This window comes from Ranitomeya imitator, chromosome 2 (genome assembly GCF_032444005.1).
Source record: "Ranitomeya imitator isolate aRanImi1 chromosome 2, aRanImi1.pri, whole genome shotgun sequence".
Classification (NCBI taxonomy): domain Eukaryota; kingdom Metazoa; phylum Chordata; class Amphibia; order Anura; family Dendrobatidae; genus Ranitomeya; species Ranitomeya imitator.
The window spans coordinates 290,207,584-290,351,762 of record NC_091283.1 but is presented as its reverse complement, the minus strand read 5'-3'; the positions used below and the strand labels follow the sequence as shown (position 1 = coordinate 290,351,762).

The following is a 144,179-nucleotide window of genomic DNA, read 5'->3' as shown; positions in this document are numbered from 1 at the left end:
CGCCTGCTGGTCTGAGTGATTCTATGTCTCTGGCCATTCAGATTGATCAGCGCTTGCGCGAGCGCAGAGTTCTGCACACTGTGGCGTTGTCATCCGAGAGGAGCCCTGAGCTTATCCAGTGTGATAGGATTTTGTCTAGAGCTGAACGACAAGGATTTAGGCGTCAGAATAGGTTGTGTTTTTACTGCGGCGATTCTGCTCATGTTATTTCTGATTGCCCTAAGCGTACAAAGAGAATCGCTAGTTCTGTTACCATCAGTACTGTACAACCATTTCTGTTATCTGTGACCTTGATCTGCTCATTATCGTCATTTTCTGTCATGGCATTTGTGGATTCAGGCGCCGCTCTGAATTTAATGGACTTGGAATTTGCCAGATGTTGTGGTTTCCCCTTGCAGCCTTTGCAGAACCCTATTCCTTTAAGGGGGATTGATGCTACACCGTTGGCTAAAAATAAACCTCAGTTTTGGACACAGCTGACCATGCGCATGGCGCCAGCCCATCAGGAAGATTGTCGTTTTCTGGTGTTGCATAATTTGCATGATGATATTGTGCTGGGTTTTCCATGGTTACAGCTACATAATCCAGTGTTAGATTGGAAATCCATGTCTGTGACTAGTTGGGATTGTCAGGGGGTTCATGATCATGTTCCTTTGATGTCAATTTCCTCTTCCCCCTCTTCTGAAATTCCTGAGTTTTTGTCAGATTTCCAGGATGTATTCGATGAGCCTAGATCTAGTTCCCTTCCACCACATAGGGACTATGATTGTGCTATTGACTTAATTCCAGGTTGTAAGTTCCCTAAGGGCCGACTTTTCAACCTGTCTGTGCCAGAACATGCTGCCATGCGGAGCTATATTAAGGAGTCTTTGGAGAAGGGGCATATTCGGCCATCTTCTTCACCATTGGGAGCAGGTTTTTTTTTGTTGCCAAGAAGGATGGCTCCTTGAGACCGTGTATTGATTATCGCCTCTTGAATAAGATCACCGTCAAATTTCAATACCCTTTGCCCTTGCTTACTGATTTGTTTGCTAGGATTAAGGGGGCTAGCTGGTTTACTAAGATTGACCTTCGAGGGGCATATAATCTTATTTGTATTAAACAGGGTGACGAATGGAAAACTGCATTTAATACGCCCGAAGGCCATTTTGAATACCTTGTGATGCCATTCGGAGTCTCTAATGCCCCATCTGTGTTCCAGTCTTTCATGCATGATATCTTTCGGAGTTATCTTGATAAATTCATGGTTGTATATTTGGATGATATTTTGATTTTTTCCGATGATTGGGAGTCTCATGTGAAACAGGTCAGGATGGTATTTCAGATCCTCCGTGATAATGCTTTATTTGTGAAGGGGTCGAAGTGCCTCTTTGGAGTGCAGAAGGTTTCTATTTTGGGCTTCATTTTTTCTCCCTCATCTATAGAAATGGATCCGGTTAAGGTTCAGGCCATTCATGATTGGATTCAGCCCACATCTGTGAAGAGCCTTCAGAAATTCTTGGGCTTTGCTAGTTTTTATCGTCGTTTCATTGCCAACTTCTCCAGTGTGGTTAAACCTCTGACCGATTTGCCGAAGAAAGGCGCTGATGTGACGAATTGGTCCTCTGCGGCTGTTTCTGCCTTTCAGGAGCTTAAACGCCGATTTACTTCTTCCCCTGTGTTGCGTCAGCCAGATGTTTCTCTTCCATTTCAGGTTGAGGTTGACGCGTCTGAGATTGGGGCAGGGGCCGTTTTGTCTCAGAGGAATTCTGATGGTTCCTTGATGAAACCGTGTGCCTTCTTTTCTCGGAAGTTTTCGCCTGGGGAACGCAATTATGATGTCGGCAATCGGGAGTTGTTGGCTATGAAGTGGGCATTTGAGGAGTGGCGTCATTGGCTTGAGGGGGCCAAGCACCGTATTGTGGTCTTGACCGATCATAAGAATCTGATTTACCTCGAGTCTGCAAACGACTGAATCCTAGACAGGCTCGATGGTCCCTGTTTTTCTCCCGTTTTGATTTTGTGGTCTCGTACCTTCCTGGTACTAAGAATGTTAAGGCGGATGCCCTATCTAGGAGTTTTTTGCCTGAATCTCCTGGGGTCCTTGAGCCGGTCGGCATTCTGAAGGAAGGGGTGATTCTTTCTGCCATCTCCCCTGATTTATGACGGGTTCTTCAGGAATTTCAGGCTGATAAACCTGACCGCTGTCCAGTGGGGAAAGTGTTTGTTCCTGATAGATGGACTAGTAAAGTGATTTCTGAGGTTCATTGTTCTGTGTTGGCTGGCCATCCTGGGATTTTTGGTACCAGATATTTGGTTGGTAGGTCCTTTTGGTGGCCTTCTTTGTCGTGGGATGTGCGTTCTTTTGTGCAGTCCTGTGGGATTTGTGCGCGGGCCAAGCCTTGCTGTTCCCGCGCTAGTGGGTTGCTTCTGCCTTTGCCGGTCCCTGAGAGGCCTTGGACGCATATTTCTATGGATTTTATTTCAGATCTTCCGGTTTCCCTGAGGATGTCGGTTATCTGGGTGGTTTGTGACTGGTTTTCTAAGATGGTTCATTTGGTACCTTTGCCTAAATTACCTTCCTCTTCTGATTTGGTTCCGTTGTTTTTTCAGCCTGTGGTTCGTTTGCATGGCATCCCGGAGAATATTGTGTCCGATAGAGGTTCCCAGTTTGTTTCTAGGTTTTGGCGGGCCTTTTGTGCTAGGCTGGGCATTGATTTGTCTTTTTCTTCCGCATTTCATCCTCAGACAAATGGCCAGATCGAGCGAACTAATCAGACTTTGGAAACTTATTTGAGATGCTTTGTGTCTGCTGATCAGGATAATTGGGTGGCGTTCTTGCCATTGGCCGAGTTTGCCCATAATAATCGGGCTAGTTCTGCTACCTTGGTTTCGCCTTTTTTTTGTAATTTTGGATTTCATCCTCGTTTTTCTTCAGGACAGGTTGACCCTTCTGATTGTCCTGGTGTGGATTCTGTGGTTGACAGGCTGCAGCGGATTTGGGCTCATGTGGTTGACAATTTGGTGTTGTCTCAGGAGGAGGCTCAGTGTTTTGCTAACCGTCGTCGGTGTGTTGGTTCCCGGCTTCGGGTTGGGGATTTGGTTTGGTTGTCTTCCCGTCATGTTCCTATGAAGGTTTCTTCCCCTAAGTTCAAGCCTCGGTTTATTGGAATATGTGGTTGAGAAGATTTTGGATTCTCGTTTTTCGAGGCGGAAGCTTCAGTATCTCTTCAAATGGAAGGGTTATGGCCAGGAGGATAATTCTTGGGTTGTTGCCTCCGATGTTAATGCTGCCGATTTGGTTCGTGCCTTTCATTTGGCTCATCCTGATCGGCCTGGGGGCTCTGGTGAGGGTTCGGTGACCCCTCCTCAAGGGGGGGGGTACTGTTGTGAATTCTGCTCTTGGGCTTCCTCCGGTGGTTATGAGTGGTAGTGCTGCGGTAGTTGAATCGCAGCATTTATCAGGTGTATCCATTTTTGGTAATTTGGGCTGGGCTATTTAAGTCCTGCTTTATCCTTTGTCAGTGCCAGTTGTCCATTGTTTTTGGAGGATTCTCATCCATTCTTGGTCTCTCCTGGTCTGCTATTTATTTCTTCAAAGATAAGTTCTGGCCTTGTTTTTGCTGTCCACCTGCTGTGGACCTTATAGTCTGTGCATTTTCTTGTTTTGTTTTGTCCAGCTTTGTCTGTGAAGGATTTTTTGCAGCCTTGCTGTGTCTCTGGAGATGCAGATATACCCTCCATGTCTTTAGTCAGATGTGGTGTTTTGTATTTTCTGTGGTGGATATTTTCTAGTGTTTTTATACTGACCGCATAGTACTCTGTCCTATTCTTCCTTTTTAGCTAGTATGGCCTCCTATGCTAAATCCTGATTTCATGTCTGCGTATGTTATTTCCCTCTCCTTTCACAGTCAATATTTGTGGGCGGCTGTCTATCCTTTGGGGATTTTCTCTGAGGCAAGATAGTTTTCCCGTTTCTGTCTTTAGGGGTAGTTAGTTCTTAGGCGGTGTCGAGGGGTCTAGGGAGTGTTAGGTACCCCCCACGGCTACTTCTAGTTGTGCTGCTAGTTCAGGGTTTGCGGTCAGTAAAGGTACCACCTTCTCCAGAGTACGTCTCATGCTGCTCCTAGGCCACCAGATCATAACAGTATCCTATATCAAAATTCAATATGGAGTCTTTATGGCATCACTTAAATTCCTTTCATGGAACATTAGGTGGCTGGGAAATGCCAGAAAATGGAATATGGTATTCCCCAGGTACGGAAATCGCTGGCACAGATAATATGCCTTCAAAAAAACCACTTAACACCAGACTCTATATCCAAAATGAATAAACCTTGGATACAATGGCAAAAACACGCCACACACACTTCCTATTCTAGAGGGGTAGTCACTATTGTGCATAAGTCACTGAGTTGGTTGGTTCAATTGGTTAAAAAAGACCTGGAGGATAGATTTATTTTTACATACTGTAAGGAGCAAATGGCCGTGTAATCAATGGGAGGTATGTGTCAAAGGGATGGCTGCTCCCTGTGATCTAACCCGGAGTATTTTTCTTTAGTGCACGTGAGCACTAAGATGTCATTTAGTGCACCTGGGACCGGGTGGCGGGTAGCTGTGAGAGATAGGCGGGTCTGGCTACTCACATACCTCACCTGTGGGTATGGTTACAGCCTACATAATGAAGGCTGTTGTTTGCACATGGTCTGTGTCTTGGGAGATAGAAGGCCTCCTGTGTGTGTGGCTCCAGATCGAGCCTGCCTGCTGGACATTACACCAGCCTGTGTGCCCACAGGCCTGAGGGATCAGAGAGCCCGGGTAAGGACATTTTGTGTTGCTTTGCCTGCTCTGAAGACTGTTTACCTTTTGTTGTGCTTAGGGGTTCCTGGAGCAAATAGACCCGCACGGATTTTCTTTTAAAGAAACGCACCTCCTGTCTTCCTCCTGCTGCATCTGAGTAGCTACGAACCCTACAATTGCTGCTACACTGTGGGCATCGATCCAGGAGGTACCTGGGAGGATTTCAGCAGGTGCTTGCTGTGGATCGATGGGTCCACGAATTCCAGGGGGGTTGTTGTGGATCGGCGGGTCCATCTGTAGAGCAGAACCTGGCAGAGCTGTGCAAAGAGGTTCAGAGCCTTATGGAACCATGCAGAGCCATGCGGAGCCGTGCAGAGCCATGCGGAGCCATGCACGGCTTTGCGGAGCAGTGCAGAGCCTTGCGGAGCAGTACAGAGCTCTGCAGAGAAGTGCGGAGCCTCACTGTGTGGAACTGTTGGGGCAGGTAGACTGCCGTGCACAGGGGTGAGGGGCCTGAGAGGGCCATGGAGATTCCACGGCATGCACCCCAAAGAAGGATAGTTGCCCGAATGCTAGTGGAGTCCCAAAAGGGGTGGTAACCCAAAAAGGGTTGAGTCCCAAAGGGGGTGGAGTCCCAAAAGGGGTGGTGACACAAAAGGGGGTGGTGGAGTACCAAAAGGGGGTGGTGGCCCAAAAAAGGCAGCGACGTATGCGCTGAGGGACTGTTGGCGTGATGTGTTCGAACATGGATTATGTACTGACTTTCCATCTAACAAGATGTTGCAGAGCTGTACTGTGGAAGTGAATGTAGAGTGCGTGACTGGAATTCTGGACCCAGGGAGCCAGCTGACCCTGGTGAGCACCACATTCCCTATCTTTTTGGTCCCCGGAAGGAAGATGGATGTCTACTGCATCCACAGGGTCCCTATGGATTATTTGGTGTCCAGGGTAATCATTGAGACACTCATGATTCTTAACAGCCATGACGTCCCTGTAGTCCTGGGCTTGCTGTACCCTATTGAAATCGGTCAGGACTTAATTGTTTTTGGAGGAAAGGGGAGCGTCTGATTGCTTAGAGGGGAGCTGGAATGACCTTACGGGAGACCCACCACATCAGGCGGCTAAAGAGATTCCTGTTAATGTGATGCATAAAGAGGAGGAGGTAGCGCCCCCTAAGGTCTATGTCCAAGATTTAGGGGTGACCAGGGAAAAGTGTGGGTCTGACTAACTTGGGCACTTAGCAGAGGAGACCAAGAGTGTGACTGTTAAAAAACAGGATAGCTCCAGGAAAGGGGTCCGACACATGTTTAAGTGGGGACTTGTTGTTCCAGGGTTACAGGGTGAGTAGTGGTGACTCCCATTCAGACTGTGACACACGGGAAAAAGAAAGCGGTAACGTTGACAAATGGCAGGTCTTCCTCTTGTTGCTGCGGACATAGCGGCCACTGAAAGGCAGGAAAGGCTACACCCTGGGAGAAGAGGGATGTCCTTGATAAGGAGGTCACTTTACCACTGACAACCCCCAGCACAGAGGTAGTCGATGACGTGGAGAAAAGAAAACTGGCCCAGGTGGTAGGAATCCAACAGCTAAAATTGCAGTTGAAGAAGAACTCTGAGAAAAAAATGGAGAGCCTGCAGGAGAAGTTGTCCGAATCAACTGCTGACACCCAACAACAAGAGGATCAAATCGACAAACTGACAAAGGAAATGTGCGAGCCGACAGCTTCTGCCAGGTGGAAGCGCACGTCCAAAGCTTGGAGAAAGAGCACGATGAGGTCTGTCAACAGCTGGCAAATGAGAGGTTGAAGATGTCGAGTTTGAAGCCGCCAACTCCGTGCAGCTGGATCAGGTGCATCATCCGGAGTCCGAGCTCTTGGCAGCCAAGGCTCAGCTTGGAGAGAGCGAAGCGCAGGAGCAAAGCTGCTTCATACCATTTGCTCCACTGGGGAGAAGCTGCGCTCTGCTCGGCAGGAGGATGCAGAACACGTGTCACAGCTGGAAATGACCTGCTGCAACAAAGCACAGGAGCTCAACAAAGAGTTTTCTCATGGGAAGCAAAAAGTAGCAGATTTACAGGCTCAACTAAAGCATCTGGAAGAACAGAAATCAGAAAATCACAGCCTTGGAGTCAAAAATAAGTTCCATCTGGGAACTGTCCTCAGACTTGGAGGAGAAGAACGCATGCATCAGAGAGGCCCATGAGAAGCATCAGCAGGAGCTTCTCTGGAGAGAGGACAAGCATCGCTGCCTGGCAGGGGAGTGGGATAAAGTTCTCCGAGAGCTCCAGATTGAGAAGGAGTCTAATGCCCAGCTCCAAAAATACATGGATGACCAAAGAAATGAGCTCTTCGCTCTACAGAACAAACTGACATGCTCTCTCAATCTGATCGCAAAGAAGGAGAGTAAGCTGGAGAGCCTGACCAAAGTAGTAGTCTACAGGGAGGAAGAAATCCAGCAGGGGAAGTGCCATGCAGATGGCCTCACAAGGGAGGTTGAAGTCTTGAAAAACAGCTCTGACTCTCAGGACGAGAAGATCAAACACTATGTCCAAGAAGATGAGACTTTGCTTTTCCAGTGTGTGGTAGAGGTACCCGAGGACGTGCGAGAAGCTTGTGCTAATTAGGCTGTGCATGAGGCATTTAGAAAGGCGTTGGAAGCGTGTAGTGCGAACTGGGCGCCAGACTCTTAAGCAGTTAGTTATACTGACGAATAGGGAAGTAAAAGTGAATCGGGTGGCTAACCTGAGTGACATGCACCTACACTGTCTTCGCACAAAGCAGATGATCCTGTTAAGGAATTAGGTAGCCACTTGATGTCTGGAGCATGCAAGGAAAGCTCAAATTCGGACAGAGTTTGTGGAAGACATCATTCAAGTGTCTAGAAATCTGGTGAGGAAAGTCATTGGGAGACTTGAAAAGTGATGCAGGAAATTGTGAATAAGTCCAGTGTGGCGAGTGTGAGGTTCCTGGCTGAAGCCAAAGCCCAGGTAGCTGATGAAGATGAGATGGTTCCATTCTTTGTGGTCCGAGCAAGGGAGAGCCTTAAAATTATTCAAATACTCCTGGAATATTGCGTGGCGTACCTAAGAGAGGTAGAGCAGCTAATACTTGAGAGGGTGCAGATCAATAGACAGCTGCAGGAAATGCTAAGTAGACCTCAACCCGAGGTCTGGAGAGACTAACGGTTCAGTAAAGGATAGAACAGTTAGAAGTTGTGACTCCTGTGTTAGCTCAGTGCTGAGTGGCCTAGGCAGGAGACCCTGTAGCAGACGTAGTGACAGAGAGAATCGCAACATCGTACTGACCGCCGGGCATGGGGGTGATCTGACAAAGGGGAACCTATTACTATTAATATAATTTCCTCTGTTACAAAAGAAGTATTTTCTATTAATCAACATCTAAATTGTACTACGGATTTTGTAATTTATATGACTGAGTGTAAATGTAAAAAACAGTATGCGAGGAGGAATATACAATCACTACACTTGAGATTAAACTCCCACAGACGTAATATACATTACATAAGGTGTTTTCTTTAAATGGACTTCCCAGGCATTTTACTATTGTACATAACAAATTATAATGACTTAAAAATTAGTCCAAGAGATCATATCCCAAAGGATGCTCCTAATAGAGTTCAAAAATTAATTAGAAAGGAAATCTACTGGAGCTATAGGCTCCATACTTTAAAACCCCATGGATTAAATGAGGTTACAGAGGTTTTTTTTATTATATACATTTTTAATTTATATATATATATATATATATATATATATATATATATATATATATATATATATATATATATACAGTGGGGCAAAAAAGTATTTAGTCAGTCAGCAATAGTGCAAGTTCCACCACTTAAAAAGATGAGAGGCGTCTGTAATTTACATCATAGGTTGACCTCAACTATGGGAGACAAACTGAGAAAAAAAAATCCAGAAAATCACATTGTCTGTTTTTTTAACATTTTATTTGCATATTATGGTGGAAAATAAGTATTTGGTCAGAAACAAACAATCAAGATTTCTGGCTCTCACAGACCTGTAACTTCTTCTTTAAGGGTCTCCTCTTTCCTCCACTCATTACCTGTAGTAATGGCACCTGTTTAAACTTGTTATCAGTATAGAAAGACACCTGTGCACACCCTCAAACAGTCTGACTCCAAACTCCACTATGGTGAAGACCAAAGAGCTGTCAAAGGACACCAGAAATAAAATTGTAGCCCTGCACCAGGCTGGGAAGACTGAATCTGCAATAGCCAACCAGCTTGGAGTGAAGAAATCAACAGTGGGAGCAATAATTAGAAAATGGAAGACATACAAGACCACTGATAATCTCCCTCGATCTGGGGCTCCACGCAAAATCCCACCCCGTGGGGTCAGAATGATCACAAGAACGGTGAGCAAAAATCCCAGAACCACGCGGGGGGACCTAGTGAATGAACTGCAGAAAGCTGGGACCAATGTAACAAGGCCTACTATAAGTAACACACTACGCCACCATGGACTCAGATCCTGCAGTGCCAGACGTGTCCCACTGCTTAAGCCAGTACATGTCCGGGCCTGTCTGAAGTTTACTAGAGGGCATTTGGATGATCCAGAGGAGTTTTGGGAGAATGTCCTATGGTCTGATGAAACCAAACTGGAACTGTTTGGTAGAAACACAACTTGTCGTGTTTGGAGGAAAAAGAATACTGAGTTGCATCCATCAAACACCATACCTACTGTAAAGCATGGTGGTGGAAACATCATGCTTTGGGGCTGTTTCTCTGCAAAGAGGCCAGGACGACTGATCCGGGTACATGAAAGAATGAATGGGGCCATGTATCGTGAGATTTTGAGTGCAAATCTCCTTCCATCAGCAAGGGCATTGAAGATGAAACGTGACTGGGTCTTTCAACATGACAATGATCCAAAGCACACCGCCAGGGCAACGAAGGAGTGGCTTCGTAAGAAGCATTTCAAGGTCCTGGAGTGGCCTAGCCAGTCTCCAGATCTCAACCTATAGAAAACCTTTGGAGGGAGTTGAAAGTCTGTGTTGCCAAGCGAAAAGCCAAAAACATTACTGCTCTAGAGGAGATCTGCATGGAGGAATGGGCCAACATACCAACAACAGTGTGTGGCAACCTTGTGAAGACTTACAGAAAACGTTTGACCTCTGTCATTGCCAACAAAGGATATATTACAAAGTATTGAGATGAAATTTTGTTTCTGACCAAATACTTATTTTCCACCATAATATGCAAATAAAATGTTAAAAAACAGACAATGTGATTTTCTGGATTTTTTTTTTCTCAGTTTGTCTCCCATAGTTGAGGTCTACCTATGATGTAAATTACAGACGCCTCTCATCTTTTTAAGTGGTGGAACTTGCACTATTGCTGACTGACTAAATACTTTTTTGCCCCACTGTATATATATATCTTGGTAATATTTAAATTTTTTAATATTTAAAACTAATGTTTTTAATTTCATATTCCTCATCCCGATATAGTATTTCCTGTGATAAAACAAATACAATATATTGGCAACCTATAATTATTTATCATCGTCTAAATAATTTCAAACAATTAATTTTATCTGAATATCTTGTATGTGTTTAATGAATTATCTGGTCTCTGTATATTATTATAGTAACTCTAAATTGCAGTGTAAATTTTGCTATATGTTTGTTCTACTTCAATTTAATTGCCTAGTATGGATGGCATTGATCTGAAATGTTGTAATACCGGAGAATCCTGTTTGCGATGAATTTGCGGTCCATGGTTGGTGTTGGATCGTGTCTGCTTTAGGTTTCCTTTTTGTTTCCCAGCGGCTTGTGTTTCTACGCTGTGCTATTCCCGGTTATCCCGCCTGGTGATGATTTGTTGTCACTGACAGGTATCTGATCGTGACTGCATTTGGTTTTTCTTTTTTCTGGGAGGTGGAAAATTGCCTTCCCCGCTGTGCTTACAGCGTGAACCTGCTACTGGATTGTTCAATGGAGGTAATTGACCCTGCTATTTGAATACCTCCCTTCTGTTCCCTTTTTTTCTAAATGTAATAACTACTAGTAATATGAAGATTAACCTTATCATTATCATGCAAATTAATACATATTTTTTTACATATATTTTTTCTTGAAATGTTTTTTAAAACATTTTTTAATAAATATATATATTTACAATTTTTCTATATACATGAAGTAACCATTTTTATGCATACATGAAATCACGATTTTTATACATATACCTTTAACACATAACTTTTATTTTAAACTAATAAATAAGTCTTTTAATAGATGTTGGCAATATTATATTTCCATGTATAATTCTGATTATACATCATTTTATTTCTTCCTCCTGGTCTTTGATTGAGTTTTCTCTGGCTGGAATAGTGGCATGAGAGGTTAATGAGTGGATCATATCCTGGTTTATACTTTTGAAGCAAGTTCGTATCCCCAATTTGTTTTTCTTTGTTCATTATATATTTTATAAAAGCATTTTTTTCTTTTTACTTTCCTGAACGAACCTATAAAAGAAAAAGAAAATATATGAGTATAATAATAACTAATATTTTCATTACTAATATTAATCAAGTTCCTAATGATGATCCACAATTGAATACTCTGTACATGGTTTCATCCCATCCCGGCTCGTTGCACGACTTTACTAACTCCCCTCTCCCGCTTTCGGACCACAACCTTCTTTCCTTCTCTGTCAAGAATTGTCTCCTCACCCGGGACACCTCCACTTACCACACTTATCAGACTACACGTACCATTAATATCCAGCAGCTTATTGACAATCTCCACACATCTTTAGCCCCCATCTCCTCCCTCTCCTGTCCAGACTTAAGGCCCCTTCACATTAAGCGACGCTGCAGCGATACCGACAACGATCCGGATCGCTGCAGCGTCGCTGTTTGGTCGCTGGAGAGCTGTCACACAGACCGCTCTCCAGCGACCAACGATGCCGGTAACCAGGGTAAACATCGGGTAACTAAGCGCAGGGCCGCGCTTAGTAACCCGATGTTTACCCTGGTTACCATCCTAAAAGTAAAAAAAACAAACAGTACATACTTACCTAACGCTGTCTGTCCCCGGCGCTCTGCTTCTCTGCACTCCTCCTGTACTGGCTGTGAGCACAGCGGCCGGAAAGCAGAGCGGTGACGTCACCGCTCTGCTTTCCGGCTGACCGACGCTGACAGCCAGTACAGGAGGAGTGCAAAGCACAGCGCCGGGGACAGACAGCGGTAGGTAAGTATGTACTGTTTGTTTTTTTTACTTTTAGGATGGTAACCAGGGTAAACATCGGGTTACTAAGCGCGGCCCTGCGCTTAGTTACCCGATGTTTATCCTGGTTACCAGTGAAGACATCGCTGGATCGGTGTCACACACGCCGATCCAGCGATGTCCACGGGAGATCCAGCGACGAAATAAAGTTCAGGACTTTGTTCAGCGACCAACGATGGCACAGCAGGGGCCTGATCGTTGGTCGCTGTCACACATAGCGATTTCCTTAACGATATCGTTGCAACGTCACCAAAAGCAACGATATCGTTAACGATATTGTTATGTGTGAAGGTACCTTTAGCATTGTCACACTTCAATAATACACTGAAGAATGCCCTAGATGAAGCAGCACCTTCTACGCGCAGAAAGACCTGACCCAGACAACGGCGGCCCTGGCACACAGTGCAAACACGCTTTCTTCAGCACTGCTCAAGGTGTGCAGAGCGGCAGTGGAGAAAATCTCTCTTAGCAGAAGACTTCATCCACTATAAGTTCATGCTCAAAACCTATAACTCTGCCCTTCATCTGGCCCAATAATCGTACTTCACCACCCTCATCACCTCACTATCCAACAACCCAAAATGACTTTTTGAAACCTTAAACTCCCTCATGAAACCTAAAGTACAGGCCCCCATCACCAACCTCAGCGGTGAGGATCTGGCCACTTATTTCCTAGAAAAAATCAACCACATCCATCAGGATATCTCATCCCAATCTCCTCAGTGCCTGGATTCCCTTCCCTGCCGCACCTCAAGCTCACTAGACATCTTTGAGCCTGTTACAGAAGAAGTAGTTTCCAAGCTCCTCGCTTCTGCTCAGCCTACAACTTGCAACAGTGACCCCATTTCTTCACATCTCCTGCAGTCTCTCTCACCAGTGGACGGGTCACCACTCACCTGACTAAAATATTTAACCTTTCTCTTTCTTCAGGTATCTTTCCCTCCTCATTTATACATGCCATCATAACCCCTTTACTTAAAAATCCATCCCTGGACCAAAACTGCACTGCTAACTACAGAACTGTCACTAACTTTTCCTTCATCTCTAAACTCCTGGAACGCTTGGTCCACTCCCGTCTAATCCGCTATCTCTCGGATAACTCTCTTCTCAACCCCTTACAATCTGGTTTCCGCTCTGTACACTCCACTGAAACTGCCCTCACTAAAGTCTCTAATGATCTAATAACAGCTAAATCCAAATGTCAATGCTCCCTGCTGATTCTCCTGGATCTCTCTGCCGTATTTGACACTGTGGATCACCAACTCCTCCTCACTATGCTCCACTGTATAGGCCTCAAGGACATAGCCCTCTCCTGGCTCTCCTCAAACCTCTCTGACCGCTCCTTCACTGTATCTTTTGCCAGCTCCTCTTCCTCTCCTCGTCCCCTTACTATCGGGGTTCCGCAGGGCTCAGTACTAGGCCCCCTCCTCTTCTCTCTATACACTGCCCCTATTCGACAAACAATCAGCAGATTTGGGTTCCAGTATCATCTTAATGGTGATGACACCCAATTATACACTTCTTCCCCTGATATCACCCCTACCCTAATTCAAAATACCAAGGATTGTCTGTCTGCTGTCTCTAACATCATGTCCTCCCTCTATTTGAAGCTAAATCTCTCCAAAACTGAACTTCTTGTGTTTCTCCCCTCTACAAACCTCACTCTAACTAACATTGAAATAACCCTGGAGGTTCAACCATAACTCCCAAGCAGCATACCCGCTGTCTTGGGGTCATATTTGACACTGAACTTTCTTTTACTCCCTATATCCGATCACTCACTCTTGTCACCTGCATCTTAAAAACATCTCCAGAATCCGACCTTTTCTCACCGTTGAAACTGCTACGGTAAGACTCTTACTGTCGCTCTTATTCATTCCCGTCTGGACTACTGCAACCCTTTTGTGATCGGTCTCCCTCTTACCAAGCTTTCTCCTCTCCAATCCATCTTGAATGCAGCAGCCAGGGTCATATTTCTGTCCAGCCGTTTCACCGATGTCTCCATCTTGTGCCAGTCATTACACTGGCTACCCATTCTCTACAGGGTCCAGTATAAACTCATCTCTCTCACCCACAAAGCTCTCCACAGTTCTGCACCGCCTTATATCTCCTCTCTCATCTCTGTCTATCGCCCTACACGTGCCCTTTGTTCTACAAATGACCTAAGACTAACATCCCCCATAATCCGAACCTCGCACCTCCGTCTCCAAGACTTCTCTCATGCTGCGCCAGCTCTCTTCTGGAATGCACTTCCCCAGATGATCAGGCTGATAACTAGCCCCGACCTATTCAAGAGCGCTTTGAAAACCCATCTCTTCGAACAAGCCTACCACATCAACTACTCAGTAATCTAACTTTGCCCTGTTCCCTCCTTCCAAATATTATTCTGAATCTGCACCATACTATTCATCTGTCTCCACACCCTCCATGCACACGATAACTGCACTTGATACTTGACTATTGCACTTAAACACACGGGCTAATGACCGGATCATGCAGCTTTATATGAAAATCCCTATTTACCATAATTGCCAGACCTGAAATAACAAGCACTTTTCACCAATTGTGCCCCCCCATTTCCTTGTAGATTGTAAGTTTGTGAGCAGGGGCCTCACTCCTAATGTCACTGTTTAAATTTTCTTAACTTGTATTATTATTATTATTATTATTAATTGTCATGTGCTATACCGTATGTCTATCATATGAACTTTGACATTGCTTGACATGTGATTTCTTTCTGGCACCAGATTTGCATGTGTAATATATTTAATCAGCATGTAAAGCATCTCCTGAGGAAGAAGTCCTAGTGACGTCGAAACGCGTTGAGAATAAACCATCATCTTTATCTTCAATACGTCTGGACATTCATCTTTACAGCAGCAAAACCAAACCGAAAAAAAGATGATCAAGGGTCAGATTTCAAAAAGATCTATACAAATTTTATTAACAAAGTATTAAAATTACATGGGGAAGAAGGTGAAATAGAGCGACATATTCACGTAGTGTAATACATAGTGAGCGACGCCATCACCTGGAAACACAGCTTACTTAGGTAATATAGACATAGGGTAATGCCATTAATAGACCGCTACCAGCCACAGCTCACATGCCATAATTGGCCATTTGCCACATAGTACAATATCATCCTTTCACTGCTAGCTGGTGCAGGGACAAGCACCATGCCCCTTTAAATTTATCTCTCCATACTTTAAGTGGCACCACCACAGAACCCTCTGAATGGGAAAAAGACCGTGCCCAACAGGGACCATGTAATCAGGTTACCAATATTTACCTGTCGGTGGCAGAGATACAGGGGCTTAGCTGGAGTCCAGGCAAGCGCGTCCGCCCCGACGCGCGTTTTGAACCTTTCCTTTTTCAAGGGACCTGACGAGACTGCTCCCAGCCCGTCTTAAATAATGCTGCATAAGCACTCACAGTGACTCGCGTCACCGGAAGTTGCGCTCCCGGCCCGGAAGTGATGCGTCACGTCACCGAGGCAACCGCAACAACAACCAGTGCCAGCGTCACAGGGAGGAGAGGTCACAAGACCAAACCCCCATGTAGAGACGCCGACCGCGGGCAGCCGCAGCGGCAACAAGGCGGTGGGCGCGTACAGGGTAGGGATGACAACTTCATCACTATACACGATCGATACCCAATAAGAATAATACATACAAAAGGAGACAGGTATACAATATATAAAAAAGGAGCTAAGTGGAAACAGCTTAGTATGGCATACATGGAATATAAAGATGGAATATAAAAATACAAATATACCCAGGCAGGATTGCATATATATATATACGGATCTGCAAAAATACCATATGCACCACCAACAAACAAATACAGTACGCATATTTATCTGGCAAATAGCAGTAGAAGATGCACCATAATCAAGTTCACTACATTATGCAAAATAATTTAATATGATAAATAATAGTCAGTATATATAACAGAGCATATAGAACCAGTAGGCATCAGATGTTATTCATTCCTCCGTTGTTTCAAGGACCCTCAACGGCAGATCTCCAATTATATAAATATTCAACCAGTATGCCCGTCCATATAGTCATCATCGCCTCCACGTATACTTATAGCTAAAACTCAAAAATAAAATAGTTAAAAATGTACACACAGAGTGAATTATGTCCGTCATCTATAATACAGAGTGATAACTTAGAGGAATGGGGTGAAACTAATATTTTCGTTAAGTCCAGATGGATGGACTGTACCAAGTGTCCATATCCATCTGGACTCCAACTGTGCCAATCTCCTAAATGTCCCTCTACCCCGAATATTCACATCAAGCATATCAATTCCTCTTACCCTATGCTGCCTACTATCACAGCCATGGAATCTACTAAAGTGTTGGGGGATAGTTTTCAATAGCCTCACATCCTCTGCCGTAGCTGCTGCCTCAATCTCCAACACGTGCTCACGCTCACATACAGTACCTTAAGCTGTCCAGTAGTCATGCCCACGTAAATCATATTACATGGGCAAACAGCATAATATATTACGTTCCTGCTCGTGCACGTAATACTTTTCTTGATGTTAAATTCCTTAGAGCCCTCCTGATTTTTAAAAATATCCATGTGGTCCATATTGGAACATGCCACACAGTGGCCGCACGGGGCACTTCCACGGCGCCTCTCAATTTGATCCAAGAATGTAGTTATTGGCTCTCCCGTGTAATGGCTATGGACCACTCGGTCCCACAGGTTACTCGACCTCCTAGCTGTAATAGCAGCCCTCTCAGGGATAAATCTGGTAATGACTGGATCGGTTTTCAAAATATGCCAAGATCTATCAAGAATCTTCCTCATCTTAGAAAAGTGTGAGTGAAAATTAGTGACAAATCTCACATCATTACATTCTTTCGATTGGTGTGTCCCATATAGTAATCCGTTTCTGGAGGAATATTTGGCACGATTATATGCCTTTTTGATTATGCGATTACTGAAACCTCGCTCCTACAGGCAGGGCCGTATTTGCCACTAGGCACTCGAGGGCACGTGCCTAGGGTGGGGACGATGCGGGGGGCGGCACCTGAGCAAGTGAGCAAGGTTTTGTTTTTGTTTTTTTTTCACCGACCGACCGCCCCCCGCCAGTCCCCCCGCCAACCAGCCACCCTCCGACCGCCCCCCGACTCCCTCCCACCCTCCTTGAAGACAATACTCACCCTGACCCTGCTCCAGCGATGCCTGGTCTCAGCATCTGTAGCGCATCCTGAGTGAGCGGTCACGTTGTGCCGCTCATTAAGGTCATGAATATGCGCATATTTATGACCTTAATGAGCGGGACCACATGACCGCTCACTGAGGAAGAAGGTGCTGCGCGGGACAGAGCCAGAGGGATGTCGGCGGTGTGGCCGTGGGACAGCTGACAGATGAGTATGAGGGACGGGGGGGATGAAGGAGGACGGTAAGCCGCCCACTCCATGCATGATGGGAGAAGGGGGAGGGATGAGCCATGCATACGGGGGAATATGAGCCAAGCATACAAGAGGTGGGGGGGATATGAGCCATACAGGGGGGGAATTATGAGCCATGCATACAGGAGGGGGAATTATGAGCCATGCATACAGGAAGGGGGGGATATGAGCCATGCATACAGTCAGGGGGAATTATAAGCCATTAAGCCATGCATACAGGAGGGGGTGGTGGTGGAATATGAGCCATGCATACAGGAGGGGGGGAATTATGAGCCATGCATACGGGTGGATATGAGCCATGCATACAGGAGGGGGGGATATGAGCCATGCAAACAGGAGGGGGGGGAATATGAGCCATGCATACAGGAGGGGGGATATGAGCCATGCATACAGGAGGGGAGGAATATGAGCCATGCATATGGGATGGGAGGGAGATGAGCCATGCATACAAGATGGGAGGGGGGCATTATACACTATTGAGCATCATGTGGGGTCATTATACAGTATGGAGCATCATGTGTGGCCATTATAAAGTATGGAGCATCATGTGGGGTCATTATACCGTATGGAGCATCATGTGTGGCCATTATACGGTATGGAGCATCATGTATGGTCATTAAACAGTATGGAGCATCATGTGCGGCCATTATAAAGTATGGAGCATCATTTGTGGCCATTATACAGTATTGAGCATCATGTGTGGCCGTTATACAGTATTGAGCATCATGTGGAGCTATTATACAGTATTGAACATCATGTGGAGTAATGAAATTATACAGTATGGAGCATCATGTGTGGCCAATGACCATTATACAGTATTGAGCATCATGTCTGGCCATTATACAGTATTGAGCATCATGTCTGGCCATTATACAGTATGGAGAATCATGTGTGGCCATTATACAGTATGGAGCATCATGTGTGGCCATTATACAGTATGGAGCATCATGTTATTATATTTATTATTATTATTATTATACATTTTTATAGCGCCATTTATTCCATGGCACTTTACATGTGAATACGGGGCAAATATAGACAAATACAATCATGTGTGGCCATTATAAAGTATGGAGCATCATGTGTGGCCATTATACAGTATTGAGCATCATGTGTGGCCATTATACAGTATGGAGCACTGTGTGGCCATATTTTTTTTGGTTATAATTATTGTATATGAAACAGTGTGATCAGCAGTGCTAAATGGGTGTGGTTGGGACTTGGATATGGGTGTGACTAGTTGTGCAATGGGTGTGGTCAGAGGCGTGGCCTAAAATTTGCAGCGGTGCACGTAGTGCGCTGCAACTTTTGGACCCCTTTCCCTTCTTCAAAAGTTGGGAGGTATGGTACCGCATTTGCCAGATCACAGCAAGTGCCGCAAATCCCATAGGGAATGAATGAAGCCAAACGCAGTGTTGTCGTAAGTGATCCGTTACACGGCAGATGCAGAAAAACTGCCAGATCTGCTGCAAAAGGCTACTTTCACATCAGCGATTCTTGCCAAAGTCACTGCCGATAGTGTCATACTCACCAAAGGGGAGGCAGCACTAAAAGTGCCTAGGGCAGCAGAAACTCTAAATACGGCCCTGCCCGCAGGCGTTCATTAAGATCCTCCACCTGTTTATAAAAGTCTCCATCTGTAGAGCAAAGTCTCTGCAAACGTAGAAATTGCCCGGTGTGGATCGACTGGATCATATGCCTCGGATGGGAGGATGTTATGATTAGGCAATTCAGTACCACAGTGGACATAGAGGTCAGAGCACATACAGTGATCTGACAATAACCCAAAAACATAGAACGAGCTCTGAGACGTGGGAACTCTGTTGACCGCAATCCCTGATCCTCTCCAACAAACACTAGAGGCAGCCGTGGATTGCGCCTAACGCTCCCTATGCAACTTGGCACAGCCTGAGAAACTAGCTAGCCTGAAGATAGAAAAAAAGCCTACCTTGCCTCAGAGAAATACCCCAAAGGAAAAGGCAGCCCCCCACATATAATGACTGTGAGTTAAGATGAAAAGACAAACGTAGAGATGAAATAGATTTAGCAAAGTGAGGCCCGACTATCTGAACAGAGCAAGGATAGGAAAGGAAACTTTGCGGTCAACATAAAACCCTAAAAACCACGCAAAGGGGGCAAAAAGACCCTCCGTACCGAACTAACGGCACGGAGGTACACCCTCTGCGTCCCAGAGCTTCCAGCAAACAAATAGATAAGCTGGACAGAAAAAAAACAAACAAAATAGCAAAGGAAAACTTAGCTATGCAGAGCAGCAGGCCACAGGAACGATCCAGGAGGAAAACAAGTCCAATACTGGAACATTGACAGGAAGCCAGGATCAAAGCACTAGGTGGAGTTAAGTAGAGCAGCACCTAACGACCTCACCACATCACCTGAGGGAGGAAACTCAGAAGCCGCAGTACCACTTCCCTCCACCAACAGAAGCTCACAGAGAGAATCAGCAGAAGTACCACTTGTGACCACAGGAGGGAGCTCTGCCACAGAATTCACAACAGTACCCCCCCCTTGAGGAGGGGTCACCGAACCCTCACCAGAGCCCCCAGGCTGACCAGGATGAGCCACATGAAAGGCACGAACAAGATCGGGAGCATGGACATCAGAGGCAAAGACCCAGGAATTATCTTCCTGAGCATAACCCTTCCACTTAACCAGATACTGGAGTTTCCGTCTTGAAACACGAGAATCCAAAATCTTCTCCACAATATACTCCATCTCCCCTTCCACCAAAACCGGGGCAGGAGGGTCAACAGATGGAACCATAGGTGCCACGTATCTCCACAACAATGACCTATGGAATACGTTATGTATGGAAAAAGAATCTGGAAGGGTCAGACGAAAAGACACAGGATTAAGAACCTCAGAAATCCTATACGGACCAATGAAACGAGGTTTAAACTTAGGAGAGGAAACCTTCATAGGAATATGACGAGAAGATAACCAAACCAGATCCCCAACACGAAGTCGGGGACCCACACAGCGTCTGCGATTAGCAAAACGTTGAGCCTTCTCCTGGGACAAGGTCAAATTGTCCACTACATGAGTCCAAATTTGCTGCAACCTGTCCACCACACTATCCACACCAGGACAGTCCGAAGACTCAACCTGTCCTGACGAGAAACGAGGATGGAACCCAGAGTTGCAGAAAAATGGCGAAACCAAGGTAGCCGAGCTGGCCCGATTATTAAGGGCGAACTCAGCCAAAGGCAAAAAGGACACCCAGTCATCCTGATCAGCAGAAACAAAACATCTCAGATATGTTTCCAAGGTCTGATTGGTTCGTTCGGTCTGGCCATTAGTCTGAGGATGGAAAGCCGAGGAAAAAGACAAGTCAATGCCCATCCTACCACAAAAAGCTCGCCAAAACCTCGAAACAAACTGGGAACCTCTGTCAGAAACGATATTCTCTGGAATGCCATGTAAACGAACCACATGCTGGAAGAACAATGGCACCAAATCAGAGGAGGAAGGCAATTTAGACAAGGGTACCAAATGGACCATCTTAGAGAAGCGATCACAGACCACCCAAATGACTGACATCTTTTGAGAGACGGGGAGATCTGAAATAAAATCCATAGAGATATGTGTCCAAGGCCTCTTCGGGACCGGCAAGGGCAAAAGCAACCCACTGGCACGAGAACAGCAGGGCTTAGCCCGAGCACAAATCCCACAGGACTGCACAAAAGTACGCACATCCCGCGACAGGGATGGCCACCAAAAGGATCTAGCCACTAACTCTCTGGTACCAAAGATTCCAGGATGACCAGCCAAGACCGAACAATGAACCTCAGAGATAACTTCATTCGTCCACCTATCAGGGACAAACAGTTTCTCCGCTGGACAACGATCAGGTTTATTAGCCTGAAATTTTTGCAGCACTCGCCGCAAATCAGGGGAGATGGCAGACACAATTACTCCTTCCTTGAGGATACCCGCCGGCTCAGACAAACCCGGAGATTCGGGCACAAAACTCCTAGACAGAGCATCCGCCTTCACATTTTTAGAGCCCGGAAGGTACGAAATCACAAAGTCAAAACGGGCAAAAAACAGCGACCAACGAGCCTGTCTAGGATTCAACCGCTTGGCAGACTCGAGATAAGTCAAGTTCTTATGATCAGTCAATACCACCACGCGATGCTTAGCTCCTTCAAGCCAATGACGCCACTCCTCGAATGGCCACTTCATGGCCAGCAACTCTCGGTTGCCCACATCATAATTTCGCTCAGCAGGCGAAAACTTCCTGGAAAAGAAGGCGCACGGTTTCATCACTGATCAATCAGAAGCTCTCTGCGACAAAACAGCCCCCTGCTCCAATCTCAGAAGCATCAACCTCGACCTGGAACGGAAGCGAAACATCTGGTTGACACAACACAGGGGCAGAAGAAAAACGACGCTTCAACTCTTGAAAAGCTTCCAGAGCAGCAGAAGACCAATTGACCACATCAGCACCCTTCTTGGTCAAATCGGTCAATGGTTTAGCAATACTAGAAAAATTGCAGATAAAGCGACGATAAAAATTAGCAAAGCCCAGGAACTTTTGCAGACTTTTCAGAGATGTCGGCTGAGTCCAATCATGGATGGCTTGGACCTTAACAGGATCCATCTCGATAGTAGATGGGGAAAAGATGAACCCCAAAAATGAAACCTTCTGCACACCAAAGAGACACTTTGATCCCTTCACAAACAAAGAATTAGCACGCAGGACCTGAAAAACCGTTCTGACCTGCTTCACATGAGACTCCCAATCATCCGAGAAGATCAAAATGTCATCCAAGTACACAATCAGGAATTTATCCAGGTACTCTCGGAAGATGTCATGCATAAAGGACTGAAACACTGATGGAGCATTGGCAAGTCCGAATGGCATTACAAGATACTCAAAATGACCCTCGGGCGTATTAAATGCAGTTTTCCATTCATCGCCTCGCTTAATTCGCACAAGATTATACGCACCACGAAGATCTATCTTGGTGAACCAACTAGCCCCCTTAATCCGAGCAAACAAATCAGATAACAATGGCAAGGGGTACTGAAATTTAACCATGATCTTATTTAGAAGGCGGTAATCTATACAAGGTCTCAGCGAACCATCCTTCTTGGCTACAAAAAAGAACCCTGCTCCTAATGGTGACGATGACGGGCGAATATGCCCCTTCTCCAGGGACTCCTTCACATAACTGCGCATAGCGGTGTGCTCAGGCACAGATAAATTAAACAATCGGCCTTTTGGGAACTTACTACCAGGAATCAAATTGATAGCACAATCACAATCCCTATGCGGAGGTAGGGCATCGGACTTGGGCTCATCAAATACATCCCGGTAATCAGACAAGAACTCTGGAACCTCAGAAGGGGTGGATGACGAAATAGACAGAAATGGAACATCACCATGTACCCCCTGACAACCCCAGCTGGACACCGACATGGATTTCCAATCTAATACTGGATTATGGGCTTGTAGCCATGGCAACCCCAACACGACCACATCATGCAGATTATGCAACACCAGAAAGCGAATAACCTCCTGATGTGCAGGAGCCATGCACATGGTCAGCTGGGTCCAGTACTGAGGCTTATTCTTGGCCAAAGGCGTAGCATCAATTCCTCTCAATGGAATAGGACACTGCAAGGGCTCCAAGAAAAACCCACAACGCCTAGCATACTCCAAGTCCATCAAATTCAGGGCAGCGCCTAAATCCACAAATGCCATGACAGAATACGATGACAAAGAGCAGATCAAGGTAACGGACAGAAGAAATTTTGACTGTACCGTACCAATGGTGGCAGACCTAGCGAACCGCTTAGTGCGCTTAGGGCAATCAGAGATAGCATGAGTGGAATCACCACAATAGAAACACAGCCCATTAAGACGTCTGTGTTCTTGCCGTTCAACTCTGGTCAAAGTCCTATCGCACTGCATAGGCTCAGGTTTAAGCTCTGGTAATACCGCCAAATGGTGCACAGATTTACGCTCACGCAAGCGTCGACCGATCTGAATGGCCAAAGACATAGACTCATTCAGACCAGCAGGCATAGGAAATCCCACCATGACATCCTTAAGGGCTTGAGAGAGACCCTTTCTGAACATAGCTGCCAGCGCAGATTCATTCCATAGAGTGAGCACGGACCACTTTCTAAATTTCTGACAATATAACTCTATCTCATCCTGACCCTGACAAAGAGCCAGCAAATTTTTTTCTGCCTGATCCACTGAATTAGGTTCATCGTACAGCAATCCGAGCGCCAGGAAAAACGCATCGATATTACTTAATGCAGGATCTCCTGGCGCAAGAGAAAATGCCCAGTCCTGAGGGTCGCCACGCAAAAAAGAAATAATGATCAAAACCTGTTGAACTGGATCACCAGAGGAGCGAGGTTTCAAGGCCAGAAATAGTTTACAATTATTTTTGAAACTCAGAAACTTAGTTCTATCTCCAAAAAACAAATCAGGAATAGGAATTCTTGGTTCTAACATAGATTTAGTAACATAGTAACATAGTAACATAGTTAGTAAGGCCGAAAAAAGACATTTGTCCATCCAGTTCAGCCTATATTCCATCATAATAAATCCCCAGATCTACGTCCTTCTACAGAACCTAATTGTATGATACAATATTGTTCTGCTCCAGGAAGATATCCAGGCCTCTCTTGAACCCCTCGACTGAGTTCGCCATCACCACCTCCTCAGGCAAGCAATTCCAGATTCTCACTGCCCTAACAGTAAAGAATCCTCTTCTATGTTGGTGGAAAAACCTTCTCTCCTCCAGACGCAAAGAATGCCCCCTTGTGCCCGTCACCTTCCTTGGTATAAACAGATCCTCAGCGAGATATTTGTATTGTCCCCTTATATACTTATACATGGTTATTAGATCGCCCCTCAGTCGTCTTTTTTCTAGACTAAATAATCCTAATTTCGCTAATCTATCTGGGTATTGTAGTTCTCCCATCCCCTTTATTAATTTTGTTGCCCTCCTTTGTACTCTCTCTAGTTCCATTATATCCTTCCTGAGCACCGGTGCCCAAAACTGGACACAGTACTCCATGTGCGGTCTAACTAGGGATTTGTACAGAGGCAGTATAATGCTCTCATCATGTGTATCCAGACCTCTTTTAATGCACCCCATGATCCTGTTTGCCTTGGCAGCTGCTGCTATTATTGATTTCTGATCAATAGTGTCTTGAATCTTTTGTACTCTTGCCGAGAGCTGATCCACACATGAAGACAGACTTCTAATGTCCATTGCTACACCTGTGTCCTGAACCACCCAAATGTCTAGGGGAAAAAAAAGGCAAAACACAGTGCAGAGAAAAAAAAATCATTAGTACTTTTGGCTTCCTGTACTGTTATGATTAGGCAATTCAGTACCACAGTGGACATAGAGGTCAGAGCACATACAGTGATCTGACAATAACCCAAAAACATAGAACGAGCTCTGAGACGTGGGAACTCTGTTGACCGCAATCCCTGATCCTCTCCAACAAACACTAGAGGCAGCCGTGGATTGCGCCTAACGCTCCCTATGCAACTTGGCACAGCCTGAGAAACTAGCTAGCCTGAAGATAGAAAAAAAGCCTACCTTGCCTCAGAGAAATACCCCAAAGGAAAAGGCAGCCCCCCACATATAATGACTGTGAGTTAAGATGAAAAGACAAACGTAGAGATGAAATAGATTTAGCAAAGTGAGGCCCGACTATCTGAACAGAGCGAGGATAGGAAAGGAAACTTTGCGGTCAACACAAAACCCTAAAAACCACGCAAAGGGGGCAAAAAGACCCTCCGTACCGAACTAACGGCACGGAGGTACACCCTCTGCGTCCCAGAGCTTCCAGCAAACAAATAGATAAGCTGGACAGAAAAAAAAACAAACAAAATAGCAAAGGAAAACTTAGCTATGCAGAGCAGCAGGCCACAGGAACGATCCAGGAGGAAAACAAGTCCAATACTGGAACATTGACAGGAAGCCAGGATCAAAGCACTAGGTGGAGTTAAGTAGAGCAGCACCTAACGAACTCACCACATCACCTGAGGGAGGAAACTCAGAAGCCGCAGTACCACTTCCCTCCACCAACGGAAGCTCACAGAGAGAATCAGCAGAAGTACCACTTGTGACCACAGGAGGGAGCTCTGCCACAGAATTCACAACAGGAGGAGGAAGCGTGCAACAACTTGTTAGTTGAGGTAGGCTTGCGGAAGATATACATCTGTATCTCACCCTTACCATCTTTCTTTAACATTACATCTAGAAACTCTATGACTGAAGCGTCACACTTATAGGTGATAAAAATATTTTGGTCGTTGTCATTCAAGGACCTCATAAATGTGTGCAAATTGTCACATGATCCCTGCCAGATCAGCAATATATCGTCAATGTACCGCGTCCAGGATAGGATGTGGCACATCGGCGAGGACTGATCAGGCAGGGCGAAGTCTCTCTCCCACAGCCCCAGGAACAGGTTGGCATACGCCGGGGCAAAGGAAGCCCCCATAGCTGTTCCCTGGAGCTGTAGGACGAAAGACCCCTTAAAAACAAGAAAATTATGTGTTAACGTAAAATTTAATAACTCAACGACCAATTCTCTGATATCACCTGGTAAGTTAGACATAGTCAGAAAAAATTCCACAGCACGGACACCATCCACATGCCTGATGCTGGTGTAAAGGGATTCGACATCCCCCATCACCAGCACCATATCATCCTCCAAATGAAGACCATCAACCCGCCTCAACAATTCTCCTGTGTCCTTCAAAAAGGATGGCAACCCCTCAACTAGCGGTTAAATTTTAGAATCTATCCATCTGTTTATGTATTCCAAAAAGTTTCCTCGACCTGAAATAATGGGGCGACCCGGGGGCGTCTGCGCGTCCTTGTGCAGATTAGGTAATAGGTAGAAGGTGGAAACAACAGGATCAGAAACAGTCAAGGCACTAGCCAGCTCTTTTGATATTATTCCCACATCTCTTGCTCTATTGATAATAGACCGTAACTGCAAAGAGTAGGTGGACAAGGGGTTGATCGTAAGTTTTTTTATAACAGGTCGCATTGCCAAGTTGGCGAAATGCTTCCCTTTAATATAAGGCCTTAGGCCATACCACTTCGTTTTCCCCCTTGTCCGCCGATTTAAAAACTACATTGGTCAAATTCTGAAGAACACGCAGACGCTCCCATTCCCTTTTAGTAAGATTATCATCATAGATGTATCGTGGTATTTCAAGTAATTCTTTGCTCACAATCTGTACAAATAAGTCCACATTGGGACATGATGACAATGGAGGGAACTTCTTGGACTTAGGACGTATAGATAATGGGATCTTACCTCCCTCTGTCATATTATGTTCAACCGCTAGTTCCTCCAAAGTTCGTAGTGCTACTTGTTCTTCCTCTGTAGAGAACAATTTTAAGAGGTTGCCATCAAAAAAATTTTTATTTAAAATTAATGAGCGAGCGAACAGATGTAGGTCCTTTATTACTTTGAAATCTGACCCTTGATCATCTTTTTTTCGGTTTGGTTTTGCATGACATTTGATGATAGGTCTGGTAATCCGGAGGACACATGAAATGGGTGTGGCATAGCGACTGGTCATGTGATTAATAGGCGGTATGTATCGCAGAGGTGGGTGGCCTTGTGATGGAAGCCTGGGCTCAAGCAGATCTACTGCTGAGGGATTTGTTTACATTGGGAAAGCTTCCAGGTGATTGGAGAGATGGGTGGGTTCAGTCACCTACAAATCCACCCAAAGAGGTGTGTCTGAACACCTAAGATGGTTTTGTGTTTAAGGACCTGTGGTGATGTCACACTCACCTGACTGGCCATGTGATGGGTACCTGGGTGTGTTTACACCTATGTAAAGGAGGTGTGTTTAGCACATGGAATGAGTGTTTGGGAGTCTGTCAGTGTGGACAGATTTCAATGTGTCCAGGCTGGACACTACAGACAGGAGTCTGTGTATTGAGAGGAAGAAGCCCTTCTGTGTCTGTGGCTTCAGATAGAGCCTGAGTGCTGGACACTGCACAGCCTGTGTGCCCACAGGCCTGAGAAGATCAGAGCTCTTCTATGGACTTTTGTGCTATGTCGGCCTGATGTACGGACTGTTTTCCTTTCTGTTGCTGCCTTGCTTGTTTATGGAGCAAATAAACCCACATGGACATTGAAGAGAATGTGCCTCCAGTTTCCTCCTACGCATCTGAGCGGGTACAAACCTTACATGGGTCAATATGTGGCGAATAATTATGAACATGTGTCTGTGTCATATTTGCTTTATGTCTTTACAGCAGCGCAGATACTAACCACTTAACTTCCAGACTGATTACCCTGACTTGCTCACAATCTGACCTAGTGGATCTGCAGCAGCTGTCAAAACTCTGAGTTTGTTATGCGGTTTTCTCCAATAAATAGGTGCGTGCAATCCTATTGTGCTTTTGAAATTCTCCATCGGATAAGACCCTATTGCGCTTTTATTGTTTCCTGTAGTTGTTGCTGTCTAATTTATAGTGCATGGCAAAAATGCTGAAACGTTTCCACATATTTCAGTGATTTTAAGATTGTTTTTTCATGAAACATTGTATTTTGTTAGTGGTAAATTTAGGTTTATATGTTTTGCTTTTATTTATAAAAAATATCAGACGTTTTGAAAAATTTTACAAAAGTTAACAATTATCAAACTTTTAATAATTATACCTTTTAATCCAGGTAGTCATACAACACAAAATAGTAAAAAAAAACAACATTTACCTTAGGCATCCTTCCGATGTCCGTATAAAACAAGTGCGTGAAAACCTGCTACGTTTGAACACGGTCTTATAGTCGTTTTTGTCAAAATGACCTTTAAAAATACTACAGCTCGTCTAACACAAAATCGAATTTACCCATTTCTCTCGCTCTTTTTATGTTAGAATTAGCTTCTCATGCTTGTTGTTGCAAAAGATGTCCAATGTAGAGAGGGTGCATGGGTGGGGTAGGGAAGAGGCCATGGAGCAGGTGTTGGTGCCCCTGAAATTCACCCCTCTTATGTACCTAGGAGGCTGAGGAGTACTTTGTTCAGAGATGTTCTGCTTCCTGGACAAGAAACCCAGGTGAAAAGGGAGCAGGACCACTGCAGAGACCTTCCTCAGACCACAATATCGCTGTGTCTGGGTGACAGCCAGACGAAACCCTGCAAACAATAGGGGAAACCCCAACCACAGCGCCCGCACTGCAAGCAGCGGTATAGGACATGAGGTGCGACCCTGCTGATCCAGTCATTCACCGGCAGCTCCAATTGCAGAAGAGACAGACCGGCAGAGTACTGGGCACGCCACATCCCCCAGGGACCAGCCTTTGCCACAGGAGGACGCACGGTGGGTAAGTATGTGCTGTCAGGCTTGTATCTCCAGCTTGGCTGGCTCTGTGTCTCTCTGTCTCCGTTCGTCTATTTCGTTCCTTCAGTCTATATCTTGGAGCGATTTGGTTGTTCCTATATATACTGCAAGGGCCGTGCACCGGGTCTAGATGGCCCAAAAAAGAGGCCGCAGCTTCAGGCATCCAGATAGGCCTCAGTCCGAGGGAGCGGTGCAGCATGTCGGGAAAAGATTCAGGAGGGGCCCGCTCACTGAGAGACACATTTGTCAGTGTTGTCACGGGTTTACCACGATAGAAAGGAGCCAGAAGACCACAGAGTCTGACTTCTCCTACTTTTGCGCTCATTAGAAGCACTTCACCTTCATATTAAAATTTCTTTTTGGCAGTGCAGGAGTTAATTTGCTCAGTTGAGAGCTCCTGGAGTGTTAAGGTTGTCAGCTGTGCACTGTTAGCCACTCCCATCTCCTATATAATCTGGGCCCTAGTTAGTGCTCATTGTCAGAGTAGCTTATGATACATGGATGGAGGTTGTTGATGGTTGTTAATGGAGAAGGCATTTGGTGAATTTATTATTATTATTATTATTTATTGTTATAGCGCCATTTATTCCATGGCGCTTTACATGTGAGGAGGGGTATACATAATAAAAACAAGTACAATAATCTTAAACAATACAAGTCATAACTGGTACATGAGGAATGAGGACCCTGCCCGCGAAGGCTCACAATCTACAAATCTGTGACTGTTGCTTGGTTTGGAGTGTGTGATAATTTCCCTTCTTCTACTACTTTGGTTTAACTCCATACTCCACTCCACAAGACATAAAAAGACACCCCAATGTGTGTGAGGTCCAGGGCCAAGGGAAACCTTGTCTGAGTCATCTGAGGAACTTGTGCAGTTGGGTGGGGCAACTCGTTCTGGAAAGCAGTCTGTTGTTCGGCACAAAGGGGAGTATGTTTTTACTGTAGTAGAATGGGCCATTTCATGGGCAAGTGTCTCTCCCTTTCTCATGGTAAACAGCTGCCTGAAAACTAAGTAGCTCAGGTTGCGGGGAGGGATTGACACGATTAGCTGCTTCCTCAGGTAGACACAGGAACACTTTGGTGGTGAAGCACCTGCTGGTTTATTGGAGTCAGCATACACCAAGGCAGGGTTCGCAAAACAAAAACAGAGCCTTTCTGGCTTAACGGAAAAATAAAACAAAGTGTAAAAGAGTCAAGAGAAAACTGTAGGTCTCAACCTACAGGCACCTGGCAATTTCCTCTGCTCCTCCTTGGAGCTACGTGGGAGTACCTCCTCTCCCAAGACACCACCCAGACTGTACCACATGTCCAGGTATTTAACCAGGACCATGTGATGATCACATGATTATGACATCACCGCAGTACACCTGCTAGTACACCGGCCTGTGTCAGCTGCAGGAAGAGATATGGTGAGCACTCTCCCTCCCACTCTATGAGTTTTCACATAAAACCAGCCCATATATGCAGCTTGCTTTAACCATCCCAACACTTAATGTGCTGGAGGAAAAATATCCTGGTTTCATACTCCATCTGATCACGGTCTGGGATCCGTATCTGCTCCCTCTCATCTTAGACCTCTTTATTTAGATTATAGGAGCAAAATGGTTTTCTAAACTGGATCTCTTGGGGCATATAATCTCAATCATATTAAAGAGGGGGATGAGTGGAAAACAGCTTTCAATACCGGTCTATACAGCTTGTCTGATTTCAGTATGACAGAAGACTCTCTAACACACACCTTACTCTTGGAAGTCCCAGACACAATCACACCTTTCCCAGAATCCACTGTGAAAGCACGGAATCACTGCTCCCCATGGTGGCGGTTGTGCGCACGCGCATGAGAGACGGGGCTCCACATGAACGCCCTCCGACGTCGGCAAAGGGATTATCCTTGATGGGCGTTTCTAAGGACGGCAAATACGCTGCTTCCTGTGGCAGTGGTGTGGCGCTTGCGCACATGAGATATGCCATATAGGAACGCCACTATTTAAGGGGGGTCTGTGTGGCAGAGGCTCATTACATTTCCCTCTTGTGAACAAGGATACGCGAAATGCGCGTCAGGGGGGTCGATTTGGCACCTCGGCACTTTACTTCTCTCCACCATGGGTAAGACAACTCTATATTGCATTCAGTAATATTGCTCTATTTCCTTTTGTGTATGCTGGTCATTGTGACAAGTATTAGGGCATACATATACATATGGGCATCCAGTGATCTGCATGCACACTGTTGTTAGACACTAACTGGATGTTATATGGTCTTTATAGAGCAGTATGCATTATAGGTCTTGGTGTGAGTACACATATATTTATCGGTTGTGCTGAGGCTTTACTTGTGTCCTTACTAGGTTGTTCGTCTTTTTCATTTTTTATGTATATTATCTTACGTTTTTTGTATTTTTCAATAAAGTTTATGCATTTTATTACATTTCTATGTGTATGGAACTCCATTCTTGTGTTTAATAGTATTGTAGGAGTATACACTTATTAGTCCTTCATGCATATGGGCTGATACATTTAGTCAATCAGACAGTAATTGGTATCACATGGGACCCATGTTTTTTTCTGAGAGTTGTTATATATTGTATGGGGGCTGGCTGCATTACATTCTATGGGGGCTGGCTGCATTACATTCTATGGGGGGCTGTGCTGCATTACATTCTATGGGGACTGTGCTGCATTACATTCTATGGGGGCTGGCTGCATTTCATTCTATGGGGCTGGCTGCATTGCATTCTATGGGGGCTGTGCTGCATTACATTCTATGGGGGCTGTACTTTATTACATTTTATGGGGGCTGTGCTGCATTACATTCTATGGGGGCTGTGCTGTATTACTTTCTATGGGGACTGGCTGCATTTCATTATATGGGGCTGGCTGCATTGCATTCTATGGGGGCTGTGCTGCATTACATCCTATGGGGGCTGTGCTGTATTACATTTTATGGGGGCTGGCTGCATTACATTCTATGGGGGCTGCCTGCATTCCATTCCATGGGGGGGCTGTATTACATTTTATGGGGGAGGGCTGTATTATATTCTATGGGGGTCTGTATTACATTCTATGGGGGGCTGTATTACATTCTCTGGGGGCTACATTATATTCTATGGGGAGGTGGGCTGCATTACATTCTATGGGGGGATGTATTACATTCTATGGGGTGCTGTATTATATTCTATGGAGGGGATACATTATATTCTATGGGGGGAAGAATTATGCTTTATGAAAAGGCTACATATATTATATATGCAGGGGCTGCATTATACTATATGAGGGGCAGCATTATATTCTCTGGGGGGTTACATTATACTCAAGGGGCTACAATATATTCTGTGGGGTGGCTGCATTATACTCTGGGGTGGCATCATTATACTATATGTGGGCTGCATTATACTGTATTGAGGACTATGGGGAATTCATTATACTATATGAAGAACCATGGGGTGCATTATACTATGGGAAGTGAATTGTACTACATGGAGGACAATGGCGGGGCATTCTACTATATGGAGCACTATGAGGAATGTATTATACTATTTGGAGGACTGAGGAGTGTATTATACTATATGGAGGACTGTAACAGTACATTATACTATATGGAGGACTGAGGAGTGTATTATACTATATGGAAAACTGAGGTGTATTATACTATATGGAGGACTGAGGAGTGCATTATACTATCTGGAGGAATTGCAGTGCATTTTAATATATGGAGGACTATGAGGAGTTGCTCATTATAATATATGGAGGACTATGGGGTGTATTATACTAAACAAGCAAAATGCTGCCTATTCATCGAGTGATTGGATTGTTTATGTGGGAACAAAAATCCTTGTTCTCAGCAGCACATCGCCGATGTAAACTGTAGATGTGCTGCTGACAACATGATACTGTATGGGGACAGATTGATCTAATTGTGATTGTTCTGTTCCCTTAATTCTTTCTCAGTTGGTGGAAAGAGACCAGGAAACAAGCGAACGACTTCAGTATTGTCGATCACACTCGTTTTGCGGCCTGAGATCAGTGCATGTAAATACAGCAGAAATGCGTCGCAGGGAGACCATTAAAGGATGAGGACAGTTGTAGTTAGCACCCGGCGCCTGGGAATATTGCTAACTCTACTGCTTTTCCCAAACACCAGAGCATTTAATTATAATAATCTTTATTTTTATATAGCGCTAACGTATTACGCAGCGCTTTACAGGTTGCACACATTATCGTCACTGTCCCCAATGGGGTTCACAATCTAAATTCCCTATCAGTATGTCTTTGGAATGTGGGAGGAAACCAGAGCACCCGGAGGAAACCCACACAAACACGGAGACAACATACAAACTCTTTGCAGATGTTGGCCTTAGTGGGGCTTGAACCCCAGACTCCAGCGCAATTCTGGTATGTGTAATGATTTTTAGGGTTGATCTCAGCTGCGTAATGTCAGGGTTAGGTGTCGAGTTCCCACCTCTGCACAGGGGGAATCTCGAACCATCTCCGTTGCGGTCTCCCATTCTTCTCCAGCCACAGTGGAGTCTGCTCAGCGGAGACATCAGTCCCAGCATCTTGCTCAGTCTCACTCTATGCATAGGGTTACTGCTGCTTTTCCAGCTTCTGCCATTGTAGCCAGTGCTGGACAGCGGCGAGCAGACGCTTTTGGAACTAAGTCCTGCTTTTCCCCTTCTGAGCATGCCCAAGGCAGGATCTCCCATTGGAGATCGAGGGTCACATGCTCAGATGCTGCAGCAGATCCTATTGGTCCTCCAGGAAGGTCCTGAAGGTGCTCAACTTCTGTGGCAGCCTCCCATTGGTCCTTCTGGGAAGGTCCTGTACATGCTGCAGCTATAAAAGGTTCGCATGACCGCACGGCCATGCGCTAGTGTAAACGTGTGTGTGTTGATGTGTGAAAGTCATTCATTAATTATCCCCTCCCTTGTGTATGACTGCTTGTGTAAGGTGGATGATTGCTATCTAGTGCCCGACTTAAGCCATCAGCACGTAACACACAAAACAGCGTCTAATTGCTTTGACCGCCAGTGCGGCGCCGTGCGCTTTCACAGCGCTTTCCTGAGCCAAGCCTGGGTGGTTAGTGGCTTCTGCCAGTGCGGCACTGCACGGACTCTCGTGCATCTTTATTATTATTATTTCTGTCACTCTGACACCCCAGTTGCGGTGTCGAGCACAAGAGGTCTATATGAACTCAAATCCTGTGTCTTAGGATTGAGTTCTGAGACTCCTTGCTTGCGCTCTTGGTGCGGTACCGCGGCCCTGTGACGCAACAGGCTTCGCTTCCTTCACACAGGGTGAAGTTAACCCGTGTGTATCCATATTGTACCGCCATATAGTCCGTCATTACTTGGCAGCATGTTCCATCTCTGCACGGTGGACCCCGGGCTGCGAACGCACCTTACTCTATCTTATTATTTTCTGCTAGCCCTAACATTACACCAGCTCCAGGGTCTGGCTAGTAATGACGGACAAACAGCAATCCTTGCGGTACATCCAGCAGCAGGAGGGTAGGTTGGCATCTCTTGAGCGCACAACCTCAGCTGTGGATGTAACCACAGTTGCTGTTCAGGCTGCTAGCGTGGCTGCAGCCACCTTGTCCACTGCCACCCCTGTACCGACTCTATCTCACCTCCCACTGCCAGAAAAATGTTCTGGTGATAGTAAGTCTTGTAGGGGTTTCGTGAGTCAGTGCTCTATACATCTCGAGCTTCTGGCCTCTCGTTTCCCTACAGAGCGGGCTAAGGTAGGGTTTATTGTGTCTCTCCTGTCAGACAGGGCGTTGGAGTGGGCTACGCCGCTGTGGGAGCGTGGCGATCATGTGGTACAGAGTGCCTCGTTGTTCCTGAGCACTCTGAAACAGGTCTTTTTAGGACCTCGTGTCACCCATGATACGGCGCTCCAACTGTTGGCATTGACTCAGGGCTCGTCCTTGGTCAGCCATTTTGACGTCCACTTCCGCACCCTGGCATCTGAGCTGGAGTGGTCGGATAAGGCCCTTATTCCGATATTTTGGAGGGGGCTGGTTGACCACGTGAAGGACGCCCTGGCCACTAGGGAGATTCCAGCCACACTGGAGGAGTTAATAGCAGTGTCCACTCGTATTGACCTCCGTTTTCACGAGTGGAGGTTAGAGCGAGCCCAGTGTAGGCAGAGGTTTTGGCTGGCTCCTACCTTCGCCAAACCTTTGGAATTTCCAGTCCAGGCCCCTGAGTCACATGAGGCTATGGAAGTGTCACGAGCAGGATCTAAGTCCCAGACCGCTCGTGCACTCCAGGTTTGTCATGTTTGTCAGCAGTCAGGACATCTTGCCACCAGATGTCCCCAGCGGTCGAAGGAACGTCAGCATCTAGTGGTAGTGGGTGGAGGTACACTAGACATGGCGACGTTTGCCTCCAAATTGTCCTTTAAGGGGACAATTACAATAGGCTCATTCACTTACTCGGTAGAGCTCTGCGTGGATTCTGGGGCGGGGAGCAATTTTATGTCTTCTGCCTTCGCCCAACATCATGAAATACCCCTGGTAATTCTAGCTCAACCAGTAACTGTACGAGTGGTGAATGGGTCAACACTGCCCTCACAGATAACACACCAGACCATCCCTTTCACTCTGTCCTTGTCGCCATCCCATCAGGAGATTATATCTCTGCTCGTCATTTCTGAGGGAATTGATGAGATCCTGTTAGGGATGCCATGGCTACGGTATCCCTCTCCTCATATCGAGTGGTCCACAGGCAGAATTTTGGGATGGGGTGACTCTTGTGGGTGTAGATGTCATAGGGAGAGCGTTCAGGTTGCTACTACTGAGGTACCCGCAGATTTATCCTCTCTTCCCAAGCAATATTGGCCCTATGTGGACGTGTTCTCTAAAAGGGGCTGCGGAGACCCTTCTGCCTCACCGCCCCTATGACTGTCCTATTGACCTCTTGCCTGGTGCTGAGCCTCCCCGGGGTCGAGTCTATCCTTTGTATTTCCCAGAGACGGAGGCAATGTCACAGTATATCCGAGAGAATCTGGCAAGAGGATTCATTAGGAAGTCAGTGTCACCTGCAGGGGCTGGGTTCTTCTTCGTACAGAAGAAGAGTGGATAACTGCCTCCATACATAGACTACAGGGGTCTCAATGCCATCACCGTTAAGAATAAGTACCCACTACCCCTGATATCTGATCTTTTTGATAGGCTACAGGGAGCAAGGGTATTTACTAAATTAGATCTGCGGGGTGCTTACAACCTGATTCGCATCCGTGAGGGGGACGAATGGAAGACGGCTTTTAACACCAGGGATGGTCACTATGAATATCTGGTGATGCCCTACGGGCTCTGTAATGCCCCAGCCATTTTCCAAGACTTTGTAAATGACATCTTCCGGGATATGCTCTCCACCTCGGTCGTAGTCTATCTGGATGATATTCTCATCTACTCTCCAGATATAGACTCCCACCGGAGAGATGTTTGCAAGGTCTTCGACCTCCTGCAGGCTAACTCCATCTATGCCAAGTTGGAGAAGTGTGTATTTGAGCAGGAGTCCTTGCCTTTCCTTGGCTATATCATCTCTGCCCAGGGATTGACTAAGGATCCTGCCAAGCTACAGGCTGTGATGGACTGGCAGGAACCCCATTCTCTCAAAGCGGTGCAGCGCCTTATGGGGTTCATTAATTACTATCGCCAGTTCATTCCCCACTTCTCAACTTTGGTAGCTCCCTTGGTTGCCCTCACAAAGAAGGGGGCAAATCCCAAGTTGTGGTCGGAGGAGGTCTCCAAAGCCTTTCTCTTGATTAAGTCACACTTCGCTAGCGCTCCAATCCTGTTTCGCCCCGATGTAGATAGGCCATTTATTATGGAGGTGGATTCCTCATCCGTTGGTGCTGGAGCAGTCCTCTTCCAAAAGGATGCTCAAGGTCGGAAGCATCCTTGCTTCTTCTTTTCTAACACCTTTTCACCAGCAGAAAGGAATTATTCCATCGGGGACAGGGAGTTGCTAGCTATGAAGTTGGCTTTCTCAGAGTGGAGACATCTTCTGGAGGGAGCTCGCTTTCCCTTCCAGGTGTTCACAGATCACAAGAACTTGTTGTATTTACAGACAGCCCAGCGGCTAAATTCTCTTCAGGCTAGATGGTCCCTGTTCTTCTCCCGGTTCCATTTCACCCTCCATTTTCTTTCCGGGGAGAAGAACGTTCGTGCCGATGCTCTCTCTCGCTCTGTAGTGTCATCAGAGGAGGAGGGGCCTCGGCTTATTGTCCCTTCAGAGAGCCTGAGAATGGTGGCTCCGGTTTCGCTAGAGTCTGTGCCCCCAGGCAAGACTTTTGTTCCATCTAATTTGCTACCGGAGGTTCTCTCTTGGGCTCACTCGTCCATGGTGGGTGGACACTTTGGGACCAAGAGGACATCTGAGCTCTTGGCGAGGACATACTGGTCGCCACATATGGCTCGTGACGTTGCAGACTATGTTCAGGCGTGTGTCTCCTGCACCAAGAACAAGTCTCCTCGGCAAAGGACAGCTGGGTTGCTTTACCCCATGCAGGTGGTGGACAGGCCCTGGGAAATGGTCGGGATGGACTTTATGGTGGGCTTACCCAAGTCTCGTAGCTGCACCATTATCTGGGTGATCACTGACCATTTTTCCAAAATGGTGCACTTGGTGCCTCTTCCACGGCTACCTTCTACATGGGCTCTGGCTCCGTTGTTCATCAAACATATCTTTCGCCTACATGGTATGCCGGACAAAATTGTTAGTGACCAGGGTCCCCAGTTTGCGTCTTGATTCTGGAGAGAGCTTTGTCGTCTACTCAATACTGAGTTGAATCTCTCTTCGGCATATCATCCCGAGACGACTGGGTTGGTAGAGAGGGCCAACCAGACCCTGGTCACATATTTACAACATTTTGTTTCTGCCAGGCAGGATGACTGGGCATCCTTGCTACCGTGGGTAGAGTTTACGCTTAAAAACGCCGTAGCCGACTCCACCGGTCAGACTCCATTCCTCCTAAATTACGGCCAGCATCCGCGTGTCCCTGTGCCCGTGCTCGTGTCTTCCGCCGGCTCTAGGGTGGCAGACTAGGCTGTGGAGGCACGGGACATTTGGGACAACACTCAGGATGCCATTCGGGCCTCCAAGGAGAGAATGAGGTCCTTCGCCGATGCTCATCGGCGCCCCGCTCCGACCTTTGCTCCTGGCGACTTTGTGTGGCTCTCCGCTCGTAACATCAGGCTGCGTGTTGAGTCCACTAAGTTTTCACCTCACTACTTGGGTCCCTTCAAGGTCCTCGAACAGGTTAACCCTGTGGTCTACCGTCTGGCCCTTCCTCCATGCCTGGGTATCACCGACACCTTTCATGTGTCCCTCTTGAAGCCCGTATACATGTCCCGGTTTTCCGAGTCATCTGCCGGGACATCGGGTACGATTACAAGGTGAATGCTATTTTGGGGTGCAAGGTGGTACGTGGCAAAAAATTGTATTTGGTGGATTGGAAGGGTTATGGCCCAGAGGACAGGTCCTGGGAGCCTGCTGAACACATTCGAGCTCCACAGCTCATTGCTGCCTTCAGGCATGACGGGGTCCTGGGAGGGGGGGTAATGTTAGGTGTTGAGTTTCCGCCTCTGCACAGGGGGAATCTCAAACCATCTCCACTGCGGTCTCCCATTCTTCTCCAGCCGCAGTGGAGTCTGCTCAGCAGAGATGTCAGTCCCAGCATCTTGCCCAGTCTCACTCTGTGCATAGGGTTACTGCTTCTTTTCCAGCTTCTGCCATTGTAGCCAGTGCTGGGCAGCGGTGAGCAGACGCTTTTGGGACTAAGTCCTCCTTTTCCCCTTCTGAGCATGCCCAGGGCAAGATCTCCCATTGGAGATCGAGGGTCACATGCTCAAATACTGCAGCAAATCCCATTGGTCCTCCAGGAAGGTCCTGAAGGTGCTCAACTTCTGTGGCAGCCTCCCATTGGTCCTTCTGGGAAGGTCCTTTACATGCTGCAGCTATAAAAGGTTCCCATGACCGCACGGCCATGCGCTAGTGTAAACGTGTGTGTGTTGATGTGTGAAAGTCGTTCATTAATTATCCCCTCCCTTGTGTATGACTGCTCGCGTAAGGTGGATGATTGCTATCTAGCGCCCGACTTAGCCATCAGCACGTAACACACAAAACAGCGTCTAATTGCTGTGACCGCCAGTGCGGCGCCGTGCGCTTTCACAGCGCTTTCCTGACCCAAGCCTGGGTGGTTAGTGGCGTGCGGCACCGCACGCACTCTCGTGCATCTTTATTATTATTATTATTATTTCTGTCACTCTGACACCCCAGTTGCGGTGTCGAGTGCAAGAGGTCTATATGAACTCAAATCCTGTGTCTTAGGATTGAGTTCTGAGACTCCTTGCTTGCGCTCTTGGTGCGGTACCGCAGCCCTGTGATGCAACAGGGTTTGCTTCCTTCACACAGGGTGAAGTTAACCCATGTGTGTATCCACATTGTACCGCCATGTAGTCCGTCATTATTTGGCAGCAGGTTCCATCTCTGCACGGTGGACCCCGGGCTGCGAACGCACCTTACTCTATCTTTCTTATTATTTGGTGCGTTCCACTAGCCCTAACAGTCAGCTGCTATCAATCCCTGGTGTAAGTAATGGAGAGTTGTTTATCAGACATCCCCACTACTAGCCCAGACCTGGCGAGACCCAGCGACTCTGAAGAGCGGTGACGGTAGTAACAATACCGCTCTTCAGAGTCACCGGGTCTCGTGCTGCGCAGCGGGACCAAAACTGGCTGTAGGCAAAGTGTATGGAGCATCAGAATGAGGTTCCATAGCCTTTGGTCATCTCAATCCCTCCATTATCTATGAGATCCAGTTATGTAGGTAAAGTAGCAGCTTTTCTTGGTACTGCAGCTAAAAGCCATAAATAGGACCAAGCTGTAATGCTGGATACAGCTGTGGTTATATGTTATATAGTCGTGTTACACTCCCCTCACTTCTTGTAATCTACCAGTGTACAACGATATTATACAGTCACCATGTGACAAGTGGGCCTGTGTAAGGCTAGTTTCACATTTGTGTTTAATCCGCATCCGCAAGTGGTGGAAAAAACGCATATAAACACGTACAAACGCGGCGTTTTTTAGACGCATGCGTCTAAAAAACGCCGCGTTTATATGCGTTTTTTCCTGCGTTTGCGTTTTGGATGCGCATGATGAGAAATTTCGCAAGAGAAAAATCTAGATAACCAGACACCGCCAATGGGACTACAGAGGGCGTGTATTATGGAATTTCTTTATATAGACCCCTGAACAGCTGCAATCTTCAGATTTTGCTCCTGTATCCTGTGTCATGATGGATCTTCGCATGGAGAGCTTTTATTTCAACCTGGATTTAAGCATCAAGCTGTTTCTTGTCTGTGCTTTTGCTTGGGAGCAAGACAGAAATCGCGAAAGATGGCGAAGGAGACAAAATATTTTCCTGTTGTGCTCATGGCAATAGCTGATGCGAACTGTCGCTTCATCGCCGTGGACATTGGAGCTTTTGGCCGTACCAAAGATTCCCAGACTTTCAAGAACTCGGATATGGGCCACCGTGTGTATGGCAAAAATTTAAATTTTCCCCCGCCACAACCTCTTCCCAACACTCAAAGTCCACCGATGCCATTTGTTATGGTTGGGGATGAGGCCTTTTAGATGTGGGAAATGCAAGTGATTCCAAAAGTGTTGTGATGCAAAGTGGGGGTTTTATTTTTGCGGTGGACACCGCGTGCTTCCTGTTGCTGATGAGGCGGATAGTGCGCACTATTCCTGCAGCCCAGACTGGCAGTGTATACCGTGTGGCCCCTGCTTCATTCAGCAATTTGTGCCTACCCCTTGAGCACTATTTTGCAGCCCATACTGGTGGTATATACCGCGTGCCTCTTGCTTCATTCAGCAGATAGGGTAATGTGTCATGGACTGACACTATCTCAGTAGCTTGTGTATACCTCATGCGCACTATTTCGCAGCCCATACTGGCAGTACATTCCGCGTGGCTCCTGCTCCATCCAGCAGTTAGTGTCACTTGTGACACACCATTGTATCTCTGCGGCTTGTGCCTACCCCCGTGACCTATATGTCTTCAGGCTTTTTATTGATGCAATCTAACCTTGCTACTCGGGGCTTCTCTAAGCATACTAGTATATTAGCACACTGATGAAGGTCCAGTAACGACCGAAACATTTGTGAATACTGTATGTAAATAAAACCCCCACTTTGCATCACAACACTTTTGGAGTGTGTTAGTCACTTGCATTTTACATAAAGGCTTGGGAACCTATGACCGTGCACCTCCTCCTTTTGGCTGTGCTGAACATTTTCTATATAATTTCAGATGTGTGAAAACCTACATAAGCCATATTCCAGTCGTGACTTGAACCACACTAGAGGGCCCGAAGAACAGTAGAGTGTTCCTTTGGCATTCTAGTCTCAAAATGGCGCATTCTTTCATCAGCCATAAATCTAAAAGTGGAAACAGTCGACGAGATGGTCAAAACCTGTGTGGTTCTGCACAATTATATAATGACTAAGGAGCAACCCAACATTGAACTGGATGAACCAGTTGCACACCCAATGCCCGATTTCCAGCATCACCCGCTGCGGTCAACTGCAGCAGTTGGTCACATGCGGGACCAATTTGCTGCCTTTTTTGATTCAGATATTGGACGTGTGTCATGGCAGGACAATGTTGTGTAAATGTCCTGTTGTAATTCGATCTGTACAAGTAATTTTCTGAAATGATAATATTTCTCATTAATAAACTCTAGTTTTGGTTGTGTTGACCGTGTCTCCTATGTTTTTCCTCTACAAACCAAGGCTGTCCTAAAACTAGCGGTATTAGGTCTGTATTTAATATCAGTATTTGTAATCCAAAACCAGGAGTGGGTGTTAAAGGCAGAGGTGCTAGTTATTATGTTAATATCATAATTTACCTCTAATTTTTCCACCCCTTGTTTTGGCTTACAAATACTGATATAAAACACTGGCCACATACTGCTAGTGTTATGGCAGCCATGTTGCTTTATTGGTAAACTTGTTGAAGTCATTGCGTCCTGATTCTGTTCTGCTGTATCCATTGGACACAGACTGAAGAGACAATGACTGTCACACTAAAGAGATCTATACTCATCCAGTCAGGTGTCCTAAATAATGAATTCATGATGCACATATAACAGCCTCATGAATTCACTATTTCTGACACCTGTGCAAGGTGAGCATAGATATGCCGTGTGTGACCACCATCGTCCCTTCAATATGTGTGTAATAGATTATGTACACAGAAGAGAAAATGGAGGTTATACAAGGCAATTCTCTACTCACCAGGTCAGGTGTCCTAACTAATGAGTTTTTTGGCACCTGACCTGTTCAGTAGAGTTCTGCACTGTATTTCCGCCATTTTCTCTTCAGACTGCAACACTAGTCACAGCAGAAAGAAGAGATCATGGAGATAATACATCTATTATTTTTTGGCCCACCTCATATCTTTCTACTAAAGACACACAAAGCTGCAGTCTTTTTTTTTTATAACTACTGGAGAGATGATGTGGCCCAAAAATTAAGTGTGTGGCGAAGTTTCTTATTTGGCGCACAGTGTGTGTTGCGGCGATAGACACAATAAACCAAACATAATTGGGGCAAATAAAATTGTATTTATTTTTTAACAACCAAAAAATGTATTTAACTGCGCCGACTTGGGGTAGAGTGATGTAAACGGGGGGTGTGAAGCACTGAGGCCTGGCTAACCGTGGACGACGCAGAGGTGGCAGGAGAAGGGGCAATGAAACTAGTGGGTTCTGGAAGTTCAGGGATGGGGCTTGACACATGAGAGGCTTGAGCCGCACTGGAAGGGTGAGACAAACCTAACATTACAGACACATTGGGAGGTAAAGGGGGAGGAATACTAAGAGTCCTCTGCTTTTTTTTTTTTTCTTTTTGGGGGGGTTTGCCGGGTTCTGGGAAGCCTTGGTGGGCTTATATGGCGTGGCGTGGTGGTGGGTGAACTGTCAGGGTCCAGCTGCATTGTGTTAGAGTCCATAGTGCTCGTAGAGCGTGCAGCCATGCCAGAGTCCACAGAGCTCGTAGGGCGTGCAGCCATGCCAGAGTCCATAGTGCTCGTAGAGCGTGCAGCCATGCCAGAGTCCATAGTGCTCGTAGAGCGTGCAGCCATGCCAGAGTCCATAGTGCTCGTAGAGCGTGCAGCCATGCCAGATGTTATGACCTGGTGGTTAGGAGCACCAGGAATGACCTGATGGTTAAACTCACAGGACAAGCTCTGGGAAGTGGGAACTTTGCTGACCGCAATCCCTAATCCTATCACACACACTAGAAATAGCCGTGGAGCGTACCTAACAGGCCTAGACGCCTCGGCACAGCCTAAGAATTAGCTAGCCCTGGAGATAGAAAATAAAGCCTACCTTGCCTCAGAGAAATTTCCCCAAAGGAAAAGGCAGCCCCCCACAAATATTAACTGTAAGTTAAGATGAAAGTCGCAAACACAGAAATGAAACAGGTTTTAGCACAGGGAGGCCAAACTAACTAAATAGACAGAGGATAGGAAAGGTATCTTTGCGGTCAGCACAAAAACTACAAAAGACCACGCAGAGTGTGCAAAAAGACCCCCGCACCGACTCACGGTGCGGAGGCGCCATCCTGCATCCCAGAGCTTCCAGCTAACAAGACAAAATCATGAAAGCAAGCTGGACTAGAAAACCATGAACAGAAAATAACAAACGGCCCCTATACTGCCCCTATTGGACAAACAATCAGTAGATTTGGTTTCCAGTACCATCTCTATGCTGACGACACCCAATTATACACTTCTTCTCCTGATATCACACCGACCTTTTTAGAAAACACCAGTGATTGTCTTACCGCTGTTCTCTAACATCATGTCCTCCCTCTATCTGAAACTAAACCTGTCAAAAACTGAACTCCTCATGTTCTCTCCCTCTACTAACCTACCTTTGCCTGACATTGCCATCTCCATGTGCGGTTCCACCATTACTCCAAAGCAACATGCCCGCTGCCTTGGGGTCATCCTTGATTCTGACCTTTCATTCACCCCCCACATCCGATCACTGGCTCGCTCTTCTTACCTGCATCTCAAAAACATTTCTAGAATTCGCCCTTTTCTTACTTTCGACTCTGCAAAAACTCTTAAGGTACCTTCACACATAACGATATTGTTAACAATATCGTTGCTATTTGTGACGTAGCAACGATATCGTTAATGAAATCGTTCTGTGTGACAGCGACCAACGATCAGGCCCCTGCTGGGAGATCGTTGGTCGCTGAACAAAGTCCAGAACTTTATTTCGTCGCTGGACTCCCTGGAGACATCGCTGGATCGGCGTGTGTGACACCGATCCAGCGATGTCTTCACTGGTAACCAGGGTAAACATCGGGTAACTAAGCGCAGGGCCGCGCTTAGTAACCCGATGTTTACCCTGGTTACCATCCTAAAAGTAAAAAAAAACAAACAGTACATACTTACCTACAGCCGTCTGTCCTCCAGCGCTGCGCTCTGCTTCTCTGCACTCCTCCTGTACTGTCTGTGAGCCGGAAAGCAGAGCGGTGACGTCACCGCTCTGCTTTCCGGCTCACAGACAGTACAGGAGGAGAGCAGAGAAGCAGAGCGCAGCGCTGGAGGACAGACGGCTGTAGGTAAGTATGTACTGTTTGTTTTTTTTTACTTTTAGCATGGTATCCAGGGTAAACATCGGGTTACTAAGCGCGGCCCTGCGCTTAGTTACCCGATGTTTACCCTGGTTACCGGCATCGTTGGTCGCTGGAGAGCGGTCTGTGTGACAGCTCTCCAGCGACCAAACAGCGACGCTGCAGCGATCCGAATCGTTGTCGGTATCGCTGCAGCGTCGCTTAATGTGAAGGGGCCTTTACTGTTTCACTTATTCATTCTTGTCTGGACTATTGTAACTCTCTACTAATCGGCCTCCCTCTTACCAAACTTTCCCCGCTCCAATCTGTCCTGAATGCTGCTGCCAGGATCATATTCCTCACCAACCGTTACACCGATGCCTCTACCTTGTGCCAGTCATTACACTGGCTACCCATCCACTCCAGAATCCAGTACAAAACTACTACCCTCATCCACAAAGCACTCCATGGCTCAGCACCACCCTACATCTCCTCCCTGGTATCAGTCTACACCCTACCCGTGCCCTCCACTCCGCTAATGACCTCAGGTTAGCATCCTCAATAATCAGAACCTCCCACTCCCGTCTCCAAGACTTTACACGTGCTGCGCCGATTCTTTGGAATGCACTACCTAGGTTAATACGATTAATCCCCAATCCCCACAGTTTTAAGCGTACCCTAAAAACTCATTTGTTCAGACTGGCCTACCGCCTCAATGCATTAACCTAACGATCCCTGTGTGGCCTATTTATAAAAAAAAACAAAAAAAAACATCAGGTTCCTCGCATCATGTTCTCATTCACTTTATGCAGTTAATAACCCTCTGTGTCTGTACTGCTACATACTTAGGCAGTTAACTGGTTCATGCAGCTTTACATGAACACCCGAGCCTTACACTATGGCCGGTCCGAATAACTAAAGCAATTGTTATCATCCACCTCTCGTGTCTCCCCTTTTCCTCATAGTTTGTAAGCTTGCAAGCAGGGCCCTCATTCCTCCTGGTATCTGTTTTGAACTGTATTTCTGTTATGCTGTAATGTCTATTGTCTGTACAAGTCCCCTCTATAATTTGTAAAGGGCTGCGGAATATGTTGGCGCTATATAAATAAAAATTATTATTATTAAACGGGGACTTAGCTTCTTGCAGGAAGAGACAGGTCTCCAGAAAGATCCAAGGAGCGAACTGAACCAGCACAGGAACATTGACAGCTGGCCTGGAGTAACGATCTGAGTGGAGTTAAATAGAGCAGCCAACCAAAGGATAAACCATGTCACCTGTGTAAGGAACCTCAGAAGCAGCAGCTTCACTCACAGCCACCAGAGGGAGTCCATGGACAGAACTCGCCGAAATACCATTCACGACCACAGGAGGGAGTTCAACAACAGAATTCACAACAGTACCCCCCCCTTGAGGAGGGGTCACCGAACCCTCACCAGAGCCCCCAGGCCGATCAGGATGAGCCATATGAAAGGCACGAACTAGATCAGCAGCATGAACATCAGAGGCAAAAACCCAGGAATTATCTTCCTGACCATAACCCTTCCACTTGACCAGGTACTGGAGTTTCCGTCTCGAAACACGAGAATCCAAAATCTTCTCCACCACATACTCCAACTCCCCCTCGACCAACACCGGGGCAGGAGGATCAAAGGAGGGAACCACAGGCGCCACGTATCTCCGCAACAACGACCTATGGAACACATTATGGATGGCAAAAGAAGCTGGAAGGTCCAAACGAAATGACACAGGATTAAGAATTTCAGAAATCTAATATGGCCCAATGAAACGAGGCTTAAACTTAGGAGAGGAAACCTTCATAGGAACATGACGAGATGACAACCAAACCAAATCCCCAACACGAAGTTGGGGACCAACACAGCGCCGGCGGTTAGCGAAACATTGAGCCTTCTCCTGGGACAATGTCAAATTGTCCACCACATGAGTCCAAATCTGCTGCAACCTGTCCACCACCATATCCACACCAGGACAGTCCGAAGGCGCAACCTGCCCTGAAGAGAAACGAGGATGGAAACCAGAATTACAAAAAAAAGGAGAAACTAAAGTAGCCGAGCTGGCCCGATTATTAAGGGCGAACTCAGCCAAAGGCAAGAAGGACACCCAATCATCCTGATCAGCAGAAACAAAGCATCTCAGATATGTTTCCAAGGTCTGATTAGTTCGTTCGGTTTGGCCATTAGTCTGAGGATGGAAAGCCGAAGAAAAAGTCAAATCAATGCCCATCTTAGCACAAAAGGACCGCCAAAACCTCGAAACAAACTGGGAACCTCTGTCCGAGACGATGTTCTCTGGAATGCCATGCAAACGAACCACATGCTGGAAAAACAATGGCACCAAATCAGAGGAGGAAGGCAATTTAGACAAGGGTACCAAATGGACCATCTTAGAGAAGCGATCACAAACCACCCAAATGACCGACATCCTTTGAGAAACAGGGAGATCAGAAATAAAATCCATGGAAATATGCGTCCAGGGCCTCTTCGGGACCGGCAAGGGCAAAAGCAACCCACTGGCACGAGAACAGCAGGGCTTAGCCCGAGCACAAGTCCCACAGGACTGCACAAAAGAACGTACATCCCGTGACAAAGAAGGCCACCAAAAGGATCTAGCCACCAAATCTCTGGTACCAAAGATTCCAGGATGACAAGCCAACACCGAACAATGAACCTCAGAGATAACTCTACTAGTCCATCTATAAGGGACAAACAGTCTCTCCGCTGGACAACGGTCAGGTCTATCAGCCTGAAACTTCTGCAGCACGCGCAGCAAATCAGGGGAGATGGCAGACGAAATTACCCCCTCTTTAAGAATACCCGCCGGCTCCGGATCACCCGGAGAGTCAGGCACAAAACTCCTTGATAGGGCATCAGCCTTCACATTCTTAGATCCCGGAAGGTATGAAACCACAAAATCAAAACGGGAGAAAAAGAGCGACCATCGAGCCTGTCTAGGATTCAACCGTTTGGCAGACTCGAGATAAGTCAAATTCTTGTGATCCGTCAAGACCACCACGCGATGTTTAGCTCCTTCAAGCCAATGTCGCCACTCCTCGAATGCCCACTTCATGGCCAACAACTCTCGATTGCCAACATCATAATTGCGATCAGCAGGCGAGAATTTTCTAGAAAAGAAGGCACATGGTTTCATCACCGAGCCATCAGAACTTCTTTGCGACAAAACAGCCCCTGCTACAATCTCAGAAGCATCAACCTCAACCTGAAACGGGAGCGAAACATCTGGCTGGCACAACACAGGGGCAGAAGAAAAACGACGCTTCAACTCCTGAAAAGCCTCTACAGCCGCAGAGGACCAATTGACCACATCAGCACCTTTCTTGGTCAAATCAGTCAATGGTTTAGCAATACTAGAAAAATTAGCAATGAAGCGACGGAAAAAATTAGCAAAGCCCAGGAACTTCTGCAGGCTCTTCACAGATGTCGGCTGAGTCCAATCATAAATGGCCTGAACTTTAACAGGGTCCATCTCGATAGTAGAAGGGGAAAAAATGAAACCCAAAAATGGAACCTTCTGAACTCCAAAGAGACACTTTGACCCCTTCACAAACAAGGAATTTGCACGAAAGACCTGGAACACCATTCTGACCTGCTTCACATGAGACTCCCAATCATCCGAAAAGACCAAAATGTCATCCAAATATACGATCATGAATCTATCCAGGTACTCTCGAAAGATGTCATGCATAAAGGACTGAAACACTGATGGAGCATTAGAAAGCCCGAATGGCATAACCAGGTACTCAAAATGGCCCTCGGGCGTATTAAATGCTGTTTTCCATTCATCGCCCTGTTTAATTCGCACAAGATTATACGCCCCTCGAAGATCTATCTTGGTGAACCAACTAGCCCCCTTAATCCGAGCAAACAAATCAGACAGCAGCGGCAAAGGATACTGAAATTTGACTGAGATTTTATTAAGAAGGCGGTAATCAATACAAGGTCTCAAAGAGCCATCCTTCTTGGTCACAAAAAAGAACCCTGCTCCCAATGGTGAAGACGACGGGCGAATATGACCCTTCTCCAAGGACTCCTTTATATAACTCCGCATAGCGGCGTGTTCTGGCACCGATAAATTGAACAGTCGACCCTTGGGAAACTTACTACCAGGAATCAAATCAATAGCACAATCACAATCCCTATGAGGAGGTAGGGCACCGGATTTGGGCTCATCAAATACATCCCGGTAATCCGACAGAAACTCAGGGACTTCAGAAGGAGTAGAAGACGAAATTGACAGCAATGGAACATCACCATGTACCCCTTGACAACCCCAGCTGGACACAGACATTGATTTCCAATCCAATACTGGGTTGTGGACCTGTAGCCATGGTAACCCCAAAACGACCACATCATGCAGATTATGCAACACCAAAAAGCGAATATCCTCCTGATGTGCAGGAGCCATGCACATGGTCAAATGAGTCCAGTACTGAGGCTTATTCTTGGCCAAAGGCGTAGCATCAATTCCTCTCAATGGAATAGGATACTGCAAGGGCTCCAAGAGAAAACCACAGTGCCTGGCAAACTCCAAGTCCATCAAGTTCAGGGCAGCACCTGAATCCACAAATGCCATAACAGAATAGGACAACAGAGAGCAAATCAGAGTAACGGACAAAAGAAATTTAGACTGTACAGTACCAATGGTGGCAGACCTAGCGAACCGCTTAGTGCGCTTAGGACAATCGGAGATAGCATGAGTGGATTCACCACAGTAAAAACACAGCCCATTCCAACATCTGTGTTCTTGCCGTTCAACTCTGGTTAAAGTCCTATCACACTGCATAGGCTCAGGCCTATGCTCAGAGAATACCGCCAGATGGTGCACAGCTTTGCGCTCACGCAAGCGCCGATCGATCTGAATGGCCAAGGACATAGACTCATTCAGACCAGCAGGCGAAGGAAATCCCACCATGACATCCTTAAGGGCTTCAGAAAGACCCTTTCTGAAAATTGCCGCCAGGGCACACTCATTCCACTGAGTAAGCACAGACCACTTTCTAAACTTCTGACAGTACACCTCTGCTTCATCCTGACCCTGACACAAAGCCAGCAAGATTTTCTCTGCCTGATCCACTGAATTTGGTTCATCATAAAGCAATCCAAGCGCCAGAAAAAACGCATCAACATCACGCAATGCAGGATCTCCTGGCGCAAGGGAAAATGCCCAGTCTTGAGGGTCACCACGCAACAACGAAATAATGATTTTTACTTGTTGAACGGGGTCACCAGAGGAGCGGGGTTTCAAAGCTAGAAACAGTTTACAATTATTTTTGAAATTCAGAAACTTAGATCTATTCCCAGAAAATAAATCAGGAATAGGAATTCTACGCTCTAACATAAGATTCTGAACCACAAAATCTTGAATGTTTTGTACCCTTGCAGTGAGATGATCCACACAAGAGGACAGACCTTGAATGTCCATCTCTACACCTGTGTCCTGAACCACCCAAAGGTCTAGGGGAAAAGAAAGACAAAACACAGTGCAAAGAAAAAAAAATGGTCTCAGAGCTTCTCTTATCCCTCTATTGAGATGCATTAATACTTTGGGCCAGCTGTACTGTTATGACCTGGTGGTTAGGAGCACCAGGAATGACCTGATGGTTAAACTCACAGGACAAGCTCTGGGAAGTGGGAACTTTGCTGACCGCAATCCCTAATCCTATCACACACACTAGAAATAGCCGTGGAGCGTACCTAACAGGCCTAGACGCCTCGGCACAGCCTAAGAATTAGCTAGCCCTGGAGATAGAAAATAAAGCCTACCTTGCCTCAGAGAAATTTCCCCAAAGGAAAAGGCAGCCCCCCACAAATATTAACTGTAAGTTAAGATGAAAGTCGCAAACACAGAAATGAAACAGGTTTTAGCACAGGGAGGCCAAACTAACTAAATAGACAGAGGATAGGAAAGGTATCTTTGCGGTCAGCACAAAAACTACAAAAGACCACGCAGAGTGTGCAAAAAGACCCCCGCACCGACTCACGGTGCGAAGGCGCCACCCTGCATCCCAGAGCTTCCAGCTAACAAGACAAAATCATGAAAGCAAGCTGGACTAGAAAACCATGAACAGAAAATAACAAACGGGGACTTAGCTTCTTGCAGGAAGAGACAGGTCTCCAGAAAGATCCAGGAGCGAACTGAACCAGCACAGGAACATTGACAGCTGGCCTGGAGTAATGATCTGAGTGGAGTTAAATAGAGCAGCCAACCAAAGGATAAACCACGTCACCTGTATAAGGAACCTCAGAAGCAGCAGCTTCACTCACAGCCACCAGAGGGAGTCCATGGACAGAACTCGCCGAAGTACCATTCACGACCACAGGAGGGAGTTCAACAACAGAATTAACAACAGCCAGAGTCCATAGTGCTCGTAGAGCGTGCAGCCATGCCAGAGTCCATAGTGCTTGTAGAGCGTGCAGCCATGCCAGAGTCCATAGTGCTCGTAGAGCGTGCAGACATGCCAGAGTCCATAGTGCTCGTAGAGCGTGCAGCCATACCAGAGTCCATAGTGCTTGTAGAGCGTAAGGCCATGCCAGGGTCCTGCTGCATCGTGGTGGTGGCTGTACGGAAGGCCATGCCAGGGTCCTGCTGCATCGTGGTGGTGGCGGTACGGAAGGCCGTGCCAGGGTCCTGCTGCATCGTGGTGGTGGCGGTACGGAAGGCCATGCCAGGGTCCTGTTGCATCGTGGTGTCAGTGGAGGAGGTCCAACCAGGAGCAGCGGTTGTCATGGTGGTGGCGGTGGGTTGTCCAACTGCACTCGGCATGGTGGTGGTGCTGTAGTGGTGTCCGGCAGTGCTAGGAATTGAGGTGGCTGTGCAGTGGTATGCAGCAGAGGTCGGCATTGAGGTTAATCGTGACAGTGAAGGCACAGGTGGATATGCCGACACTGTCTGCTAAAAAATACCGACTCTGCTGCATAGCCTGCACGTAAGCAGCATTGCAGGCCTGCATGAAACTCAGCTGGAGATCAGGAGTAAGGTGTTCCGACATGCCCTGCTCAATTTGGTTAAAAAAATTATGTGCTGGCCTCTGGAGGTCGGCTTTCACTTGGTCAAGGCTTTTGCTGACCTACTGGAAACGTGCATTCAAGAGGTTATGTGAAATATCCATTCAGTCACCCAAAGCCTTGATTGCTTCGTGTAAAACCGAGCTCAAGTGCAAAAACTCGGGCATGAGTGACCTGTCTGCTGCCCGCTGCCGGGAGGAGCCCAAAAAAAAGGGGCAGTGGAAGAGGACTGCGAAAGTGGAACACCTGATGGACCAGCTCCCTGGTCTCCAGTTAGTGTGGAAGGCCCACTTGTTGCAGCGCTGCTGGATGGCTGGGACGGGTCCGTGGCTGTCGGATGAAGGACCGCTCCAGAACCTGGGCCAACAGTAGTGCTCCATGTGCTGTGAAAAAAGGAAAAAGAAAATGAATACCAAAAATAAACCAGACGCAAAATCCTGTGGAATGGAAAAATACAGATTATGGCAATACAATACAACCTAATGCACGTGATCAATACTTACGTTCTCTGGGCAAGGACCGGTCTTAAAAATGCCAGAACTCGATAGTATTTGTATCTTCTGATCCTTGCTCCTGAACCACTGGGAACACTGCTCTCTTGACGCAGGTCCTTGTTGAAGCGGTCCTTCATCGAACGCCAACGTGTTTTGACTTTGGCCACTGTTAAAAAAACAAAAACATTATGGTCAGAAAAAGGACTTTTGGCCGTGCTCACACAACTGTGTGTGATGACAGAAACTCCTGAGAGTTTCTTTCATCACACACAGTCGAGTGAGCACGGCCAAGGTCTCTGCTGCTTCACATTGCAGTGCAATACTTACAAATGCATTTCGGACCAGAGTCGGGGCGTTGTCCCAGCCATCCCACATCTCTTTGGCCACCTCATTCCATAGGCACCACATCGTGACATTGTTTGAGTGCAGTGGATCCCGGGTGTCCCACAACGGGAGTCGCTCCTGGACCAGGGAGATGAGGAGGTCATTTTCAATTAGGTCATCCTCCCGTTGTGGAACCTAAAAATTAAATAAAGTAATTAAAGTTTGGTCAATTAACATAAAGAAAAGAGAGAAAAATGTTGCTGAGAAATGGCATGAATAAAAAAGTCAACATACAAAAGGATTCCAGAAGAAAAAAGTAAAGAAATAGGAATGGAAAGAAAGGAAGATTCAAGAATATTACACTGAGGATACAGTAAACAGTCCGCCTTGTATACGTACTCGCTGCCATCTTTCCACCCGACCTTGACTCCGTTGCTCCTCATGCCCAGTCTCTGCCGCAGATGAAGAAGAGCTCTAAAAAAATGAAAAACAAAAATTGTCACATGTGTGGATGTGACAGTGAATACTTACCAATCTGAGGAGGCAAGTACTCACCTCACTCACATGTTCGACTTCCGACGGGCCCAGGACGTTGCTCCTCATCAGAAGAAGAAGAAGACATTCTGATGCATGTAGAAAGAAAGAAATGCAAGAAATTAGGACATGTAGAGACATAAAATAGAAAATAAAGGCATAGGCTAGCCGCTAGGATATACTCACATTGTTCAGAGTCTGGTTTTCCTCCAAGATGTAGCCTGTGTCTCGTCTGCTTCAGTGTCTGCTGAGTAGTGACCTGCAAATGTCCACTACCTCCCTTTATCACCTACTATGTGGGGAGGTGGCTTATCAGTGTCTAGACATATTTTTCTCTTGTGAAACGCATGCGTTCACGAGCGCAACCAAAGCACGTGCTTGTGAATGCATGCGTTCATATAGACAGCAATGCGTTTTTTTGTCGCAATCCTTGTGCAATACACCCCATACGTTTCCAGGCAGCAAATTGACGCCTCTAAAAATTACTACATGTTGCATTTCTGCGCCAAGTCGCAAACGACGAAACGACGCATGCGTCGTCAAACGCGGTAAAACGCGAACAAAAAAAAAACGCATGCATCCCTAATGTTAAATATAGGAATACACAACGCATGTGGATATATGTGGTAGAAATGCTGCGGACACAAACGCAAATGTGAAACCAGCCTAACTTCAAATGCCAGGGCTGAATTTTAGTCCCAGTCCGGCCCTGTCTATGTGTCATATTGGGAAGAACAATATATCTTCTCTGGTTCCAACCCCTTTTCCTCCCATAATGTGACCCCTGACTCCTCCCCTCCTGTGACCTCATCACAGGTCCTGTGCGCACAGAGCAGCCATATATGTGGAGTGCGGCTCTGCGGGTGGAGGTCGGTGCTGGAGGCTCCATTATTCTCTATGTGGAGTGCGGCTCTGCGGGTGGAGGTCGGTGCTGGAGGCTCCATTGTTCTCTATGTGGAATGCGGCTCTGCGGGTGGAGGTCGGTGCTGGAGGCTCCATTATTCTCTCTGTGGAGTGCGGCTCTGCGGGTGGAGGTCGGTGCTGGAGGCTCCATTATTCTCTATGTGGAGTGCGGCTCTGCGGGTGGAGGTCAGTGCTGGAGGCTCCGTTATTCTCTGTGGAGTGCAGCTCTGCGGTGGAGGTCGGTGCTGGAGGCTCCATTATTCTCTATGTGGAGTGCGGCTCTGCGGGTGGAGGTCGGTGCTGGAGGCTCCATTATTCTCTATGTGGAGTGTGGCTCTGTGGGTGGAGGTAGGTGCTGGAGGCTCCATTATCCTCTATGTGGAGTGCGGCTCTGCGGGTGGAGGTCGGTGCTGGAGGCTCCATTATTCTCTATGTGGAGTGTGGCTCTGTGGGTGGAGGTAGGTGCTGGAGGCTCCATTATCCTCTATGTGGAGTGCGGCTCTGCGGGTGGAGGTCGGTGCTGGAGGCTCCATTATTCTCTATGTGGAGTGTGGCTCTGCGGGTGGAGGTCGGTGCTGGAGGCTCCATTATTTTCTATGTGGAGTGCGGCTCTGTGGGTGGAGGTCGGTGCTGGAGGCTCCATTATTCTCTATGTGGAGTGCGGCTCTGCGGGTGGAGGTCGGTGCTGGAGGCTCCATTATTCTCTATGTGGAGTGCGGCTCTGCTGGTGGAGGCTCCATTATTCTCTATGTAGAGTGCGGCTCTGCGGGTGGAGGTTGGTGCTGGAGGCTCCATTATTCTCTATGTGGAGTGCGGCTCTGCGGGTGGAGGTCGGTGCTGGAGGCCCCATTATTCTCTATGTGGAGTGTGGCTCTGCGGGTGGAGGTCGGTGCTGGAGGCTCCATTATTCTCTATGTGGAGTGCGGCTCTGTGGGTGGAGGTCGGTGCTGGAGGCTCCATTATTCTCTATGTGGAGTGCGGCTCTGCGGGTGGAGGTCGGTGCTGGAGGCTCCATTATTCTCTATGTGGAGTGTGGCTCTGCGGGTGGAGGTCGGTGCTGGAGGCTCCATTATTCTCTATGTGGAGTGCGGCTCTGCGGGTGGAGGTCGGTGCTGGAGGCTCCATTATTCTCTATGTGGAGTGTGGCTCTGCGGGTGGAGGTCGGTGCTGGAGGCTCCATTATTCTCTATGTGGAGTGCGGCTCTGTGGGTGGAGGTCGGTGCTGGAGGCTCCATTATTCTCTATTTGGAGTGCGGCTCTGCGGGTGGAGGTCAGTGCTGGAGGCTCCATTATTCTCTATGTGGAGTGCGGCTCTGTGGGTGGAGGTCGGTGCTGGAGGCTCCATTATTCTCTATGTGGAGTGCGGCTCTGCGGGTGGAGGGATGTGGAGATTCCCCATTACTGGCGCATTAATTCTAGAAATATATTGCACAGGGGATATCGCAGCCAATTCCCTGGAAACACAGAATTAGAAATGATTCTTTCTCTGCAGTTTCTATAGGAATTAATACTTTCCTGATTCCGGAGAGTAATAGAAATACGGCAGAAAACAGAGGAAGAAAGTTCAGAGAAGAAGCTTCATAGAAAGACATTGAAGTACAGACGTCATTTACCCCTTTGGGAGAAAGTGATTCCAGCACTTTACCGAGTAAATCCCACCAGGACTGTAGCAGGTAAAGACCCCAATATCCACAGGTGTCCCTTCTAATTGGGGGGAAACTATCATCTAATAATCCTCGGACAGTTCTGACGAACACAGTAAAGTGCCCCTTTATGGAGGTGACAGAAAGTCTGTTTAGTCTCTTTAGCTTCATAGTATCAGCTCTAATCCAATGGTGAGAGAGCGATTTACCCTGAAGAGTCACAGATTGTGGGGTTGTTATAAAATGTTATATTTAGGGGGGTTTTGTGAAGGAAACGTGTGTTAGTCTAATAGTTCAGTGCCCCTCTCTTGGCCCCCACATAGTATAATGTTCCCCCAGTATCAATATCCTCCACACACATTATAATAATACAAGATGCCCCACAATCTGCCACTACCACCACCACTAGATAATACATTCTCACTTATCCTCATTCTTGATACTGTTCAGTGCATTTTTCTTGGTTCCCACACAGTATAATGTTTCCACCATCCCCAATTTTTTTCCTGTTGGTGTTTTTCATGTAATATATGGAATCCTACAAGAAAATGCTAAAAACCCATCATATCCTGAGACAAAAAAAAACCCTGTACCTCACATATCTCCTGTCTTGTTGCTCTTACCAACCATCTTTTCTAAAAGCCTCAAACTTCTGTGTGTGAATCAGACCTGAGATCTAACGTGATAGAAGATTACAGTGCGGGGAAGACGGGAAACCTTCATATAGACGGCCGGTGGTGATGGAGTCAGTGACGGACTCTGGACAAATCTGTTTCTAGAGCCATAGTAGAAGATGAAGATGTCGTCCTCATCATGAAGTAGTTATTTCTCCTGTCACGTGTAATGAATATCTCCTGCAGTATTGCTAATGCCGGTTCCAGTGTCGGTAAATGAGACGAGAATTAGCGTTATGGAAGCTGAGTCTATGAGGAACGTATTCAGCTGCCGACTCCGAGGAAGAAACTGCTTGTTGTCTGTGGCCTAAATATATAGGTTTTATTAGTAGATGGAAAGAAGGAAACTAAATAGTGTAAAATAACAAAATTACCATTGCTGCTTGGGTCCCCGCCAGTCTCTGTATTTTCTGCTCAGACCTAACGAACTTATGATTGTTACAGCCAATCAGTCGGCAAAGCAGTGACTTAACATAGCCAGTGATTGGTTGCTTGGAGGAGATGTCCTACTCAGCAATTCAACTTCTGTTCCAGCCCATACAAGACTAGGTGATAGAACTAGAGTCGAGTGAATTTGTTTAGGTTCCTACTTACTCGGCAAGCTATAGCACTAACCGAATGAGCTGCAGAGGGAACCCGGATATATGGAGCGCGCCGGTTGATCAGTGCTGCAGCTGCATGTGTCGCGGCTGTGTCACTGTCACAACACATGCATGGAGAGCGCTGCCTGTGTGTCGAGCTCTCCATGCATTTGTTGTGATAGTGACACAGCCGCGACACATGCAACTGCAGCACCGATCAACCGGCGCGCTCCATGTATCCTCTGCAGCTTATTCAGTTAGTGCTATAGCTTGCCGAATAAGCAGGGACCCGGACAAACGTGCTTGACTCTAAATACAACATCTACACGTTATATCTCCTTATGTGTTCCCTTATTATCTCCAGCAATTTGCTAATTACAGAGAATTTCTATGATGTTACATCGGCTCATCCTCTAACTCAGGTCTCTACCATATCTGATCCTTTCATAGAAGATCTTCTATATTAATATTTTTTTCTGGATAACCCATTAAGGATGGATATGGACAACGACAAGATGGCGGAGAGGATATTACACCTCACCCTAGAGATCCTCTTCCATCTTACTGGAGAGGTGAGAGATTCTGATGACGTCACATTACATCATTCTTATCTATGGGAATAACAGATGGACAGAACTGGGGAGGTGAGGACTCTGGAAATGTCTGTAGTGAGATTTATTAATGTGTCTCTCCATAACCAGGATTACACAGTAGTGAAGAAGACCTCTAGTGATCGCTGTCAGGACCCTGTGTATGAGGGATGGGGAAGACCCCTGAGCCCAATAACGGGACCTCCACCTCACCCCCTGATACATGAGGACATTAATGACCAGAAGATCCTAGAACTCATCTACAAGACGATTGAGCTGCTGACTGGAGAGGTGACACTGCTGGGAATGCTGGGACATTATACAGTAACGCTATGAAGTAATCGGGGGATGACGGTATCATTATATGTGTCAGGTTCCTATAAGGTGTCAGGATGTCGCCGTCTATTTCTCCATGGAGGAGTGGGAGTATTTAGAAGGACACAAAGATCTGTACAAGGACATCATGATGGAGGTTCCCCAGCCCCTCATATCATCAGGTAATAGACAGGACTAAATACACACGGCCTATAATTGTATGTACAGAATTAATTTAGACCATGTATGTGTTTCCTCCAGATCTATCCCATAAGAGGACAACACCAGAGAGATGTTCCCATCCTCTACTTCCACAGGACTGTAAACAAGAAGATCCCAATGTTCCTCAGGATCATCAGGTAGATGGAGAGAAGGTGTCATGAGATCTCCCCTATGATGTGTAGACAGTGGTGAAGGTCTTGTGCTCAGTCTTGTTTTATCCACCAGTATTCTATGTTTTATACTTGTGTAATGAGAACGGTGGAGATGGCAGGATTAGAGCTGATCATAGATGTGACTTCTCCATCTGTCTGTGACTTTTACAATTTTTGTCTCAGGGTGAAGATCTGACCCATATTACTACTACAGAGACATGTGTGAGGGGTGATGAGCGGTGTAAAGAGGAGATTCCTACATATGACTACCCAGGTGAGTAGTAACCACTAAATGCAGAGAAGTCAGTTTGTTCTCAGTCACCGTCTGTGGCTGCTTTCTCGGTGATGTAGTCAGGCTGTACCACAGTCACCATTTTGCCAATGGACTACAACATTCTCCTCCATCTGAAAATGTTGAAATTACTTTGTGAAATTGTGAAATCCTTTCTCAGTCGCCCATGACAGCACTACCAGAGAGGGGATCCGCCCTTCAGGGACAGGAAACCTACAGGATAAAAGGGCGGTACCTCTCCCCTGCATCAGTTTGGTTTCCTGTCCCTGACGGGGAACATTCTCGGACGGTACCTGTCATGACCGACCGGAACGAAAAGACTACCTGGTGAAGATCCGGAGCCGGCCAGTCCGGGTTCTGGCAGCGGGGAGGCCCCTGCCACGGCTGGTCCGGTATCTGAAGCCGTCACGACTTTGACCGAGGGGTCTGGAAGCGTGAGCGGGGGGAAGCGCCGCTGCCACTCCAGATAGGAGTTGGAGCGCTCCAGCACACTGCCGCAGGACGCCAGGGTTCCAAGATGGCGCCGCACCGGAAGTAGTGGAGGAACTTCCGGTTCGGGGGCAGTGAGGTGAATGACTACACCAAGATGGCGCTGCCCCGGAACCGGAATCCTTCATTTCCGGGTCAACATCTGCGTGCGCATGCGCAGTGACTGAAAAGGAAAAAAAAAAAATGGAGCGCTTCCTCCAAACAACGCAGCCACGGGGGGAGGGGATAAGCGCCATCCTTAAAAGAAGGAGCGCTTGGCGAAACCCTTGCTGCATACTGTTCCAAAAATGGAAGACAGCGATCAGCAGCTCCAGCCACCGCCACCGCAGCAGCAGCAGCGCCATCGTCCGCGCCAGAAGACAGATGGCCAGGGGAAGAAAACTTCTGCAACCAACCGGAGTTCTCGATCCAGTAGCCATTCCACACAACGGAGTAAGGATTCCAGTGTGGTAAACCTGAGGCCGGCCACGGATCATACGCCTCAGGATCCTACCCCTCCTCCAGAACCGGTACCTGTGGCTGCGTCAGATTGGTGAGTCATCTTCGTGAAAGCTCATTTTGTAATCGGGGTTCCCCTTCTCCCTTATCTTAGGCAAGGAAGAGAACGGGGAAGATGAAAAATAGGACCTGCCCCTTATGTGAGAAAACATTGCCACAGTCCTGGGAGAAGAGATTATGTGACTCCTGTATTGAGCAAGTCCTCTGTGAGGAGACCCCGAACTTCGCCTCTGAGTTACGTTCTGTAATTAAAGCGGAGGTTGAGACGGTATTTAACTCCCTTAAAGGTGAAAGAAAATCTACTAAGAAATCAGTTCCTGATAGGAATTCCGACTCTTCCAGCTCCGAGAGTAAAAACTCGGATACGCAAGATTCATCCCTCTCCTCTTCAGACAATGAAAGTGGGGGTCGTCATTGCTTCCCCCTAGATGAGGTTGACGGGCTTGTAAAAGCTGTTAGATCAACGATGGGGGTGTTGGATCCTCGTCCTGATAAAACGGTGCAGGACATTATGTTTGGCGGGCTATCCCAAAAAAAGAGTAAAGTGTTTCCCCTTAACGAAAATATTCAAACATTAATTAAAAAGGAGTGGGAGAAACCTGAAAGGAAAAATGCATCGGTTCCCTCTATTAAAAGGAAATACCCCTTTGAAGAAGAGGCTTCGGTCTCGTGGGATAAAGCCCCCAAACTAGACGTCGCGGTAGCTAAGGCCTCAAAAAAGTTTGCATTGCCATTCGAAGATATGGGTACCTTGAAAGATCCTCTTGACAAAAGAGCAGATACTTTTCTTAAAGGGGCCTGGGAGTCAGCAGGAGGATGCTTAAGGCCAACTATAGCGGCGGCCTGTACGTCACGTTCCCTAATGATATGGGTTGATAACCTAGAGAAACAACTTAGAGATGGGGTCCCTAGGAATAAAATTTTAGAGTTCATCCCTATGATTAGAGGAGCCGCGGCATTCTTGGCAGACTCATCGGCCGACTCCATCAAATTAACATCCAAATCTGCAGCTCTCTCAAATGCGGCACGTAGAACCTTATGGTTAAAGAGCTGGCCGGGGGACTTACAAACCAAACAAAAACTGTGCTCAATCCCCTGTGAAGGAAAATTTCTCTTTGGAGAGACTTTGGACGATATCCTGCAAAAAGCGGGTGATAAAAAGAAAGGGTTTCCCATCCTAGCCCCATCTTATAATAAACGGCCCTTTCGGAACAGAAAATTTTTTAGAAGGAGACCACCGAGGGAGCAAAACCGATGGGATGACGGGAGAAGAAAAGACAGAGGTTTCCTTTTTGGTAACTCCCCTCGAGATAGAAACCCCCCCCCCCCCCCCCAAGTGACGTCTTCCCCAGGGTGGGAGGGAGATTGTCTCAATTCCTCCCGGCCTGGGAGAAAATTTCAACCAGCCCTTGGATATTGAAATTAATAGGAGAAGGGCTTCGCATAGAATTTTTATCCATACCCCCACGGAATTATGTGGTAACACCGCTGAGATCATCTCCTCACCAACAAGAAGCTCTAGAACTAGAAATTGTAAAACTAGTAAACAAGTCTGTCATCCAAGAAGTCCCCCCTCCGGAGAGAGGAAAGGGTTTCTACTCTCCATTGTTCCTGGTTCCCAAACCGGACGGAACCTTCCGAACTATAATAAACTTACGGAAGTTGAATACTTATGTAAAAAATCACAGATTCAAAATGGAGTCAATAAAGTCAACGATAAAAAATCTGTTTCCCAACTGTTTTATGATAGTTCTAGATCTCAGCGACGCATATTATCACGTCCCCATCCACAAGACCTCTCAGAAATTCCTCAGACTCGCAGTAGTCATAAAAGGACAGACCAGGGAATACCAATACAGGGCTCTTCCCTTTGGCATATCAATTGCTCCCCGCATCTTCACGAAGTTGATAGCGGAGATGATGGCACATCTGAGAGAGGAAGACGTCTTGATTATTCCATATCTAGACGACTTTCTGATTGTGAGCAATTCGGCCGAACTCTGCCGTCAACAATGCGACAGAGTAATAGACATCTTAACAAAATTGGGCTGGCTGGTGAACCTCCAAAAATCAAAACTGGAACCAACCAAGGTTCAAGAATTCTTGGGTCTCACCTTGGACTCAAGTTCTCAGGTCTGTTACCTACCAGACAAGAAGAAACAAAATATAATCCACTTAGTGTCAGAAGCGCGTGCAAACCCTACCATGACACTAAGGAAGGCAATGTCATTACTGGGGTCCCTTTCTGCCTGTCTCCCAGCGGTTCAGTGGGCACAGCTCCACACAAGGACACTTCAGTGGGATATTTTAAAAAACCAAAAAATACTAGGGGGGCGGTTAGAAAGTCGAATGACTCTAAGTTTACCCACTATTCATTCCCTAGTCTGGTGGTTAGATCCCAGCAACTTATCAAAAGGGATTCCCTGGGTGATAGAGGCGTCTCAGATAGTCACCACAGACGCAAGTCCCACAGGGTGGGGGGCTCACCTGGACAAAAAAGTCGCTCAGGGGATATGGACATTTCAGGAGCTCAGATCTTCCTCAAATCAAAAAGAGCTCAGGGCAGTAAATCACGCACTACTGCACTTCCTAAACCAACTACAAGGCCATCATGTCCGAATATTCTCGGACAACAAAGTAGTAGTAGCTTACTTAAACCACCAGGGGGGAACCAGGTCTCAATCATTAATGGAAACCACCTTCGAAATTTTCAGTCTGGTACAAAACAACTTCCTGTCCCTATCAGCCCTACACATAAAGGGGGTAGAAAACCAGAAAGCGGACTTCCTAAGTCGTACCCAACTAAAGCAGGGGGAGTGGTCTCTAAATCAGGACATATTCAACAAAATTACAGATCTATGGGGAACCCCTGTAATAGACCTCTTTGCAAATATGCACAACAAGAAAGTGGAAACTTTCTGTTCCCTAGACCCAAGGGGGAAACCTCAGGCCGTGGATGCGTTCACAATACCCTGGACACAGACCCTAGCGTATGCATTTCCCCCTACTATTCTCATTCCAGCAGTTCTGAGGAAGATCAGGCAGGACAAATCCAGACTCATCTTAATAGCCCCCTTCTGGCCCAAGAGAGCCTGGTTTTCGTGGCTGAGGATGCTATCGACCACCGATCCCTGGGTGCTTCCGGATCTTCCGGACCTCCTGTCTCAGGGACCGGTGTTCCACCCTCAGTCAGAGAACCTCCATCTGACAGCGTGGCATTTGAAAGGTAACTATTGAGGGAAAGAGGGTTTTCTGACAAACTGGTGTCCACACTAATGAAAAGTAGAAAACCTGTGACCACAAAAATATACGGTAAAACATGGAAAAAGTTTCTGTCCTCCTCAGGGGTAAGGTTGCAAGATGGAGTTCCAGTGTCTCAAATACTGGAATTTCTACAAAAGGGCTTAGAATTAGGTCTTTCAGTAAGTACCTTAAAGGTACAGATAGCAGCTCTAGGAGCATTATATTGTGAGAACATAGCGGCCAATCCTTGGGTTATACGGTTCATCAGAGCAGCCGCAAGATCTAAACCTGTATCTATAAGTAGTTTACCAACCTGGGATCTGAACTTAGTTTTGTCAGCCATAACAGAATCCCCGTTTGAGCCTATAGAATCGGTACCCCTTAGGATTCTTTCACTTAAAACGGCCCTCCTAATAGCCCTGACTTCGGCCCGTAGAATAAGTGACCTCCAAGCCCTGTCTGCAAACCCTCCATTTACACAGATTCTGGATGATAAGGTTATACTAAAAACTGACCCTGCCTATCTACCTAAAGTTGCGTCTACATTCCATAGATCTCAAGAAATAATCCTTCCTTCCTTCTGTCAAAACCCTAAAAATAAGGAGGAGAAATTCCATACACTAGATGTTAAAAGGTGCCTGGTCCAATACATTAAAATCACCCAGCAGCATAGGAAGGAAGGGTCTCTTTTTATCTGCTTCCAGGGGCCCAGAAAAGGACTCAAAGCTTCTAAGGGCACTATAGCTCGATGGGTCACAGACGCAATAGCCTTGGCGTACTCATCCTCTGGGAACACCGTTCCGCAAGGACTGAAGGCACATTCTACAAGGGCTATGGCGACCTCCTGGGCCGAAAGGTCAGAGGTACCATTAGATCAGATTTGTAAGGCGGCCACCTGGTCATCACCTTCAACCTTCTTCAGACACTACCGCTTAGACCTAACCTCTTCGTCTGACCTAACCTTTGGGAGAAGGGTTCTGCAGGCTGTAGTCCCTCCCTAAACAATGATCTCTGTAATTCTCTCTGGTAGTGCTGTCATGGGCGACTGAGAAAAGTGTAGTTACTCACCGATAACGGTGTTTCTCAGAGCCCATGACAGCACCTGCTTATTCCCCCCCTCATCACGTGTGCGGTGAGCACATTATTTGTGTGAAGTGGTTTTTCCATATAGACACGGTGTTCACTTGTTAAGCATTATGATTAAATTGCATATTTTTATGTTGTTGTGACTAACCTGGAGGACCTCCGATGCTCTGTAAACAAAACTGATGCAGGGGAGAGGTACCGCCCTTTTATCCTGTAGGTTTCCTGTCCCTGAAGGGCGGATCCCCTCTCTGGTAGTGCTGTCATGGGCTCTGAGAAACACCGTTATCGGTGAGTAACTACACTTTTTCTATAGAATGTACAACCTGGAGGATCCACCTACCTCCTCGAATTAGATGAGGCTGACACTTACCTGCCTAGATCTGTAAACTTCAAAGTCAAATGACAGTGTACGTAGTGTAACAGTCACTGGTGAAGTGATGGAAGGTAGATATGTGTCACTACATATGGCGTCAGAGAGGTAAAACCAGAATAGTTTCCTCCAGCACACTACGTGTTGGGTCAGTTTACTTCAAGTTATTTTATAGGCAGATTTTATTGGACATTCATAGAGCGGGAGGGAGAATGTCCATGTATCTCCCCTGTAGTGTCCTTACAGGAAAATGTGTGATGTCCGAATCATCACTGAAACATGGCTGACATCCTCTGACACAGCCTCCCCCGCTACACTATGTAGCGGTGGCCTCCACTTCACCCACACTCCTCGCCCTGGCAATAAACCTGGTGGGGGAGTGTGTCTTCTCCTTTGTTCCAATTGTACTTTTAATCCAATCCCACCTCTACCCTCCCTTATCCTCCCTTGTTTTGAAGTCCACACTGTCCGCATCTACTCCCCCCTACAACCTCCAAATGGCCGTCATATACCGACCTCCGGGCCCGACCACTGCCTTTATTGACCAATTCTCCACCCTTCACTTTCTCTCTGCTGACATTCCCACCATCCTCATGAGTGATTTCAACATCCCCATTGACACCCACCAGTCAGCAGCCTCCAAACTCCTGTCCCTTACTTCATCCTTTGGACTTACTCAGTGGTCCTCCTCAGCCACCCACACAGACGGACACACATTAGACCTTGTCTTCACCCATTTCTGATCCCTATTTATCTTCACAACCTCCCCTCTCCCTCTATCTGACCACCATCTACTCACTTTCTCATCCCTGTCCTCCTCACCTGTCACCCATGTCCAGCAACATACGCACCCATGCAGGAACCTCGCACACCTAGACACCCACACACTCTGACTCTATCCTACCACTAGCATCCATATCCTCACTCCACGACACACCCTGCCACTGCTTTCTACCACTCTTGCATCAGCTATCGACATGGTCGCCCCTGTCATGCATAGCAGAGTGCGACGAACCAATAGACAACCCTGGCACAATAACATCACTAAAAAGCTTCGGCAAGTATCCAGAATTGCAGAACGGCATTGGAAGAAAACACATTCGCAAGACAATTTCACTTCACTCAAACACGCAACACTTGCATTCAAATCAGATCTCACCTCTTCTAAACAGACCTACTTCACAACCCTCGTATCTTCCTTATCCCACAACCCCAAACAGTTGTTCAACACTTTTATCTCCCTCCTCTGCCCACCACTGGCCCCTCCGACTTCCCTAATCGTTGCCGAGGACTTTGCCACGCACTTCAAAAATAAGATCGACCAAACAAGGCAAATCTTTGTCGTCAAACCACCACAACCCCTTTCTATACCAGACCAATGCCCAAATCTCATAACTTCCCTCTCCAAAATCACTAAAGGGGAGCTTGCTCATCTTTTCTCCAAATCACACCTCACCACTTGTGCACTTGACCCGATCCCATCCCACCTCCTCCCCATTACACTAATCCCATCTCTTCAACCTATCACTAACTTCTGGTACCTTCCCCACTGCTTTCAAACATGCCACAATCCCACCTATCCTCAAAAAGCCATCCGTTGACCCAAGCGCTATGTCCAGCTATCGCCCCATATCTTTGCTCCCATTTGCATCCAAACTCCTTGAGCAGCACGTCCATGCTGAACTTTCCTCTCACTTTGCATCTAACTCTCTCTTCGACAACCTACAATCTGGCTTCTGTCCCCTCCATTCCACTGAGACTGCCCTGACCAAAATTACTAACTACAAGCTATTCACTGCTTGCGTCGAGAAACACGTGATGGTGTCTCCGCAGCTTCTTTACATGCATCTGCATATTTCCCATAAGGGATGGGGGCAGTGTTCTGGAATCACTGCGTTGAGAAACACGTGATGGTGTCTCCGGTGCTGGATGTTTTGGTCTCCCCGAGGCCAATCATCTGTACCTTTATAGCCTTTTTACTAGGCACTGCTCCTAATAGCCAGATTCCTACTCCACACTGATGAGGGGCAAAAACCCTGAAACAGCTGTCTGTGGATGGATACCATGCTTGGCATAGGTGGCTTTCCTTCATAGGATGCTGCCCTTCCCGTGGTTGTTCCTTCCCGGGGAAAGGCCTGGCTTTTCACTGCTTGCGTCGAGAAACACGTGATGGTGTCTCCGCAGCTTCTTTACATGCATCTGCATATTTCCCATAAGGGATGGGGGCAGTGTTCTGGAATCACTGCGTTGAGAAACACGTGATGGTGTCTCCGGTGCTGGATGTTTTGGTCTCCCCGAGGCCAATCATCTGTACCTTTATAGCCTTTTTACTAGGCACTGCTCCTAATAGCCAGATTCCTACTCCACACTGATGAGGGGCAAAAACCCTGAAACAGCTGTCTGTGGATGGATACCATGCTTGGCATAGGTGGCTTTCCTTCATAGGATGCTGCCCTTCCCGTGGTTGTTCCTTCCCGGGGAAAGGCCTGGCTTTTCACTGCTTGCGTCGAGAAACACGTGATGGTGTCTCCGCAGCTTCTTTACATGCATCTGCATATTTCCCATAAGGGATGGGGGCAGTGTTCTGGAATCACTGCGTTGAGAAACACGTGATGGTGTCTCCGCGGTGCTGGATGTTTTGGTCTCCCCGAGGCCAATCATCTGTACCTTTATAACAAAATTACTAACGACTTACTTACAGCCAAAACTAACAGAAAATTCTCTATACTCCTTCTTCTAGACCTGTCCTCTGCCTTCGACACAGTTGACCACTGCCTCCTATTACAGATCCTCTCTTCCTTTGGGGTCAAAGACCTTGCCCTATCTTGGATCTCCTCATACCTTGCCAACCGCACATTTAGCGTTTCCTACTCCCATACTACCTCTTCATCTCGCCCCCTCTCTGTTGGTATCCCTCAAGGCTCTGTCCTTGGGCCCTTACTTTTCTCAATCTATACCCTCGGCCTGGGACAACCCATAAGGTCCTATGGCTTCCAGTACCACCTATATGACGATGACACTCAGATCTACCTCTCTGGCCCAGATGTCACCTCTCTGCTCTCCAGAATCCCAGAGTGTCTATCAGCCATATCCTCCTTCTTCTCCTGTCGCTTCCTCAAGCTCAATGTGGATAAATCTGAACTCATTATCTTTCCTCCATCATGCATATCTTCCCTACCTGATCTATCTATCAAAATAAATGAAATCACACTTTCCCCTGTCCCCAAAATCCGCTGGCTCGGAGTAACCCTGGACTCTGCCCTGTTCTTCAAACCGCACATCCAAGCTCTCGCCACGTCCTGTCGCCTCCAGCTCAAAAATATTTCCTGAATCTGCCCTTTCCTCAACCCACACTCTACCAAAATGCTTGTGCATGCCCTAATCATCTCTCGCCTTGACTACTGCAACATCCTCCTCTGTGGCCTACCTTCTAACACTTTGCACCCCTCCAGGCCATCCTTAACTCTGCTGCCCTACTAACTAATCTCTCTCCTCACTACACTCCTCCACTTCCCCTCTTTGTAAATCTCTGCACTGGCTCCCATTTCCTCAGCATATTCAGTTAAAACTACTAACACTGACCTACAAAGCCATCCATAACCTTTCTCCTCCGTATATTTCCAAACTAATCTCTCAATATCTTCCCTCATGTAATCTCCGGTCCTCCCAAGACCTCCTTCTCTCCTCCACACTTATTCGCTCCTCACCCAATCGCCTCCAAGACTTCTCCCGAATATCCCCCATCCTCTGGAATTCCAAACACGTCCGACTATCAACCACATTTGGATCCTTCAAAAGAAACCTGAAAACTCACCTCTTCAAAGAAGCTTACAGCCTGTAATGACCACACGGCCACCTCAACACCATTGGAGCTACTGCAACCCCCGACTTACTGTCTCCTTCTCCATAATCCTGTAGAATGTAAGCCCGCAAGGGCAGGGTCCTCTTCCCTCTGTACCAGTCCGTCATTGTTAGTCTTGTTTACTGTAAGTGATATCTGTAATTTATATGTAACCTCTTCTCATGTACAGCACCATGGAATTAATGGTGCTATATAAATTAAATAAATAATAATAATGTCAGGCTCATATGATCAGTCACATGATGGAGAGTCACATGGTCTGGCTTTAGATAGCTGAGAGTTAGGCTATGTGCACACTTTCAGGATTTCTTGCAGAAATTTCCCGTGCAAAACCGGACATTTTCTGCAAGAAATCCGCAAGCGTTTTTTTGCGCGTTTTTGATGCAATTTTTGTGCGGTTTTTTTTTTTTTGCTTTTTTTTTTTTTTTTCCCGGAGCTTCCCAATGCATTAAATAGCGGGAAAAACACAAAAAATCTGCTAAATTAATGAACATGATGCATTTTTTTTTACCAGGATGAGTCTTTTTTGTGGAAAAAAACACATCATGTGCACAAAAATTGCGGAATGCATTCTAAATGATGGGATGCATAATGTATGCGTTTTTTTTATGCATTTTAATAGCGAAAAAAAAATGCAAAACTCGTAGTTACTTAGGCTGGTTTCACACTTGCGTTTTGATCTGCAGCGTTTTTAACGCGTTGAAAACGCATGCAAAAACGCATGTAAACGCGTGTCAATGCTGCGTTTTTTTGCCGCATGCGTCTAAAAAACGCAGCGTTGGCACGCATTTACATGCCTTTTTACATGCGTTTGCGTTTTTTGTGCACATGTCCAAAAATATCAAAGGAGCCAAACAAAGATAACCTGACACCACCAATGGGAATAGAGAGGGCGTATATGATGGGCTCTCTATATATAGACCCTAGGGGTACTGAAATTTTAACAGCTTGCTACTTTTTCCTGTGTCATGATGGATCTTTGCATGGAGAGTTTTTATTTCAACCTGGATTTCAGCTTCAAGATTTTTCTGGCCTGTGCTTTTGCTTGGGAGCAATACCGAAACCGCCAAAGATGGAGAAGGAGACAACGTAGGTGTTTTTGGAGGCACCCCATAACAGAAGTGCGTGAGAGCCGTGGAGCCTATCACACGCACTATGCCGAGCTGAATGACAACCCGGAGAATTTCCAGGAGTACACGAGAATGTCGCAAGAATTGTTCCGGGATTTGCTGTCTCGTGTCCAAGGAGCCATACGGCGACAGGACACCCAGCTCCGTAGAGCGATACCACCCGAGGAACGTCTACTGGTGACATTAAGGTGCGTTCAAAATCTAAACCAATGACCGTCCCAATTTTGTTTATTCTGACATTTTTTTTTGTGTGTGTTTTTCCTCCTTTTTTTTTTTAACCACACCATAAAAAGAGTAGATTGTAATGTTGTTTTTTGTTTGTGTTTTTCTTCTAGATTTCTTGCTACAGGGGAGAGTTTATCTTCCCTCCACTTCCAATACCGGCTTGGAATATCCACCCTGTCCGGAATAGTTGTGGACACCTGTCAGGCTTTATGGAATGTACCACGTGAGGAGTTTATACCAGTACCCACCGTGGACATGTGGCGTGAAATTGCAGATAAATTTTTGAATGTGTGTGATTTCCCCAACTGTGTAGGGGCGGTGGATGGAAAGCACATCCGCATTATCAAACCTGCCCGAACCGGATCGGAGTTTTTCAACTACAAAAAATATTTTTCTGTAGTGCTCATGGCAATAGCAGATGCGGACTGTCGCTTCATCGCCGTGGACATTGGAGCTTTTGGCCGTGGCAATGATTCCCAGACTTTCAAAAGCTCGGATATGGGCCGTCGTGTGTAATGCAACAATTTTAATTTTCCCCCTCCACAGCCTCTCCCCAACACTCAAGGCCCACCGCTGCCATTTGTTATGGTTGGGGATGAGGCCTTCCAGATGTGTGAAAATCTACTGAAGCCATTTTCCAGTCGGGACTTGGACCACACTAGAAGGATCTTCAACTACAGACTGACCAGGGCCCGGAGAACAGTAGAGTGTACCTTTGGCATTCTGGTTGCTAAATGGCGCATTCTTGCAACAGCCATAAATCTAAAGTGGAAACAGTCGACGAGGTGGTCAAAGCCTGTGTGGTTCTCTACAATTATATAATGACTATGGAGCGACCCAACATTGAACTGGATGAACCAGTTGCACACCCATTACCTGATTTCCAGCATCACCCGCTGCGGTCAACTGCAGCCATTGGTCTCATGCGGGACCAATTTTGTTTCAGATATTGGACGGGTGTCATGGCAGGACAATGCTGTGTAAATGTCCTGTTGTATCTTTATCTTTACCAGTAATTTTCTACAATGAAAAAAATATTTCAAATTAATAAACTTTAGTGTTGGTTGTGTCTCCTATCTTTTTCCTCTCCAAACAAAGGTTGCCCAAAAACGGGCAGTAGATATGAATGTAATATCATTTTTTGTAATCCAAAACCAGGAGTGGGTGATAGAGGCAGAGGTCATAGTTATTATTTTAATATCATAATTGACCTCTTATTGTTGCACTCCCTATTTTGGTTTGCAAATAATGATATAAAACACTGGCCACATACTTCTAATAATGGCAACCATGTTGATTTATTGGTAAGCTTGTTGACGTCATTGCGTCAAGACTGAGACAATCACTGTCACACTATCTATACTCGTCAAGTGTCAGAAATAATGAATTCATGATAAACATATACAGGGTCATGAATTCACAATTTCTTACACCTGGGCAGGTGAGCATAGATATGTAGCGTGTGACAACCATTGTCACCTCAATTGGTGTGTAATAGATTAGGTATAAAGAAGAGAATATGGTGAATATACAAAGCAGTTATCAACTCAATAGGTCAGGTGTCCTAACTTATGAGTTTTTGGACACCTGACCTGTTCAGTAGAGGACTGAACTGGATTTACACCATTTTCTCTTCGTACTGTCACACTAGGCATATACAAAAACAGAGTATGGAAATAAATGTTATATTTTTTGGGCCACCTCATATCTCTATACTAAAGACACACATATGGCTGCAGTCTTGTATTTTTAACTACTGGAGATATGTTGTGGCCCAAAGAATACGTGTGTGGTGAAGTTTCTTGGCGCACGGTGTGTATTGCCGGCGGCGATAGACACAATAAACCAAACATAGTTGTGGCAAAATTAAACTTTTTTTATTTAGTTAACAAATTCAAAAACTTATTTTTTGGTACCGCGACGGCTTGGGGTAGAGTGATGTAAACAGGGGGTGTGAAGAACTGAAGCCTGGCTAACCGTGGACGACGCAGAGGAGGCAGGAGAAGGAGCAATGAAACTGGAAGGGTCTGGAAGTTCGGGGATGGGGCTTGACACATGAGAGGCTTGAGACGCACTGGAAGGGTGAGACAAAACTGACAATACAGACACATTGGTAGGTGATGGGGGAGTAATACTAAGAGTTTTTTTTTTTCTGAGTTTTTGTTTGGGTTTGCCTGGTAGGGGGACGTCTTGGTGGGCTCATATGCTGTAGCGTGGTGGCAGGAGAAACGTCAGGGTCCGGCTGTACTGTCTCACAGTCCATTGCGCTTGTCAATCGCTCAGCCACGCCAGAGTCCAGCTGCGTCGTAGTGGGGGGGAACATAAAGCCCTGCCAGGGTCCTGCTGCATCGTTGGGGGGGGGGGGAACATAAAGCCCTGCCAGGGTCCTGCTACATCGGGGGGGGTCCTGCCCGGAAAGCCATGCCTGGGTCCTGCTGCATGGGGGGGTCCTGCCCGGAAAGCCAGGCCTGGGTCCTGCTGCATCGGGGCGAGTCCTGCCCGGAAAGCCATGCCTGCGTCCTGCTGCATGGGGGGGTCCTGCCCAGAAAGCCATGCCTGGGTCCTGCTGCATCGGGGGGTCCTGCCCGGAAAGCCATGCCTGGGTCCTGCTACATGGGGGGGGGGGGTCCTGCCTGGAAAGCCATGCCTGGGTCCTGCTGCATGGGTGGTGTCCTGCCCGGAAAGCCATGCCTAGGTCCTGCTGCATGGGGGGGGGCCGGTCCGATACGCCATGCCTGGGTCCTGCTGCATCGGGGGGGCCAGTCCGAAAAGCCACGCCAGGGTCCTGCGGCATCGTGGTGTCAGTGGAGGAGGTCCAAGCCGAAGCAGCGGTTGTCACGGTGGTGGCGGTGGGATGTCCAACAGCACTCGTCATGGTGTTGGCGCTGTAGTGGAGTACACCTGTGGAAGGAATTGAGGTGGCCGTGCAGTGGTATGCAGCAGAGGTAGGAATGGAGGTTAATCGTGACAGTGACGGCACAGTTGGATATGCCGCCACTGTCTGCTGTAAATTGCGACTCTGCTGCATAGCCTGCATCACACTGAGCTGGAGATCAGGGCTAAGGTGTTCCGACATGCCCTGCTCAATTTGGTTGAAAAAATGATGAGCTGGCCTCTGGACTTCGGCTTTACCTTGATCAAGGCTTTTGGTGACCTCCTGGATACGGCAATTCAAGAGGTTATGAGACACATCCATTCGGTCACTTAAAGCCTTGATTGCTTCGTGTAAAACCGAGCTCAAGTGCAAAAACTCGGCCATGAGTGACCTGTCCGAAGTCCTCTGTCGCTGCCGGGATGAGCCCGCAAAAAAGGGTGCAGTGGAAGAGGATTGCGAAAGGGGAAGACCTGATGGGCCAGCTCCCTGGTCTCCAGTTAGTGTGGAAGGCCCACCTGCTGCTGCACTGCTGGATGGCTGGGACGGGTCCGTGGCTGCCAGCTGAAGGACCGCTCCAGAACCTGGGGCGACATTCGTGCTGTGTGTGCTGTGAAAAAAGGAAACAGAAAATTAATACCAAAAAATAACCAGACGCTAAATCCTGTGGAATTTGAAAATACATATTATGGCAATGCAATACAACCGGAAGCATGTGAGAAATACTTACGTTATCTGGAGAAGGACCGGTCTTAAAAATGACAGCACATGATGGTATTTGTACAGTCTGATCCTTGCTCCTGAACCACTTGCAGCATGACTCTCTTCGCGCAGGTCCTTGTTGAAGCTGTCCTTCAGCGAACGCCAACGTGTTCTTATTTTGTCCACTGTTAAATAAAAATAAAATATAATGGTCAGTAAATGGACATTTGGCCGTGCAAAGACAACTGTGTGTGATGAAAGAAACTCCGAAGAGTTTCTTTCATCACACACAGTCAAGAGAGCACGGCCAAGGTCTCTGCTGCGACACACTGCAGTGCAATACTTACCAAATGCATTACGGACCTGTGGCGGGGCATTGTCCCAGCCATCCCACAACGCTTGGGCCACCTCACTCCATAAACGGCGGAGCGTGCTGTTCATTGAATGCTGTGGATCCCGGCTGTCCCACAATGGAACTCGCTCCTGGACCAGGGTTATCAGGAAGTCGTTGTCGATACGGTCATCGTCCCGTCGTGAAACCTAAAATTAAAAGAAAATCATTAAAGTTTGCTCAATCACATAAGGAAAAGAAAGATAACAGATGATGAGAAATGACATGAATATGAAAGTCTACATACAAAAGGATTCCAGAAGAAAAATTTAAAGAAATTCAAGGGTAAAGAAAGGAAGATTCAAGAATAGTAGAATGAGGACAGTCAGCCTTGTATACATACCCGCTGCTGTCTTCCCACCGGACCTTGACTCCGCTGCTCCGGCCCTGTCTGTACCTCAGTAGAAGTGCTCTAAAAAAAGGAAAAATCAAATTGTCACGTGTCGATGCGACAGTGAATACTTACCAAGCTGACGGGGCAAAAACTCACCTCACTGACATGCTCCACTTCCGACTGACGTGGCTGAAACTCCTCACCAGATGAATCCTCCGAAGAAGACATTCTGATGCATGTAGAAAAAAAGAAATTAGGACATGTACAGTCATGGACAAAAATTTTGAGAATGAGACAAATATTAATTTTTCCAAAGTCTACTGCTTCATTTTTTCTAATGGCAATTTGCATATACTCCTGAATGTCAGAGTGATCAGCTTAACAGCAATTACTGTACTTGCAAAGTAAATATTTGCCCAGAAAATGAACTTTAACCCCCAAAACACATTTCAACATCATTGCAGTCCTGCCTTAAAAGGAGCAGCTAACATCGTTTTAGTGATTGATCCATTAACACAGGTGTGGGTGTTGATGAGGACAGGGCTGGCGATCAATCAGTCATGATTAAGTAAGAATGACATCACTGGACACTTTAAAAGGAGGCTGGTGCTTGGTATCATTGTTTCTCTTCAGTTAACCATGGTTATCTCTAAAGAAACACGTGCAGCCATCATTGCACTGCACAAAAATGGCCTAACAGGGAAGAGTATCACAGCTACAAAGATTGTACCTCAGTCAACAATATCGCATCATCAAGAACTTCAAGGAGAGAGCTTCCATTGTTGTCAAAAAGGCTCCAGGGCGCCCAAGAAAGACCAGCAAGAGCCAGGACTGTATCTTAAAACTGTTTCAGCTGCGGGATCGGACTACCAGCAGTGCCAAGCTTGCTCAGGAATGGCAGCAGGCTGGTGTGAGTGCTTCTGCACGCACTGTGAGGCGGAGACTCTTTGAGCAAGGCCTGGTTTCAAGGAGGGCAGCAAAGAAGCCACTTCTCGCCAGAAAAAACATCAGGGACCGACTGATATTCTGCAAAAGGTACAGGGAGTGGACTGCTGAAGACTGGGGCAAAGTCATTTTCTCTGATGAATCCCCTTTTCGATTGTTTGAGACATCTGGAAAACAGCTTATTCGGAGAAGAAGAGGTGAGCGCTACCACCAGTCTTGTCTCATGCCAACTGTAAAGCATCCTGAAACCATTCATGTGTGGGGTGGCTTCTCAGCCCAGGGAATCGGCTCACTCACAGTCTTGCCTAAAAATACAGCCATGAATAAAGAATGGTACCAGAATGTCCTCCAAGAGCAACTTCTCCCAACCGTCCAAGAGCAGTTTGGCACCCAACAATGCCTTTTCCAGCATGATGGAGCACCTTGCCATAAAGCAAAGGTGATAACTAAATGGCTCATGGAACAAAACATAGAGATTTTGGGTCCATGGCCTGGAAACTCCCCAGATCTTAATCCCATTGAGAACTTGTGGTCAATCATCAAGAGACGGGTGGACAAACAAAAACCAACAAATTCTTGCAAAATGCAAGCATTGATTATGCAAGAATGGACTGCTATCAGTCAGGATTTGGTCCAGAAGTTGATTGAGAGCATGCCAGGGAGAATTGCAGAGGTCTTGAAGAAGAAGGGTCAACACTGCAAATATTGACTTGCTGCATTAACTCATTCTAACTGTCAATATAACCTAATGGTACTCATAATATGATTGCAATTATATTTCTGTATGTGATATAAACATCAGACAAACACTAATAAAAACCAGAGAGAAAATATAATTTTGGTGTCATTCTCAAAAATTTTGGCCATGACAGTAGAGCAAAAAATTTGAAAATAAAGGCATTGGTTAGGATATACTCACATTGACCTGGGTCTTGTCCTCCAAAATGCGGCCTGACAGTGTCTTGTGTTCTTGAGTCTGATGAGAAGTGTCCTGAAACTTCTCCCAAGCTCCCTTTTATCACCTTGATGCTAGGGGGTGGCTTATCAGTGTCTAGACATGCTTATCTTAATTGAAATGCATGCGTTCAAAAACGCATGCAAACGCATGTACGTAAAAAACGCATGCGTTTCCATAGACTCCAATGCATTTTTTGACGCAAAAAAACGCAAACACATGCGTTTTTATGCGTCAAAAAAAGCCTCTGAAAATTACTACATGTTGCATTTCTGCAAATAAACGCATGCAGCAAAAAAACGCATGCGTCGTAAAACGCGACCAAACGCGTATAAAAAAACCGCATGCGTTTTTAATGTTAAAGATAGGGAAAAAGACGCATGCGTTTTTTTGCATTACAAACGCAGATCAAAACGCAAGTGTGAAACCAGCCTTACCGATAACGGTATTTCTCTGATCTATGAATATATGGGTGCCATCATGGGATCAGAGAAATACCGTTATCGGTAAGTAACTACGATTTTCTCTTTCCCCCATGATGGCACCATGGAGAGATTTGCATAGATTGTAACCCTTAGGGAGGGACCACTGCCTCTAGAACCCTTCGCCCAAAGGTGAGATCAGAGGAGGTCAAGTCTAAACGGTAATGTTTGAAAAATGTAGATTGGGAAGACCAAGTGGCAGCTCTACATATCTGTTGTATTGAAGCGCCAGCTCTCTCTGCCCAGGATTATGCCACTGCTCTGGTTCAATGGGCTTTTATATTCTCCGGGATGGTTGTCCCACAGGATGAGTAGGATAGGGTGATGGCGTCTCTTATCCATCTCGCTAACGTGGCTTTCGATGCTTTCTGTCCCTTCCGTGGACCCTGGAAGCAGACAAACAGAGCCCTATCCTTCCTGCACTCCCTAGTGGCTGATAGATATTGGACCAGACACCTTTTTACGTCTAGGGTATGCAATGTTTTTTCCTCCTCATTTTTGGGGCTGGGACAAAAGGAGGGCAAAGAGATCTCTTGGGTTCTATGAAATTGTGACGCGATTTTAGGGAGGTAAGCCGGGTCAGTTCTAAGAATGACTCTGTCTTCGAGTATCTGAGTAAAGGGTGGGCATGCAGACAGCGCTTGTATATCGCTAACGCGGCGGGCCGAGGTTAGCGCCACCAGGAGCGTGATTTTTAGAGATAAGATTTTTAAAGAAGCGTCTGCCAGGGGCTCAAAGGGAGGTTTGGTTAGAGCATTTAGAACAAGGTTTAGATCCCAGGGAGGAGTAGTATGGAGAGGAATAGGCCTGGACCTATTTGAGGCTCTAATGAATCTCATGATCCAACTATTTCTGGCTAGATCATGGTGGTACAAAGCTCCCAAGGCTGCTACCTGAACCTTTAGAGTTCTTGTAGCTAGACCTTTTTCCAGTTCCTTCTGCAGGAACTCAAGGATTTTCTCTATTGGGGTTTCCCTGGTTGGGTCTGCGCCGGATACTGACATAAACTTTTTCCACACTTTCCCATATATGTTGGTGGTTACAAGCTTCCTACTCTGTAATAGAGTGGATACTAGATTGGGGGAGAAGCCTTTATCGCTTAGTAGCTTCCTTTCAAAAGCCAAGCTGTCATGTGTAGATTCTTTACATTGGGGTGAAAAACTGGTCCCTGGGATAAAAGGTTCGGAGTGTCTGGTAGAACCCAAGGGTTTGATATGGACATTTTTCTTAGCCAAGAAAACCATATTCTGAGGGGCCAGAATGGAGCTTTTACTATCACTGTTGCTCCGTCCTCCCGAATCTTCCTAGGCACTAAGGGAATGAGGGATATCGGCGGGAACACGTAAGCGAGACGATAGTTCCAGGGAATTGTGAAGGCGTCTAGAGCTACTGGGCCCCCCCGGGGATCGATTGAGCAGAATGTTTTTACTTTCTGGTTTTGACTGTTCGCAAACAGGTCTATTTCTGGATGCCCCCAAACTTTTACGATCTGGTTGAATACTGATTGTTTTAGCTCCCACTCCCCTTGTTTTATGCATGTCCTGGTCAAGAAATCTGCAGTTCGGTTTTCTGAGCCTTTTATGTGGAGAGCTGTCAAGGACTTTAGATTGTGTTCTGCTATGTGGAAGATGGATTGGGTTACCTCCATTAATGCTCGAGACCTGGTGCCCCCTTGGTGGTTTAGGTATGCTACCACTACCTGGTTGTTCGAAAAGATTTTTACGTGATGGGAGTAAATGAGTTTTAGAAAGTGCGTTAGGGCCAATTTTACCGCTAACAGTTCTTTCATGTTTGAAGAGGCTAGCTCTTGATTTTGGCTCCAATTCCCCTGTGCCACTTGATCGTCTATGTGTGCTCCCCACCCCCAGGGGCTTGCATCCGTCGTTAGGATTTTTTCTGTCGGTAGTGCCCAAGGAACCCCCTTGGTTAAATTCACTGGGTCTGCCCACCATACTAGAGAGTGTATCGTGCTTGATGAGATACTTAATTGCCCGTCTAAATTTCCGCGCAGAGATATGCTTGAATCTAAAAATTCCCATTGCAGGTCCTGGGTATGACATTGTGCCCACTGCACGGCCGGGATACAGGCTGTCATGGATCCCAGCAGGGACATCACTTTTCTCATAGTGACCGGGAACATTATCATCTGTAATGCTACCTGTGTCATTTTTTGGATCTTCGTCTGAGGAAGATAGCATTTCTGCGTGATCGAGTCTAGGACTATCCCTAAGTACTCCTGTACCTGGGTTGGCACTATTCTGGATTTGGGTATGTTTAGTAGCCAACCTAGATTCATCAGTGAAGCAATGACCAACTCCAACTGTTGTTTGCAATGTTGGGATGAGGTCTCTACCACCAGGAGATCATCCAGATAGGGAACTAATAGGACATTCTGTTTCCGTATGTGGGCCATTACTTCTGACATTATTTTTGTGAACACCCGTGGTGCGATGGCTAACTCGAAGGGGAGATCCCTGAATTGGTAGTGTTTCACTTCCCCCTGGGTAGTCACTACCAGTCTGAGATATTTTTGATGGTCCCTGTGGATAGGCACATGGTAATATGCGTCTCATAAATCTAGAACAGTCATGAAACACAAGGGAAAGAGCATTTTTACGCAAGATTTTATTGTCTCCATTTTGAAATGTTGAATCTCGAGGAAACTGTTTAGTCTTTTGAGATTTATGATCCCCCTGTGCGATCCGTCCAATTTCCTGTGAAGGAAGAGGGAAGAGTAGAAGCCCATGCCTTTTTCCTGGTAGGGGACTTCTTGTAGCACTCCCTTCTGAATTAAGTTCAAAATTTCTTCCTGAAGAGCTGACTGTTCGTGTGATTGTCTCTGAGGTGTTACCATGAAGGAATTCCCGTTCAGTGTGTAATGGTGATATTGATTCCTTCTTCCCATGTGTATAACCTTACATTTATCATTGTTAAACCTCATCTGCCACCTTTCAGCCCAAGTTTCCAACTTATCCAGATCCATCTGTAGCAGAATACTATCTTCTCTTGTATTAACTGCTTTACATAGTTTTGTATCATCCGCAAATATCGATATTTTACTGTGTAAACCTTCTACCAGATCATTAATGAATATGTTGAAGAGAACAGGTCCCAATACCGACCCCTGCGGTACCCCACTGGTCACAGCGACCCAGTTAGAGACTATACCATTTATAACCACCCTCTGCTTTCTATCACTAAGCCCGTTACTAACCCATTTACACACACTTTCCCCCAGACTAAGCATTCTCATTTTGTGTACCAACCTCTTGTGCGGCACGGTATCAAACGCTTTGGAAAAATCGAGATATACCACGTCCAATGACTCACCGTGGTCCAGCCTATAGCTTACCTCTTCATAAAAACTGATTAGATTGGTTTGACAGGAGCGATTTCTCATAAACCCATGCTGATATGGCGTTAAACAGTTATTCTCATTGAGATAATCCAGAATAACATCCTTCAGAAACCCTTCAAATATTTTACCAACAATAGAGGTTAGATTTACTGGCCTATAATTTCCAGGTTCACTTTTAGAGCCCTTTTTGAATATTGGCACCACATTTGCTATGCACCAGTCCTGCAGAACAGACCCCGTCGCTATACAGTCCCTTTAAATAAGAAATAATGGTTTATCTATTACATTACTTAGTTCTCTCAGTACTCGTGGGTGTATGCCATCCGGACCCGGAGATTTATCTATTTTAATCTTATTTAGCCGGTTTCGCACCTCTTCTTGGGTTAGATTGGTGACCCTTAATATAGGGTTTTCATTGTTTCTTGGGATTTCACCTAGCATTTCATTTTCCACCGTGAATACCATGGAGAAGAAGGCGTTTAATGTGTTAGCTTTTTCCTCGTCATCTACAACCATTGTTTCCTCACTATTTTTTAAGGGGCCTACATTTTCAGTTTTTATTCTTTTACTATTGATATAGTTGAAGAACAGTTTGGGATTAGTTTTACTCTCCTTAGCAATGTGCTTCTCTGTTTCCTTTTTGGCAGCTTTAATTAGTTTTTTAGATAATGTATTTTTCTCCCTATAGTTTTTTAGAGCTTCAATTGTGCCATCCTGCTTTAGTAGTGCAAATGCTTTCTTTTTACTGTTATTTGCCTGTCTTACTTCTTTGTTTAGCCACATTGGGTTTTTCCTATTTCCAGTCCTTTTAGTCCCACAAGGTATAAACCGCTTACAGTGCCTATTTAGGATGTTCTTAAACATTTTCCATTTATTATCTGTATTCTTATTTCTGAGGATATTGTCCCAATCTACCAGATTAAGGGCATCTCTAAGCTGGTCAAACTTTGCCTTCCTAAAGTTCAGTGTTTTTGTGACTCCCTGACAAGTCCCCCTAATGAAAGACAGGTGAAACTGTACAATATTGTGGTCGCTATTTCCTAGATGCCCGACCACCTGCAGATTTGTTATTCGCAGGTGGTCGGGCATCCGGGAGGCGTGCGGAATTTCAGTTTGAGACCTTCTCGTATTATGCCTAATATCCAGGGACTGTTTGAAATTTTTTCCCAGGCTGGAAGAAAACAAGTTAATCTCCCTCCGACCCGGGGAATACCTTCATTGTGATTTATTGTCGGGGGTGGGGGGAGGTGGGGTTTGTTGAACATAAAGCCTTTGTTCTTATTCCTTTTGTCCTCCCATCCATCTTTGTTCCCTTTTGGGGGTCTCCTCCCCATGAACTTTCTGTTCCGAAAGGGAGGCCTGTAAGACTGATTGGGGAACCCAGGAAAAGATTTTTTCTTATCTCCGGCTTTGTCTAGGATATCGTCTAATGTTGACCCAAATAAGAATTCACCTTCACATGGTATTGAGCATAGTTTAGTTTTGGTTTCCCTGGCCAGCATTTTAGCCACAGGGCACGTCTTGCGGCGTTTGAGAAGGAGGCTGACCTAGCCGCCAATCTAGCTGAATCTACCGATGCGTCAGCCAAAAAAGCTGCCGCACCTTTCATCACTGACACTGACTTTTGAATTGTCTCTCTTGAGACTTTTTCTTTTAATTGGGAATCTAAGTGCTCGAGCCATACCATTAAGGCGCGGGCCATACAAGTGGCCGCAATGGCCGGTTTTAATCCACCCCCTGCCGCTTCCCAGGATCTTTTCAAGAAAGTCTCAGCTTTTTTGTCCATTGGGTCTTTTAAGGTACCCATGTCTTTGAAGGGCAGGGCGAATTTTTTAGAGGCCTTTGCTATGGCCACATCCAATTTTGGCGCCTTACTCCAAGATGAGCAGGCTGGGTCGTCGAAAGGGTATTTTCTCTTGGGAGTTAAGAGAACTTTTTTGTCCGGTTTCTTCCGTTCTCTTTTAATTAGAGAGTGAATTTTTTCATTTATTGGGAACGCTCTTCATTTCTTTTGTTCCAGACCACTGAACATTATATCCTGCACCGTTTTTTTAGGGAGTTCATCTACCAGACCCATTGTTGTTCTGACGGCTTTTACGAGAGCGTCTGTCTCTTCTATAGGGAAGCAACTGCGTCCCCCATCTGAAGATAGCGAAGAGGTCTCGGAGGCTGATGAATCACTAGAATCAGATATTTCGCTCTCTGACTCGTCCACACTGGATTCAGGGGACCTATGGCTTGATTTGTGTTTTATCTTTGAGGTCTTAATGCCTTTCAGGGCACTCTCAACCTGGCTCTTTATTGGTGACTTTAGGTTTGAGGCAAACGCCGGGGATTTTTCCTGAATTGTTTTCTCTATGCAAGTGTTGCATAGCTTTTTCTCCCACGGCTACACATTTCTTTCCCTAGAAGAAAGAATAACTCTGTATTAAACTCATGACTTTCACGTAGGTCACTCACCCCCTGTGGACAAGAGATACCATCTCGGGCCTGGGGACTATATCCACAGCTGGATTCGTCACAGGTCGCGTTGTTTTTGCATAGGTTCGGCTGCGTTGCGACCCCGAGCGTCCACTGCTGCTGCGCTGCTGAGAGGAAGTGTTTCCCTTGCGCTGATGATGTGTATGCTGGTGCCGCTGTACCTGCGCTTGCTCAGGAGATAGTTGTATAGTCTCCTGTGCATCTTGCTGCTCCTGGTCGCTCATAGTGACCTCCGCACTGTGATTAGTGCAAAGGAGATTGAATAATCCCCATTTTCCCGCCTGGAGGTGCTACCTTTATGCCTTGCGCTGCCGGCGGAAGTGGTGATCTGCGCATGCGCACTGCTCGTTCACCTAGGGGAAGGTATAAGCGGGGACACGCTCGCGCGCCTCCGTTCTGTCTGCCGGCGCCCGCTTGCACACACTCCGGCCCAGGCGGCAATGGCGCCAGCGTTTCAGCGGTCCCACGTGTTCGGCGCTTCAGCGTTCTGTTTGCGCCTGAGACCCCATGGGACGGTAGCCGCCGCTACCCCATGCAACGCTGTGCAGCGGTACAGAGGTTATCCCGGTGACCGCCGCCACCTGCCTCTTTCCTCTTTTTTTTCTCTTGGGGAAGGCAGACTTGATACTCCTTCACTGCCTCCCCCTCCCCACTCTCCCTCAGGTCCGCCGACCTCTGCGGTGGTGCTTCAGGGAAGGAAAAAAGGGGAGAAAAACTGCTCGACCCAGCCGTGACAGGGCGCCCCCTGCTTAGAACTGAACTGGATCAGCCCCTGGTATCCCACGAAGGATCTTCAGGTACGTGCTGTAGTTTCCCCGTCAGGGACAGGAAACCAACTGATGTGGGAGAGAGGTACGCCCTTTTTCACCTGTAGGTTTCCTGTCCCTGGGGGCGGACCCCTCTCTCCGTGGTGCCATCATGGGGGAAAGAGAAATTCCGCAAAGTGTGCACACAGCCTTAGTCTGGGCAGTTGAGGGCATGGAGAGGAAGACTCCAGGAGAGGGTTGGTGCACATAGTGTTTGTGTAAGGACATTGTTAACCCTGAGTAGGCTGACCCTCAACTAGTGCAAGGACTGCACAAAATGCTACCGTTTTGTTTTGCCCAAAGGCAAGAAAATTACTTGCCACTCAGTATTTGAAAAAAATGATTCCTTCTTTATTGTACATCCAGACCAAATAGATTAAATTAAACGTTTTCAGTCCATAATGGGACCTTCATCAGAATACCCTTATTGGAGAAAACTGGAAAAGAAACACTGTGTTATAATATCCCGGTTGAAGAAAGTGAATCCACAGTTAACAGGTGTGTGCTTGATGTCATGATATTATGGGAAAAAAAGGCGGCTGTATGCGGTCTGGTGACGGTAATGCCAACTGGACCTGGTGGGGCTATTCACGTAACAGCGCTACTTGAAAATGCAAAGGACTTGTGACAGTAATGACGCTGAGTGCCTCGGTATGACATATGGCAAGCCCGCCCTTCAGTAGGAACACCCAGGAGGGGGAAAGCTAATGTGACCCTGTGGGGCTGTGACGTGGTAAGAGATAAGCAGCACTCCAGTACTTGGCATGAAACTTGCAAAGATGCTTATTACCCAGGTCCGTCATGTGGCGATACCAACGGTGAGTGAGAGGGCTATGGAGGAAAGCTGCTTTCCTCCATAGCCCACCGGTGGTATCTTACATCATACCACGTATTCATAATGTCCATCACGAGTGTTGAAGGCTTGACGTATACGAATCAGGTTGTAGGCCCCTCTGAGATCTAAAATTACCAAAAAATTATCCTGAGAATTTTTATGCAATGGCACTTAAAAGCATTTATCACAACAAAATGACCAACTGTGATTAGACAGTGGATATAAACGTAGAGGACAATAAGATTCAATACAAAGATAAACTTTTATTAATAATCATTAAAATGTCGGAACAAATAAACACAGAAATACCCAGTGGGGGGCACCCAAAGTTCATGGATAGATTACTTGCTCAAATGAAGATTAATGTAAATTAAAATAAATAATTATTTAGTATAATAAGTATGCACATAAACTAAGGCATTTACTTATAAATGGAGAGGGACACAGCCAATAAGGATAATAGATGAATGTATTAACAAAGGTCTAAACCGTGTCCAAAAGAATCAAGGGACCCCAGATCCTAATCATAGGTGGCCCTGCATAGAAAGTCTAGCCAAATGTGCACCACAGAATGAAGTTATACCTGAATACCGATGGTCATAAATTGAAGTGAGTGGTCTGGTAGTTCCCCTTCGCCACGACACGTGTTTTGCCCGTAGCTTCTTCCGGGGGCGTGCAGTAGAGAAATAGGGAGAGCTTTTTAAAGGACAAAGTGGCCAATGGTAGTGCCGTATAGAAATGCCAAGTGCCGTTTATTGGTGAGGGTCTTAAAACATAGCGGCGCATGTGTCGGTCAAGCTTCTCCACCTATTGAAAGCTCTTCAGTCAATGCGCTCCCTGGACGCAAGCAATGCCAGAGCGAAGCGCTTCCGGAAGTTCGGGGAGAGTTGACGTCACACGCATGCGCACTGTTGCAAGACATCACGTAAGGAGGAAGAGAAAGAATCTCTATTAACCCGCCGGTAAGCGCAAAGGAAAAGGAGTGATGAAAAGAGATTAAATGTGATAGAATCCCAATATATTATAAGAAAAAAGGCAATTGTATGGAATAACTTTATTAATTTATTACTGAATAATCATGACAGTGCCCAATAGAAAAATAAATAAAATATTTTAATAAATAATAATAATAAATAAAAAATTAAACTAAAAATAAAGAAAGTGAGGTGACCACATTGTGTGAATTTATTCATGAAGCTCAACAGACTTAAATTTGTTATCATAGAGTGACAAATGCAGAAAAGAAGACCCATGATAATATGTGCATCGACGTTCGTGTCTCCAGTAACTATAAAGTCATGGTCTCTTGAATGTAAACACATAGCCAGATTAAATAATCTGAAAGTGACAAGTGCAAATGTAAACAATCTACACTAGAAAGAAAAATTATACAGTGTCATGTGCAGATCCTAACCATAATAGAATCACTATCAACATCACCATACACAAAAGGTAATTGACCACACTTAAGCACCCATTAACATAAAATAATAAGTCCAACCAATTCCTAAAAAAAATACAGTAATATTATAATAAAAATAAAACGATCCCTTGATTGCTTCATTATTTTTTTTTTTTTTTGGTCCATAAGGAGGAAATCCACAACCCGACGACAACTCCCACAGTCCAACATGCCGGATCCAGGGGCACACATGTAAAGAAAATGGCACTGCAGGTAAAAAATCCATTCACGACATGGCCACGCAGAAGACCCAAGGAAAAAGCCCCCAGGGTAAGTTACCTAATAAATACAAAACACAATTAGATGTACATAAAGATAGATTGAAAGTATATAAAGAGAATTTAAAAAAAAACTAAATAAAAGAATATAAGTATATATAATAAAATGGGACAACCACAATTACAACCCAAATACCCCTAAAAAGGATACCCAATTTGCACATAGGATTGAACCTGAAATTTAAAGAAACGCTGAAAAACCCAGGCTTTCATTAAGACCCCTAGGACTCCTGGTTCCCAAGCGATATATCCAACTGCTCTCCACTTGTGACAGAGTCCTGGTCATGTCACCACCACGTGAGCCTAAATCCACCTGATCAATAGCTTTGACCACAAGGCCTCTGGAGTTTCAACCATGGTGAGCTTTAAAATGTCTGGGGAGGGACTTTAAGGCTGAATCATCATCACTAGTTTTGGCCTTCTCAATGTCCCTGACATGCTCACGTGTCCTTACCTTTAATTCCCTGGTGGTCATGCCTTTCGATGTAAACGATGTAAAACGGAAAATCCCAAAGTCATGAAGGGGTTAAAAACATCCTTTTCAAGGTGGCCATCGGTTCCTACTGTTAACTTGATATCTAGAAAGTCAGTTTCCCTATCAAATTTGAACGTCCAATCTGATGTTACGATTGTTATTGTTAACCCCAAGGGTGGTTTGCACGTTAATGACCGGGTCAATTTTTACAATTCTGACCACTGTCTCTTTATGAGGTTATAACTCTGGAACCCTTCAACGGATCCTGATGATTCTGACATTGTTTTCTCATGACATATTGTACTTCATGATAGTGGTAAAATTTATTTGATATTACCTGTGTTTACTTGTGAAAAAATTGAATTTTCGCAATTTTCCAAATTTGGATTTTTATGCCCTTAAATCACAGAGATATGTCACACAAAATACTTAATAAGTAACATTTCCCACATGTCTACTTTACATCAGCACAATTTTGGAACCAAACTGTTTTTTTTTGTTAGGGAGTCATAGGGGTTAAAAGTTGACCAGCAATTTCTCATTTTTACACCATTTTTTTTTTTTTTTTAAGGGACCACATCACATTTGAAGTCATTTTGAGGGGTCTATATGATAGAAAATACCCAAGTGTGACACCATTCTAAAAACTGCACCCCTCAAGGTGCTCAAAACCACATTCAAGAAGTTTATTAACCCTTCAGGTGTTTCATAGGAATTTTTGGAATGTTTAAAAAAGAAATGAACATTTAACTTTTTGTCACAAAAGTTAATTCAGCTCAAATTTGTTTTGTTTTACCAAGGGTAACAGGAGAAATCAGACCCCAAAAGTTGTTGTACAATTTGTCCTGAGTACGCTGATACCCCATATGTGGGGGTAAACCACTGTTTGGGCGCATGGCAGAGCTCGGAAGGGAAGGAGCGCTATTTGACTTTTCAATGCAAAATTGACTGGAATTGAGATGGGCCGACATGTCGCGTTTGGAGAGCCCCTGATGTGCCTAAACATTGAAACCCCCCACAAGTGACACCATTTTGGAAAGAAGACCCCCCAAGAAACTTAACTAGATGTGTTGTGAAAACCTTGAAGTGTTTCACTACAGTTTATAACGCAGAGCCGTGAAAATTAAAAAAAAAAAAAAAATTCCCTCAAAAATTATTTTTTCGCTCCAGTTTTGTATTTTCCCAAGCGTAACAGGAGAAATTGGACCCCAAAAGTTGTTGTCCAATTTGTCCTGAGTATGCTGATACCCCATATGTGGGGGGGAACCTCCGTTTGGGTGCACGGCAGAGCTCGGAAGGGAAGGAGCGCCGTTTGGAATTCAGACTTAGATAGAATGGTCTGCAGGCGTCACGTTGCATTTGCAGAGCCCCTGATGTACCTAAACAGTAGAAACCCCCACAAGTGACCCCATGTTGGAAACTAGACCCCCCCAAGGAACTTATCTAGATGTGTTGTGAGAATTTAGCACCCAAAGTGTTTCACTACAGTTTATAACGCAGAGTCGTGAAAATAAAAATTCTTTTTTTTTTGCACAAAAATTCTTGTTTTAGCCCCCGGTTGTGTATTTTACCAAGGGTAACAGGAGAAATTGGACCCCAAAAGTTGTTGTCCTATTTGTCCTGAGTACGCTGATGCCCGATATGTTGGGGTAAACCCCTGTTTGGGTGCACAGGAGAGCTCGGAAGGGAAGAAGCACTGTTTTACTTTTTCAACGCAGAATTGGCTGAAATTGAGATCGGACACCATGTCGCGTTTGGAGAGCCCCTGATGTGCCTAAACAGAGGAAACCCCCCAATTCTAACTGAAACCCTAACCACACACCCCTAACCCTAATCCCAACCCTAACCACACCCCTAACCCTAATCCCAACCATAAATGTAATCCAAACCCTAACCTTAGCCTCAACCCTAACCTTAATGGGAAAATGGAAATAAATAAATTTTTTAAATTTTTTTTTTTTCATTTTTCTCTAACTAAGGGGGTGATGAAGGAATGTTTGGTTTACTTCTATAGCTTTTTTTTTGGCAGATTTTTATGTTTGGCAGCCGTCACTCACTAAAAGACGCTTTTCATTGCAAAAAATAGTTTTTGTGTCTCCACATTTTGAGAGCTGTAATTTTTCCATATTTTGGTTGAGTCATGTGAGGTCTTGTTTTTTGACAGACGAGTTGATGTTTTTATTGGTACCATTGGTATGTCGGGCACGTGACTTTTTTTTATCGCTTTTTATTTCGATTTTTGTGAGGTAGAATGAACAAAAACCAGCTATTCGTGAATTTCTTTTGGGGGAGGCGCTTATACTGTTCCACGTTTGGTAAAGTTGATAAAGCAGTTTTATTCTTCGGGTCAGTACGATTACAGCGATACCTCATTTATATCATTTATTTATGTTTTGGCGCTTTTATACGATAAAAACGATTTTATATAAAAAATAATAATTTTTGCATTGCTTTATTCTGAGGACTATAACTTTTTTTTTTTTTAAATTCTGTTTATTGAGTTTTTCAACATATAACAAAACAGTCATACAATAATAGTAATTTCAACAATAACTCCCTTCCTTGAAACCCACCCTTAACCCTCCCCCATAACTTTCGTGTGCACATCTTTAACAACAAAATTATGGAATTGGTGAACGACCACTTATCCGTTGTAACAAATACCATTGCGTATTTTCAAATTGGGTACGTAGTTTCTCCCTGGTTTCTAAAGGAAGCGAGGGGATAAAAAGAGACCATGTATTCAAAAAATTACTCGATAACCTGTAGGACTATAACTTTTGTATTTTTTCGTTGATGCTGTATGGCGGCTCATTTTTTTGCGGGACAAGATGTTTTCAGCGGTACCATGGTTATTTATATCCGTCTTTTTGATCGCATGTTATTCCACTTTTTGTTTGGTGGTATGATAATAAAGCGTCGGGTTTTTTTTGGTTTTTTTTACGGTGTTCACAGAAGGGGTTAACTAGTGGGAGTTTTATAGGTCGGGTTGTTACGGACGCGGCGATACTAAATGTGTACTTTTATTGTTTGTTTTTTTTTTTATTTAGATAAATGTATTTATTGGAATTTTTTTTTCTTTTGTCTAGGAATTTTTTTTTTTTGGGTCTGTCACTGCTGTGCACTGTGTCAGATCAGCGATCACACAGGCATAGCAGGGAGGCTTCCCTGCGCCTGCTCTGAGCAGGCGCTTGGAAGCCACCTCCCTGCAGAACCCGGAAGGCCCCCGCAGCCTTTTTGGATCTGGCCTGCAGGAAGGAGGAGGTAGGAGACCCTCGGGGCAACGCGATCACATCGCGTTGCTCTGAGGGCCTCAGGGAAGCATGCAGAGAGCCCCCTCCCTGTGCAATCCTTCCCTGTGCCACCGGAATGCTGGTGTGCTGTGGTTTAATGTGCCAGGAGCGGTCCGTGGCCGCTCCTGGCACATAGTGCCGGATGTCAGCTGCGATAGACACTCGGCCACGCTCCCCCCGTGAGCGCGCCTGATCGGTGATGACGTACTATCCCGTCGATGGTCATACGGGCCCATACCACCTCGAAGGGATAGTACGTCATATGTGAGAAAGGGGTTAAGCTATTTGAATCAGATTTTCTAGTCCTGCCGGGGTGCCTTCCCAGAGGAAGAGGACGTCCTCAATGTACCTCAACCAGTTGTGGACATGGTCCATCTCCTGGACGAGGTCACTATGAAAGACGTCCCTTTCCCATGCCCCCAAAAATAGGTTTGCATACGATGGGGCACAGTAGGCACCCATCGCAGTGCATTGAATTTGCAAAAATGTCTGACCTTTGAAGATGAAGGCGTTATGAGTTAACAAAAATTCCAAAAGGATCAGAATAAAATCGGAGAGAGCTATCCAGAGAGCTGGAACTAAGGAAAAGACGTACCACCTCCAGACCTTCCTCATGGCGCATGGAGGTATATAGAGATTCAACATCCGCCGTGATAACCGTATTATCCTCAAGAATTAACTGGTCCAAACTTTGAAGGGCAGATGTTGTGTCTCTTATATATGATGGCAAATTGGCAACTAATGGTTTTAAATAAATAATCCACCAAATCAGAGATCAGTTTGCATGGTCCATTTATACCTGAAACAATCGGGAGGGTCCAATGGGTTCGTGTGTATTTTCGGGATGAGATAAAAGGTGGGGAGCCTAGGATGATCATTCCTGATACGGACCTAAAGTTTTTTGGGAAATAATACCTTCAGCAAACGCTTTTTCCATTATTTAAATCAAAAGAGCCTGAAAGGAAGATAGGGGATGGAATGTAAGTTTACGGTAGCTGTTATGATCTGGTGGTTTGGTACAACATGAGACAAGCTCTGAAGGAGGTGGTATCTACTGACCGCAAACCCTGAACCTAGCAGCGCAGCTAAAAATAGCCGTGGGGGGTACCTGACGCTCCCTAGACCCCTCGGCACAGCCTAAGATCTAACTTCCCCTAAAGATGGAAACAGGAAACCTATCTTGCCTCAGAGAAAATCCCCAAAGGAAAGATAGCCCCCCACAAATATTGACGGTGAGAGGAGGGGAAAATAACATACGCAGAAATGAAATCAGATTTTAGCATAGGAGGCCAGTCTAGCTTGATAGATAGGACAGGAAAGGATACTGTGCGGTCAGTATAAAAACTACAAAACAATCCACACAGAGTTTACAAAATCTCCACACCTGACTAAAGGTGTGGAGGGTAAATCTGCTTCCCAGAGCTTCCAGCTAACAGAAAAAATCCATACTGACAAGCTGGACAAATATAGAATCCACAGAACAATAAGTCCACAACATGTGGACTGAAATGAGCAAAGCCAGAACTTATCTTTGCAGAACTGGTCAGGAAACCAGGAGAATCCAAGCAGAGATGTGAATCCAGCCAGGAAACATTGACAAGGGGCACAGGCTGAAGAAAGAGCCAGACTTAAATAGCGGACGATAAGTGGAGGCAGCTGATGACAGCTAACTCCAAGGAGCAGCCATACCACTAGAAACCACAAGAGGGAGCCCAAGAGCAGAACTCACAAAAGTGCCACTTACAACCACCGGAGGGAGCCCAAGAGCGGAATTCACAACAGGTAGCAGAGTGGATCATTTAACAACAGAACATTCGCTTGTCGTTCATACTGGTCCCTGGGCCAGATGACAAGGTTAGCACCCTTGTCAGCTGGTTTAAAAATAACGTCATTCCATTTCTTCAACTCAGTGATGGCCTGTTGTTCCTCCATTAGTAAGATTAGAGGAACCCTTTTGATCTTTAACTAGATTTTCAGTATCCTGAGACACCAATTTGGTGAAGATATCCACCGCAGGGCAGAGGCCTAAAGCCGGAAATTTCTTGGATTTGGTAAATAAATGTTGAGGAATGGTACTTGCCTGCAGAGAGATGTTTTGCTCGACCAAGGAAATCAAAATCTCCAGGGCCTCCCTTTCTTCATCAGTAGGGAAAGAATCAGGTTCCTATCTTTGAGTGTGAAACATTTTGAGGATTAGTTTTCTAGCGAAGAGGTGAATGTCTTTTACTGATGTAAACGCATCTAAATTACGTGAAGGGGAAAAGGTTAATCCACGCTGCAATACCTTGAGTTAAACAGGAGTCAAAATATGGTTTGATAGATTAACAACGTGATTTTGAACTTTATTCCTTCGTCCCCTCTGCGCCTTGTTAAACATTTCAGGGAATTTTTTCCCCCGGTCCCCACTCCTAAGGTGGAAATCACAGGACGGCTCAAAATCACTGATAGAAGCAGTACTTCCCAGACCAAATACACTAGAAGCCTCAGATTCAGCCCTTGTTCTAGGGACCTGAGTTGTTTTTGCTCGACTATTGCCATCTGTAGATTTTATTACTGTCAAAGTCAGCAACATCACTTTGATATTTGTGCAATTTATCTTGACTAACCTTATTCCCCCATCTTGTGATATCTGTTTCCAGATCTTTAGACCATTTAGTAAACTGGTCAGTGGGTAGGTCTTTAGACAAAGTTGTATAGAGTGTGTCAAGTTCATTGTCAGTCTCATGTAAAGATGAAGTATTCTTATTTATCAATATTTGTATAAATTCAAATGAACACTTAAGCTACCACTTAAATCCAAAGGTCATTGCTCCCTGCTGATTCTCCTCGATCTCTCTGCAACATTTGACACTGTGGATCACCAGCTCCTCCTCACTATGCTCCGCTCTATAGGCCTCAAGGACACAGCCCTCTCCTGGTTCTCCTCCTACCTCTCTGACCGCTCCTTCACTGTATCTTTTGCCGGCTCCTCTTCCTCTCCTCTTCCTCTTACTATCGGGGTTCCGCAGGGCTCAGTCCTAGGCCCCCTCCTCTTCTCTCTTTACACGGCCCCTATTGGAAAAACAATCAGCAGATTTGGGTTCCAATATCATCTCTATGCTGACGACACTCAATTATACACTTCTTCCCCCGACATCACCCCTACCCTAATTCAAAATACCAAGGATTGTCTGTCTGCTGTTTCTAACATCATGTCCTCCCTCTATCTGAACCTAAATCTCTCCAAAACGGAACTTCTTGTGTTTCTCCCCTCTACTAACCTCACTCTACCCAACATCGAAATTACCCTGGAGGGTTCAACCATAACTCCCAAGCAGCATGCCCGCTGTCTTGGGGTCATATTCGACACCAAACTTTCCTTTACTCCCTATATCCGATCACTCACTTGATCTTGTCACCTGCATCTTAAAAACATCTCCAGGATCTGACCTTTTCTCACCTTTGAAATTGCTAAGACTCTTACTGTCGCTCTTATTCATTCTCGTCTGGACTACTGCAACTCTCTTCTGATCGGTCTCCCTCTTACCAAACTTTCACCTCTCCAATCCATCTTGCATGCGGCAGACAGGGTCATATTTCTGTCCAGCCGCTTCACCGATGCCTCCATCTCGTGCCAGTCATTACATTGGCTACCCATTCGCTACAGTGTCCAATATAAACTCAACTCTCTCACCCTCAAAGCTCTCCACAGTTCTGCACCGAGTTATATCTCCTCTCTCATCTCCGTCTATCGCCCTTCACGTGCCTCCGTTCTACAAATTACCTAAGACTAACATCCCCCATACTCCAAACCTCGCACCTCCGTCTCCAAGACTTCTCTCATGCTGCGCCAGCTCTCTGGAATGCACTTTCCCAGACGATCAGACTGATACGTAGCCCCGACCTATTCAAGTGCGCTTTGAAACCCATCTCTTCAAACAAGCCTACCACATCAACTACTCAGTAATCTAACTTTGCCCTGTTCCCTCCTTCCAAATATTATTCTGAATCTGCACCCTACTATTCATCTGTCTCCACACCCTCCATGCACACGATAACTGCACTTGATACTTGACTATTGCACTTAAACACACGGGCTGATGACCGGATCATGCAGCTTTATATGAAAATCCCTATTTATTATAATTGCCAGACCTGAAATAACAAGCACTTTTCACCTATTGTGTCCCCCATTTCCTTGTAGAATGTAAGCTTGCGAACAGGGACCTCACTCCTAATGTCACTGTTTAAATTGTCTTAACTTGTATTGAATTTGTGTGTACATGTCCCCGCTTAATTGTAAAGTGCTGCGGAATATGTTGGTGCTATATAAATAAAAATTACCGTATATACTCGAGTATAAGCCGACCCCCCTAATTTTGCCACAAAAAACTGGGAAAACTTATTGACTCCAGTATAAGCCTAGGGTGGAAAATGCAGCAGCTACCGGTGAATTTCAAAAATAAAAATAGATGCTCCAAACCATTAGTTATGGCCCCACAGCTGTGCCATATAGTGCTCTGCACCATTCATTATTGCCCCATAGATGTACCATAGAAAGGTGTGCCATATAGTGCTCTGCACCGTTCATTATTGCCCCATAGCTGTGCCATATAGTGCTCTGCACCGTTCATTATTGCCCCATAGCTGTGCCATATAGTGCTCTGCACAGTTCATTATTGCCCCATAGCTGTGCCATATAGTGCTCTGCACCGTTCATTATTGCCCCATAGCTGTGCCATATAGTGCTCTGCACCGTTCATTATTGCCCCATAGCTGTGCCATATAGTGCTCTGCACAGTTCATTATTGCCCCATAGCTGTGCCATATAGTGCTCTGCACCATTCATTATTGCCCCATAGCTGTGCCATATAGTGCTCTGCACCGTTCATTCTTGACCCATAGCTGTGCCATATAGTGCTCTGCACCGTTCATTATTGTCCCATAGCTGTGCCATATAGTGCTCTGCACCGTTCATTCTTGCCCCATAGTGCTCTGCACCGTTCATTATTGTCCCATAGCTGTGCCATATAGTGCTCTGCACCGTTCATTCTTGCTCCATAGCTGTGCCATAGAGTGCTCTGCACCGTTCATTCTTGCCCCATAGTGCTCTGCACCGTTCATTATTGTCCCATAGCTGTGCCATATAGTGCTCTGCACCGTTCATTCTTGCCCCATAGCTGTGCCATATGGTGCTCTGCACCATTCATTATTGCCCCATAGCTGTGCCATATAGTGCTCTGCACCGTTCATTATTGTCCCATAGTTGTGCCATATAGTACTCTGCACCGTTCATTATTGCCCCATAGCTGTGCCATATAGTGCTCTGCACCGTTCATTCTTGCCCCATAGCTGTGCCATATAGTGCTCTGCACCGTTCATTCTTGCCCCATAGCTGTGCCATATAGTGCTCTGCACCGTTCATTCTTGCCCCATAGCTGTGCCATATAGTGCTCTGCACCGTTCATTATTGTCCCATAGCTGTGCCATATAGTGCTCTGCACTGTTCATTATTGCCCCATAGCTGTGCCATATAGTGCTCTGCACCGTTCATTATTGCCCCATAGCTGTGCCATATAGTGCTCTGCACCGTTCATTCTTGCCCCATAGCTGTGCCATATAGTGCTCTGCACCGTTCATTCTTGCCCCATAGCTGTGCCATATAGTGCTCTGCACCGTTCATTATTGCCCCATAGATGCTCCATATAAAGCTGTGCCATTGCTGCTGCTGCTGCAATAATAAAATAAAAAATGCCATACTCCCCTTTCTTGCTTGCAGCTCCCGGCGTCTCGTCCCAGCGTCTCTCCGCACTGACTGATCAGGCAGAGGGCGGCGCGCACACTATATGCGTCATCGCGCCCTCTGACCTGCACAGTCAGTGCGGAGAGACGCCGGGAAGACAGAGCGGCGCCCGGCGTGTGGAACGTGGACAGGTGAATATAAAATACTCACCTAGTCCCGGCGCTCCTGACGCTGCCCCTGCCTGTCACACTGTCTTCGGTGCCGCAGGTCTTCCTGTCAGCGGTCACTGGCACCACTCAGAGGAATGAATATGTAGCTCCACCCCTATGGGAGTGGAGTCCATATTCATTTCTCTAATGAGCGGTCCCACGTGACCGCTGAACAGGGGAACAGCTGCGGCACCGAAGACAGTGTGACAGGCAGGGGCAGCGTCAGGAGCGCCAGGACTAGGTGAGTATGCCTCAGCGCCCTCTCCCCCTCACCCGCCGACCCTGCCGCCCACCGTGACTCGAGTATAAGCAGAGAGGGGCACTTTCAGCCCAAAAATTTGGGCTGAAAATCTTGGCTTATACTCGAGTATATATGGTATTATTAGTTGCTGCCATCCACTTATTGATCAATTCCGGATCACCCAACTAGTACGTCAGGTAAAGTTGAATCCTGAGGCCCCTGGGAATAGTCTTTTTTTCCTGATCGTTCTCCAGAGAGGAACGGTTCCACCACCACTTTGTTTTACGCTGCAAAGCGTTTCTATATTCATGCAAGAGATCCTTGATCTCAAATGGGGCATCCTGCGAAATAACTGGTGCAAAAATGTCTGTAGCCCTTGACTGCCAGGCACTTTCCCTAGCTTTTAGATCCATATTGTGGACTATCGGTAGTAATAAAAAAAAAAAAAGAAAAACAGCAAAACCTATGAAATTACCAAAAAATTGTCCTGAGAATTTTTATGCAATGGCACTTCAAAGCAATTATCACAACAAAATGTTCAACTGTGATTAGACAGTGGACATAAACGAAGAGGACCATAAGATTCAATAGAAAGATACTTTTATTAATAATCATTAAAATGTCAGAACAAATAAACACAGAAATACCCAGTGGGGGGTGCCCAGACATACAGTCCAAAATTCAGGGATAGGTTACTTGCTCAAGTGAAGATTAACGTAAATAAAATAAATAATTATTTAGTGTAATAAGTGTGCACATAAACTAAGGCATTTACTTATAAATGGAGAGGGACACGGCCAATAAGGATAATAGATGAATGTATAAACTAAGGTCTAAACAGTTTCCAAAAGAATCAAGGGACCCCAGATCCTAATCATAGGTGGCCCTGCATAGAAAGTCTAGCCAAATGTGCACCACAGAATGAAGTTATACCTGAATTCCGATGGTCATAAATTGAAGTGAGTGGTTCGGTAGTTCCCTTTCGCTCCGATGCACGTTTTGCCCATAGCTTCTTCCTTGGGCGTGCAGTAGAAGAGTAGGGAGTGGTGATGAGTTAGTGTATTCGTTGCTCGGGTTTTCCCGAGCACACTCAGGTGGTCTCCAAGTATTTGTTAGTGTTCAGAGATTTAGTTTTCATCCGCGCAGCTGCATGATTTGAGACTATAAGCTTGTTTATATGTGGGGATTCCCTAGCAACCAGATTCCCCACATGTACTCTGCTGGCTAGCAGCTGTAAATCATGCAGTTGCGTCAACAAAAACTAAATCTCTGAACACTAACAAATACTCGGAGATCACCCAAGTGTGCTCGGGAAAACCTGAGCAATGAGTATACTCGCTCATCACTAGTAGGGAGGGCTTTTTAAAGGACAAAGTGGCCAATGGTAGTGCCGTATAGAAATGCCAAGTGCCATTTATTGGTGAGAGTCTTAAAACATAGCGGCGCATGTCTAGATTGGAGGAGATCTTGGCCCCTCGGAGACGATCAAACAGCTCTGAAATAAGCGGTAATGGATATTTTTTTTTTTACCGTGCTCTGGTTTAACCCTCGGTAATCAATACAGGGCTGAAGAGATCCGTCCTTTTTCTTAACGAAGAAGAACCCTGCCCCCGCTGGGGAAGATGATTTCCGAATAAATCCTCTAGTCAGGTTCTCCTGGATGTACTCTGACATGGCCTGGGTCTCTGCATGGGAAAAGGGGGAGAGATTCGCCCCCGAGGGGGAGTCGTACTGGGAAGCAGATCTATGGCACGGTCATACGACCTGTGTGGAGGTAGTCTCTCTGCTTCCTTTTTCCCGAAGACTTCGGAGAAGGCCCTGTAAGAAGAGGGTAAACCCGGTAGGGCAGCTGGCTGACCTGGAGGAGAAACAGGACGAATGGGAGTAATGCAGTGATCGGAACAGTAATCTCCCCAGCGCAGGATTTCTCCAGTCCTACAATTTAAAACAGGTTCATGAGTCTGGAACCAAGGCAAACCTAGAAGTAAGGGGTGAGACAAACCAGGCAAAACCTAAAAACAGATTTTTTTTCTGAATGCGTTAGACCTACCTAAAGTTCCACTGGCTCAGTCTGGAAATGCATGGGCTTGATCAGGGGTTTACCATCTAGGGACGTCACTAGCATCAGATTTGGAAGGCGCTGGACTGGAATCTGGTAACAGTCCACAACTGCTTGCTGAATGAGGTTCCCAGCGGCTCCGCAATCCAAGTGACAAAGTTCTGAGAATGTAACTGTGCCGAAGCATACGGAAACAGTCATTTGCAGACATGGAGAGAAATGATCTTTACCCTGGGAAGCCTCTCCTACCGACCCTAGGCACTGGAGTTTTCCGACCTCTCTGAACATAAGCAGTTCCGATACTCTGAACTACCACAGTAGAAATATCTCCCTTCCACGTGGCGCGCCTCCTGGCACTGCCTAGCCAAGCTCACTTGCATTGGTTCTGGAAGAGAGACTGGAAACCAAGATCCATACGATAAGGTCTCTTCTCCTGCTTGTACTCCCTGGAACGTTCTTGAAACTGAAGATCAATCCGAGTTGCTAAAGATATCAGGTCATTCAGATTTGCAGGAGAAACTCGGCCTGCCAGCTCGCCCTTTATTCTCCTGAACAAAGATTCCCAAAAGGTAGCCACCAATGCCTCGTCATTCCAGGATAACTCTGAGGAAAGGGTCCGTAAACGAACTGCATACTAAGCCACCATGAGATTCTCCTGACAAAGATGAAGAAGCGAAGAAGCTGTTGAGGAAGTACAGCTAGGCTTGTCGAAGGTCCTGCGGAACACTTCTAAGGACGACTGGAGGTTATTAACCAGATGATCCTCTCTCTCCCACTGCAGATATAACAAGGCGAGTGCCGCTCCAGCGAGGTGTGACATAATGAAGCCCCCCTTGGCCTGTTCAGAAACGAACATATGCACCAGGAGTTCAAAATGCCACGTGCATTGATTAATGAACCCTCGACATTGGGTGGGGTCGCCATTAAACAGAGGAGGAGATTCCAGATGAAGTCCTTTACCTGCCGTGCAACAGGGAACTTGGTAGCCGGTGGTCATGATGGGAGTAGCCAAGGATATCAACAAGTCCATACGTGTAGACAAGTTGCATAGATAGGTCGTGATCTTGTCCTGCTGATCTTTCAGGCGAGAAACCTCTTGGCACAACTCTGCAGCTGGAGGTGCATGGGACCCAGTGGGTTCCGTGGCCGGAGCAATCTGTAAAGAATGGAAGCGAAGGCACAGATGGTGAAGTGCACATTTGGCAGGACGACAGCAGACTAAGAGTGGGGGCTCCGCTGAGGTATGGGCGTCACAGCGGGGTAACGGAGACCACGGCGGGGACCCCGTGCGGGCACAGGTGTTACACATACTGCCAGACTGGATGGTACTGGTCACAGGCACCCTAATCTTAGTGGTTGGATCAAGCCTGCATCACCCAGAGATTCTGGTTCCAATGTCTCCTCCATTACTAGCGCTGCCTACAAAGATGCGCCTGGTGACCGAAGCAAATGTTGTTGGAGCAGATCACAGAGATGTGACACACCATCTGCAGAAGCCCTAATGTGACAAAATTTCAGAAAACCAGAGCAGTATAAGGCTATGTGCACACGTTGCTGATTTGGGTGCAGAATTCTCTGCACAAAATCTGCATCTCCTGGCAGAAAACACAGGTGCAGATTTGATGCGTTTTTCTTGCGGATTTGCTGCGGATTTCATGCGTTTTTTACCCCTGCGGATTTCTATAATGTAATGGGTGCAGAAATGCTGCAGAACTGCACAAAAGAAGTGACATGGCCCTTTTTTTAAAGCTGCTGCATTTTCAGTGCAGATTTTTCCACACTATTAGCACAGCATTTTTTTTTGCCAAATCACTTGCAGATCTGCATCGTTTCTGCGCGGAAAAAAACGCTGCAGTTCCGCAGGAAATCTGCAACATGTGCACATGGGCTTAATCTCCATACGGTGACTCCATTTTGGAAAATATAACCCTCAGAGAATGTCTATTGGAGTAGCGACTATTTTTGATTCCACATGCATTTTCCAGAAAATAGCATGCAGTGGATGCAGAAAAAAGAAAATTGCAAATGTGGTTTGGGCACACGGCAAGGCTCAGAAGCGAGGGGGAAATTTTACTTTGGGAGGGATGTTATTGGTGGTTTGGTTTATGGAATCCATGTTGCTTTTCAAGAACTTTTGAGCTTCTAATAATGTTCAAACCTCTGTTTTTCTACTGACAGATGATGGACGTGAGTGAGGACTTGTTTTTTGTGAGATGAATAGGAGTTTTTATTGCTTTTATTGTCATTTACATAATATTTCGTGAATAATTTAATGTTTCTCTATAACTTGCAATTTTTACAGATAGTTTAAATACAAATGTTAAATAACATTTAAGGATATTTTATTCAGAATTAATTTTTTTTTTTATCTTGGCAGATGACTGTACCAGGATATCAGAGAGACAGCTGACATCTTCAGTTTTTAAATCAGATGATCTTGAGATCGCACAGGATACAATTGAAGTGAATGCCATTACTGCTGATATAACATCATCCATTCACAGCAAACATCTGTCATCTGATCCTTTGAAACAGGTCCTGTCTTCTGACTTATTAGCAACTACTCAGGGTTACAAAATATGCAATAAAAAACGAAATACTCCTAAATCGAAGCCATTTTCATGTTCAGAACATGGAAACCGTTTTCCCATTGAAAAGTGTTTTCTTAGACATCAAAGAAGTCACACAGGGGAGAAGCCTTTTTCATGTTCAGAATGCGGGAAATGTTTTAATCTGAAAGGGAATCTTGTTATACACCAAAGAACCCACACAGGGGTGAAACCTTTTTCATGTTCAGAATGCGGGAAATGTTTTCATCAGAAAGGGAATCTTGTTATACACGAAAGAACCCACACAGGGGTGAAACCTTTTTCATGTTCAGAATGTGGGAAATGTTTTAATCATCAATCAAATTTTGTTAAGCACCAGGGAACCCACACAGGTGAAAAGCCATTTTCCTGTTCAGAATGTGATAAATATTTTAAACGGAAATCAGATTTGGTTAAGCACCAGAAAACCCACACAGGGGTGAAACCTTTTTCATGTTCAGAATGCGGGAAATGCTTTAATCTGAAAGGGAATCTTGTTATACACCAAAGAACCCACACAGGGGTGAAACCTTTTTCATGTTCAGAATGTGGGAAATGTTTTAATCATCAATCAAATTTTGTTAAGCACCAGAGAAATCACAAAGGGGGGAAACCTTTTTAATGTTCAGAATATGGGAAATGTTTTAAGCAGAAAGGGGATATTGCTAAGCACCAGAGAACTCACACAGGGGAGAAGCCGTTTTCCTGTTCAAAATGTGGGAAATGTTTTATCTATCAATCAAATTTTGTTAAGCACCAGAGAACCCACACAGGGGAGAAGCCTTTTTCCTGTTCAGAATGTGGGAAATATTTTAACCAGAAATGCAGTCTCGTTATACACGAAAGAACCCACACAGGGGAGAAGCCGTTTTCATGTTCTGAATGTAGCAAATGTTTTAACAATAAATCTCGTCTTGATGGGCACCACAGAACACACACAGGGAAGAAGCCTTTTTCATGTTCAGAATGTATAAAATATTTTACAAAGAAATCAGATGTAGTCAAGCACCAGAGAACTCACACAGAGGTGCAGCCTTTTTCCTGTTTGGAATGTGGAAAATGTTTGTAAATAAATCATATCTTATCTATAAATCAAATGCTTTTTTTTAATTGATAGATCGGGCGATTCTGAGCGCGGCGATACCAAATATGTGTAGATTAGATTTTTTTTTTATTGATTTATTTTGATTGGGGCGAAAGGGGGGTGATTTAAACTTTTATATATTTTTTATTTTTTTCACATTTTTTTTAACTTTTTTTTTTTACTTTTGCCATGCTTCAATAGCCTCCATGGGAGGCTAGAAGCAGGCACAGCACGATCGCCTCTGCTACATAGCAGCTATCTGCTGTTCGCTGCTATGTAGCAGAATTGCAGGTGTGCTGTGAGCGCAGACCACAGGGTGGTGCTCACAGCTACCGGCGATCAGTAACCATAGAGGTCTCAAGGACCTCTATGGTTACAATGGAGAAGCATCGCCGAACTCCGATCATGTGACGGGGGTCGGCGATGACGTCATTTCCGGCCGCCCGGCCGGATGCGGTAATTAAATGCCGCTGTCTGCGTTTGACAGCGTCATTTAGCTAATAGGCGCGGGCAGATCGCGATTCTGTTCGCGCCTATTACGGGCACATGTCAGCTGTTCAAAACAGCTGACATGTCCCGGCTTTGGTGCGGGCTCACCGCCGGAGCCCGCATCAAAGCGGGGCTTCTGACCTCGGACATATTATCCCGTCCGAAGTCAGAAAGGGGTTAAAGGAATTGTCCATTATTAGGACAACACTTTGTCATTCCTAATGTTTGGCCTATTTCAAATAAAACCACTCATTCACTTTCCAACCGGCGCCATTACAGTGGTCTTGGCACTCATGCTGTCAGAGCTCATGTGAGGCTATTCACTGTTCCCACCTTCGGATGTATTGAACTTTAATAGGGAGCCAGGGCTGCGGCTGCTCTCTGACTTTGATCGATATGTCCAAAGGTGGAGATAGTGAACCAAGTTTAAGAATGTACTTGCTTTTAAAATGTGTTTGGTATTTTATTAGTCTTTTTTATATGTTTCCCCCATCCTTAAATACATTTGTCCTGCTTGTATCAACCAAGAAAGAAAAAGACTTTTTGATATGACTATATTTTAACTTTGAAAAAAAATAAAGAATTCATCATTGTAAACATCTTGAAATTGTGGAACAGAAGCTGGCTAAATCCCCTTTAAACATAAAAAAATGCCACACAAAAAGAAACCATTATGAAACCTAGAGTGTGAAAAATAAATGACTGGAAATCTGATTTTGATGACCATCAAAAATAAATTAGTCAGTGAGAAAGTAAATATGTTATTGACAAATTGTAAAAAAAAAACAGTCATAATTAAATGAGAAAGTGTAATTACTAGGGATGAGCGAACGTGCTCGGTGATACTTTGATATCACTTGAGTACCTGAGTGCTTGGAAATACTCGGTGAGCATTAGCCGTTGCTCGGATATGAAGTTTGAATCGCCGCTCCGCATGTTTGATGTCTGTTACACAGCAAGTAAACATGCATGGGATTGCCTGCCAGTCATTGTAATGCCGTAACCATCTCGGAAGTGGCATTACTGTGGTTGGCTGTCCACATTATATAATCAGGTATTATAAAAGAATAGGCGCCTCCACCCACCGCTGCCATTGCATAGCTCAGGGACAGTTCTTATTGGAGGAAGAGAGTGGTTGGACAGGCCTGTGTGTGCACAGTATGATGAATCAGTCATGTAGTGTTGATACTGGTGCTGAAGCTAAACCATCATGTTAACAGTCCTTCTAAGGGCTAATCTTGTGCTTTGTTGTTTGTAACAGATACATTCTGCATTTAGCCTAGCGAGGGACAGTTGCAGGAGCAGGGTGGCTGAATACAGTCTCAGGGCAGGGCATAGTTCTTTGCAGTCTGTTGCTAAATATATAGCAGTGGCAGGTGACCACATTCTTTTTTTTGGGGGGGGAGGGGGAAATAGACTATAGTGTTATCCATAGAGTATTACATGCTCTGAGGTGCATTTCGGTGGTAATTAATACTCCAAATAGGCTTTTTTTTAATTTAATTTGTCATCCATACACTTTTACTGGATTTAAGTTATATTACAGTTGTTAGGCTCCGGGATTCTCCCACTGCAAGGGGTAGATCCCAAGCCTTGTCTGCATCGGCAGTCTCCCATTCGAGCTTGGCCGCGGCAGAAATCAGTCCAAGCATCTATCTCAGGCTCATGGTAAATGGTTGGTTACTGCAGACTCTCCAGCTAGGCCTTTGTAGCCAGTGTTTTATACAGGAGCAACCTGCCACTCTGGAGTCTAAGTCCTGAAATCATCTTACTGAGCATTTTTATTATTATTATTATTAATTTATATAGCACCATTAATTCCATGGTGCTGTACATGAGAAGGGGTTACAACAAAATACAAATATCACTTACAGTAAACAAACTAACAATGACAGACTGGTACAGAGGGAAGAGGACCCTGCCCTTGCGGGCTTACATTCTACAGGATTATGGGGAAGGAGACAGTAGGTCGGGGTTTGCAGTAGCTCCGATGGTGATGAGGTGGCCGTGTGGTCATTACAGGTTGTAAGCTTTTTTGAAGAGGTGGGTTTTCAGGTTCCTTTTGAAGGACCCAATTGTGGTGGATAACCGGATGTGTTGGGGCGAGAGGAGGAGAGAAGGAGGTCTTGGGAGGACCGGAGATTACGTGAGGGAAGATAGTGAGAGAGTAGTTTGGAAATATATGGAGGAGAAAGGTTATGGATGGCTTTTTAGGTCAGTGTTAGTAGTTTAAACTGGATACGCTGGGAAATTGTGAGCCAGTGAAGGGATTTGCAAAGAGGGGAAGCAGAAAATTTCTAGCTCCACATAGAAAAAAATCCCATAAAAACAATCAGAGCAAGGATGTGGTCATAAAAATTGCTTTATTAATTACATAAAACTCAGACTATACCATACAATAACAAAAAAATGCATATATATAAAAAAATGTATCACAATTATATATAAAAAATGTATAAGTGCCTGTAGTTAACTGATGTCCATATATGTAAATCCTGTGTCCGTTATAACATGTCAATATGGCCCATAAAAAATACAAAAGATGAGAGGAAACACAACTATGAAAAAAAGTGTCAGATAAAAGCAGAAATCTGCGATAATGGGAGTGTACTCAATCTAATGTGCAAATAGTGCATATATGTGAAGCAACCAAACACTGCAAGCGGCAGCAAACAATAAAGTGCATGAGCCAATGGGCAATATAAGGGGACACTTACTATATATATAAATCCGATTCCAGGGACCACCAGTCACTATCCAGGGCACCCCGACGCGCGTTTCGGACGCACAATCCTTCGTCAGGGGGTGTATAATTCTACCAACAACAGGGGCTTTATATATGGTCCTATCTTAATGGGTTACCGATGGCAGCCGCCATTACGGCATCAACGGCGCATGCGCCGCCGGGATACCCGCAAGTCAATGCCAGAGACGCCATGTGACCGGACGCACAGGGTGAATTCCCGGCGTTGCCAAGGCCACAGTGACGCTCCCGACACGGCCGCCGGACTCCTAGCCACGCATGCGCACCGCCGAGGATGCGCCATGGGATCCTAATCCTAATGTGACGTAATAAAAGACAAGCGTGTTATACACGCGTGCGCACTCATGCGCACTGGGCTCCAGATGTAATATGCCTCCTAACAGTGGCGTATAACATAATTAATTATATACAAAAAAATGTATTAAAATGGTGTAAGTATATAGAAAAAAATATATATATATATTCTAATAAAAGTGAGACAAATTAATACTGTAAGAGCATGTGTGATTATATGTAATTCTATCCCAAAAATGAAATATATGTAAAAATTGAAAAAACATATATAACAATGAATACTAATCCTAATTCTACTTATTATATTATACAAAAAGGTATTCCAGCGATGCTTGACACTCCCACCATGCCCCGCACGAGTCCGCATCCATATAAAAGTCAGTCACCAGTACATATCGTGCAAGGAGCAAGTGCAATCAACGGACAAGATCCATCCGCAGACATCCAGGGAAAAAGGACCAAATCACTCAAGAAGGTAAGTCTCAAACAATATAACAGGAGCCTATGGTACAAAACATATGGAATTAATATCAAGTATATACAAAAACCACTGAAGTGTTAAAATTATTAAAAAATTATAATTAAAACGACTAAAAAAATAATATGTGTACATATGCATTATAAGCTCATAAGAATTAAAAGCAGAAATATAAAATCAACAACAAGAGAACAAAAAGGACCGTTCATGGATTATTCTAAAAATGGGGCGAAGCTCAAGTTCTCATTCAGGCCATTCGGGGCCACAGTATCTAACAACCATATCCATTTAGTTTCAAGTTTAGCCAGAGGTTTGCTAATTTTACCACCCCTTTCATTAACTACATTATTCATTTTTGTTATTGTATGGTATAGTCTGAGTTTTATGTAATTAATAAAGCAATTTTTATGACCACATCCTTGCTCTGATTGTTTTTATGGGATTTTTTTCTATGTGGAGCTAGAAATTTCCTCTTCATTATATGTAGTGTCCCACTGCGATACTTACACACTGGATGTCCTTGGGGTAGTTTTATTTATTTATTTATTAATATATATTGATATATATATATATATATATATATATATTTTGGTTAATTTTTACCCTGTGTGCACTAGTGTGTTTTTTAATTGTTGTATATTTACTGTGTTCTGCACAGGCCATCCTTCTTGCTTCAGCATGGACTTTAAGACCAGGGAACAGTCCTGGCAGGGACAAGTGAATCTGGTATTTGGGGCCAGTGGTGGAAAAGATACTACCACTAATGGTCCACAATTTAATGACTTTTTCTATACTATTAAAAATCTGACACACAGGAGAACACGCTCATGGTGGAACCGGGCTTTTTTAGAAAACTATGTACAGCGGCACCTTATCCCCAGGGGTTTACGGATCCAAATAACACCATCATTCCCAGTTGAGGATAATGACTTTATAAATAAATGGGAAACCATATGTAACGAAACATCAATGAAATTAATGGGTCTACTAATACAATATAATGCAAAAACTCTGACTGATATTGATAAATTATTAGAGGAGACCTTTATCAAGGCGAAAGCACAACTGACAATCGACCAATTTGAGTCGATAGATCCTCAATTGGATAAACTGGTGGATCAGTGGGTAAAAGATATACAGACAAGACAAACCAGCAAATTAATAAGAGATCAGAGGGATATTGCCAATGGCAGAGTATATAGATGGCGGAAACCTCAGAGTAAAGAAGAACCCCGTGGAAGAACATTGTCTACAACATCAGATGTTACTAATGGTGATATTTCATGTGCCTCCTCCTCCGTCTCTGTATCCACTTCCATCAACTCTACACCAAAACGGAAACGTGAGCCTCGCTACATGCCGGCTAAGAAGAATTTCAGATATTCCCCTGACAACTATAGAGGCAACAATAAGGTAATCAATTTGAGCTCTCATTGTTTCTCTCAAACAGAGATGGCTGTGTTAAACAGGGGCCTAATGTTTTGTCCTGCAGCAAAGTTTGACAAATTTGCTGCGGTCAAAGATTTACATTTATTTGCCAGGAAACTTATTTTTAAACGGCATTTCCATAATGAAGATCTAACGAGACTATTTCCAACAGAGACGGAGCAGGAGGCACTGAATATCTTGGAAGAACTAGCACGGGAACACAGTGAAAGTGAGGACGGTAAGATTCCGAAATCAATACAAACATGCTCACGTAGATTTCCACCTTTATCCTCCTGCCCAACATTGGAGATATTTGTACAGACGGTGAGCAAGGAATTTGACAAAATCCCGTGTTACCCCAATATGGATAATCTTAGTTATGGGGAAAAACAGAGTTTGGTTAAATTGCAGGGGATGAGTGATATCTTAATAAAACCTGCAGATAAGGGTGGAAGTATAGTAATCTGGCCTAAAACACTTTATGAGGCGGAAGCATTTAAACAATTAAAAGTAGAGGTGTGTTATAAGAAATTAACGTTCAATCCTCTGGAAAAATTTGGTAAGGAACTGATGGGAATCTTGAAAGAAGCTAAGGAGAATGGAATAATTACCAAGGAATTGTTCTTGGCCTTACAGGTTACAGAACCAGTTATTCCCACGTTATATCTACTGCCCAAAGTACACAAAAATAGTGTTACACCACCGGGTAGACCTATAATATCTGGGTGTGGCAATTTCATGGAAAACATTAATAAATTTATTGACTTCAAATTGAAACCACTTGTCGAGGAGTTGCCCTCGTTTGTAAAGGATACGAATGATTTTTTAAAGAAAGTGGATGGACTCCACATCGACAATGACACATTACTTGTGTCTTGCGATGTGGAGTCATTATACACTAATATCCGCCACAATGATGGATTAAGGGCTATACGGTATTTTCTGGACACATCAATGATATCCACGAACATGAGCAACTTCATTCTGGAACTCCTCCAATTTTCTTTGTCACATAACTTTTTTATTTTTAAGGGGTCCCTCTACCTACAGCTCCAGGGTACCGCCATGGGCGCATCTTTTGCGCCTGCGTACGCAAATCTATTCCTGGGGCTGTGGGAGAGGGACCTCCTTGCATCTGACCTTATGGCATCAATGGAGCGCATCCCCTTGTGGGTGCGCTTCATTGATGACATCTTTTTTATTTGGCAGGGATCAAGAACACTGCTAGAGGAATTTATGGGTCAGCTCAATCAGAATTCTAATAATATACATCTAACTTTTAAATGTGACTCCAACTGTATTGAGTTCCTAGATGTGTATGTAAAACGTGGTGAGGATAATTTTTTGGTTACTGATTTATACAGGAAACCTACATCCGTCAATTCATTCCTTCATGCCACATCATCACACCCGAAAGCTATGATAAGATCCATACCGATTGGTCAATTTCTACGTCTTAGAAGAATATGCACTAATGAAGACGATTTTTTGAAACAATCAACTGATTTGAAAGCCAGATTTTTAGAACAGGGTTATAGCCACCGATCAATCAAAAAGGCCTTTAATAGAGCCAAATATACGACTCGACATCAGACATTATATTCTATGAAAACCAAGCCGTCAATCCAACCAACTAGATTTATCACTCAATTCCATGGCCAATCAGAATTAATGTGTCAGCTTCTCACAAAATCTTGGCCTATCCTCCAAGGTGACCCAATTTTAGCACAATATATTGGGGATCATCCCAATATAACATTCAGAAGATCACGTAACTTGAGGGACACCCTGGTTAGGAGCCACTACGTAGGAGATCCTAAACCATCGGTATCCTTTTTGAATAAAACCAAACCAATAATAGGATGCAGACCTTGTGGGAATTGTGTGGCCTGCCCGAACATTAAGAGGGCTCAAACATTTATGAATGCTAAAGGCACGGCCACATACAAAATTAAACACTCCATTACGTGTACAACAAAAGCAGTGATCTATTTTGCCCAATGTCCATGTGCTCTTATATATATAGGGATGACGACACGTCAATTGAAAGTTCGTACACGTGAGCATATTTTGGGTATCTTGGCTGCTAAAGATAATGAAGATATCAATTCTTTAAAAACAATACCCAAGCATTTTAAAGTACACCACAATTGTGATGCATCCCTTTTACAGGTATTTGGTATTGATAAAATCGTAGTTAATGAAAGGGGTGGTAAAATTAGCAAACCTCTGGCTAAACTTGAAACTAAATGGATATGGTTGTTAGATACTGTGGCCCCGAATGGCCTGAATGAGAACTTGAGCTTCGCCCCATTTTTAGAATAATCCATGAACGGTCCTTTTTGTTCTCTTGTTGTTGATTTTATATTTCTGCTTTTAATTCTTATGAGCTTATAATGCATATGTACACATATTATTTTTTTAGTCGTTTTAATTATAATTTTTTAATAATTTTAACACTTCAGTGGTTTTTGTATATACTTGATATTAATTCCATATGTTTTGTACCATAGGCTCCTGTTATATTGTTTGAGACTTACCTTCTTGAGTGATTTGGTCCTTTTTCCCTGGATGTCTGCGGATGGATCTTGTCCGTTGATTGCACTTGCTCCTTGCACGATATGTACTGGTGACTGACTTTTATATGGATGCGGACTCGTGCGGGGCATGGTGGGAGTGTCAAGCATCGCTGGAATACCTTTTTGTATAATATAATAAGTAGAATTAGGATTAGTATTCATTGTTATATATGTTTTTTCAATTTTTACATATATTTCATTTTTGGGATAGAATTACATATAATCACACATGCTCTTACAGTATTAATTTGTCTCACTTTTATTAGAATATATATATATATTTTTTTCTATATACTTACACCATTTTAATACATTTTTTTGTATATAATTAATTATGTTATACGCCACTGTTAGGAGGCATATTACATCTGGAGCCCAGTGCGCATGAGTGCGCACGCGTGTATAACACGCTTGTCTTTTATTACGTCACATTAGGATTAGGATCCCATGGCGCATCCTCGGCGGTGCGCATGCGTGGCTAGGAGTCCGGCGGCCGTGTCGGGAGCGTCACTGTGGCCTTGGCAACGCCGGGAATTCACCCTGTGCGTCCGGTCACATGGCGTCTCTGGCATTGACTTCCGGGTATCCCGGCGGCGCATGCGCCGTTGATGCCGTAATGGCGGCTGCCATCGGTAACCCATTAAGATAGGACCATATATAAAGCCCCTGTTGTTGGTAGAATTATACACCCCCTGACGAAGGATTGTGCGTCCGAAACGCGCGTCGGGGTGCCCTGGATAGTGACTGGTGGTCCCTGGAATCGGATTTATATATATAGTAAGTGTCCCCTTATATTGCCCATTGGCTCATGCACTTTATTGTTTGCTGCCGCTTGCAGTGTTTGGTTGCTTCACATATATGCACTATTTGCACATTAGATTGAGTACACTCCCATTATCGCAGATTTCTGCTTTTATCTGACACTTTTTTTCATAGTTGTGTTTCCTCTCATCTTTTGTATTTTTTATGGGCCATATTGACATGTTATAACGGACACAGGATTTACATATATGGACATCAGTTAACTACAGGCACTTATACATTTTTTTATATATAATTGTGATACATTTTTTTATATATATGCATTTTTTTGTTATTGTATGGTATAGTCTGAGTTTTATGTAATTAATAAAGCAATTTTTATGACCACATCCTTGCTCTGATTGTTTTTATGGGATTTTTTTCTATGTGGAGCTAGAAATTTCCTCTTCATTATATGTAGTGTCCCACTGCGATACTTACACACTGGATGTCCTTGGGGTAGTTTTATTTATTTATTTATTAATATATATTGATATATATATATATATATATATATATATATTTTGGTTAATTTTTACCCTGTGTGCACTAGTGTGTTTTTTAAAAGAGGGGAAGCAGGAGTGTAGCGAGGAGAGAGATTAATTAGTCGGACAGCAGAGTTAAGGATGGACTGGAGAGGTGCGAGAGTGTTAGAAAGTAGGCCACAGAGGAGGATGTTGCAGTAGTCGAGGCGGGAGATGATTAGGGCATGCACAAGCATTTTGGTAGAGTGATGGTTGAGGAAAGGATGGATTCTGGAAATATTTTTGAGCTGGAGGTGACAAGAGCTTGGATGTGCGGTTTGAAGGACAGGGCTGAGTCAAGCGTTACTCCGAGGCAGCGGATTTTGGGGACAGGGAAAGCCTGATTTCATTTATTTTGATAAATAGATCAGGTAGGGAAGATATGCGAGATGGAGGAAAGATATTAGGACAATCTACAATTTACATAGTTTTTGTGGCTCCCTCAAAACACATTTGTTCAGAGCTGCCTATCACGTTCACTAATCAGTCATTTTATATATGTGTGTAGCCCATTCACTATTTCCATCTATCCCCCACCCCCTGAAGATGGTTGGACCATCATTGTAAATACACACCTGTACTTTATATCTCCCCCACCCCATTGTAGATTGCAAGCTCTCACGAACAGGGTTGTCTTATTTTGCTTTAATTATTGTATTGTTAACATTGTTACTTATGACTGTTGTGTTTGAAACTATTAAACTATAATGCGCTGCGGAACATGTTGGCACTATATAAATAAAGATTATTATTATTATACAAGAGACAAGGCGAAAGCTTGTTGAAGTGAAGGCGGCCCAGCGAGCCTTGGTAGACTTTGCCTTTTCCCATTAGGCCATAAGTCCTCCTAACAGAGACCTCGCTATGGCCTGTGTTCGCAGAGTAGAGTGTTGTCGACTATGTGTCAGGAAAATCACCCTTTTCAGTAGCTAAAGGAACATGTGGTTAGAGGCTGCTATTACAGTGAGAGTGAGCCGGAGAATTCATTGTATAACTGATATTGTATATTTTACCTCATAATCACCCTGTTTTGCATTATTCACTGTTGCCATAGTGATCATAATTCCCATTATCAGGGAAATAGATAATTATATCGGTTACTTCCACATTGTGTTTGTCTGTGTGTTGTATCCGGTCACCTGCTTATGGGGGCATTATACTGTGGACGGCATCATATACCCTGTGTGCAGAATTATTAGGCAAATTGTATTTTAGAGGATTATTTTTATTATTGATCAACAACAACCCAAAAGACTCATAAATATCAAAGCTTAACATTGTCATGCCCTTCTGTCTATTTCTGGTTTTCGGCATGACAATTCATATGTTTGCTTTAAAAAAGGAACCACTCAAAGCAAATAATTTCAGGATCCTAGAAACAACCAAAAAACCAAACACAACAAGGATCCTTAAAATATAACATTTAATAATTCAAGCTAAAAACTGTTTGTTCCAATTTGTGAAACATAGGTATTTAAAAATGCAGCTCATAAAAGCCGAATACGAACTACCTTGCCCTGTCAGGTGCCCTATTGCTGGTCCCTACCTGACAGCGGAGGTTGGCAACCTAAGTTTCTGCGGTAGGCGCCCCCGCTCCTCGACGACTGGCCCTAGTAGCCCTAAATAAACCCTATATTCCCTAGAAGAGACGTACCAAATATCACTACCACAAATGAAAAAAATAAAAAAAAATACACAAATAAGAATAGAAAAAATCAAAAAAGTAAACATGGCAAAAAAACAAAAATTTACTATTTACTATTTTCCACCAGGCAAAAAAGTCCTTGAAAAGGGATAATAGAAAATATCACAGCCAAATGGGTAAGAATAACACCAATATCCCATTTATCAAAAAAGTATCAGCAGGTCACTCCATCCCATATTAATACTTTAGGGTAACCAGTTTCTCCCTGGTGCCATACACCGTAGCTCCCACGCGCACAGATCAGCGTTCTGGCCCAGGACATGCAGTGGCGGCATGGTCGGGCGTCCCTGACCCCCCCAGATGGACCCTAACGAGGAGGAGGAGCACCACCTATCTCCTATTTATTCCTGGCTAGGGAAGCCTCCAGGTAATACCTCCTGTCTGTGACCCTCTGTAGTCAGGACCTCTGACCATATGGACGGCGAAAAATCCCTCCACTCTGCTTCTGCGGAGCCCAGCGCTCACCCCCCCTGCTGTAAGTAGTGGGATGATGTCCCTTGCTGTCCATTTTTTTTAATTTTTTTAATTTAAGCGACTTGGTCCGACTTTCTCTCTCTTTTTAGGGAGACAAGGTCTCTGCCCCTAAGAAGGATAAGGTGCCCAGCCGCAAGTGTGCTGCATGTGCGTCCAAGCTTCCCTCCACATATAAAAAGAAGCTCTGCCAACCATGCACAGATGATGTTTTGCGTACTGAACAGCCCTCACTTATGGACAGCATTAGAACTCTCATTAGGCAGGAGGTTCATTCCTCCATGGCGGCCTTTTCACAGCCTCCGATACCGCAGCCTCCCCCTCCTAAGAATAGGAAGACAGCCCCGGTAGTCTCTAACTCTGACTCTGAAGTATGTAATTCTCCCGAGTCAGAGGACGTTTGGGAGAATGAGAGTTCTGCCTCTACTTCTAATCCCAAATCAGATCATAAAAAATATCTCTTTTCCTCTGAGGATTTGGAGCAATTAGTGTCTATGGTGAGGGGCACCTTGGGGGTGGAAGAGGAGGTGGAGGGCCATTCTGTACAGGATGACATGTTCGGGGGTTTAAAACCTAAGTCAGTAAAGGGATTCCCCGTACACGAAAACATCGAAAGCCTTATCCTCCATGAGTGGGGCCTTCCAGAGAAAGGGTTAAATATCCCATCAGAGTTCAAAAACCGTTTTCCCCTTGAGGGAGACTGTTCTCTTTTTGAATTGCCCAAGGTTGATGTTCAGGTATCAAGGGTGACCAAAAAAACGGCCCTGCCTTTTGAAGATTCCTCCCAGCTGAAAGATCCCATGGATCGCAAGACTGAAAGCTTATTGAGGAAATCTTGGGACACTTCAACAAATTTACTAAGATCTAACGTGGCCTCAACATGTGTAGCCAGATCCTTATTTCTCTGGCTGCGTACATTGGAGAATCACCTAGTACAAGGTACACCCAGCGAAGAGATTCTTAATTCTCTCCCTCTGCTCCAGAAGGCAACTAGATTCCTCGCGGACGCCTCTGCAGAATCAGTACGAGTTGCCGCTAAATCAGCGCTTCTCACTAATTCAGCTAGAAGGGCTTTGTGGCTAAAATCCTGGGAGGCGATATTACTTCAAAGTCTAAGCTTTGCGGTATTCCTTTCCAGGGTCATTACGTATTTGGCCCAGTTCTGGACGAAATCTTGGACAAAGCTTCAGATAAGAAGAAGGTCCTTCCGGAACAAAGGAACCCTAAAAAGTGGTTTTTTCGTTCCCCCGTGACCAAACCCCCAGCAAAATTACAGGGGTAAGGGCAAATCGGGACGGTGGAGTTACCCCAAGGGAGGGAAAGCCAGAAATATCCTGGTCCCCCAACCTCAACAGACCTCTGAGAAGCAATGACTGCTCTCCGGTCGGAGGTCGACTCGCGATTTCTCTCCCACTGGCAGACGATCACCACAAATCAGTGGGTCATGCGTACCATACGGGAGGGCCTAAGATTGGAGTTCGAGAGTCCACCTCCTCACCGTCTGGCTATCACTTCCCTACAATCTCCGGGACTGCGGGAAGCTCTTATGCCGGATATCTTAAACCTGCTTCGGGCAGAGGTGGTTTCCCATGTACCACATCAGGAAATAGGAGAGGGTCACTATTCCCACCTCTTTTTGGTAAAAAAAAAAAACCCTCCGGAAAACATCATATCATTATAAACTTGAAACCTCTGAATCAGGTAATAAGATACCGAAGATTCAAAATGGAATCGATCAGATCAGCAATCCCGCTGATCGGTCAGGACTGGGTGATGGCGACGCTGGACCTGAGGGACGCATACTACCATGTGCTGATACATCCAGACCACAGGAAGTTCCTCAGGTTTGCGATTTCCCAAAACAAACGGATCAGCCATTACCAATTCAATGTTCTTCCGTTCGGAGTCTCGTCTGCTCCACGAGTCTTCACCAAGGTTATGTCAGAAGCGGTAATCTTTATTCGTCAACAGGGGGTGTGTATCATCCCATACCTGGACGATTTTCTTATCGTCGCCCCATCCACTTCACGCCTCAATCAGGATGTGACAAGGGTCCTCGACATCCTAACATCACTCGGGTGGATCCGGAACCTGACAAAATCAGACCTCCAGCCTTCTCCACGGAAGAAATTCCTAGGAATCCTTCTAGACTCGGAGAAGAGAATGTCCTTTCTACCCAAGGACCGTCAGACCGATCTTGTCCACAGGATCTCCAGGTTCAGAAATCAAAAAACCCTGACTCTAAGAGACTCTATGTCAATCCTGGGTTCATTGACATCATGCATTCAAGCAGTCTCCTGGGCCCAAGCCCATACGAGAATACCCCAATCACACATCCTGACGTACTCAAGAGGACACCAGATGGCCTTAACCAGAAGGATTCCCCTTCCCTCTCATGTGAGATCCTCCCTATCATTGTGGCTGAACTCCCAAAATCTACATCGGGGAGTCAGCTGGGATCAGACTCCTCTCAGAGTACTCACAACAGACGCAAGTCAGAGAGGTTGGGGCACCGTGATAGAAGCTCCCGCTTTCAGGGGTTGTGGGCCCCAGATGTAAGACACAGTTCCTCAAATCTGAGGGAACTGAAAGCAGTGGAACAGGCGCTAAGAGCCGCATCTGTCATTGTCCAGGGTCACCATGTACGAGTGATGTCCGACAATATGACCACCGTGGCCTATCTCCGACACCAAGGGGGCACAGGACACCCGAGCCTGAAGTTAACTGCTGGAAGGATTTTTTCCTGGGCAGAAAATCGCCTTCTGTCAATCTCTGCAGTACATATAAGGGGATTAGACCATTCCCAGGCGGATTATCTCAGCAGGAGGGAATTCCATCCAGGGGAGTGGTCTCTAAACCAGGATGTATTTTCAACCCTAGTCCAGAAGTGGGGAACTCCCGACGTGGACCTGTTTGCCAACAATCAGAACACAAAATTGAACACCACCTTCTCGTTGACCCCCCTCAAGGCACAGGGACTGGACGCTTTCTCCCATCCTTGGGAGTTTACCCTGGCATATGCCTTTCCGCCAATACCATTGCTACCCAGAACGTTACAGAAGATCCGGATGGATCAAGTTACAACAATTATGGTAGCCCCATTGTGGCCAGGAAGAAGCTGGTTCAGCGCATTGACAAGAATGTGTTTAGAAGGCCCGATTCTGCTTCCCCAGAAATGCGACCTTCTTCAACAGGGTCCCCTGACCCATCCAAACCTACACAAACTGAAACTGGCAGCTTGGTTACTGAGGCCGAGATCCTGAAAGCCAGAGGACTCTCCCAGGAAGTAATCGAAACCCTACAGAAGAGTAGGAAGCCAATAACTAATGCCATTTATGGCAAAGTATGGAAAAAATTCCCATCATGGTGTTCCACAAACAGACTGGATCCTTTCAACCCAGATATTGCACAGATTCTTCAATTTCTCCAGAAGGGCTTAGAACTGGGGCTTTCACCTAGTACCCTAAAGGTTCAAGTGTCAGCTCTCGGGTCTTTCTTTGACCAGGATCTAGCAAACCACCGATGGATCAAACGATTCATATCATGGGCAACCAGAATCCGTCCCAGACTCCATGTCCATACCCCGCCTTGGGACTTGAACCTGGTGTTAAAAGGTCTGACCGGGAACCCCTTTGAACCCCTTTCAGCCTCCAGCTTAAAGATCTTGACCCTGAAAACAGTCTTCCTGGTAGCTATCACTACTGCCAGGCGTATAGGGGAGTTACAGGCCTTATCTATCCAGGAACCATTCCTGACCATAACCACGGATAGCATAATCCTCAAATTAGACCCTTCCTTTACACCGAAGGTAGCTTCAGACTTTCACAGAAATCAGGACATCATATTACCTTCTTTCTGTTCAAATCCCTCTAATCCAAAAGAAGAGGCCTTTCACACACTGGACGTCCGCAGGGTGGTCCTGTTCTACCTCCAACAAACGGAAAGTTGGAGGTTGGATCAAAACCTGTTCATACAGTGGGCAGGACGAAATAAGGGCAAGAAGGCCGCCAAAAGCACAATCGCTAATTGGATTAAGCAAGCCATTAGCCTGGCATACTCTTCTAAGAAGCTTACACCTCCAGCTTCACTGAAAGCCCACTCCACCCGCTCAGTCTCGACCTTCTGGGCAGAGAGGGGAAGCGCATCAACAGAGCAGATACATACATTCACCAGGCACTATAGGCTCAACTTCAACAGGGATCTATCGTTCGGCAGATGTGTTCTGCAAGCTGTTGTCCCTCCCTAAAGAAATTAGCGGTTGGTATCACTCTGATACTGCTGTCGTGGAAGGTGACTTGAGAAAATAGAATTAGTTCTTACCGGTAATTCGGTTTCTAGGAACCTTCCACGACAGCCCTAATTTCCCTCCCTATCTGAGTTATTTATTTAATGTTTCCTGCACTTAAGTGGTAACTATACATGCTACTGTGTCCAGAAAAAACACTGGTGGTTGCAGGAAGGGGAGGGGTATTTAACCACTTTTGTTTCCTGTCCCCTATTAGGGTGGGGAGACATCCTCCGATACTGCTGTCGTGGAAGGTTCCTAGAAACCGAATTAACGGTAAGAACTAATTCTATTTTCGTCCCCGGGGATGCACGCCCCACGCCTTCTGAGGTTGGTCGGCTTGGGGGCGTCTATGGGCTGGGCCGCAAATATGACAAATATTTGACAAATATTTTTGGAAGTTGGAGTTTTTTTTTTTAGATTTGGCTATCTTAGGAGGATATCTGTTTGTGCAGGTAACTATTACTGTGCAGAATTATTAGGCAACTTAATAAAAACCAAATATATTCCCATCTCACTTGTTTATTTTCACCAGATAAACCAGTATATCTGCACAAAATTTTAGAAAAACATTTCTGACATGCAACCAGAAAAACACAAATTCAAAAGTATAATTGACTATATACATCATGGTGTTCCACAAAAAGCATAATTGACTATATATATATATATATATGTATATATATATATATATATATATATATATATATATGTCAATTATACTTTTGAATTTGTGTTTTTCTGGTTGGTCAAGAAAACAGTTTTTTGTTCATATAAGCCTGTAACATGGACTTTGTAAGATGACATTTGATGTAACTTATTGTGGTGTTATCCTGGATGACTAGAGATGAAGGATAATTGAAAAAGTATGTTTGCTGAGAGGTTGAATACACATTCGCCAGGCCAGCTAGCTTGTTACCTTGCAAAACAGTGGAGGAAAAATATGCAACTAGATTAAAACATCAAATAATTATAGTTGATCTCATTACCATTCTTCCCTTTTACCTCTGGATGCTGTCTTAAAGGACAGTTGTAAACTATAAAAAGAGGATATATGCACCTCTGTAACATATACAGTGGGTACGGAAAGTGTTCATAGCCCTTTTAAATGTTTCACTCTTTGTTTCATTGCAGAAATTTGGTAAATTCAAAAAAGTTTATTTTTCTCATTAATGTACACTTTGCACCCAATCTTGACTAAAAAAAAGAAATGTAGTTTTTGCAAATCTATTAAAAAAGAAAAATTTAATTATCACATGGTCATAAGTATTCAGACCCTTTGCTCAGTATTGACCCTTTTGAGCTAGAACAGCAATGAGTCTTCTTGGAAATGATGCAGCAAGTTTTTCACACCTTTGATTGGGGATCCTCTACCATTCTCACTTGCAGATCCTCTCGAGCTCTGTCAGGTAGGATGGTGAACGTTGGTGGACAGCCATTTTCAGGTCTCTCCAGAGATGCCCAATAGGGTTTAGGTCAGGGCTCTGGCTGGGCCAATCAAGAATAGTCATAGAGATGTTCTGAAGCCACTCCTTTGTTATTTTAGCTGTGTGCTTGGGGTCATTGTCTTGTTGGAAGGTGAACCTTCGGCCCAGTCTGAGGACCAGAGCACTCTGGAAGAGTTTTTCATCCAGGATATCTCTGTACTTCACCGCATTCATGTTTCGTTCAATGACAACCAATCATCCTGTCCCTGCAGCTGAAAAACACCCCCATAGCATGATGCTGCCACCATCATGTTTCACTGTTGGGATTGTATTGGGCAGCTCATGAGCAGTGCCTGGTTTTCTCCACACATACCACTTAGAATTATCACCAGAAAGGTCTATCTTTGTCTCATCAGACCAGAGAATCTTATTTATCATAGTCTGGGAGTCCTTCAAGGGTTTTTTTTTTTTTTTTTTTCTTTTTAGCAAACTCTATGGGGCTTTCATATGTCTTGCACTGATGAGTCTTCAGTCAGGCCACTCTGCCATAAAGGCCCAACTGGTGGAGGGCTGCAGTGATAGTTGACTTTGTGGAACTTTCTCCTATCTCCCTACTGCATCTCTGGAGCTCAGCCACAGTGATCTTGGGGTTCTTCTTTACCTCCCTTACCAAGGCTCTTCTCCCATGATTGCTCAGTTTGGCTGGACGGCAAGGTCTAGGAAGACTTCTGGTGGTCCCAACCTTCTTCCTTTTAAGAATTATGGAGGCCACTGTGCTCTTAGAAACCTTGAGTACTGTAGAAATTCTGTTGTAACCTTGGCCGGATCTGTGCCTTGCCACAATTCTGTCTCTGAGCTGCTTGGCCAGTTCCTTTGACCTCGTGATTCACATTTGGTCTGACGTGCACCGTGAGCTGTGAGGTCTTATATAGACAAGTGTGTGCCTTACCAAATCAAGTCCTATCAGTTTAATAAAACACAGCTGGACACCAATGAAGGAGTAGAACCATCTCAAGAAGGATCACAAGGAAATGGACAGCATTTGACTTAAATATGAGTGTCTGAGCAAAGGGTCTGAATACTTATGACCATGTGATATTTCAGTTTTTCTTTTTTACTAAATTTGCAAAAATTATTACAGTTCTGTTTTTTTCAGTCAAGATGGGGTGCAGAGTGTACATTAACCCCTTCATGACCCAGCCTATTTTGACCTTTAAAGACCTTGCCGTTTTTTGCAATTCTGACCAGTGTCCCTTTATGAGGTAATAACTCAGGAACGCTTCAACGGATCCTAGCGGTTCTGAGATTGTTTTTTCGTGACATATTGGGCTTCATGTTAGTGGTAAATTTAGGTCAATAAATTCTGCGTTTATTTGTGATAAAAACGGAAATTTGGTGAAAATTTTGAAAATTTCACAATTTTCACATTTTTAATTTTTATTCTGTTAAACCAGAGAGTTATGTGACACAAAATAGTTAATAAATAACATTTCCCACATGTCTACTTTACATCAGTACAATTTTGGAAACAAAATTTTTTTTTGCTAGGAAGTTATAAGGGTTAAAATTTGACCAGCGATTTCTCATTTTTACAACGAAATTTACAAAACCATTTTTTTTAAGGACCACCTCACATTTGAAGTCAGTTTGAGGGGTCTATATGGCTGAAAATACCCAAAAGTGACACCATTCTAAAAACTTCACTCCTCAAGGTACTCAAAACCACATTCAAGAAGTTTATTAACCCTTCAGGTGCTTCACAGCAGCAGAAGCAACATGGAAGGAAAAAATGATTTAACTTTTTAGTCACAAAAATTATCTTTTAGCAACAATTTTTTTATTTTCCCAATGGTAAAAGGAGAAACTGAACCACAAAAGTTGTTGTCCAATTTGTCCTGAGTACGCTGATACCCCATATGTGGGGGTAAACCACTGTTTTGGCGCACAGCAGGGCTCGGAAGGGAAGGCACGCCATTTGGCTTTTTAAATGGAAAATTAGCTCCAATCATTAGCGGACACCATGTCACGTTTGGAGAGCCCCTGTGTGCCTAAACATTGGCGCTCCCCCACAAGTGACCCCATTTTGGAAACTAGACCCCCCAAGAAACTTATCTAGATGCCTAGTGAGCACTTTAAACCCTCAGGTGCTTCACAAATTGATCTGTAAAAATGAAAAAGTACTTTTTTTTTCACAAAAAAATTCTTTTCGCCTCAATTTTTTCATTTTCACATGGGCAATAGGATAAAATGGATCATAAAATTTGTTGGGCAATTTCTCCCGAGTACGCCGATACCTCATATGTGGGGGTAAACCACTGTTTGGGCACTCGGCAGGGCTCGGAAGGGAAGGCGCGCCATTTGACTTTTTGAATGGAAAATTAGCTCCAATTGTTAGCGGACACCATGTCGCATTTGGAGAGCCCCTGTGTGCCTAAACATTGGAGCTCTCCCACAAGTGACCCCATTTTGGAAACTAGACCCCCCAAGGAACTAATCTAGATGCATATTGAGCACTTTAAACCCCCAGGTGCTTCACAGAAGTTTATAACGCAGAGCCATGAAAATAAAAAAAAAAATTATTTTCTCAAAAATGATCTTTTAGCCTGCAATTTTTTATTTTCCCAAGGGTAACAGGAGACATTTGACCCCAAAAGTTGTTGTCCAGTTTCTCCTGAGTACGCTGATACCCCATATGTGGGGGTAAACCACTGTTTGGGCACATGCCGGGGCTCGGAAGTGAAGTAGTGACGTTTTGAAATGCAGACTTTGATGGAATGCTCTGTGGGCGTCACGTTGCGTTTGCAGAGCCCCTGATGTGGCTTAACAGTAGAAACCCCCCCACAAGTGACCCCATTTTGGAAACTAGACCTCGAAAGGAACTTATCTAGATGTGTGGTGAGCATTTTGAACCCCCAAGTGCTTCACAGAAGTTTATAATGCAGAGCCGTGAAAATAATAAATACGTTTTCTTTCCTCAAAAATAATTATTTAGCCCAGAATTTTTTAATTTTCCCAAGGGTAACAGGAGAAATTGGACCCCAAAAGTTGTTGTCCAGTTTCTCCTGAGTACACTGATACCCCATGTGTGGAGGTAAACCACTGTTGGGGCTCAGAAGGGAAGTAGTAACTTTTGAAATGCAGACTTTGATGGAATGGTCTGCGGGCGTCATGTTGCCTTTGCAGAGCCCCTGGTGTGCCTAAACAGTAGAAACCCCCCACAAGTGACCCCATTTTAGAAACTAGACCCCCCAAAGAACTTATCTAGATATGTGGTGAGAACTTTGATCCCACAAGTGCTTTACAGACGTTTACAACGCAGAGCCGTGAAAATAAAAAATCATTTTTCTTTCCTCAAAAATGATGTTTTAGCAAGCATTTTCACAAGGGTAGCAGGAGAAATTGGACCCCAGTAATTGTTGCGCAGTTTATCCTGAGTATGTGTTTGGGCACACGTCGGGGCTCGGAAGTGAGGGAGCACCATTTGACTTTTTGAATACGAGATTGGCTGGAATCAATGGTGGCGCCATGTTGCGTTTGGAGACCCCTGATGTGCCTAAACAGTGGAAACCCCTCAATTCTACCTCCAACACTAACCCCAACACACCCCTAACCCTAATCCCAACTGTAGCCATAACCCTAATCACAACTCTAACCATAACCCTAATTCCAACCCTAAGGCTATGTGCCCACGTTGCGGATTCGTGTGAGATTTTTCAGCATCATTTTTTCCAGTGTTTTTTGTGCGGATTTCACCTGCGGATTCCTATTGAGGAACAGGTGTAAAACGCTGCGGAATCCGCACAAAGAATTGACATGCTGCGGAAAATACAACGCAGCGTTTCCGCGCGGTATTTTCTGCACCATGGGCACAGCGGATTTGGTTTTCCATAGGTTTACATGGTACTGTAAACCTGATGGAACACTGCTGCGAATCCGCAGCGGCCAATCCGCTGCGGATCCGCAGACAAAATCCGCACCGTGTGCACATAGCCTAATTCTAAAGGTATGTGCACACGCTGCGGAAAATGCTGCGGATCCGCAGCAGTTTCCCATGAGTTTACAGTTCAATGTAAACCTATGGGAAACAAACATCGCTGTACACATGCTGCGGAAAAACTGCACGGAAACGCAGCGGTTTACATTCCGCAGCATGTCACTTCTTTGTGCGGATTCCGCAGCGGTTTTACAACTGCTCAAATAGAAAATCGCAGTTGTAAAACCGCAGTGAAATGCGCAGAAAAAACGCGGCAGCGGTTTAACACTGCGGATTTATCAAATCCGCAGCGGAAAAATCCGCAGAGGACCAGAATACAAGTGCACATACCGAAACCCTAACCCTAGCCCTACCCCTAACCCTACCCCTAACCCTAACCCTATTCTAACATTAGTGGGAAAAAAAAATTCTTTATTTTTTTATTGTCCCTACCTATGGGGGTGACAAAGGGGGGGGGGGTCATTTATTATTTTTTTTATTTTGATCACTGTGATAGATTATATCTCAGTGATCAAAATGCACTTTGGAACGAATCTGCCGGCCGGCAGATTCGGCGGGCGCATTGCGCATGCGCCCGCCATTTTGGAAGATGGCGGCGCCCAGGGAGAAGACGGACGGACCCCGGCAGGATCGGTAAGTATGATGGGGTGGGGGGGAGCACGGGGGGGGATCGGAGCATGGGGGTTGGAACGGAGCACGGGGGGGTGGATCGGAGTGCAGGGGGGGTGATTGGAGCACAGGGAGGGTGATTGGAGCACGGGGGGAGCGGACAAGAGCACGGGGGGAGCAGAGCACAGGACGGAGGGGAGCCGGAGCAGTGTTTCCAGCCATGGTCGATGATATTGCAGCATCGGCCATGGCTGGATTGTAATATTTCACCAGTTATAATAGGTGAAATATTACAAATCGCTCCGATTGGCAGTTTCACTTTCAACAGCCAATCAGTGCGATCGTAGCCACGGGGGGGTTGAAGCCACCCCCCCTGGGCTAAACTACCACTCCCCCTGTCCCTGCAGATCGGGTGAAATGGGAGTTAACCCTTTCACCGGATCTGCAGTGACACGATCTTTCCATGACGCCACATAGGCGTCATGGGTCGGATTGGCACCGACTTTCATGACGCCTACGTGGCGTCATGGGTCGGGAAGGGGTTAATGAAAAAATGAACTTTTTTGAATTTACCAAATGGCTGCAATGAAACAGAGTGAAAAATTTAAAGGGGTCGGAATACTTTCCGTACCCACTATTCCTCCATATACAAATATACATCCAAAGAACCAGAGGCTCTCTACAGGACAGCATGGCTCCATAACGAGTAACACAGATTTGTCATTCTAATGGATGCCAGCTTAGGGGTCCATGGCCCCGGCCAAAAAATACAAGTAGTGTAGCTTACATATCATTCCTCAAACTTAATCTGACATGCGCCTATCAAAAGTGTATCAAAAAGTGTGTTCTGTCCCTCCCCCTCCAAACCTACTTCCCCTCTCTTATCAGACCATCTGTTGTGCTGTTCCCTGTATCTCTCCCTATATTTTTTATGAGTTTGATATCCCCATCAGATCATTTATTTGTCATTCTTTTTTGATAATGTGTTTATCACTGATTGGGCATATTATTTATTTGGCCCATAAATCTATAACTCAGCTCTTCCAAATCGTCTTCCCAAGTATAAAGTGTGTGTTTTGTACTTCTGAAAATAATTACAATATTGTCTCTCCTTATTTACAAAACAATAAAATCTTTTAAAACTTTTTACATCTCAGAATGATTCAGTCACAGATTTTATGTAGACACAAGAAAATTCAATAATATAAAAAGCATTACATCTGCAATTAATAATATAAATCATTACAATTCTTACAAAATAATATAAAAAGTATTACATTCACTTGCACCAAATTGCATTTAATAATATACATTTGTTGCAGAATAATATGGAGCGTTACAATCCAGCTAAATGATTTATCCTACACATCACTTACATCGTGAGCCACATGGATTGTAGGATCGGAAGAGACCTTTTTTTAGGTAGCAGAGATCCTTGTGTGATACCTAATCATGGGAAGTGTAAAGATTGAATCGCACAGTGCGGTGTGGATAGCGTTTGGGGTGTAGATACAGCGATGGCTTCATTGATGAAGATTTTTTTCTAAAAGCTGTCTAGCAGCGAATTATATACAATTGTAGATGGAATATTCAACACGGCCATTGCCTGCATAAATGAATCCCAACCTGAGGTAAATTCCTGGCTGGTCAGGGCACTGTGTTGTACTACAGGTGCTTCTCACAAAATTAGGATATCATCAAAAAGTTAATTTATTTCAGTTCTTCAATACAAAAAGTGAAACTCATATTACATAGTCATTACAAACAGAGTGATCGATTTCAAGCGTTTATTTCTGTTAATGTTGATGATTATGGCTTACAGCCAATGAAACCAAAAAGTCACTATCTCAGTAAATTAGAATAATTCACAAAAGACATCTGCAAAAGCTTCCTAAGCATTTAAAATGTGCCTCAGTCTGTTTCAGTAGGCTCCACAATCATGGGGAAGACTGCTGACTTGACAGATGTCCAGAAGGCAGTCACTGACACACTCCACAAGGAGGGTAATACACAAAGGTCATTGCTAAAGAAGCCGGCTGCTCACAGAGTGCTGAATCCAAGCATATTAATGGAAAGTTGAGTGGAAGGAAAAAGTGTGGTAGAAAAAGGTGCACAAGCAACCAGGATAACCGCATCTTTGAAAGGATTGTTAAGAAAAGACCATTCAAAAATTTTGGGGAGATTCACAAGGAGTGGACTGCTGCTGGAGTCATTGTTTCAGGAGCCACCACACACAGACAAGGACATGTCCAGGACATGGGATACAAGTGTCGCATTCCTTGTGTCAAGCTACTCATGACCAATAGACAACGCCCAAAGCGTATTACCTGGGCCAAGGAGAAAAAGAACTGGACTATTGCTCAGTGGTCCAAGGTGTTGTTTTCAGTTAAACTAAATTTTGTATATTATTTGGAAATCCAGGTCCCAGAGTCTGGAGGAAGAGTGGAGAGGCCACAATCCAAGCTGCTTGAAGTCTAGTGTGAAGTATCCACAATCAGTGATGGTTTGGGGAGCCATGTCATCTGCTAGTGTAGGTCCACTGTGTTTTAGCAAGACCAAAGTCAGCGGAGCCATCTACCGGAAAATTTTAGAGAACCTCATGCTTCCCTCTTCCGACAAGCTTTTTAGAGATGGAAATTTCATTCTTCAGCAGGACTTGGCACCTGTCCACACTGCCAAAAGATAGATTTTCTATGGGGTTAAGAAGAGTAAGATGAGGCACCAAACCCAACAATGCAAACAAGCTGAAGGCTGCTATGAAAGCAATCTGGGCTTCCATAACACCTCAGCAGTGCCACAGACTGATCGTTTCCATGCCACGCTGTATTGAATCAGTAATTCATGCAAAAGGTGCTCCGACCAAGTATTGAAGGCATTTAAACTGAACATACATTTCAGTAGGCCAACATTTTGTGATTTTAAAATCACTTTTTTTCCAGCTGGGGTTATAATGTATTCTAATTTACTGGGATAATGACTTTTCATTTCATGAGTTTTCATTGGCTGTAAGCGATAATCATTAACATTAACAGAAATAAACGCTTGAAATAGATCACTCTGTTTGTAATGACTCTATATAATATATGCATTTCCCTTTTTGTATTGAAGAACTGAAATAAATTAACTTTTTGATGATATTCTAACTTTGTGAGAAGCACCTGACGTACCAAAATCCAGCAAGTTAGATTCTGGTGTTACAGAGCTTTTGAAAATAAACTTGCTTTTATCCTTCCATACTGTAACATTTTTTTTCTGCAGTAACCTGTTTAGTAAAAATTCATCCTTTTTATATCACTGGTTCACATGGCTGACAATTCCAGTGACCTCTTGATTTTTATCAGGGTCTGAATTTGGTAGTTGTTGGTGATCAGATTCAGGGGCTGACGAGATGTGAAGTTGCTGGTTCCTTTGCATCGTGTTTAGCATGAACCAAGTATTTCTGTAGTACGACATTATTCTTCTTAATTTTCCCGTCATCGTGCATGTCTTGGCATTGTAAAATCTCTCTAATCTCATCACCAAGACAACAAATAACACCCCGTCATATGTTATCTGTAATAGGGGGTCTTAGTTTGGTTAGATCCCTTTTTAGGTTAGGCCATTTTTCTGTTAATATGGCCATGTGAGGGCTTATTTTTTGCAGGATGAGTTGTAGTTTTGAACGACACCATTGGTTTTACCATGTTGCATACTCGAAAATGGGAAAAAAATTCCAAGTGCAGTGAAAAAAAAAAGTGCAATCCCACACTTGTTTTTTGTTTGGCTTTTTTGTTAGGTTCAATAAATGCTAAAATTAACCTGCCATTATGATTCTCCAGGTCATTACAAGTTTATAGACCCCAAATATTTCTAGGTTATTTTTTTATCTAAGTGGTGAAAATAAATTCCAGTGTTTGCTTAAAAAAAAAAAAAAAAAAAAAAGTGCAATTTTCCGATACTCGTAGCATCTCCATTTTTCGTGATCTGTAGTCGGATGAGAGCTTATTTTTTGTGTGCCAAGCTGATGTTTATATTGTTACCACTTTTGTGCAGATACGTTCTTTTGATCGCCCGTTATTGCATTTTAATGCAATGTCGTGGCGACCAAAAAAAGATAATTCTGGTGTTTTGATTTTTTTGTCACTACGCCGTTAAGCAATCAGGTTAATCCTTTTTTCTACTGATTGTGCAATTCTGAACGTGGCGATACCAAATATGTGTAGGTTTGATTTATTTTTATTGTTTTTTTATTTTTATTTTTTTAATTCTTTATTTAAGAAGTTTTTCATAACACAGCATAACAAAAACAAGGTTGGTGGCCCACAACGGCCACTCACAAGGTAAACAATGAAAAGTTGGATTACACTGTTGATCCAGAAAATGACAAGTGCGACACTGTAACAAAGAGGAAAAACAACTGGATCAGCATCTTGTAAACGGCCTGGGGATAAACCATAGAACTGTACAAGCAAGAGTGAGAACAGTTTTCAGGTATTAATATCCAAGTGCTTATAGTAGCGGCTCCAAAAGACCAAAACCGTATCTTCTGGAAACCTGTAAAAGTGAGTCAGCAGGACACTAAAAACAATTAAAGGCAGAGAGAAAGCAGGCGAGAAGACATACGAGTAGACAATGAACTGCAACTGAATTAGAATAATTATTTATTTTTTTTAGGTTGGGCTCCGCACTCCGGCTCTAGTGGTAAACCAGGATCTCTGCAACAGAGGCAAACTCGAGAAATGGGTGACCAATAGATAGGTGTATGGAACAATCATGGGAGGGGGTGGTAGTTTATTACCCAAGGCGGCCAAGTGAGTAGAAATTTTCTGTGTGCGGGAATCTCATCATGACAGTTCTTCCATTCTATAAATATCTTGTACTTTGTTTATCCACTCATTCAAAGTAGGGGGACGATTGTCTCCAATGAGTTGAAACCAAGTGCTTTGCCGCTGCTAACAAAAAAGGGAGTAAATCATGTTTTTTGGGTTTAAACACGTTTGTAGGGTGCGAAACCAAAACTTCTTGAGGTGTTAGATGCTGTGTAATCAATCCTAAATGATGAAGATATTTGTTAATATCTGACCAGTATTTAGAGATAATAGGACACAACCAAAAAATATGAGCTAAGGAGCCTACCGAATTTGAACACCTCCAACAGAGAGGAAAGGAAGTTAAACCCATGTGTAATAATCTTTCGGGGGTTCTATACCAACGTGAGAGGATTTTAAAGGAATTTTCTTGTAGTAAGATACATCTTGAGAAGTCGTGGGAGTTACACAGAATTTGGTTCGATTTTTGGGGAGACAAAGACAGATTTAATTCCGATTCCCATGAAGATAAGTAGAGCGGCTTGAACAGGGTGGGTGGATTGATGAGATTAGCAAACAATTTAGAAATGAGTTTGGGAGGTGGGGATCTAAGGCCTACCAGAAATTCTAGCCAAAACCAATCAGAGTTATGCTTTAGTCCTGACTTAAATTTGGATATAATAAAATTTACATGGTGCTTTTGTAAAAGGTCGCGGGCTCTTTCCTGTCTTCCCTTGGCCAAGCATCTATGCAGGGGATTTGGTTAGAAAGAAGGTGTGAAATTGGTAAGTTAGGTAAGGAATCCCACAGACCAAAAGCATCAACATAATTGGGTTCAATAAGCCAAGTGATGATTTTCAATGGGATATTGTCTAAGAAAAAACAATGAGGTAATTTATTAGGAACCAGAGAGCGCTGAATAGCTAGGGTGTTATAAGTTATTACATCCAGTGAGTGAGTGGGGGGAGCACAGGAGGACCAGAGAAAGATCTCTGCCTTATTTCCCATCAGGTTAATTTCAAGATTAGAAGTTTTAAGATCTGGATTACTCTTAACCAAACGCAACCATCTAGCGAGGTTAATTGCGTGGTATTAAGTCTTGAAGTTGGGAAGGCCAAATCCACCTTTATTTTTTGGTAAAGAAAGGATTTTAAGGGGGAGCTTGGCTCTTTTAGTTCTCCATACAAAATTTGCAACTAATTTATTAAGCGGTGTTAAATATGCTTATTTTGCACATTTATTTAATCAAGACTTTACCAGGTGCGTTACTCTTAAAGAAAAAATGTCATGATATTTTCATAAAAAAATTAGTGGTTTATTGAATTGTCCACAGAAAAACCACATTGCAGCAAAACATAAAAATAGATGAAATAGTTACGAACAGATTGTCCATTTATACATATCAGCGCTTGTTCCTCATCGTTTCTGAGATGGAGAAGTCATCTTACTTTCATGGAGTAGAATCATGGCTATCAGCTGTTCCTTTCTTGTGTGACTTGTCTGATGTCCATGGAGAATGATGGCGAAGGCAGGAGGTGACAGCTCCCACGTGACAGTTCCCACACCCTCCTAAGAGACGTTATTTATATGTTCCACAGACCACGTGTTCCCTCTATATGGTGTTGACTTATACTCTGAGCTACATACACAGAAATAGCTTTTTGTAATGTCAGCAAGAAGCAATGTGCTCAGTACAGAATTGAGAATAAGAATAATTCAATTAATATTTAACAATTCCCCTTTTTGAGGGTGACAGACATTGATTGGAACCCTCAAATTAAACATATTAATAAGATCTTCTTTTTCTTCGTCTTTGGTAAAATAATTTAATAAATAATAATATCGTTATACGTACTCAATACTATAATGATATGTAAATTCATGGTATGTCATGTTAGGGGTCGAGTTCCCGCTTCTGCACAGGGGGAATCTCGAGCCGCCTCCGCTGCGGTCTCCCATTCTTGTCCAGCCGCAGTGGAGTCTGCTCAGCAGGGACGTCGGTCCCAGCGTCTTGCTCATCCTCACTCTGTTCTGAGAGTTACTGCTGCTTCTCCAGTCTCTGCCATTAAAGTCAATGCTGGTCAGCAGCGAGCGGACTTCCCTGGGACTAAGTCCTTGTCTGCACGTACTGAGCATGCCCAGCATAAGGTCTCCCGTTGGAGATCGAGGGTCATGTGCTCAGGCTCTGCAGCACATTCCATTGGTCCTCTTTGCAGGCCCTGGAAGGGCAAAGGTGCTGTGGCCTCTTCCTGTGCTGCTGCTATATAAACTGCGCATGACCGCACGGCCATGCGCTAGTATTATCTGACAATTGCTTATGTGTGTATGTTGTGAGTGCAAGTCGTCCTTGGAAACCCCTACCCTATTGAATGTCTGTTCGCGGAAGGTGTATGGCTGCTATCTAGCGCCCGACTTAGCCTACAGCACTAAACACACATCTCAGCGTCCTGTAGCTGTGCCTGCCAGTACGGCGCCGTGCGCCTGCCTTGCGCTTTCCATACCCGAGTCTGGGTGGTTAGTGGCGTCCGTTAGTGCGGCATCGCTTGCACTCTTGTGCACTTATATTTCTTAAGGTTCTCTACACACCCAGTTGCGGTGTTACGCCAGCAAGGGTCTAATCGGGCTTCAATCCCTTCTGGGGTTAAGTCCGCTGACCACTTGCTCGCGCACTAGTGCGGTACTGCGGTCCTGTGAATTAACAGGATCGCTTTTCTTCACGCTGGGTGAGGTTTAACCCACGCGTGTATACTTTAGTGTACCGCCATATTGTCTGCAAATTGCTAGCAGCAGGTTCTCACCTGCACGGTGGACCCCGGACTGCGAACGCACCTTTATCATCTGTCTAGGTGCGTTCCGCCAGTCCTAACAGAATACTAGCGCCAGGGTCTGGCTAGTAAAAATGGCGGACGACCAGCGTTTACAGCGGTACATCCAGCAGCTGGAGGGAAGGTTGGCGGCTCTTGAGCGTACAACCTCAGCTGTGGATGTCACTGCTGTAGCTGTGCAGGCTGCAAGTGTAGCCGCAGCCAGTTTGTCCACTGCCACCCCTGCTCCGACTTTATCCCGTCTCCCACTACCTGACAAGTTTGCTGGCGACAGCAAACATTGTCGTGGATTCGTGAGTCAGTGCTCTATACATCTTGAGCTCCTGGCGTCACGTTTTCCTACGGAGCGGGCGAGAGTGGGATTTATCCTATCTCTCTTGTCGGGCAGGGCGTTGGAGTGGGCAACGCCACTCTGGGAGCGAGATGATCGTGTGGTACAGAGTGCTCCTCTCTTCTTGGACACTCTGAAGCAGGTCTTTTTAGGGCCTCGGGTTACCCACGACACCGCACTCCAATTGTTGTCCATTACACAGGGTACCTCCGTGGTCAGCCAGTTTGCCATTCAGTTCCGGACTCTAGCTTCAGAGTTAGAGTGGCCAGACAAAGTTCTTATTCCGGTGTTCTGGAGGGGACTGGCAGACCACGTGAAAGACGCCTTGGCCACTAGGGAGATACCGGCCACACTGGAGGAACTTATTTCCGTGTCTACCCGCATCGACCTCCGTTTTCACGAGCGGAGGTTGGAGCGGACCCAGTGTAGGCAGAGGTTTCGGCTGGCTCCAACTTTCGCCAGACCTCTGGAATCTCCTGTCTTGGCGTCAGATTCTCATGAGGCCATGGAGGTTTCTCGAGCGGGACCTAAATCTCTAGCCGCTCGAGTACCCGTAGTTTGTAATAACTGTCGACAACATGGACATTACGCCAATAAAAGTCCGCGGCGGTCGGGAAACGATCGCGTCTAGTGGCCATTGGGGGAGGTTCACTAGACACAGCAGCATTCTCCTCCAAACTGTCCTTTAAAGGGACAATCCTGTTAGGCTCCTCCACTCTTACAGTCGACCTTTGTGTGGATTCAGGAGCAGAGGGAAGTTTCATGTCCTCTGCTTTTGCTACACGTCATGCTATACCACTGGTCATGCTCGCCAAACCAATAACGGTTAGAGTTGTGAATGGGGCAACACTCCCACTGCAAATCACGCACCAGACAGTCCCGTTATCGCTGTCCATGTCTCCTTCCCACCAGGAGATTATTTCCCTTCTTGTCCTTCCTGAGGGAATGGATGAGATTTTGCTGGGAATACCCTGGCTCCGTTTCCACTCGCCACATATTGAGTGGTCCTCAGGGAAAATATTGGGCTGGAGTAAGTCATGTTTGGGCAGATGTGTGAGTGAGTGTGTACAGGTCTCTACTACCCAGGTACCCGCAGATCTCTCGTCGCTTCCCAGGTATTATTGGTGTTATGCAGACGTGTTCTCTAAAAAGGCTGCTGAGACTCTACCGCCCCATCGCCCTTACGACTGTCCTATCGACCTCTTGCCGGGAGCTGAACCTCCTAGGGGAAGGGTATATCCCCTCTCTCTCCCTGAGACGGAGGCTATGTCTCAATACATTCAGGAGAATTTAGCAAGAGGATTTATAAGGAAGTCAGTGTCTCCGGCAGGGGCGGGATTCTTCTTCGTGCAGAAGAAGAACGGAGAGTTACGTCCTTGCATCGATTACAGGGGTCTCAATGCTATCACCATTAAGAATAAATACCCGTTGCCCCTGATATCGGAGCTCTTTGACAGGTTAAGGGGAGCTAAAATATTCACCAAGTTAGATCTGCGGGGTGCCTACAATCTGATTCGTATCCGTGAGGGGGACGAGTGGAAGACGGCTTTCAATACCAGGGATGGGCACTATGAGTACCTGGTGATGCCTTTCGGGCTCTGTAATGCCCCAGCCGTTTTTCAGGACTTCGTCAATGATATCTTCCGGGATATGCTTTCTACCTCGGTCGTAGTCTATCTGGATGATATTCTCATCTTTTCTCCAGATATTGACTCCCACCGGAGAGATGTTGGCAGAGTCTTCGAACTCTTACGGGCAAATTCCTTGTATGCAAAGTTGGAGAAGTGTGTGTTTGAACAGGAGTCCTTGCCTTTCCTGGGCTATATTGTCTCGGCCCAGGGATTGGCTATGGATCCTGCCAAACTACAAGCAGTGATGGACTGGCAGGAACCCCATTCTCTTAAAGCGGTGCAGCGCTTTATGGGGTTCATAAATTACTATCGCCAGTTCATTCCCCACTTTTCAACTTTGGTAGCTCCCTTGGTATCCCTCACCAAGAAGGGAGCGAATCCCAAATTGTGGTCCGAAGGGGTCTCCAAGGCCTTCTCTTCTATAAAGACCCATTTTGCCAGCGCTCCTATCTTACATCGTCCCGATGTGGGTAAGCCATTCCTTTTGGAAGTGGATGCCTCATCCGTTGGTGCTGGAGCAGTCCTCTATCAAAAGGATGCTCAGGGTCGGAAGCATCCATGCTTCTTTTTCTCTAAGACCTTCACACCAGCGGAGAGAAATTACTCCATCGGGGATAGAGAGTTGTTGGCAATGAAGTTGGCCTTTTCTGAGTGGAGACATCTCTTGGAGGGTGCCCGATTCCCATTCCAGGTTTTCACGGATCACAAGAATTTGGTCTATTTACAAACAGCCCAGCGGCTGAATTCTCGTCAGGCCAGATGGTCCTTGTTTTTCTCCCGGTTCCACTTTACCCTACATTATCTCGCCGGGGAGAAGAACATTCGTGCCGACGCTCTCTCTCGCTCCTTCGTGTCAGCTGAGGAGGAGGAGGACGAGCCTCGGCTCATTGTCCCTTCGGAGAGTCTGAGAACTGTAGCTCCGGTTTCGCTGGAGTCTGTGCCCCCGGGCAAGACTTTTGTTCCCATCAATTTGCGTCCGGAGGTTCTCTCTTGGGCTCATTCGTCCAGAGTGGGTGGACACTTTGGGGCTAAAAGGACCTCTGAGCTACTGGCGAGGACGTACTGGTGGCCACATATGGTTCGTGACGTCGGAGACTACGTTCGGGCATGTGTCTCTTGTGCCAAGAATAAGTCTTCCCGACAACGGCCAGCTGGTTTGTTATACCCTCTGCCGGTGGCAGACAGGCCCTGGGAAATGGTCGGGATGGATTTTGTTGTGGGTTTGCCCAAGTCTCGTGGCTGTACCATTATTTGGGTAATCACCGACCATTTTTCTAAAATGGTGCATTTGGTGCCACTTCCCCGGTTACCTTCTGCACGGGCCTTGGCAGCGTTGTTTGTCAAACACATCTTTCGTCTTCACGGTATGCCAGACAAAATTGTCAGTGACCGAGGTCCCCAGTTTGCGTCTCGGTTCTGGAGAGAGCTTTGTCGTCTTCTCAGTATCGAGTTGAATCTCTCTTCGGCTTATCATCCCGAGACGAATGGGTTGGTAGAGAGAGCCAACCAGACCTTGGTCACATATCTGCGACATTTTGTTTCTGCTAAGCAGGATGACTGGGCATCTTTGCTACCGTGGGCGGAGTTTGCTCTTAACAATGCTGTCGCTGATTCCACTGGACAGACTCCATTCCTCCTTAACTATGGTCAGCATCCGAGGGTACCTGTGCCCATGCCCGTGTCTTCCGCCGATTCCAGGGTGGCAGACTGGGCTGTGGAGGCACGGGACATTTGGGATCGCACTCAGGATGCTATTCAGGCTTCCAAGGAGAGAATGAGGTCCTCCGCCGATGCACATCGGCGCCCCGCTCCAACCTTTGCTCCTGGCGACTTAGTGTGGCTCTCCGCCCGTAACATCAGGCTGCGAGTTGAGTCCACCAAGTTTGCACCTCGCTACTTAGGTCCTTTTAAGGTCCTCGAACAGGTTAATCCTGTGGTTTACCGTCTGGCCCTTCCTCCACGCCTGGGTATCACCGACACCTTTCACGTGTCCCTCCTTAAGCCCGTCTACATGTCCCGGTTTTCTGAGTCATCTACTGAGACGTCGGGTTCGTCTACGGACGATTACGAGGTGAACGCGATCTTGGGGTACAAGGTGGTTCGTGGCAAAAAATTTTATTTAGTGGACTGGAGGGGTTACGGCCCTGAGGATAGATCCTGGGAGCCTGCTGAGCACATTCGGGCTCCGCAGCTCATTGCTGCCTTCGAACGTAGCGAGGCCCAAGGAGGGGGGGGCCCTAGGAGGGGGGGGTAATGTTAGGGGTCGAGTTCCCGCTTCTGCACAGGGGGAATCTCGAGCCGCCTCCGCTGCGGTCTCCCATTCTTGTCCAGCCGCAGTGGAGTCTGCTCAGCAGGGACGTCGGTCCCAGCGTCTTGCTCATCCTCACTCTGTTCTGAGAGTTACTGCTGCTTCTCCAGTCTCTGCCATTAAAGTCAATGCTGGTCAGCAGCGAGCGGACTTCCCTGGGACTAAGTCCTTGTCTGCACGTACTGAGCATGCCCAGCATAAGGTCTCCCGTTGGAGATCGAGGGTCATGTGCTCAGGCTCTGCAGCACATTCCATTGGTCCTCTTTGCAGGCCCTGGAAGGGCAAAGGTGCTGTGGCCTCTTCCTGTGCTGCTGCTATATAAACTGCGCATGACCGCACGGCCATGCGCTAGTATTATCTGACAATTGCTTATGTGTGTATGTTGTGAGTGCAAGTCGTCCTTGGAAACCCCTACCCTATTGAATGTCTGTTCGCGGAAGGTGTATGGCTGCTATCTAGCGCCCGACTTAGCCTACAGCACTAAACACACATCTCAGCGTCCTGTAGCTGTGCCTGCCAGTACGGCGCCGTGCGCCTGCCTTGCGCTTTCCATACCCGAGTCTGGGTGGTTAGTGGCGTCCGTTAGTGCGGCATCGCTTGCACTCTTGTGCACTTATATTTCTTAAGGTTCTCTACACACCCAGTTGCGGTGTTACGCCAGCAAGGGTCTAATCGGGCTTCAATCCCTTCTGGGGTTAAGTCCGCTGACCACTTGCTCGCGCACTAGTGCGGTACTGCGGTCCTGTGAATTAACAGGATCGCTTTTCTTCACGCTGGGTGAGGTTTAACCCACGCGTGTATACTTTAGTGTACCGCCATATTGTCTGCAAATTGCTAGCAGCAGGTTCTCACCTGCACGGTGGACCCCGGACTGCGAACGCACCTTTATCATCTGTCTAGGTGCGTTCCGCCAGTCCTAACATGTCATATAAACTATATAATTACACTTCCCTATACATAATTGAAGCATCTCAGGTCTGACCATCATCTGATGTCATCTGGTCTTCATCTTGATGTCTTCTTCTTGGTTCTTTTAAAATAATCTTTATTATAATTCTTTTGAAATAGATGATAGCATGTAGAGACTGTGTGTCATGTATCAATCAAAGTCCAAAAATTCAAATGTTGATAGGGAAACAGTCCATAGATGAAATGTAGCTTTAATATCTGTGCAGTGTCACCTTTAGAAACCTATAAAGGCACAGATGATTGGCCTCGGGGAGACCAAAACATCCAACACTGCGGAGACACCATCACGTGTTTCTCAACGCAGTGATTCCAGAACACTGCCCCCATCCCTTATGGGAAATATGCAGATGCATGTAAAGAAGCTGCGGAGACACCATCACGTGTTTCTCGACGCAAGCAGTGAATAGCCAGGCCTTTCCCCGGGAAGGAACAACCACGGGAAGGGCAGCATCCTATGAAGGAAAGCCACCTATGCCAAGCATGGTATCCATCCACAGATAGCTGTTTCGGGGTTTTTGCCCCTCATCAGTGTGGAGTAGGAATCTGGCTATTAGGAGCAGTGCCTAGTAAAAAGGCTATAAAGGCACAGTTGATTGGCCTCGTGGAGACCAAAACATCCAACACCGCGGAGACACCATCACGTGTTTCTCAACGCAGTGATTCCAGAACACTGCCCCCATCCCTTATGGGAAATATGCAGATGCACACTGATGAGGGGCAAAAACCCCGAAACAGCTGTCTGTGGATGGATACCATGCTTGGCATAGGTGGCTTTCCTTCATAGGATGCTGCCCTTCACGTGGTTGTTCCTTCCCGGGGAAAGGCCTGGCTATTCACTGCTTGCGTCGAGAAACACGTGATGGTGTCTCCGCAGCTTCTTTACATGCATCTGCATATTTCCCATAAGGGATGGGGGCAGTGTTCTGGAATCACTGCGTTGAGAAACACGTGATGGTGTCTCCGCGGATTTGGATGTTTTGGTCTCCCCGAGGCCAATCATCTGTGCCTTTATAGCCTTTTTACTAGGCACTGCTCCTAATAGCCAGATTCCTACTCCACACTGATGAGGGGCAAAAACCCCGAAACAGATGTCTGTGGATGAATACCATGCTTGGCATAGGTGGCTTTCCTTCATAGGATGCTGCCCTTCCCGTGGTTCTTCCTTCCCGGGGAAAGGCCTGGCTATTCACTGCTTGCGTGAAACACGTGATGGTGTCTCCGCAGCTTCTTTACATGCACCTTTAGAAACCTAGACTTACATTGGCTTGCCTTGGAAATCATCTGGAATCCTTCCATATCATCCGCATTGGTCTTGGGACAGGTGTGACGTCTTTGGTCAGCAAAGCAAGGGTTAAATTGACTTTTCCTTGCTAAACATAGCACCATAACCAGTCCTTAGTGCACAGAACACATGTCAGGGTTGTAGCGTCCTGACAGTTACCTGAGTATATGATTGTTTACTGGAGATATAGAATAGCCACAATAGGAAGTCCTTCAGCACATAAAAGGTAGATGGTGTTGCCTTTATTGTTAGGTATGGGGCAGCAGGAGGTAAACAACAGGCCCAGGAGACCAAGGAGGCTCAGGGGAGGAAACAAGCATCCCTCTCTCGGAGATCGCAAGTCCTGCATGGCGACAAATGGTGGGAAAAAAGGACAGGACCAGCAATTCTCCACAAAGACACTCCAGGCCGGGACCGAAGAGGCGCCAAGCGCCACAGCAAGAAAGCAGCCGAACCTGCACCCGGACCTCCTGTGAGCCACAGACCCCGCCAGAATCACCAGCACAGGAAACTGAGGTGGGTGATGGGAGAGACCATAGGTGGTGGCAGCGGACGTACCCGCGAAGTCAGGGTCCCGGTCTTATGTTACGGGCTCAGGCACCGACGTGTCGCAAGCCGGGGAGGGGTAGCGAGGTCAGCACACTGTGGTTGATAACTCTAGGATGCGGCTCTCCTTGCAGCGCGGCAGGTCCCAAGATGGCGCTCCACCTCCCCTCTGTCCTCCTCCAACGGCCAAGGTGCAGGTCGCTGATTCAATAGCCTCTATGGCAGGCTAGAAGTTGACATAGCTTGATCGGCTTTGCTACGTAGACGCGATGCTGGAAAGAGCTATTTTGTAAAACAGCTGATACATAATATTGAAACTAAATTTTTCGCACAAACCTGATTAGTTTGGTTTTATTCCTGCTGGCAAAATCTACATGATGAAATCTATCTCTGCTTTCCCAACACCAGATTTGTGGAGTGTCTGCCGCATACGTTCGTAGATGATGATTTATTCCCATCTGACAAGGTAAATTTGACTATTGTTGATGATCTCATTGAAGTATGGACACCACCAAAATCTGAGCATTTTCTATCTGGTATAAAACCTATTTTATCAAGGTAAGAAAAGCAGGACAATAAATTTAAACACAAAGTATATGGTTCTTTTTAATAATCCACAAGTTAAATTATAAATTGTGACGCTAGCCCGTCAGATGTATCCCGGATAAACACGATTTTTCTTAGAACCTTTGAAGATGCCTCGCGGGAGCCTTATGGGCATTTGCTGCTTGGCTTGAGAGACAATACCCCTGAGGATCTTCACTTAAGGATTGGGTTGTTCCCACCACCATTGGTAGCAGTCTATGTTCAAAAGAAAAACACTTCTAAAAAGTGAATTTACACAGAATCAGACATTCTACGCTATGTACTCGGAGTTGTAAAGATGTCTGAGAGACTCCGGGGTAAATGGGCTTTCTTAAAAACACTGGTGAACGCAACTCCCGCTGTTAGAAAATCTATTTTGTGCAATGCGAGCAACCATTTAATTACAGGGGAGATTGCTTTAAACATCCTAAAAGGATGAAAGAGCAACAATAAAGTATACTAAAGAAGTATTGTAAGGCTATGAGAACCCTGAGTGATAAATCACAGCCCATAAAATAAAAGAAGCGTCTACTAAAGCAGACAGGAGGATTTATAGGGCCTCTCTTAGGTTTTGCAATACCGATAATAATAAGTCTCCTAACAGGCAAATAATTGTACATACAGATTGTAGAGGGTAAGTGCCCCAAAATGTACATATTTATATAGCGATATGTATAGTGCATGTTTATGTGTATATAATCCCATCCGCGTGTATTCCACATAAATAATGCCCTCACTAGTGTCTCAAATATAGGTGTAGAGTCATGGATTCCATGTGTGTGTCTCAACTGCCTGAAGACAAAAAAAGGTTCAGATATATATATATCTATATCTATATATATATATATATCTATATGTCTGTTTGTTTGTAATGGAAATTCCACGTTGCTGATTGGTCGCGGAGCGGCTGGCGCGACCAATCAGCGACAGGCACAGATCGGCCGCGAATTGGCACGGGATTTGAACCACTGCCGGCCAGGCGCGACCAATCAGCGACAGGCGCAGTGATATTGGCACAGGATTTAAACACTTAAGTCTTCATAAATAAACTACATACATATTCTAGAAATATATATATGTATGTAATAGACTATAGACTTGTGTGTCAAAAAAATATCATTTATTGATACACTGTCTCAGCTAGCCTATAATATAAGGAAAAGATAACGTTAAGGCATTACTAAGTGGATATTATTAATACTCGAGATTTACATGAATAGCTAATATTGGACCTCAATAGAGGTGCAAGGAGAGTTCCCCTTTTAATAACTATAATTTAGTATTTTATTGGAGGGAAACGCGTCCCTTATCACAGTGAAAATGTATCTAGTCTCCAAACAGGATCTAACCAAAAAAAGACCCCCTATTACAGATAACATATGACGGGGTACTATTCGTTGCCTTGGTGATGACATTAGAGACTTTACAATGCTGTGACCTGCCCGATGACGTGAAAATTAAAATGTATAATACCATACTACAGAGGTACTTGGTTTATACTAATCACAATGCAAAGGAACCAGCAACTTTACATCTCGTCAGCTCCTGAATCTGATCACCAACAACTGACAAATTCAGACCCTGATAAAAATAAAGAGGTCACTGGAATTGTCAGCCATGTAAACCAGCGATATAAAAATAAAGATGAATTTTTACTAACAGATTACTGCAGAATAAAAATGTTATAGCATGGAATGATGAAAGCGAATTTATTTTCAAAGGATCTGGATCACCAGGATCTAACTTGTTGGATTTGGTACGTAGTACAACACAGAGCCCTGACCAGCAGGAATCTACTTCGGGGTTGGGATTAATTTATACAGGCAATGGCCGAGTTGAATATTCCATCTACAGTTGTAGGAAGAATCATAGAATCATAGAATGTTAGCGTTGGAAGGGACCTCCTGGGTCATCTGGTCCAAGCCCCTGCTCAAAGCAGGATTCACTAAATCATCCCAGACAGATGTCTGTCCAGCCTCTGTTTGAAAACTTCTATGGAAGGAGAACTCGCCACCTCTCGTGGCAGCCTCTTCCACTCATTGATCACCTAACTGTCAAAAAGTTTTTTCTAATATCTAATCTGTGTCTCTTCCCATTCAGTTTCATCCCATTGTTTCTAGTCTTTCCTTGTGCAAATAAGAATAAAGATGATCCCTCTGCAATGTGACAGCCCTTGAGATATTTGTAGACAGCTATTAAGTCTCCTTTCAGTCTTTTTTTTTGCAAGCTAAACATTCCCAAATACTGTAACCGTTCCTCATAGGACATGGCTTGCAGACCGGTCACCATTCTAGTCGCTCTTCTCTGAACTTGCTCCAGTTTGTTGATGTCTTTTTTTAAATGTGGTGCCCAAAACTGGACAGAGTATTCCAGATGAGGTCAGACCAAAGTGGAGTAGAGGGCAATAATGACTTCGCGTGATCTAGACTGTATGCTTTTGTTAATACATCCCAGAATTTCATTTACCTTTTTTGCTGCTGCATCACACTGTTGACTCATGTTCAGTTTATGATCTATTAGTATACCCAAGTCTTTTTCACATGTGCTGTTGCTTAGCTTTATTCCTCCCATTCTGTATATGCTTTTTTCATTTTTGTTGTCCAGATGTAGTACTTTGCATTTTTCCTTGTTAAAAACCATTCTTTTAGTTGCTGCCCACTGCTCAAGTTTACTTATAAATTTTTGAATCCTCTCTCTTCTCTAGTATTAGCTATCCTAGCTTTGTGTCATAAGAAAATTTAATCAGTTTACCCTCAATTCCTTCATCTAAATCACTGATAAAGATGTTGAACAATACAGGGCCCCGGACAGAACCCTGAGACATTCTTCCAACTGGATGTGCAGCTATTTACAACCACTCTTTTAGGTCCGATCACTAAGCCAGTTATGAATCCACCTAACAGTTGCCTTGTCCACTCCATGCTTAGTCATTTTTTCAATAAGGATGGTGTGACATACTTTGCCAAATGCTTTGCTAAAGTCGAGATATACAGTGCCTGGCAAAAGTATTCGGCCCCCTGGAACTTTTTAACCTTTTCTCAGATATCATGCTTCAAACATAAAGATACCAAATGTAAATTTTTGGTGAAGAATCAACAACAAGTGGAACACAATTGTGAAGTTGAACGAAATTTATTGGTTATTTTACATTTTTGTGGAAATTCAAAAACTGAAAAGCAGGGAGTGCAATATTATTCTGCCCCTTTAACTTAGTACTTTGTTGCGCCACCTTTTGCTGCGACTACAGCTGCAAGTCGCTTGGGGTATGTCTATCAGTTTTGTACATCGAGAGACTGAAATTCTTGCCCCCAAAAAATGATGAAGGACAGCATCCAATCCAGTTGAAAAAAACTTCTTTTATTGTGCCAAGTGCAACGTTTCAACCATCAAAGGTCATTTTCAAGCATACAAAATTATTAAAATGGCGGCTTTAAATAGGGAATGGTCGTAAATCCCTCCAATCTCCTTACAGGAAACCGCCCATACAATTTACATACAAACATATAATAAAATGAACAATATATAAAAACACACATTAATACATCACATCTACCTAAATAAATGTGTCAATTCTTATTTATATGGAGAGATTCCTAATAAAAACTCTATAGATGTCACTACTAACACATGGAGTACATCAAACGTAAATAAACAGAAACATGCTGTTGTGCCTAAACCAATCGTTACATCAAAAGGTGCTTTGGTCACTAATTCACTACCAATAAGATGTAACTTAACAAAAAGTGGACACATGTCCAGTTTAAACCAATCACAACTCTAAAAAAGTCAACAAATCACAGTGTTATCTCTAGCATGGTCTAATACCAGGACTGCCATTGGCTACCAAAAAAATGGTCACATGACCAGTTTAACCCAATCAGAGCTCCAGATATATCAGTAAATCACAGCACTATCCCCAGCATGGTTTAATAAAAGGGCTGCCATTGGTTACCAACAAAGAGTGGTCACATGTCCAGTTTAACCTAATCAGAGCACTAAATATATCTTACTTGCCTAACATTTATACACCATATCCATGGTTTCTTGAAAGGAAGGGGACAAATATATCTATATACACACTACCCAGAAAACCACCTGTTTTTTTTTCTATTCTTCTAGTAAAAGGCACCCAAGCCATCATATCGGGGATTCCCAGCCAGTCTCCCATGCTTGTACTAACCCAGCCTCAAGCTGCTTAGCATTTGTGATTTGAGGAGGACAGGCACATTTTGCTTAAAGTGGCCATAGCCATCTTATTAGAATAACAATGTAGATAGTCTATATTCAGACCCCACAATAATAAATCATAGGAAAACTCTCCATACAAAACACCAATTAAAACAACCAATTATTAAAAACAAACTACACTGACTAGATACCGCACGTATATTTAAGAAGCACACAACTGTAATTTGTATTCAATATTCAAACCTCCCAGATAAAGGGAACCAATTCTAGAGATCCACTTTAGTTCTTTCTGTTTCAACAATCTGACCCTATCCCCTCCTCTCATCAAGGGGGGTACACTGTCAATTACCCTAAACCTCAACTGACTAACCGAGTGACCACTCTCCACAAAATGCTTAGGCACTGGCAATTCCACCAATTTGGTCCTGATAGTACTTTTGTGCCTACCAATTTGTGCCTTGACCTCCATGGTGGTCTCACCTACGTAGGTCAAACCACATGGGCACACTATCAAATAAATAACAAAGCTGGAGGTACAAGTGTACCTCCCCCTAATATAGATTTTCTTCCCCGTATGGGGGTGATAGAAGAAATCACCTTTAATTAAATTGCCACAACAGGCACACCCCAGGCAGGGAAAATTTCCCATCTTGGGTGGCACCAATGTCCTTTGTACAGTCGTCCGTTCAGGGCCGATGTCAGACCTAACAAGCTTATCTTTTATGTTATGACCCCTCCTAAATAAAAAAATCGGGGGTTGAGTAAACACATCTACTCCAGGAAGACCTTGTTTTAATAAACCCCAGCGTTTAACCAGGATATTATTCATTTGGCGACTAGCTGTATTGAACGTGGACACGAATGGAATTCGCATGTCTTTACTCTTTTTATTTTGTTGTCTTGTATCTGTCCTACAGATCTCCTTAACTCTCTACCTATGTGTTGTAACTGTGCTGTCAGGATAACCTCTATCCACAAATTTCTTGCACATCACATCTAGCCTGGAGTCAAGGAGTGACCCATCTGTCACAATTCTGCGAACCCTCAACATCTGACTCCAGGGTAGGGACTCAACTATATTTCTGGGATGATGGCTATTAAATTGCAACAGGCTATTTCTGTCTGTGCTCTTGACAAAAAGATCCGTCTTTAATGAAGATCCATCTTTATAGACCAATGTGTCCAAAAATTGAACTTGATCATATGAATGTGTCACTGTAAATCCTAACTCAGGGAAGATGTTATTAAGCTCACAATGAAATTCAAGAAGCTCCTGTTAATGTCCCTCCCATATCACAAAGACGTCGTCGATGTAGCGCCACCAGGCCCGGACATGGGACCAATACCTGGAACTGTACACGTACTGTTCCTCAAGTACTGCCATATAGATGTTAGCATAAGTGGGGGCCACATTGGACCCCATGGCGGTACCCCTCAACTGCAGATAGAACTCATCTCCAAAAAGAAAGTAATTCTTCCGGAGAATGAATTCAAGCAGCGTGAGGACCAGACGTGCACAGCCCCCACCCATGTCCGAGCCTGATAGCACCACGTCAATGGCCGCCAAGCCTTTAGCATGTTCAATTGAAGTGTATAAGGAGACAACGTCAAAAGAGGCCAGAATAGTGTCAACTGTCACATTTATATTCTCAATTTTGTCTAGAAAATCATTCGTATCCCTGATATATGATCGTGCAGAATTGGCAAATTCAGACAATACCTTATCAAGAAAAATGGCCACTTTATTAAACATAGAGCCCCTACCTGACACGATTGGGCGTCCTGGAGGATTAAAATAGTCTTTGTGTATTTTTGGCAATACATATATCAAGGGTGGGGGCTGTGCACGTCTGGTCCTCACGCTGCTTGAATTCATTCTCCAGAAGAATTACTTTCTTTTTGGAGATGAGTTATATCTGCAGTTGAGGGCTACCGCCATGGGGTCCAATGTGGCCCCCACTTATGCTAACATCTATATGGCGGTACTTGAGGAACAGTACGTGCACAGTTCCAGGTATTGGTCCCATGTCCGGGCCTGGTGGCGCTACATCGACGACGTCTTTGTGATATGGGAGGGACATTTACAGGAGCTTCTTGAATTTCATTGTGAGCTTAATAACATCTTC

At 45.1% G+C, this 144,179-nt stretch overlaps 2 protein-coding genes across 5 annotated transcripts; both read left to right on the top strand.

Moving 5' to 3' along the window:
- Nucleotides 1-53,718: 53,718 nt before the first annotated feature.
- Nucleotides 53,719-100,292, top strand: LOC138663244 (zinc finger protein 773-like). 4 transcript variants are annotated; one of them, XM_069749410.1, is made up of 9 exons: nucleotides 53,719-53,775; nucleotides 55,302-55,482; nucleotides 57,158-57,279; nucleotides 57,409-57,588; nucleotides 57,671-57,794; nucleotides 57,874-57,971; nucleotides 58,170-58,260; nucleotides 84,934-85,074; nucleotides 99,459-100,292. In XM_069749410.1, the coding sequence occupies exons 3-9, from the start codon at nucleotides 57,202-57,204 to the stop codon at nucleotides 100,289-100,291; spliced, it is 1,545 nt and encodes a 514-aa protein (XP_069605511.1). In that variant the 5' UTR covers nucleotides 53,719-53,775; nucleotides 55,302-55,482; nucleotides 57,158-57,201; the 3' UTR covers nucleotide 100,292. The 4 variants fall into 4 exon arrangements, with proteins under 4 accessions (XP_069605511.1, XP_069605510.1, XP_069605514.1 ...); XM_069749409.1 differs by having other exon boundaries at nucleotides 53,719-53,995; XM_069749413.1 differs by having other exon boundaries at nucleotides 53,747-53,995; nucleotides 57,201-57,279.
- LOC138663247 (gastrula zinc finger protein XlCGF17.1-like) lies at nucleotides 100,292-100,738 on the top strand (the record flags this gene model as incomplete). The annotated part of the gene is made up of 1 exon (XM_069749416.1): nucleotides 100,292-100,738. A coding segment is annotated over one exon (447 nt), but the record flags the coding sequence as incomplete, so codon positions are not given.
- Between the last annotated feature and the right edge of the window lie 43,441 nt (nucleotides 100,739-144,179).

What these genes read in the sequence shown, in the direction of transcription:
- LOC138663244 (XM_069749410.1), top strand. Translation starts at nt 57,202, where the DNA reads ATGGATATGGACAACGACAAGATGGCGGAGAGGATATTACACCTCACC. An exon ending in ATGTTCCTCAGGATCATCAG is followed by an intron (nt 57,972 to 58,169) that starts GTAGATGGAGAG and finishes TTTTTGTCTCAG; the next exon opens with GGTGAAGATCTGACCCATAT. An exon ending in CCAAGGAAAAAGCCCCCAGG is followed by an intron (nt 85,075 to 99,458) that starts GTAAGTTACCTA and finishes TTATCTTGGCAG; the next exon opens with ATGACTGTACCAGGATATCA.